General features: G+C 40.9%; 4 protein-coding genes across 6 annotated transcripts; 2 read left to right on the top strand and 2 right to left on the bottom strand.

Moving 5' to 3' along the window:
- Positions 1–29,847: 29,847 nt before the first annotated feature.
- LOC128026536 (sphingolipid delta(4)-desaturase DES1) lies at positions 29,848–36,911 on the top strand. The gene is made up of 3 exons (XM_052613791.1): positions 29,848–30,167; positions 31,406–32,148; positions 36,221–36,911. Exons 1-3 carry the CDS (start codon positions 30,086–30,088, stop codon positions 36,365–36,367), a joined length of 972 nt encoding a protein of 323 aa, XP_052469751.1. The 5' UTR covers positions 29,848–30,085; the 3' UTR covers positions 36,368–36,911.
- Positions 36,912–37,445: 534 nt separating this feature from the next.
- On the bottom strand, positions 37,446–47,969 carry nvl (nuclear VCP like). Of its 2 annotated transcripts, none has more exons than XM_052613790.1 (23): positions 47,701–47,969; positions 46,824–46,894; positions 46,688–46,740; positions 46,521–46,608; positions 46,384–46,444; positions 46,151–46,300; positions 45,879–45,999; positions 45,575–45,651; positions 43,463–43,597; positions 43,283–43,384; positions 42,413–42,530; positions 42,187–42,331; positions 41,884–42,061; positions 40,547–40,768; positions 40,355–40,459; positions 39,056–39,118; positions 38,865–38,984; positions 38,689–38,788; positions 38,504–38,610; positions 38,346–38,422; positions 37,884–37,972; positions 37,724–37,803; positions 37,446–37,567 (listed from the first exon to the last, which is right to left on the bottom strand). In XM_052613790.1, the coding sequence occupies exons 1-23, from the start codon at positions 47,782–47,784 to the stop codon at positions 37,523–37,525; spliced, it is 2,391 nt and encodes a 796-aa protein (XP_052469750.1). In that variant the 5' UTR covers positions 47,785–47,969; the 3' UTR covers positions 37,446–37,522. The 2 variants fall into 2 exon arrangements, with proteins under 2 accessions (XP_052469750.1, XP_052469749.1); XM_052613789.1 differs by having other exon boundaries at positions 45,879–46,002; positions 47,701–47,906.
- A 778-nt stretch (positions 47,970–48,747) lies between these two features.
- On the top strand, positions 48,748–61,294 carry wu:fc17b08 (uncharacterized). 2 transcript variants are annotated; one of them, XM_052613792.1, is made up of 7 exons: positions 48,748–48,910; positions 51,873–51,938; positions 54,525–54,604; positions 54,900–55,032; positions 55,351–55,629; positions 55,716–55,812; positions 55,942–61,294. In XM_052613792.1, exons 1-7 carry the CDS (start codon positions 48,829–48,831, stop codon positions 60,260–60,262), a joined length of 5,058 nt encoding a protein of 1,685 aa, XP_052469752.1. In that variant the 5' UTR covers positions 48,748–48,828; the 3' UTR covers positions 60,263–61,294. The 2 variants fall into 2 exon arrangements, with proteins under 2 accessions (XP_052469752.1, XP_052469753.1); XM_052613793.1 differs by lacking the exon at positions 54,525–54,604 and having other exon boundaries at positions 48,828–48,910.
- Positions 61,295–63,477: 2,183 nt separating this feature from the next.
- LOC128026538 (slit homolog 1 protein) lies at positions 63,478–120,352 on the bottom strand. Its single transcript, XM_052613794.1, has 37 exons — positions 119,897–120,352; positions 115,165–115,236; positions 114,438–114,509; positions 113,288–113,359; positions 96,374–96,445; positions 96,221–96,292; positions 95,701–95,772; positions 93,866–94,029; positions 93,539–93,686; positions 88,722–88,793; positions 88,056–88,127; positions 87,042–87,113; positions 86,740–86,883; positions 86,159–86,322; positions 84,724–84,747; positions 84,228–84,372; positions 84,060–84,134; positions 83,841–83,984; positions 83,606–83,749; positions 78,832–78,998; positions 78,594–78,726; positions 77,433–77,501; positions 77,271–77,342; positions 77,111–77,182; positions 75,092–75,163; positions 73,495–73,658; positions 73,262–73,386; positions 73,087–73,184; positions 72,684–72,823; positions 72,267–72,360; positions 72,021–72,158; positions 67,903–68,131; positions 67,527–67,657; positions 67,152–67,306; positions 66,428–66,716; positions 66,134–66,345; positions 63,478–65,994 (listed from the first exon to the last, which is right to left on the bottom strand). Exons 1-37 carry the CDS (start codon positions 120,076–120,078, stop codon positions 65,756–65,758), a joined length of 4,581 nt encoding a protein of 1,526 aa, XP_052469754.1. The 5' UTR covers positions 120,079–120,352; the 3' UTR covers positions 63,478–65,755.
- Positions 120,353–144,179: the final 23,827 nt, after the last annotated feature.

The following is a 144,179-nucleotide window of genomic DNA, read 5'->3' on the forward strand; positions in this document are numbered from 1 at the left end:
CAATACATTTAGGTATGATGCCTATACACTGTCTGATTCTACGTTAAGTTTTACACTATTCCACAATTTTTTCCCCCTACCAATCTCTATTGCTACTGCACTAGTAAACATACCTAATCAGAGACCACAGCAATTCATTAATGTAGACGAAGCATGGTTTAACGAGGCAAAAACTCGTAAACAAGGAAGAAACATAATAAGGAAAAGGGTTACTATTAATATGCCTTGTCACAGAGGAGCAAATGTCACAATGTGTTTTGCAATCTCAAGTGCTGGTTTGGTCCTGCAGAAAAGCCAGTAGTGCGTTTCCTGAAACCTTCTTAACACTATGTCATTCTTAAGTTATACCTTAAGCTGTACTTTAATGTTAATATGCGTTTCCAGAAATGTTGTTGCATACTTTCTGTAAGTCATATGTTCTTAAGGTTACTCTGGACCATTATTAGCTATACCTTATCATCAGTGTTGACAGTTCACTCTTTACATCTTCTTCTTTACAGCTCACTCTATCATATCAAGATGCCACACCCGTGAGGTGGATGGATTATCTCGGCAATAGAAAAGTGGTCACTAACACAGATTTAGACAGATTTGTGAACAATTTTTGAGAGAAATAGGCCTTTTGTGTACATAGAAAAAGTTTTAGATCTCTGTAGTTCAGCACATGAAAAATGGGGGCAAAAACGAAAGTGTTGCATTTATAATTTTGTTCAGTATAATTAAGAAGGTGTAATACACACAAGTGTTCAGTTAGGCTAATGCAAGTGTTTTCATTGAGAATATATATATATATATATATATATATATATATATTTTTTTTTTTTTTTTTTTTTTATTACACTGATGGATGTACATTTTTATTCATATTTTCCAAGGCCACATCAGCTAATGTGTTTAATTTTATTAATGAAAAATGTGGCAAAGTTGTCAGCTATGAGAGATGAAGCAGGAGAGGGAGGAGGAGGATAAAGAAGAGAGGAAAATGTTTTAAAAAGCATACAAGAGTTAGACAAATTGTTAATTTTGTTATGGTAGTATGTCATTTTAGCAGTGGAGACATTAGCAGAGAAGGAAAATAGCAGTGACTGATACACATTAAGGTCAGTAGTGTTTTTGGATTTGTGCCACATCCTTTCAGCAGCTCTAAGCATAGAACAGTGTTCGCATAGAACTTTAGATAACCAAGGGTCAGAAGGAGTGGTTTCGGGCTGGCCTCGAAGATAAGGGGCAAACAGTGTCTAAACAAGATGTAAGAATGGAGCAGAAAGTATCAGTAGCACTGTTTGCATCCAAAAATGGGAAGGAAGTGAAGATGAAACCATTGCAGATAGCCAGGAGGGTGAAAGTGTGCGTAGGTTACATCGAAAGATGACATGTGGAGGAGTAAGTGATGTGTCAGGGACCTAGGTTAAGAGTGGGGAGGAAGTGATCCGACGTGTGCAGTGGAGTAACCAGAATGACATCCATGGAGCCATTTAGTGTATGTGCACTACTTAATCTGTGAATATTTTAGTCCCTCCGGTACCATGTCAGAAGTTTCAAAAATAAAAATTTGCCATCTAATTCAGCAGCTTTTAGATCTTGTTGGTCTGATTTTGTTGAGACAAATTTTACAGTGCTCGACACCCCCTCAGCCCTGAAATTCAGCTGCTGGTGGCTCTCCTCTTTCTCTCTTTTCTTCCCTGCCATATTTGCTGTTGATTATTTGATGAGGATGTGTTCTTTTATTGAGTAGGTCATGCAATAACAGAAATTAGTAATTTACTCCAATAATGTGATGCTGCTGCTGAGCAATCAGTCTTGGCTGTCTAGTAAATGAGGACGCTATGGCAAAAATAATATATACTACATATAATTTATTAAGCTTTTTCTTTTGCCTGTCATTTTGTTTTATTTTTGCAAGCTTAGAACTGAAGGACTTTTTCTTTCACTGACAGCAATATCATATTCCTAATAAAGCCTTTACTGCAGCAGTTCTGTCACCTATTTACCTAAGTACCGATGACTCCTTTCACTATGTTGTACAAATACTATCTAAAATTAATCCACACATACACACTCACTAAAAATGTAGTGGTTGAGTGGTTTACAGCTGACTGAAAAAAAAAAAAGGATTTCATATTGTATGTTCTATGCAGGTAGAACTGAAATATGACAAGTGTTTTTGTAATGCCACCAACTGTTAGTATTCTGACAGTCATTGTACTATGATAGACAATGATGCTCTTCTTGGATAGAAAATGTGCTAGTGTTTTGACAATAATTTGCTATTCCTTTGGGCTGCAATGTTTTGATAAGAGTTAGTGTATATTTAAAACATTTCTTGCATTTTGAAATGTAGAGTTAGTATTCATTGAACAAAAAGTTGTTTTGGGCAAAAAATTAACTATTTTGCTGATTGTGTGGTGTATGTGTGTTGCTTTGTAAAGAGTTTAGAAAAAGTACTTAGTATTAAGTATTAGTAAATGCTTGTTATTAATTGTAAAAGTAATTATATAGCAATATAGTATTTCAGATGTTCAATATTATTGTGTATTTGGCACTATTTAATCAGATTTAATTGTAGTACAAGTTTATGAGAGACATTATGTGAATGCTTGGCTAGAGAGATGTGTGTTAAATCTAGATTAAAAATTGAGAGTGTGTCTCAGCCCTAAACAATATCAGCAAAGCTCGACCTACTTTATTACACTTTAATATCCTTGGTACTATCCAAAGTTTTTTGGGGTTTTTTTACCTTTAAAGAGTATGATGGACTGTAGCATGAGAAAATGTTTCTAAATACCATTTAGGGCTTTATAGATAAGAAGTATTTTATAATCTATACATAATTTTAGTAGAGACTGTAAAATAGTGGTGATATAATCATATTTTATTGACCTAATAAGAACTCTAGCATCTGCATTTCAGACTAAATATATAATTTGTTGAAGCAAGTAGTGCATCACAATATATCAGTGTTGAGGTCATGAATGAATAAACTATAGTTTTTCTGCATCTGAAACAGGTAGCATGTTCTGTAACTTGGTAATGTTTATAAGGTGGAAGTATAAGACTTTGTTCCATGGGAAATCGTTTATTTATTTATTATTAATATTTAATTTTTTTTCAAGACATGCTCCTGTCCTATATATAACACCCAGGTGTTTGACTGTTCAGTCATGGGCAAAAGTTTTGTCAGTGACATAAATATTGTGTTTTGCAAAGTTTGCTACTTAAGCTGTTGTGATGTTCATTCACATTGTTTCTAGATTATTGTGTAGAGTGATCAGATGCATTTTAAATAATTTATAAAAGCTTCATTGACCAAAAAATGAACTTTCCACACTAAAAAAAGCATATCATATATATATTCATTGCTGTTAATAGTGTTCACCATGTTTGCTACACAGTGTTGTGGTCGAGTCACCAACTGTCGAGTCTCGAGTCCCAGTGTTTGAGTCCGAGTCCAAGTCCGAGTCACCAAAGAAGAGTCCGAGTCCAGTCCAAGTCGAATCACCATTACCAGAGTTAGAGTCCGAGTCGAGTCTTGAGTCCCGTATTGGAAAACTTTTAAGTTTTTTGAGGAAACATTAGCAACCAACTGAGTTGGAAGGCATTGAAGTCCATTATATGAAGAAAACATCCTTAAATGTTTTCCTTAAAGGGGGGGTCAAATGCTCGTTTTCACTCAATATCCTGTTAATCTTGAAGTTATGAATCCTTCATAACTCCAAAAAGTCTTTACATTTATTATATTCATAAGAGAAAGATAGTCTGTACCGATTTTTCCCGGAAAAACACGACAGGCTGGAGGCGTGACGTGTGGGCGGAGCTAAAGAATCACGAGCGCCAGTAGGCTTTTGTGTTGAGAGCGTTTGGAAGCTGTGACAGCTGTGAAGGCTGAAACTGAACGAGAGCAGCAGCAGCAACGACTCGATCCGGGCGGGGCTCGAACCTGGGTCTCCGGGAGGGGAGGGGGACGCACTAACAAGGAGGCAGAGATATTTTAAGCAGTTTTACTCACCGCATGCGGTTTCAACACACGATCGTGACCCTTTTTCGTTGGGACTGCATTATCCTTAAGAAATAAACAATGTGCAAATCCGGCGTCAAACTGGGCTTTGTGAACAAGCATCTTCGAAATGCAGGGAACAAACAAAAACACTTGCACATCTCCGTTGATGCTCCGTAAAATAAACTCCATCCACTGGTCCCTTAATGCTGTTTCTCTTTTGGTAATCTGTGCAGGGTTGTCTTGCCCTGGCAACCAAAAACACACTCCTTTTGTGACATTTCGCGACGCTCTCGCTCTGATCAGTGAATGCCTGTGCTCTCTCATTGCTCTGCTATACGGGAGCACGCGCTCTTCCGGCAGAAGTGCCCTTATAAGGAAATTCCGCTCCATCTAACGTCACACAGAGCCACACTCGAAAAAAACTTTCCGAAACTTGTGACAAACCGGAAGGAGTATTTTTGGAACAAAAATACTCCTTCAAACGTACAACTTAATTTTTGAAACTTTGTCCATGTTTAGCATGGGAATCCAACTCTTTAACAGTGTAAAAAACTCAATATGCATGAAATAGCATTTCACCCACCCTTTAAAAAACATAATTTAAGAAAAAACGCCATGGATATCCTGGATGGCATTGGGAGGAGTAAATGATTAGGAAATTTTAATTTTTGTGTGAACTAATCCTTTAACACTTCTTTTTTCGGTGAAAAAAAAGAAACGTGCAGTTTACAGGACACTGTATTTTAAAGATACATAAAACATAAAAATCAATATATTATGCTGAGAGAGAGAGAGAGTGTGAGTGAGTGTGTGTGTGTGAGAGAGAGAGAGAGAGAGAAAGAGAGAGTTTGTGTGTGAGTGATTTAGGGTGAGTGCGTTTGTATGTGTTCAAGTGAATGTGTGTGTGTGTGTGTGTGTGATGGCACGCGACTGGTCAGAAAGCAACGTGTAACGTGTAGGATAAGGGCTGTTCACATATTGCGTCTTTTGCGTGCTCAAGTTCGTTATTTCCAATGTAGGCGCGTGGTATGCGCGCTCATAATGGAATTGACGCGCTCGTTTTTTCCAGGCGTGTCCGACTCCGCACCGCATCGAGTTAAAGGCCGTGTTGCAAGGTTAATTTTTTAACGAATTTCTGCAATTTGCTTGATGGTAATAAACATTTAAACTGTTATCCATTGTGTTTTATGTTGTTGGGTATCACAAAACGGAATATAATACGAAAAAGTAGGTACTATCTTACAGCGGTCTCTTTTCCCCCACAATGCACTGCATCACGTCACGTTGGGGAGAGAATTTACCAAAGCCCGCTTTGAGAGCATTGAGAGTGACTAGAGAGACGAGTAGTAGACGAGAGTATTCAGATAGCGCAGATTATAGATGAATAGATAAATACATAGATATATATAGATAGATAGACTACATATATAGATAGATAGACAGACAGATAGATAGAGAGATATCGAACAACAGCGACCCAAACGGACTCGCTTCCCTACAGCACAAGCTTTTCAGCGCAGTTTCCATGGGACAGCACCGCCCACGCAAGCACCTGCCAAACACAGCGACAGACATGCATGTGTGTGTGTGTGTGTCGTTATTGTGCACTGCTGCTCGTAGACTTGCTCCAGTGCTCATCGCTGCGATGCTAAATGATAGCAACTCACCAGGACACTTCACCAACTCTCCACTCATTCTCCTCGGACCATGCATAGGCTTTGACGGACATCAGTTCTTGGCAATTCCTCATTTGCCCTCTTATGGCTGGCTCGATCAAAATTACATGGCTGCGGGCCTTCATACATGTTGGCTCTTGCCACCTCTTCCTCATCTGTCAGTCGCTATAACGTTCTGATGCTGCGTTCCAGGCATGTTTTTGAGCTCGTAATCACTATTTCATTCCACGACTAACGACTTTGTACCATTCCAAGCAAGTTACGCCAAACTTTCTGTGTGCAAGGAATTGTAACTAGATTATTTATTTTATTGAAACGTTACATTGACCTAAAATCGTTTTTTCAACGTGTACCACTTGCATTAACACTCCATCCGTAGGCAGTATTATTCGTAGGGGCTGCCATTGTTGTTTCGCGTGCTGTGTGGCGTCAGAACTCGGAGTACATCGATCTAGTACATCGATTCCAGTGCACTTTCACGGGTTTAAGGTTGGAAAAACACGGGTTACAGGTATCCTGGAACGCGGCATCATACTAGGCTGAGGCTACCTTTCCTCGACTTCTCCCCAACGTGACATCATCACCGGGTTGCGTAAAAAAAAACGTTAATACCAAAAACTAAAAAAATAGGTCTTTAAGACCATTTTTGAGACACTTTAAAAATGATATACCTATCTTGAGTGATTTATGTACCCATTAATCGAAAGTGATGGTTAACCTGCAACATGGCCTTTAAAAACATCTCAACTTATCAGAATGCCGAAAGCGCACCGCGAATCATGTGACAAAAACTAACCAATCAGCTTCATCCTTTCCCTCAAGTGCCCGAGCGCTTTGGAAAAAAAGTAAAGTGAAAGTAAAGTGAGTGACGTCAGTGAGTGTGTTGTCAAGCAAAGAGAGCGAGCGGTAGCAGTGTCTTTAAGGGAAAAGAATAGATCCCGGTCAGTCTTGGGCACGAAACAGGAAAAGTGTAAAACCTTATATAATTTTTTTATAACATTTTTAGTCAAAAACAACGTGATGAATGCTCAAGTCCGATTTTATATATCCTCGAGTCCGAGTCCAAGTACGAGTCATCAGTCCGCGAGTCCAAGTCGAGTCAGAGTCCAGGACTCGAGTACTCCATCAATGTTGCTACATGATATTAACTAACTGCTTTATTTTTACAGTACATTTCTGCCATATGGACATCAGCTTGAAAATCACCACTGATAAGCTATTACTAAATATAATACAGAAACTTAAATTCTATAAAGCTGCTTTGCAACAATTTAATCATGAAAAGTGTTATACAAATAAACTTTAAATTGAAAGAAAAGCTTCCAATCATTGTGTTCATATTAGTGTACATGCAAGGAATATGCTACAAAGAATATTGTACCTGCAAAAAAACATTATCTGGATCATCAAGAACAAGGAGAGAGGTTTGACGGCAGTGAAATAGTCTTCAGGACGTCTCATAGTGTCCAGCAAGCATCAGGACGTCTCCTCCTGAGGAGTCAGCTACGGAACAGGACCATCTCCCCTTGGGGAGTCAGCTACAGAACAGGACAGTCTTCTCCTGAGGATTCAGCTAAAGAACAGGACAGTCTCCTCCTGAGGAGTCAGCTACGGAACAGGACAGTCTCCTCCTGAGGAGTCAGCTACGGAACAGGACAGTCTCCACCTGAGGAGTCAGATACGGAACAGGACCGTCTCCTCCTGAGGAGTCAGCTACAGAACAGGACAGTCTCCTCCTGAGGAGTCAGCTACCGAACAGGACCGTCTCCTCCTGAGGAGTCAGCTACGGAAGAGAACAGTCTCCACCTGAGGAGTCAGCTACGGAACAGGACAGTCTCCTCCCAAGGGGTCAGCTACGGAACAGGACAGTCTCCTCCCGAGGAGTCCGCTACAAAACATGACCATCTCCTGTTGAAGAGTCAGCTAGAGAACAGGACAGTCTCCTGAGGAGTCAGCTATGGAACAGGACCATCTCCTCCTGGGGAGTCAGCTAAAGAACAGGACAGTCTCCTCCAGAGGAGTCAGCTACGGAAAAGGACAGTCTCCTCCTGAGGAGTCAGCTACAGAACAGGACCGTCTCCTCCTGAGGAGTCAGCTACAGAACAGGACAGTCTCCACCTGAGGAGTCAGATACGGAACAGGACCGTCTCCTCCTGAGGAGTCAGCTACGGAACAGGACCGTCTCCCCCTTTAGAGTCAGCTACTGAACAGGACAGTCTCCTCCTGAGGAGTCAGCTACGGAAAAGGACAGTCTCCACCTGAGGAGTCATCTACGGAACAGGACAGTCTCCTCCCAAGGGGTTAGCTACAGAACAGGACAGTCTCCTCCCGAGGAGTCGACTACAGAACATGGCCGTCTCCTGTTGAAGAGTAAGCTCCAGAACAGGACAGTCTCCTGAGGAGTCAGCTACGGAACAGGACCATCTCCTCCTGAGGAGTCAGCTGTGGAACATGACTGTCTCCTCCTGAGGAGTCAGCTGTGGAACATGACCGTCTCCTCCTGAGGAATCAGCTATGGAACAGGACCATCTCCTCCTGAGGAGTCAGCTACAGAACAGGACCGTCTCATCCTGAGGAGTCAGCTAAAGAACAGGACAACTTTTCTGAGGAGTAAGCTACAGAACAGGACAGTCTCCCAAAAAGGCAGCTACGGAACAGGACCGTCTCCTCCCGAGGAGTCAGATACGGAACATGACCGTCTCCTCCTGAGGAGTCAGCTACGGAACATGACCCTCTCCTCCTGAGGAGTCAGCTACAGAACAGGACAGTCTCCTCCTGAGGAGTCAGCTACGGAACAGGACAGTCTCCTCCTGAAGAGTCAGATACAGAGCAGGACAGTCTCCTGAGGAGTCAGCTACGGAACATGACCGTCTCCTTTTGAAGAGTCAGCTACAGAAGTCAAGTCAGCTACGGAAGAGAACAGTCTCCACCTGAGGAGTCAGCTACGGAACAGGACAGTCTCCTCCCAAGGGGTCAGCTACGGAACAGGACAGTCTCCTCCCGAGGAGTCCGCTACAAAACATGACCATCTCCTGTTGAAGAGTCAGCTAGAGAACAGGACAGTCTCCTGAGGAGTCAGCTATGGAACAGGACCATCTCCTCCTGGGGAGTCAGCTAAAGAACAGGACAGTCTCCTCCAGAGGAGTCAGCTACGGAAAAGGACAGTCTCCTCCTGAGGAGTCAGCTACAGAACAGGATCGTCTCCTCCTGAGGAGTCAGCTACAGAACAGGACAGTCTCCACCTGAGGAGTCAGATACGGAACAGGACCGTCTCCTCCTGAGGAGTCAGCTACGGAACAGGACCGTCTCCCCCTTTAGAGTCAGCTACTGAACAGGACAGTCTCCTCCTGAGGAGTCAGCTACGGAAAAGGACAGTCTCCACCTGAGGAGTCATCTACGGAACAGGACAGTCTCCTCCCAAGGGGTTAGCTACAGAACAGGACAGTCTCCTCCCGAGGAGTCGACTACAGAACATGGCCGTCTCCTGTTGAAGAGTAAGCTCCAGAACAGGACAGTCTCCTGAGGAGTCAGCTACGGAACAGGACCATCTCCTCCTGAGGAGTCAGCTGTGGAACATGACTGTCTCCTCCTGAGGAGTCAGCTGTGGAACATGACCGTCTCCTCCTGAGGAATCAGCTATGGAACAGGACCATCTCCTCCTGAGGAGTCAGCTACAGAACAGGACCGTCTCATCCTGAGGAGTCAGCTAAAGAACAGGACAACTTTTCTGAGGAGTAAGCTACAGAACAGGACAGTCTCCCAAAAAGGCAGCTACGGAACAGGACCGTCTCCTCCCGAGGAGTCAGATACGGAACATGACCGTCTCCTCCTGAGGAGTCAGCTACGGAACATGACCCTCTCCTCCTGAGGAGTCAGCTACAGAACAGGACAGTCTCCTCCTGAGGAGTCAGCTACGGAACAGGACAGTCTCCTCCTGAAGAGTCAGATACAGAGCAGGACAGTCTCCTGAGGAGTCAGCTACGGAACATGACCGTCTCCTTTTGAAGAGTCAGCTACAGAAGTCAAGTCAGCTACGGAAGAGAACAGTCTCCACCTGAGGAGTCAGCTACGGAACAGGACAGTCTCCTCCCAAGGGGTCAGCTACGGAACAGGACAGTCTCCTCCCGAGGAGTCCGCTACAAAACATGACCATCTCCTGTTGAAGAGTCAGCTAGAGAACAGGACAGTCTCCTGAGGAGTCAGCTATGGAACAGGACCATCTCCTCCTGGGGAGTCAGCTAAAGAACAGGACAGTCTCCTCCAGAGGAGTCAGCTACGGAAAAGGACAGTCTCCTCCTGAGGAGTCAGCTACAGAACAGGACCGTCTCCTCCTGAGGAGTCAGCTACAGAACAGGACAGTCTCCACCTGAGGAGTCAGATACGGAACAGGACCGTCTCCTCCTGAGGAGTCAGCTACGGAACAGGACCGTCTCCCCCTTTAGAGTCAGCTACTGAACAGGACAGTCTCCTCCTGAGGAGTCAGCTACGGAAAAGGACAGTCTCCACCTGAGGAGTCATCTACGGAACAGGACAGTCTCCTCCCAAGGGGTTAGCTACAGAACAGGACAGTCTCCTCCCGAGGAGTCGACTACAGAACATGGCCGTCTCCTGTTGAAGAGTAAGCTCCAGAACAGGACAGTCTCCTGAGGAGTCAGCTACGGAACAGGACCATCTCCTCCTGAGGAGTCAGCTGTGGAACATGACTGTCTCCTCCTGAGGAGTCAGCTGTGGAACATGACCGTCTCCTCCTGAGGAATCAGCTATGGAACAGGACCATCTCCTCCTGAGGAGTCAGCTACAGAACAGGACCGTCTCATCCTGAGGAGTCAGCTAAAGAACAGGACAACTTTTCTGAGGAGTAAGCTACAGAACAGGACAGTCTCCCAAAAAGGCAGCTATGGAACAGGACCGTCTCCTCCCGAGGAGTCAGATACGGAACATGACCGTCTCCTCCTGAGGAGTCAGCTACGGAACATGACCCTCTCCTCCTGAGGAGTCAGCTACAGAACAGGACAGTCTCCTCCTGAGGAGTCAGCTACGGAACAGGACAGTCTCCTCCTGAAGAGTCAGATACAGAGCAGGACAGTCTCCTGAGGAGTCAGCTACGGAACATGACCGTCTCCTTTTGAAGAGTCAGCTACAGAAGTCAAGTCAGCTACGGAAGAGAACAGTCTCCACCTGAGGAGTCAGCTACGGAACAGGACAGTCTCCTCCCAAGGGGTCAGCTACGGAACAGGACAGTCTCCTCCCGAGGAGTCCGCTACAAAACATGACCATCTCCTGTTGAAGAGTCAGCTAGAGAACAGGACAGTCTCCTGAGGAGTCAGCTATGGAACAGGACCATCTCCTCCTGGGGAGTCAGCTAAAGAACAGGACAGTCTCCTCCAGAGGAGTCAGCTACGGAAAAGGACAGTCTCCTCCTGAGGAGTCAGCTACAGAACAGGACCGTCTCCTCCTGAGGAGTCAGCTACAGAACAGGACAGTCTCCACCTGAGGAGTCAGATACGGAACAGGACCGTCTCCTCCTGAGGAGTCAGCTACGGAACAGGACCGTCTCCCCCTTTAGAGTCAGCTACTGAACAGGACAGTCTCCTCCTGAGGAGTCAGCTACGGAAAAGGACAGTCTCCACCTGAGGAGTCATCTACGGAACAGGACAGTCTCCTCCCAAGGGGTTAGCTACAGAACAGGACAGTCTCCTCCCGAGGAGTCGACTACAGAACATGGCCGTCTCCTGTTGAAGAGTAAGCTCCAGAACAGGACAGTCTCCTGAGGAGTCAGCTACGGAACAGGACCATCTCCTCCTGAGGAGTCAGCTGTGGAACATGACTGTCTCCTCCTGAGGAGTCAGCTGTGGAACATGACCGTCTCCTCCTGAGGAATCAGCTATGGAACAGGACCATCTCCTCCTGAGGAGTCAGCTACAGAACAGGACCGTCTCATCCTGAGGAGTCAGCTACAGAACAGGACAACTTTTCTGAGGAGTAAGCTACAGAACAGGACAGTCTCCCAAAAAGGCAGCTACGGAACAGGACCGTCTCCTCCCGAGGAGTCAGATACGGAACATGACCGTCTCCTCCTGAGGAGTCAGCTACGGAACATGACCCTCTCCTCCTGAGGAGTCAGCTACAGAACAGGACAGTCTCCTCCTGAGGAGTCAGCTACGGAACAGGACAGTCTCCTCCTGAAGAGTCAGATACAGAGCAGGACAGTCTCCTGAGGAGTCAGCTACGGAACATGACCGTCTCCTTTTGAAGAGTCAGCTACAGAAGTCAAGTCAGCTACGGAAGAGAACAGTCTCCACCTGAGGAGTCAGCTACGGAACAGGACAGTCTCCTCCCAAGGGGTCAGCTACGGAACAGGACAGTCTCCTCCCGAGGAGTCCGCTACAAAACATGACCATCTCCTGTTGAAGAGTCAGCTAGAGAACAGGACAGTCTCCTGAGGAGTCAGCTATGGAACAGGACCATCTCCTCCTGGGGAGTCAGCTAAAGAACAGGACAGTCTCCTCCAGAGGAGTCAGCTACGGAAAAGGACAGTCTCCTCCTGAGGAGTCAGCTACAGAACAGGACCGTCTCCTCCTGAGGAGTCAGCTACAGAACAGGACAGTCTCCACCTGAGGAGTCAGATACGGAACAGGACCGTCTCCTCCTGAGGAGTCAGCTACGGAACAGGACCGTCTCCCCCTTTAGAGTCAGCTACTGAACAGGACAGTCTCCTCCTGAGGAGTCAGCTACGGAAAAGGACAGTCTCCACCTGAGGAGTCATCTACAGAACAGGACAGTCTCCTCCCAAGGGGTTAGCTACAGAACAGGACAGTCTCCTCCCGAGGAGTCGACTACAGAACATGGCCGTCTCCTGTTGAAGAGTAAGCTCCAGAACAGGACAGTCTCCTGAGGAGTCAGCTACGGAACAGGACCATCTCCTCCTGAGGAGTCAGCTGTGGAACATGACTGTCTCCTCCTGAGGAGTCAGCTGTGGAACATGACCGTCTCCTCCTGAGGAATCAGCTATGGAACAGGACCATCTCCTCCTGAGGAGTCAGCTACAGAACAGGACCGTCTCATCCTGAGGAGTCAGCTACAGAACAGGACAACTTTTCTGAGGAGTAAGCTACAGAACAGGACAGTCTCCCAAAAAGGCAGCTACGGAACAGGACCGTCTCCTCCCGAGGAGTCAGATACGGAACATGACCGTCTCCTCCTGAGGAGTCAGCTACGGAACATGACCCTCTCCTCCTGAGGAGTCAGCTACAGAACAGGACAGTCTCCTCCTGAGGAGTCAGCTACGGAACAGGACAGTCTCCTCCTGAAGAGTCAGATACAGAGCAGGACAGTCTCCTGAGGAGTCAGCTACGGAACATGACCGTCTCCTTTTGAAGAGTCAGCTACAGAAGTCAAGTCACCTTTATTTATATAGCGCTTTACACAAAATACATTGTGTCAAAGCAACTGAACAACATTCATTAGGAAAACAGTGTGTCAATAATGCAAAATGATAGTTAAAGGCAGTTCATCGTTGAATTCAGTGATGTAATCTCTGTTCAGTTAAATAGTGTCTGTGCTTTTATTTGCAATCAAGTCAACGATATCCCTTGTAGATGAAGTGACCCCAACTAAGCAAGCCAGAGGCAACAGCGGCAAGGAACCGAAACTCCATCGGTGACAGAATGCAGAAAAAAAAAACCTTGGGAGAAACCAGGCTCAGTTGGGGGGCCAATTCTCCTCTGACCAGATAAAACCAGTAGTTCAATTCCAGGCTGCAGCAAAGTCCGATTGTGCAGAAGAACCATCTGTTTCATGTGGTCCTGTCCTGGTGCTCCTCTGAGACAAAGGTCTTTACAGGGGATCTGTATCTGGGGCTCTAGTTGTCCTGGTCTCCGCTGTCTTTCAGGGATGTAGAGGTCCTTTCTAGGTGCTGATCCACCATCTGGTCTGGATATGTGGAAGATTTTTATTGGTCAATATGTAAACTAATCAGGCATTATCAATGTGAATCTAGCCATTTATGTATCAAGTTATTCTACTGTTATAATCATGCATTTGACTGAATGTAGAGGCCTGCGTGAGAATGGAATGTGCAGAGAGTGCAGGGGTATAGTATATGGTGCAGCTGCAAGCTCTATTTGGACATATGACAAAATATATGATCAGACCTCCTTGGTGCAGACATTACCAAAATACAGCATATAGTAACGTTGGACACCCTGTTTTGACATAACAAAATATATGATTAGGCCTCCTCGTTTCACTTAAAATAAATTGTACATCCTAAAAGCAAACTGGAGACACAGCCATAAAAGGTAAAAGAGTTGATAAACAGAACCATATGTATGAAATGTATTGAACATGGGCACGGCTTCAGAAGCACTGTATAAAATAGAGAACCGACACAGACTCGGCAGACTGTTCTGCAGAGCTTTCTCTGTTTTATTTTCTCTTGAAAATAAAATCTTTTTTATGGAAACAAAACCCTGAGATAGTGTGATTTCTCAGATTCATGGAAGACGAAAATACACTACAGATACAGACTGGATCTGGTGGCTACAGTGACCTCGGAATAAGAGAGAAACAGAAAAATATTAGCATAGATGCCATTCTTCTAATGATGTAGCAAGTACATAGGGTGTTATGGGGAGTGTTTCCGGTTCTGGTTTACCTAATTAATGCAGCCTAAAAATCCTTTAACGGATTTGGATTTTAAAAGCATATTAGTATGTTATGTGTAAACCAGGTTAAAGAGATGGGTCTCTAATCTAGATTTAAACTGCAAGAGTGTGTCTGCCTGCTAAACAATGTTAGGTAGGTTATTCCAGAGTTTAGGCGCCAAATAGGAAAAGGATCTGCCTCCCGCAGTTGATTTTGATATTCTAGGTATTATCAAATTGCCTGAGTTTTGAGACCGTAGCGGTCGTAGAGGATTATAATGTAAAAGGAGCTCATTCAAATACTGAGGTGCTAAACCATTCAGGGCTTTATAAGTAATAAGCAATATTTTAAAATCTATGCGATGTTTGATAGGGAGCCAGTACAGTGTTGACAGGACTTGGCTAATATAGTCATACTTCCTGGTTCTAGTAAGAACTCTTGCTGTTGCATTTTGGACTAGCTGTAGTTTACTAAGCGTGCAGAACATAACCCAGTAAAGCATTACAATAATCTAGGCCATAATTTAGATATATTTTTGAGATGGAAAAATGCAGTTTCACAAATGCTAGAAAATTGGCTTTCAAAGGAAAGATTGCTATCGAATAGCACACCTAGGTTCCTATCTGATGACGAAGAATTGACAGAGCAACCATCAAGTCTTAGACAGTGTTCTAGGTTATTTCAAGCAGAGTTTTTAGGTCCTATAATTAACACCTCTGTTTTTTCAGAATTTAGCAGTAAGTTAAGTTAGCAGTAGTTTTTATATCGACTATGCATTCCATATATAGTTTCGTGCAATAGTTTTTCAAATTGGTGTGTTTCACCAGGCCGCGAAGAAATATAGAGCTGAGTATCATCAGCATAACAGTGAAAGCTAACACCATGTTTCCTGATATCTCCCAAGGGTAACATATAAAGCATGAAGATTAGAGGCCCTAGTACTGAGCCTTGAGGTACTCCATACTGCACTTGTGATCGATATGATACATCTTCATTCACTGCTATAAACTGATGGCGGTCATATAAGTACGATTTAAACCATGCTAATGCACTTCCATTAATGCCAACAAAGTGTTCAAGTCTATGCAAAACAATGTCGTGGTCAAATGTGTCAAACGCAGCACTAAGATCCAATAAAACTAATAGAGAGATACACCCACGATCAGATGACAAAAGCAGATCATTTTTAACTCTAAGGAGAGCAGTCTCAGTACTATGATACGGTCTAAATTCCGACTGGAAATCCTCACATATACCATTTTTCTCTAAGAAGGAATATGATTGTGAGGATACCACCTTTTCTCGAATCTTGGACAGAAAAGGGAGATTCGAGATTGGTCTATAATTAACTAGTTTTTTGGGGTCAAGTTGTGGTTTTTGGATGAGAGGCTTAATAACCAGTTTGAAGGTTTTGGGTACATATCCTAATGACAATGAGGAATTAATGATAGTCAGAAGAGGATCTATGACTTCTGGAAGCACCTCTTTTAGGAGCTTAGATGGTATAGGGTCTAACATACATGTTGGTTTAGATGATTTAACAAGTTTATACAATTCTTCCTCTCCTATAGTAGATAATGAGTGGAACTGTTCCTCAGAAGGTCTATAGTGCACTGTCTGATGCAATACTGTAGCTGACGGCTGAAAATGCAGTTTTACAAATGCTAGAAAATTGGCTTTCTAAGGAAAGATTGCTATCGAATAGCACACCTAGGTTCCTATCTGATGACGAAGAATTGACAGAGCAACCATCAAGTCTTAGACAGTGTTCTAGGTTATTTCAAGCAGAGTTTTTAGGTCCTATAATTAACACCTCTGTTTTTTCAGAATTTAGCAGTAAGAAATTACTCGTCATCCAGTTTTTATATCGACTATGCATTCCATATATAGTTTCGTGCAATAGTTTTTCAAATTGGTGTGTTTCACTAGGCCGCGAAGAAATATAGAGCTGAGTATCATCAGCATAACAGTGAAAGCTAACACCATGTTTCCTGATATCTCCCAAGGGTAACATATAAAGCATGAAGAGTAGAGGCCCTAGTGCTGAGCCTTGAGGTACTCCATACTGCACTTGTGATCGATATGATACATCTTCATTCACTGCTACAAACTGATGGAGGTCATATAAGTATGATTTAAACCATGCTAATGCACTTCCATTAATGCCAACAAAGTGTTCAAGTCTATGCAAAACAATTTCGTGGTCAAATGTGTCAAACGCAGCACTAAGATCCAATAAAACTAATAGAGAGATACACCCACGATCAGATGACAAAAGCAGATCATTTTTAACTCTAAGGAGAGCAGTCTCAGTACTATGATAAGGTCTAAATTCAGACTGGAAATCCTCACATATACCATTTTTCTCTAAGAAGGAATATGATTGTGAGGATAACACCTTTTCTCGTATCTTGGACAGAAAAGGGAGATTCGAGATTGGTCTATAATTAACTAGTTTTTTGGGGTCAAGTTGTGGTTTTTGGATGAAAGGCTTAATAACCAGTTTGAAGGTTTTGGGTACATATCCTAATGACAATGAGGAATTAATGATAGTCAGAAGAGGATCTATGACTTCTGGAAGCACCTCTTTTAGGAGCTTGGTATAGGGTCTAACATACATGTTGGTTTAGATGATTTAACAAGTTTATACAATTCTTCCTCTCCTATAGTAGAGAATGAGTGGAACTGTTCCTCAGAAGGTCTATAGTGCACTGTCTGATGCAATACTGTAGCTGACGGCTGAATGGTTGCAATTTTAAAAGTAAAGTAGTTCATAAAGTTATTACTGCTGTGGTGTTGGCAAATGTCAACACTTGTTGAGGCTTTATTTTTTTTAATTTATCCACTGTATTGAATAAATACCTGGGGTTATTTTTGTTTTCTTCTAAAAGAGAAGAAAAGTAATCGAAACTAGCAGTTTTTAATGCTTTTCTGTAGGATAGGTTACTGTCCCGCCAAGCAATACGAAATACCTCTAGTTTTGTTTTCATCCAGCTGCGCTCCATTTTTCGGGCTGCTATCTTTAGGGTTTCGAGTATGCTCATTATACCATGGTGTCAAACTGTTTTCCTTAACCTTCCTTAAGCGTAAGGGCGCAACTGTATTTAAAGTGCTAAAAAAGAGAGTCCACAGTTTCTGCTACATAATCAAGTTGTTCTAAGGTTTTGGATAAATCAGAAAGATATCTTAAACAGCAATCTTTTGTGGTAGAAGTGATGGTTCTACCATACTTGTAACAAGAAGTAGAATTTACAATTTTGGCTGTATGAAGTTTGCACAGAACAGGACAGTCTCCTGAGGAGTCAGCTACGGAAAATGACTGTCTCCTCCTGAGGAATAAGCTACAAAATAGGACAGTTTCCTCCTGCGGAGTCAGCTACAGAACAGGACAGTTTCCTGAGGAGTCAGCTACAGAACAGGACAGTTTCCTAAGGAGTCAGCTACAGAACAGGACAGTCTCCTGAGGAGTCAGCTATGGAATGGAACTGTCTCCTCCTGAGGAGTCAGCTACGGAACAGGACTGTCTCCTGCAGAGGAGTCAGCTATGGAATCGTTTCAGCAGCAATGCAGAGCTTGCTCAGGAATGGCAGCATATTGGTGTGACAGCATCTGCTCGCACAGTGAGGCCAAGACTTTTGTACAACGGCCTGGTGTCAAGAAGGAAAGGAAAGAAGCCACTTCTTTCCAAGGAAAACAATGACAGATTGAATTTCTATAGAAAGTACAAGGACTAGACTGCAGAAGACTGGTGCAAAGTTATTTTCTTTGATGAATCTCCCTTCTGACTGTTTCGGAAAATGAATTGTTCGGAGGAAAAAAGGTGAATGCCCAATCATGGAGAAGACTTCTGACTTGACACTTGTCCAAAAGATGACCATTGACAATTTGTACAGGGAGGTCAAGACATAACAGGCCATTGCAAAATAGGATGGCTGTTCACAGAGCTCTGTGTCCAAGCACATTAACAGAGAAGCGAAAGAAAGGAAAAGATGTGGTAGAAAAAAGTGAACAAGCAATAGGGAGAACTGCACCCTGGAGAGGATAGTGAAACAAAGCAAATTCAAAAATGTGGGGGAGATTCACAAAGAGTGTACTGCAGCTGGAGTCAATGCTTCAAGAACCGTTACGCACAGACATATGCAAGACATAGGTTTCAGCTGTCGCATTCCTTGTGTCAAGCCACTGTTGAACAACAGACAGCTTTAGAAGCGTCTCGCTAAAATTGGACTGCTGCTGAGTGGTATACCAGGACGTTTTAGAGCACTTCATGCTTCCTGCTGCTGACAAACTTTATGGAGATGCAGATTTCATTTTCCAACAGGACTTGGCAACTGCACACAGTGCCAAAGCTACCAGTAACTGGTTTAAGGACCATGGTGTCCCTGTTCTTAATTGGCCAGCAAACTCACCTGACCTTAACCCCATAGATTTTCTGGTTTGCTGGTATTGTGAAGAGAAAGATGGGATATGCCAGACCCAACAACACAGAAGAGCTGAATGCCACTATCAGAGCAACCTGGGCTCTCATAACACCTGAGGAGTGCCACAGACTGATCGACTCCATGCCAAGCCGCATTACTGCAGTAATTCAGGCAAAAGGAGTCCCAACTAAGTATTGAGCGCTGTACATGCTCATACTTTTCATCTTCATACTTTTCAGATAGCCAAGATTTCTAAAAATCATTTCTTTGTATTGGTATTGTTATATTCTAATTTTCTGAGATACTGAATTAGGGATTTTCCTTAGTTGTCACTTATAATCATCAAAATTAAAATAAATAAACATTTGAAATATATGTCTGTGTGTAATGAATGAATATAATATACAAGTTTAACATTTTGAATTAAATTAGTGAAATAAATCAACTATTATATGACTAGCACCTGTAATGAGATAAGAATGGATTACTAACAGTCAGGATTTGGCTGATATCCAGCATACCAGAGTGAACTGCAGAGGTTATGAAGGGTCAACAAGGGTTAACGCTCATTATAGTTTTTTTCCCAATAAAAACACATACAAATTATGATATGCTTATCATTTTTTTCAGTATACCATAGAAACATGTGGAAAAATACAAGAAGCAAAAAACTTAGCAAAACACAAAACTTATTATTGCCATAACTTTTGGCCATGACTGTACAGGAAGAAATAACCATAAATCCTCTAAGATGCAGATTGTATTTTAACAGCTTATGTATACAAGGTTTTGTTCTGTTTAATAATATCTATATTTAATCATAATGTAATAGAAATCAATTTCTGGTCTTCACATCTTTAATGCCATTAACTCACTATGTTAACTTAATTATTTAGAAATTTCATCTGGCCTGGAAAAATTTACTTAGGCAAAACAGGAAAGGTCACTTTTTCATTATACCATATTTGAAAGGTTATTTTGTAAAATCCAAATAACCTTTACAGAGTTTTATAGGAAGGGGTTGAAACAGGGTTTCATGCTTGTTCAATGAACCATTAATGATTATTGCACATGCGGAACAGTCCTTAAGACACTTACAGTTTACAAGCGGAGGAAAATGTATGTCACAGTTACAATAACAAAGACCGGCAAATCAACTTGATGCTTCATTTCTCTCCAATTTAGTGGGAAAATTTGCTGAGTGGACGTGAAGGGTCAATCACACAACACTTTTGATTGACTTCTATTCATAGGCATATGAATGCAGCAGACTGGAAATGCAAGTTTCCAGTTCCACTCAAAATGAAAGTTCAAGTTTCTTTCAAATTAACTTTTCAGATATTTCAAATTTGTTTTAGTTGTTATATGTTGAATTTATTTTTTTAAATTAATTGCCACAGAAAATGTTTTCATATCATGTCTGTTGCAGTGACGATAGAAATTTCACCAAAGTCTACCACAAAAAGCGCTGCGTCCTTGAGCAGCATCAGGTACAACAGTAGTAAAAAATCAACTGTGCACAGCATCAGCACGAATACAGTGCATCTATGTCTGTGCCCAAATACAACAGCCAAACTAAAATTTAAATTCATAGAAGAATTACACCCTCAAAAAATTGTTTTTCCTTGTCAGTATCAGTTTATAGCAAAATACCTGATGTGCAGAATAATACCTCTCAGCTGTCACTGTTTTAAAAGTGTTAAATAAATCTGAAAATTCAAAATTCAATGAACCTGAAACTAAACTTGAAACTTACATGTCAGTGACAAATAAAGGGTGCCTGCATAAGTTCAGCCATGCATAAAACCTCAGCCAGAGTAAAGAGTTTGTTTACAATAAGTTTTTTTTAAGCTTTATTATCAACAAATAGCACGTACAGCAGCATATTCCATAATACAACAGAAAAACATTTCACATGCATCATGACATAAAGACGACCGTAAAGAAAGAGAGAGAGAGAGAAATAGAGAAAACAACAACAACAACAATAGAGAGCAGGTACATAAGTGTATACAAAAGCTTAAAATCACAAAAATATTTTTTGGCAAATTCTTGACATCTTTCCAAAAATGCTGAGTATCTTGACAGGACTTAAAAGGAAAATGTTTCAGTAAAACTTTCACAGAAAGAGCATTTTAATTCAGTATCACTTTTGAATTTAATTTTTGTAAAAAAAAATGTAGTGTAGACTCTATTAATTATTTAAATATTTATTTAACCTTATTTGTGTGGCAATGTTGTTTAATTTTACTACAGTTGAGTGAAAATAATTGGTATCTTATTAACAAAGGTCCTGGCTGAAACCACATACATCCCTACTATAAAGTAAGCACAAAAGGTATGTGAAAGAGTAGTATGTCTGAATTCATAAAACAGCAGGAAAAAAGTTCCCAGATGACTTGCTACAAGATTCTGAAGTGTGTATCCACAGGATGTGAGGCCACAGGAGAGGAGTTATGAATGAATGAATGGCAGTGAATCCATGCAACTGACTACAGGCACATTTCTTGTGGCTTTAACACAAGTCAACTGGTTAGGTTAGTCAGTTCAAACCAAAACATAAAAACACCCATCTACAACAAAAGAAAAAGGTGAAAAATCCTCATACCATCTGCACAATGGTTTGAGCTGCTTTGTTGCCTTAGGGCAAAGACAACTTGATATCATAAGCAAGTTGTTTCCACTGTCAGGCCAAAAGCAAACGTGCAGGTGCATGCTTAAATGTGCCTCCTCTGGGGTTAAAGGCCAAGGGTTTTGGCCCATCGATTATTTTGGTCCAAAGAGGGTCAACTGATGCTTGGACAAATGCAACAATGCTCATTTACCATGTCTCTCTACAGTATATTAACATTTAAGACATTTAAAATAATATTATCCACTCAAAACCAGCAAATATTTGAAACATCATCCAATTGCAATCTTATATGGATTCTGATCAAAGCATGAGGCAGAAATACCTAATCATTAGATTTATTTGCAGTGATCGTTGAAATGCATTGTTAACCATTTCTATGATAAATACACAAACACCATGTTTTCTGAGAGACACAAAAATCTACCAGTAGGTATGACCAGCGGCTAATTCCCCTTGACATCTACATGCTTTGCCAGGATTTAGTTGTGTCGGGATTGGGATTGGGACCTTTGGTGCCTAATCTTCAAATACTGCAATCAGGTTGTCCTTGTATTTTAGGTTCACTGCCTTAGCACTGGCTTCAATTAGTATCAGCTCCTTCTGTTTGTATCGATGACGCTCTTAGCTGTAAGAGTTCTGTGGGCTCTGTCAATTTCTGGCAGAGTCTGAGAAATTTCCTCCCTAAATATGTCAGACAACAATTGTAAAAAGGAGGAGAACGGAAGAGGCCCTTCAATAGCCTTTGGTAAGCTGCCTATTCTGATGTTGTTCTGGCGCCTGCGCAAATTGACCTCAGTAACTTTGGACTGAACTATTGCGTTGTTTTCTGAGAGCACCAAACATGTCTTCTCCAGAGCAAGTAACACCTGTCTTTTACATGAATGTTGGTTCCAAGCAAGGCATTCCTGTGATTAAGATCCAACTCACACACGCAACCACACACCTACAGACATATTTAGCTGAGCAAGCCAAATGAAGCAAGCAAAAGTAGACCGATTTCGACAGAAAGGGCAACGAAATATGCTGCGCGGTTTTAAAATAAAGCAGTAGAGACTTGTGAAAATTACAATAGTAAATTAGCATATCAGAATGATTTCTGAAGATCATGTGACACTGAAGACTGGAGTAATGATGCAGAAAATACAACTTTGACCACAGAAATAAATGACATTTTAAAATATATTCCAACAGAAAGCAGTTTTTTTAAATTGTAAAAATGTATCACAACATTACTACTTTTGCTATATTTTGGATAAAATATATGTAGGCATGGTGAGCACAAGCAAATTATTTAATAAAATATTACCGTTCAAAGAATTTTGGACTGGTAGTGTATATTGAAATGTTTAATAATTCAATCAGATTAATTAGACACTTTTTAAATAGACTGCAGCAATAACGTATTGTCACACATATTTTTATTTAGTTCAGAATCGTAGGAGAATCATGATCTCTATATGGACCAAAAAAAAATCGTTATTCTCAATTTATCCAGAATCGTGCAGCCATAATCGTGACATAAACATTTTTAAATAAAAAATTGAAAAAGGAAATTATCGCGGCCAAAACATTTTTCTTATCAATTTTTTTTAAATCAAATTGATTTATCAACTAAGGCCTAGGCATCAACTTATACAAAAAAGGGACGCTCCAGGTCTGGAAGGTTAAGGAAGAGGGCTGTAGTGTTTGGATAACTTGAGAATGGAGAAGTGAGTGCACTGTTTCATGTTTGTAGGTGTCCAGGTACAGAAAACAAATAATTCAATATAAAATAGCACTGCATAGTCTTCAATGTAAAAATTAAATTAACAGTCAAACCTAAATGTATTCAGACACCTTCAACATTTCTTACATTATCACAGTTTATTTGCTCTAGTTTATAAAATGGTAAAAAATAAATAAATATGACAAGAACTCAAGAGTTAAACTGTCAGAACAAATTCATCTTGATAATGTCAGATAGAAAGATATGTAATGTATTACAATCAACCAAAACTTCAGACAAGTGTTAGTATGACAACATTTACACAACTATCAATACTTTGTTGAACAATTACCAAGCAATGCTTAATTTTGTTCAGTCTGTGGTGTAAAAAGGTTGCATTAGCAATTATAGAAAAAAAAAAACGTAAGCAAAACATGGTGAGGTCAAGGTGTCTGAATAATTATTGGTCCCATTTTTTTTCTATCAATTTCACTAATAGTCCAATGCTTTTGCTATACTCTCTTACCTAAATTAATTATAGTGTCCTGCACCTACTATTAAAACATTTTAAAAAATCTTGGATTAATATTACAGCAGCCAGTAGCTAAATTAGGCGCGGTCACTTTAAGAGACGATGAAGCATCCAATATAATACACATCCGATATTTTTCTTAACTGTTTACTTTCACTTAAGACATAATCGACAATTTTTTTCGAACATACTATCCAAGATGGGTATTTTGACATATTTTGTATGTTTTTGTCGGTACAAAAGCAAAAAGAGGCAAATTCTGTGTTAAAAAAGTGTTTTGAGACACCTCTCTCTGCACTGTAAAACCCGACAAGTTCACTTAACTCAAAAAATAGTAGATTACATCGAAAATCTTAAGTCAAATTAACTTAATATTTTTTAGTTCAATAAAATATATATTTGTAAGTGTCTGTTACCATACACTGTAAACCCTAATAAGTTCACAGAACTCTTAAATTTACATTAAATTAAAACATTTAACTGGACATTAAAACATTTCCAGTTGCCTTAAATTATCTCAGTTATCTTATAAATAATGAGATTTTAAAATTTTGAATCAGCTCTTGCAATCTGCAGGACTTCTGTGACTGATGAGAATATGGTCTCAGTTAAGTGGCCGCTTTTGGATCCTGATTGGTTGTTGTCCAGCCAGTTGTTCAGTGAAAGGAAAGATGATACCTAGTTAAAAACAATAGGTTTCATTGTTGTCCCTGGACAGGATGTTAAAGTGAAGTATAAATTGTCTGCAGCACTATTCACATCCATTGATGAAAAGTGGGTGTGGGTGGGAAGAGGTGATGACACAAAAGGAAAAGGCAGAAGGGGGAAAGGGAGTGTAGAGCCCCTTCCACACTACAATTCCAGAAAATACACAGGTAATGTGTCCCGGCAATTGTTCCCGGGTCACTAGATTTTGCACTTTCACACTGCCAGTGATTACCCAGAATATGTGTGTGCATTCACACACAACCCGTAAAGATCCCATAACGACATGTGACATCAGGTCGTGACGTGTAATGTAGGAGTCGAAAGCGCTAGGCACGTTATACTTTCACTTAAGCTGGCGAACGATCTCGGCGTCCGTGCGGATAGTGAGGGAGCTAACTTATCTCTGCTTCACTACAGTTTGCACATATTTTTTCGTCGCGAATGTTGATCTGCCTTCAAAACATCTGGTAAAAAAGTTGATGCACATTATCGGGCATCACTAGGACACACCCTTTACAGCATTAGATCTGGCTTTTGTTCAAACAGAGCGCATTCCAGAACTGAACCCGGCAATGTTACTATGTCCCAGACCCCGGATCAATCCCGGAATCAATCCCCTGACATGTTTTTTTTTTTTTCGGGGTCCAACGTGCAGTGTGAAAGGGGCTAAGGTTTCACCTCAATGGAACAGTTTAGACACTTAAACGCATTAAATAACAAGGAATACAATTAGCGTCTACTTGGCAAAAGCTGTTATCCTAAATAGAAACTAACACAACAAGAATAAAAATAAAAAAGTACCAAAAATAAATTCCTTTCAAACCCATGCATACGTGACCAAAATAAAAATTGAATAGAATCATTGAAAAAAAATTTTTTGGGGTTTTCTTTGCACACAAAAAGTATTATTGTAGCTCCATAACATTATGATTGAACCACTGATGTCACATGGACTATTTTAACAACGCCCTTACTATGTTTCTGGGCCTTGAATGTAGTAGCTCCATTGCTGTCTATGCAGGGTCAGAAAGCTCTCGGATTTCATCCAAAATATCTTAATTTATGTTCCCGAAATAAGTATTTTGTTTATGGGATGAGGGTGAATAATTAATGACCGATTTTTCTTTTTTGGATGAATTATTCCCATTAATGAGTCACACTATGTGAAGTGAGCACCAAACCAAATCTCCAGGTGTTTTCATGAGAACCAGACTGAAAAAAGTCTGTGCATCCCTGATTATATTCATGCTCTGAGATCATTTTCACAGTCGCTAGATGCAAGATAGCACTACTAGCATTTATATGAAAAGAGAAAGATCAAATCTGCAGTATTCCAGATGCAAGTGACTTCAGAGCAGGGCTCTTCATCTCCAGTTCTGGAGCGCCTGCAAACGTTACTACCAATCCCAGTTCAATCCACCTGCCCGGAATAGCAAAGTAATCCTAAACACCTTAATTAGCTCGTCCCGCTGTTTTTGGTTAGCTTTGGAGCTGAACTCAGCAGGGCTTGTTTTTTTAATGGAAATGGTGGTACGTTGAACACTCCGTTCTGATGATGCAAGGGGCCTGATATGATCGGTGTAAATACATGTTTATTAATGCAAAATAAGCTCAATGTTACAGTCATTCTCCTTGTCGTCCTGAATAAAAGAGAACAGCCCAATCGAGAGAAGGGATTTGTGGAAACTCTGGTTCCTAATTATTGTGTTACAACATTTGTCTCGCAAACTTTTCAGGTGAAGAATGATCCACTTCTAGCTCCAAAACTGTATTTTAATCTATATGACCTTATTATTTTTTATTGTGATATATATATATATATATATATATATATATATATATATATATATATATATATATATATATATATATATATATATATATTTATATACGTGCATATTAATATTTACCATTATGTAATCAGAGGAGTATAAAAAAGTTTATGAAAGTGTCACTCCACAATACAATAGCAAAATATATAAATATAGTAGTTTTATGTCACATTAATCAGTATTAAGCACACCTTCCTAAGCAAAGGAACAGAAGACATTGCAATTGCTAAATTATATTTAGACAGACTTAAAGAAGTGTTAGATCTATACTTGTGCTCTTATTATTTTAGTTACATTGCCTTTAATGTAAATAAGCATGTGCACACAATATACTTGCTCTTGTGAATTAATTTTGATGTTAATTACATTGTGCGAGCCGTCTCTTTAACACCGCGTGGTTTATACACATGTTGCTGATTGGGATGACATGTTTGACACACCCACCAAACAAGAGAAAACACATCTCAAACCCTGTTGCACACTGTTTCCAGCAAACATGTCATTCATTCAACTGGAATCCGGTGCACACCAGTTTGAGCTTGATCTTGGCCCGGGACATCGGTCCTGGACTGGAGTATTGAGCTCTGACGTGAGGACAGTGAATGCTGGAGTTATATTGAATATTGAATATGAATACAGTTTGACACTTGACACATCACCCGAATCAACTAACATTAGGTTATAGTAGTAAAATGTATCCAAAATGTATTCCCTAAAATAACAATAAATAAAGTTCTCTAAAATAACAATACATGTTAATACTTTATTATAGTGTTTCTTAGACTTGAACATGTTTCCTGTTTATTTATACTAGTGTAAATGCAGACTTTCTGGCCTGTAATTGTAAGGGAAACAGGTCAATTTAGCTCAAAGGGAATCATTTAAGATTTTAAAGGGAATTTGAACAGAATCACTGTTTCACGGCTGGTCATTTAGACGCCCTGCGATTCAGTGAACTAATATAGTTAGATACTAATATGTGCTGGATACTAATATCCAAACTATAGTGAAACACTATCAATTAGCACAGTAACAAGATCGGCAGTTTAAGACATTAACTTGTAAGCACAAAACACCAGATACTTCTCTTTTCAATATGAATAAGGCTTTATTAGATAAATCACATATAAACTAATCTAACACAAACGCATGCACTCACACATTCACACAAGTTGCAGGAAGATCGAAAGTTAGGGAAAGATGAGTTTAAGAGAATGGAAATATGGAATCCCAAGTTCACAGCAATACGTTAAATTGCATAGACATGAACAACCATCAATCACGTAATTAGCGCTCGCATTGAGTTCCTCAATGAGGTTAAAATTATATTAAATACACCAGCAAAGGTCACAGTCTGGAGGTAAAGTTACTAGCGTCTCCTGTGAAGAAGGAGCCTCGGTGAAAGGGGTATCCCGGTGTCGCTGATTGGCTGGAAGTTCAGTAGTGGCTGAAGTGACGTCTTGGGAAGCCCGTGGTTGTTGGGCGTTGGCTGAAGGTGTAGAGTCGTGTGCGCTGGTTGAAGTTGAACGGGCACCCGAGGTCAGGCGTCGGAGACTCGATGTTACAAAACTTAACTCAGAACACGAAACTCTCAAATGGAAAAGAAAAGAAATAAAGTTTGACGAGACAAGGTTGTGTTCCTTCTCATCGTGGCTAAGTAGCAGCAGGCGTGCAGGCCGAAGCACGCTGGAACCGCGCTCAAAGAACAATGATGATTAACACAGCATGGCTAGAAGCTAAAAGCTAAAGCTAGGTAGCAAAGCTACAAGCTAAAAGCTAAGAGCAGGCATGACTAATAGCAGAGACTAAAAAGCAGACTAAAAGCCGACTAAAAGCATGACTGATAGCACGAGCAAGGCTAGAACTAAAAGCTAAGATTTTACGATGTCCTCAGTTTTTAAACTGGCCTGTTGGCCACACCTCAAATGTTGTCTTGACCAATCAGATATTGTCTTGGCTCGGGGGTATCATAAATCATTTGTTTATCTTACCAAGCATGTGGTCCGAGTTTTCCTGCTCTGGCAGGGTCTAATTTTGGACATGATTCCTATAACATGAATATGATATATTTCACAAATGATTGTCAGGACAATATCAAGCAAGAAAATTCAATCACAGACATACCAAACACAATTACAAATCGTTAAGCTATGCCATAGTTATAAAAAAAAAACATACACAATAAGTGATTATAACATGATAGTCAAATGTGTGGGTTACACATAAATGAACATGGAGTGAAGCGATGGACTGATTCATTTATAAGTCTTTTTGAGTTCATTCTGGTCCATATATAATGTACAAAAGAAGTTTCTTTGCCATTATCTGACAAAGGGATATTCTGTGAAGACAGAGGTTTAAAGCCCTTCCCCCTTAGGAATTTCAGTCTGGTTCTGCTAGGTGGGGGAAGTCAATGGAAGTGTTTAACTTGATCTCCTGGGTTTACATGTGATGTCCAGCGTTGCATTTCCATTACGAACAACACATTTGGCACCAAATTTCTCTTCTTTGAATTAAAATTGTAAATAATTGTTCCAGTGGTGTTAATGTTGAAAGCTGTTGTGTGAACAAGTTGGTTGGTCATCTTGCTTGGTTCTTGTGGCACTAGAACTGATTTATGACTTCCTGAGGAATTCGGCCCTCGTGTTTCAAACATCGCTTTGATAGACTCTTTAATTTGTCTGGTTCGACTCATTTCTGTTACATAAATGATAAAGCTGTGTGAGAAAGTTCTGTAACGACCCATATCTGTCACCAATCAGAACGAGCGGTTTTAATCTGTAGTGTTAAGATATATTTACCAATAAACAAACAAACATGTTACAGAATGGCTGACTAGACAGTCACTGCTTCCAGAAGTCGTGCACTTTCAGAGTATGTACCACATTTAATGATATACTGCTCAGTCATAAATTAAGTTTTATAAGTACTGCACATGCACTCTATGAATATGATACTGCTATAGTATAGTACATAGGGCGAGGAGTCTAATATTGTCGAAACTGTGATGAAAGGAACAAAGCAAAGATTAAGATCATATGTGACACATGAGAAGAGCAGGTCAAGGTTTTGTGTGGATGCTATATCACCATCTGATTGTGAAGAGAACAGTTTTCTATTGACTTCCATTCAAACTGTATACTCTGACAAAATAAACCTTTAACTTATTTTAGTTTTATCTATCTGTTGCACACATCATCACAAGTATATATATAGCAAGTAGTTTATTTTTTTGACTAAGCGAAAATGCTTCAGATTACCTATATTACTGTTTTATTAGTATTTAATCTCCTGTTATATGTTATTGTGAGCATATTTGGTTATTTTAAAGATTTTATCTATGTTCTCATATGCAATCTAAGCCTACTCTTGTCATTTCTTTCTTCAATGATACTTTCTTAACTCCATAATTTCCCCAACATTACAAGACCAAAGTACTTCTGCAGCTATTCTGATCTGAAAGAAATGACCTCATTTCATCAGTCTAAGATAAGATTCATTGCAAACTATTGTTAAATGTTTATCTCTGTAGATAGTACAAATGCAAGTGCAAATGTGCTCAAAAAAAATAAAAAATAAAAAATAAATAACAATGTATGTGCACGTGCATTTGATACTGTCAGCTCTTTGATGTGGATAAAATCTGTGAAAAAGTCTGCGGCAACCCTCTGTCTGCAGCAAAGAGAGAGCGTGACGTCATCTGGAGGCTCCGCCCACCGCGGCGCGTCACTCTGCGTGTCCCGTTTAGAAATCGAAAGATCTTAGCAAAGAAAGGCGCTAAACGAGGAAGGAGAGCATGTTGATGTCCAGCAGCTGCTGTTAACCCGTGTGGATAAAACCCGCTGCTATTCCTGCAGTCACGTCCTGAGCGCAAACCTTCAACATTACCGCCAAGCCGCCGAATTAACAGTAACAGTAACAGCTCGCGTCAACATGGGGAATCGCGTCGCTCGCGAGGACTTTGAGTGGGTTTATTCGGACCAGCCTCACGCCGACCGGAGGAAAGAGATCCTGGGTGAGTCTCTTATAATCCCAGCAGCGAGGATGGAGATGATTCTCGTGTGTGTTCAGATCTGTCTGTGGAGCTGTAGTCGGGACTCCAGTAGTTAATCATCTCAAGACAAGCGCTCTTTATTCTGTAGTAACGTTTCTGTGCCATCGCTCCAGTTTTCAGTGTTTTTTTCTAAGTAAATAAAGCCGTGTGGTGTGAGTGTTGGTTGTTAGGTCTGAGATGACCGTTATGTGCGGGCCGCTCCCGCCTCGAGCCCTTCACTGAACACTCAACACTGAACACTGAACACCTACAGCTAACACACTTTTGACTACACACACTTCTGACTACAGCTAACCCCCCCCATCCCCCCCCCCCCCCACACACACACAGTTAATAACCTCTCTTTACTAATAAACCTGTGTATGAATGCGTGGGGAAAGCTGCTGATCATATGTGGAGTTTGATTAAAGATTACAGCGCAATCACTTCAACATTGTGTGTTTAACACAAAAGCACTCTGTTGCTAATTCATGATTTATTCATGATGCCCTCACTGACACACACACACACACACACACCAGTCTTCTGGTAAATGATTCTGTAGATTTTCAGTTACTTGTAATATTATTTACATGTTCTGTCCATGTCCTATATATTCTGCTGCAGCTGTTGTGAATAAAGAGATAAGCTGTATTTTGTATTGCACTGTAATGAATATGGTATATGGAGCGGATGATTTCTCCTGCTCATTGGCGAATCATCTTCCTTGTTCAGCAACCCCTCATGTGAGCTCATATTTGTCTGATCTGGAGATGATCCAGTGTGTACCTGTGCTGACATGCAGTCGGTCTTATACGCTGTTGCATGTACAGTAAGTGATCCAGACCTGTCATTACCTTGCCCTGCTGCTTTATGCATTAAAACACTGGATTAGGCTGTAAAGTAGCACTCCTACCTCAAAGCGGTCAGTCCTCCCATTGTGAAGTACTTCGTATGCAAAGTTCTTACATTTAAATTCTACTGTGGGTTTTGCATGGTTTTCTTGGAAGCTAAAGGCAAATGGCCTGGGCTTCAAATTTCATCATGTAAAGCATATTATATGGCTGACTCTGCGCGCCCGAGACGTGTGAGCCACCGCATCAGATCCCACTGGTGTGTGGTGGGCATCTGTCATGGAAATGGACATCATTTGCATGCACCCATCCTCCACATCAGAGTATTTCAGTTTTACAATGGTTGTCTTGTGTTTTCTTTGGCAGCGAAATACCCAGAGATCAAGTCTCTGATGGGACCCGACCCCAGGCTGAAGTGGATCGTCTGTATGATGGTTGCCGTCCAGTTTTTGGCCTTCTATTTGGTGAAGGACCTGTCGTGGAAATGGGTCATGTTCTGGACGTATGTGTTTGGGAGTTGCATTAATCATTCAATGACTCTAGCGATTCACGAGATCTCACACAATACGGCTTTCGGCAACAACCGCGCCAGATGGAACCGCTGGTTCGCCATCTTCGCCAATCTGCCCATTGGGCTGCCCTACTCGGCCTCCTTTAAGCGCTACCACCTGGACCACCACCGTTACCTGGGTGGAGAAGGGGTGGATGTCGACATCCCCACTGATTTCGAGGGCTGGTTCTTCTGCACCCGTTTGCGTAAGCTCTTCTGGATCATGTTCCAGCCGCTCTTCTACACCATCCGTCCCCTCTGCATCAACCCCAAACCCATCAGTCAACTGGAGCTCATCAATGTGTCCATACAGCTCTCGTTTAACGCTCTGGTGTACTGGGCCTGGGGCGCCAAGCCCTTGGTCTACATGATGATGGGCTCCATGCTAGGAATGGGTCTCCATCCTATCTCAGGACACTTCATCGCAGAACATTACATGTTCCTCAAAGGCCATGAGACCTACTCTTACTACGGATCCCTCAACCTGCTGACTTTTAACGTCGGGTACCACAACGAGCACCATGACTTCCCTAGCGTCCCAGGACGCCGACTGCCGATGGTAAGACGAGTTATTCAGTTCATCTCAATAATTAAGTAGTTATCAGTTTTACTTTTTGATGCCACCCCAAATATAATGATCACCTTGTGATGGAGCCGTTCAAACATAATAGCAGCTCTATATTTTTATGTATGAAGTCTCATTTGTACTTTGTGAGGAAAATATCAAGAATGATTCTATGAAAACAAATCATATTTTGAATTTTAGAAGAGAGCTCCATGCATGAACTGTGTTCCGATTGATAGGGTCCCTACTCAGTGTTCTTTGGAAGGGTTTGATTGATAGGGGCCCTACTCAGTGTTCTTTGGAAGGGTTTGATTGATAGGGTCCCTACTCAGTGTTCTTTGGAAGGGTTTGATTGATAGGGGCCCTACTCAGTGTTCTTTGGAAGGGTTTGATTTAGGGATGCTCATATTGACCGTTTAACCGTTAACCGAAAGTAAACATTTTGACCGATTAATACTATCAGTCAAACGGTTTAAAACGTTTTTTAAGGTTCTTTTTTTTTTTTTTTTTTTTTTTTTTTGCTGCATGGTTTAAAAATAAAATAGCCTACTATATAGCTTATATTTATTAACTCACGGAGCGCGTCGGCACCCGAGCAAGGGAAGCAAAATGAAGCGAGCGAAAAGAAGCACTGTGTGGGATCATTTTAACAGAAAGGGCGACAATGTTACCTGTAAAGTATGCGGCGCTGTATTAAAATACAGCAGTAGCACAAGTACGATTTACGAAGCAAACACCCACGCGCTTCGAGTGATGAAGGGCAACAAACACTGCCCTTCATGTTATCAGGGAGAAGATGCGATGCACGGCGATCTGAGGAGATAACGCACTGATTATCCAGAAGCAGAGGTTGACATCTATATGAGAGATGATCCTCCTTCTCTGGATATTAATCCTCTTGACTGGTGGAAAGCAAATGAAAGGCGCTTCCCGAAGCTGGCCACTAGCGAGACGTTACCAGTGTATTCCCGGTACAACTGTCCCATCGGAGAGGGTGTTTTCTGCCGCGGGTCTAACTGTCAACAAGGTGCGCTCCAGACTGACCCCACATTACATTGATATGTTGCTTTTTTAAATAAAAATTAGACAAGGAGTTGAGGTAGGGCTGCTATTTTTATTTAACGATAAATCTTAGTCTAACGAAAAAAATTCCCGGTTTTTGAAAGCTTCATTCAAACGGATTCAGTGTTTTCTTTTTGTCATCTTAATTTGTTAATTATTTAAGTTTAAAAAATATATTTAGTGTAGGCCTATTGTGTTTTTTATTTGTAAATTTTTTATTCTATTTTTCTCACTGTCAGAAATGCTGCAGGTGCGTGGACATTTTAACTGAAACCGGTTCTGTATGCTGCTGCTGTTTGCACGTTAAAATAAACCCTTTTATATATAAAAAATTTTTTGTATTTTTTTAAAGGGTCACAGATACGCGTCAATTTTATTTGTATTTAATGCCAATTCAATATTATAATCTTATCAGTTAACGGTTAATAATCGATTAACGAGCGGCGGTTGTCGGTCAGGAAAATTAATCGAAATGAGCATCCCTAAGTTTGATTGATAGGGTCCCTACTCAGTGTTCTTTGGAAGGGTTTGATTGATAGGGTCCCTACTCAGTGTTCTTTGGAAGGGTTTGATTGATAGGGTCCCTACTCAGTGTTCTTTGGAAGGGTTTGATTGATAGGGTCCCTACTCAGTGTTCTTTGGAAGGGTTTGATTGATAGGGGCCCTACTCAGTGTTCTTTGGAAGGGTTTGATTGATAGGGGCCCTACTCAGTGTTCTTTGGAAGGGTTTGATTGATAGGGTCCCTATTCAGTGTTCTTTGGAAGGGTTTGATTGATAGGGGCCCTACTCAGTGTTCTTTGGAAGGGTTTGATTGATAGGGGCCCTACTCAGTGTTCTTTGGAAGGGTTTGATTGATAGGGGCCCTACTCAGTGTTCTTTGGAAGGGTTTGATTGATAGGGGCCATCACAGTGTTAGTTTAGTGTTGTTCTGGGTTGCCAGTTGGTGGAGAAAATGGCGTGTTTTAGCCAGGGAAGCTGCAAACAAACTGGGTCAGAGATTAAAGATTCTACCCTCTACATTATGAGTAAATCACCCATTTATGTGATTAAATCTAGCCATTGGCTAATAAATTCTTAAATTTAATTTGCCATTGTGTGTTAGAGGTTAATTTATTATTATTCTGAACTTCTGAATCTGTACTTTTTCAATTAATCTCAATGGATGCAGTGTACTTGTATTTGACTCACCACAAACTTTATTGTGAAGGCGCACTGTGCCATTTTATAAATAGAAATATATAATTTTATAAAGGCTGGTGAGTAAACTTAGAAAGGTATTAGCCAATGGTGATTGTATTTCAAAGGTGTGCTTGGAAAGTTGTACCTGCCCCAAAAGCCTCGGCATCCATCTTAAAAGCTGTGTGACCAGAGGCATATTAAAACACTGATAAATTAACCCATTAATTTACAGCGTAAGGTTAGTCACCTTTCATTGTCCTCAATCTGGCAACCCGTGTGAACAGAGTTTGAGGGAGCACGTTGGAGAAACCATGCTATCCAGTCTTTTGGATCCGGACTGCTAGCTGTCAATAATACATCCTGAACCATTAAACACTGGGACCAACATCTGAGTGTGAAACTACATCACTTTCTTTAATGAAGTTCCAGACGTATGGTTGGGAAGGAGCCTAATCATTCAGTCGTGTCAGTCATCATTACGAGCTTAGATAAGCCAGTCGTTGCGTCGTCCCATCTCCTCCTCCATTTCTGTTATTCTCCATGAAGTACCACAATGGGACGTTGAACTTGGTGCTCAAGCTGAGCCTTTTGCTACGTTCACACTGCAGGCTGAAACGACCCAATTCCGATTTTTTTTACCCCCTATGCGACCTGTATCTGATCTTTTCATGACAGTCTGAACGACACAGATCCGATCTTTTCAAATGTGACCCAGGCCACTTGGATATGTGGTCCTGAATCTGATACGTATCCGATCTTTTGAAATGCGACCTCCGTCTGAACGGCCGAGCCACATGTATCCGACCCGTACATCATTGATACGCTACAAACGCCATAATTCTGCGTTGAAGTAGGCGGGAACGAGAAGAGTCACTCACATCAGTATCCCACCACTCCTGGCACCTACACGTTTCTCTGTACCGACATTGCTAACACTGCTCCACAAAACGCCATGGCCAAAAACCTTCTTTTTAATTTTCTTCTTAAAATGAGAAGATTGTAATTGTGCTGGCTCCGTTGGTGAAATAACTTTAATATGGCAAAAAGAGCTCCGCTGTTGGCTACACTGTTGTTGACATCCATGTTTAACGTTAGCTACTTCCGCTAACAACGAGTGACGTCGTTCACTGTTGAGTACTCTTCTGCACGTGCGGGTCACTTCTGGGTCATTTCGCGTTCACACATGAGATCACAAAAGGTCGCATTTAATTGGAAATGTGAACGGCCTTGCAAAAAAATAGAATTTAAAAAATAAAGATCGGAATTGAGCATTAAGCCCTGCAGTGTGAACGTAGCCTTAGACTCGAGCCTCTGTCGAGGACAGCAAGCCAAGGTTGTTTACCTTTAACCATCAGGACTGTATGGGCAGCAAACTCATGAACCTGTTTTAAGAGGCCTTCCAGAACATTCACGAGAAAACCTTCCGTTGTTTCTGCATGCATATAAAATAGCCTTGAGCCAAAGCAAATCAAGTGAGGAAGTGCTCAGGAAGCATGCTGAAGCTTTGCTCGTATGATGATAAGACAGACTGTTTGGTTTCCTTCAGTCAAGTTCCTGTTGTTATGAATGTGCTATTACACTAATAGTGATTTGTTGACTGCACCAGAGTCAGCTAAACATTCACTGATTGTTTATTCTCAAGAGGAGGTTCGTTACATTGCCTAACTAGTCTAGTCTGATGTGAAAGATTAACTCCTCTGTGCATGTGAGCTCAGACATGTAAACAATGCAGTTCATCTCTCATATCAGAGCATCAGGTACTGTCTGTACGTCAGCAGCTCAACTAATGTGATCCTCAGATACTCTGTGTGTCCCGTTCCTCAGGTGAAGGAGATCGCAGCGGAGTACTACAGAGAGCTGCCCTGCTACACCTCATGGGTCAGGGTCTTGTATGACTTCATCATGGACGATGAACTGAGTCCGTACTCTCGCGTGAAGAGACGGCTGACAGGAGAGGTCAAACAGGAGTGACCGGGACATCTGCGGACGGTGTTAACCCTCGCCTGCTACAGACTCCGTCACACAAAGGACAAGGCCATGCTACTCTCTGGTTTTTAGCTATTTTAGTGCTATTGAATTTTAATTGTGAACCAAAAATTTTTGCGTTCTGCTGTTGCACATTGTCTGACACTTTTATTATAGTTTTATTGAATTTTGTTCTGCATTTACTCCTGTGTGACTGTTATACATTGGAAGTAGGGATGCACTATATTATCACAGCATTATCAGAATCAGCTGATGATGTCCAGATAGTCTGACTCTTGGTTCAGGTTTAGGAGCGGTTCAGTGGGTCTGTCAGTACTCAGTGATTAATGCTACTCATCTCTCAGTAATAGATGCTGTGGTTGGTGAAGAGGCCCATGTGTTTATATCTGTTACACTTTATTTCTTCATTTAACCAAGTAAACTGACACACTTCGGCCAGCAGTGAATGAAGTCTTGAGCGGTCAACATTTATACATTTACTGTGACGCGAGCTAAAAAGCCTTAATAAATTTGAGTTGGTGTCTTATGATGTTATTGTCGTCCATCTGAAATATTTGATATATTTTATAAGTTTATACTACTGTACTGATCAAAGGTTTGGATAATTGAAAACTTACTCATTTGGAAAATAAGAATAATAAAAACTATTTCACACAGGTTTTAGATCAATCATTATAGGTTGAATATAAGAAATAAAAGTTTACGTGTGTCATATCCTTGGACTGGCAGTGCATATATATTACACACACACAATCTCAAACCTCTCAATGATTGCTAGTTCAGCTCATGATGGAGGAGTCAGGGATACAGTTGAATGATATTTTCCTTCTGAAACACACTAAACTATGACCCCATGTGTTTTCTGTTAAGGATGTTGAGTGTCTGTTCCTTTCTAAAAACACAAACCTCTGAAACTGAAGTTCAGTCTACATGAACATTACATGATGTGTCAAGTGTTAAAACGGTGTGAAACAGTTTCTGATACACACTTGATTGCATGTTTAACTTCATGAAATAAATGCTGAAATCTCCTCTGATCGAAGGCAAATACACAAAACACTGATTTTTATCAAACAGTTTATCATCTTTTTGTATTCTTAGTAAAAATGGAATCAAACGTATGTTTCTGATCAACGCTTGTCATCTTGTGAGGGTCTCTCTCAGTTTCTCATACATTATCTGATCCTGCAAAGAGGAAGAGAAGCAGCCACGATTAATAAATCACACACACTCACTCCAGACGGATAAACTCTGAGCAGAACAGAAGAGTTGATCCAGCTCGAGGATCTCTCATGTTCTGTTCAGAGCGTCCTCATAACGAATGTTCTCCTCGTCCCTCACCTTCTTGGACACTGACGGTCGCACCTTCTGGAAGGCGTCTTCAAAGTGAATCCTGCTCACTCGGATGTCCTTCTCCGGCTCTGGAACATTAAACACATGCTGTTGTGTTGGGTGCGGATCTCCTGGAGTGTTTGTGACGAGATGTGTGTGTGTGTGTTACCTGATTGTGTGTGTGCTGGCCGTGAGCTCAGGTGAACTCTCAGAGCGTTCACACACGCCTCTCGCACCAGCGCTGACAGATCTGCACCTCTGAACACACAATCAACAGACGATCAACATCTGCTGAACACAAGTCATCTACAGTTTCAGAGGAGGATTATACATCAACAAACTCATCTGAGTAGAGCCAAGTATCACCAGTAACCTCATCAATACCTACATACTACATAATCAATAGATGAAGCGTTACGATGTGTAACTGAAACTGCAGCACAAGCGTGAGAAAACCAGCTGGTCCGGTTTGAATATGTCTGATTTCTCAGAAGATACACACTCATTTAGATCAGCTGCTTCAATAATGGGATGCACAACAAGTCAAAGCAGAAACTAATCAAAGGATTTGAGTGGAAAAATGATCTTTTCATATTGTGAGCACCGCTCTAATAACACCTGACACACTCACGTAAAACTGTCACAGCGTGCATCATGGGCAATCTCCTGGAGATTGACATCTGAATCCAGAAGAGGTTTGGTGCCGTTCTGAAACAGAATCAGTCCAGAGGTGAGCCACGCTTGAGCTCATTACACCGGTCATGCTGTGTTAGGTTATATGAGCTTTACCTTGGTAATGGTGACTAATATGGCATGTCTGTCTTCAGGAGGCGGTAAACCCACATACAGAGTTTTGTCCAGTCGTCCTGGTCTGAGCACAGCTCGATCGATGATATCTACACACAGACATGAAGTCACAAACACCTTACAGAAGTCCAGGATTATCACAGACATGTGAATATAGCTCTGATCACCTGGCCTGTTGGTGGCGGCCATGATGAACACCTGGTGACGGTTCCCCATGCCGTCCATCTCTGTGAGCAGCTGGTTGACCACGCGGACGCTGGCTCCAGACTGACACACACACACACACAGCAGTGTCAGCAGACCTCAGACAGCTGAGAAACTGAAGTGTGATGACGGCTCTCACCTCATGCTCCGAGCGACGAGGACAGAGAGCATCGATCTCGTCGAAGAAGATGACGCAGGGCGCTGAGTTCCTGCCCCTCTGGAAGACCTGCCGGACGGCCCGCTCGCTCTCGCCCACATACTGCACACACAACACGGCTCACGGTCAACCTCACACACTCCACACACACCTGAGAGACCAGAGAAACTCACCATGTTGAGCAGCTCGGGACCCTTGACAGAGATGAAGTTCAACCCCGACTCGTTAGCGACAGCCTGTAACGAGAGAGAGAGAGATGCTGTGTCCAAATTCAGGGTCTACATCCTTCGGAGGACGCATTTGAAGGATGTTACGTCACAGCGCCGCGACGAAGGCTGTCCAAATTCGTAGGATCCTTCAAATGCGGCCCACAAATGCGTCCTCCTTTTCCCCGAATTGGAAGGATGGGTGTGATGGATCCTTTCGCGTCCTACCTATCCCATAATTCTTTTCGGCAGGACGAAGCGAGCGGTAGCGGAGTGGGGGAGGAGTATTATTTTCGATGTTTTTTAAAAACTGGCTTTTCAAAAAGATATATTTTCAGTGGTTTTCTAGTTAGGCATTTTTTTTTAGCGTTAATAATTTTTTTTTACATTTGTACGTGTATATGTAAAAAAAAAAAAAACGTTTACTTTTGTAAACTAGCTTCTTCCTTACTGCCTGTGTGAATATCCCCTTACACACAGCTTATTTGTTAGTGATTGAAGCTGTTTTAACGCTTCTAAGGACGAAAGAACAGACAGAAGTGTTTATAAAGCTCCGGGGAGAGAACGATGAGCTCTTCACCTGCGTCTTGCTTGGCGCTGTCACGGTTGCTAGGCGACAGGATATGAGCAACGGTTAAGGGAGGGAACTGAAAGAAGGGTAGGCTGTCCAAATTCACAAACACCGACTTCCGGTTTTTGCGGCCGTCGGAGGACCCATCCTCCTTCAACCGGGTAGGAAGGATCCTAAGGAGGATGCAGACCCTGAATTTGGACACAGCTAGAGATTCACCGACCACTGAAGATACAGGGAGCAAACACAGCCACGTGCTTAAAGGGACAGTACACCCAAAAATGAAAACCCGTCATCATTTACACAGCTTCAAATGGTCCCAAACCGGTCTGAGTTTCCTCTGATGAACACAAAAGACTGTGAGCAACCAAACAGCTCATGGCCCCCACTGACTTTTCTGTCGAAAAATGGGGGTCCAGCAACTCTATGGTTACACACATTCTTTAAAACATCAAAACAACAATTTATTCACATTCATGATGCATCATAGATGTTTTCCTGATCACAGAACTTGTTTTCTGCAGGAATCCAAATGCCAAGGGAAAACCAGGTAATGTGAAATCAGGGATCAGCCAAACGTCCGTCATCACTCAACAGAACCAGTGCTTTACATGGCAGAGGAAGCTTTAATCACGCTGCGTCTGTTAAGACATGGTGTAACACACACACACAGCTCTAAAGAGAAGCTCACACACTTTGGCTAGCAGGGTCTTCCCACATCCGGGCGGTCCAGCGAGCAGCACTCCAGCGGGCGTGTTCAGACCCAGAGCTCGGAAATGCTCCGGGTTATTGATGGGAGCCTGAGAACACACAAACACACAACATCACCTCTAAACGAAGAGACGAGAAACTGAGGAATCACTGATACCACAGAGGACGCGGTGTACCATGATGGCCATGTTGAGCTCCTCCCGGATGTCGTGCAGTGCGCCCACGTCTTCCCAGGTGACGTCTGGGACGGTGGCGAACCCCTCGCGCTTGGCAGACGGCTGGACTCTGGGTAACGACGTCCTGAAGTCTGACATGAGCACACAGAGTCCAGAGAGCTGCTCCTCGCTCAGAGTCTCGTTCCTCTTCAACAACGACAGCAGCTGCTCCAGATCTGCTTTCTGACAGCAACCAACAACAGCTGAGACCACAGTCCTCTGAGAGACCGACACGAGCTGAACACAGTTTCACACTAAACGCTCTAATGGGATTAGTCTTCTTCAACGCTAACAGAATAGTTCACCCAAAAACAAAACCACTCAGTCCATCAGTTCACGTCTGGTGAAGCCAAAAGCTGCAAGTTTGTACCAAACAAATCCATCATGAAATGTTTTTAAACTAAAATATGGGAGTCCATAATAACACTTCCTCCAGTGATATGGTGCTCTGGTCTGAATCAGGAGAGAAATCTGCACAGATCAGGTACTGTTTACAAGCCAAAACAGCTCTGAACAAATATGCGAGTTGATTTTGATGTGGCAGCCAACAGGATATGGACATTTTCACTCGAGGAAGTGTTGATATGGATTATGAACTCACATTTTAGGTAAAAACGTCCTAATGATGGATTTATTTCTAATAAGCTTTTGTCTTGCACCTGATGCAATGCTACATTTCTCCAGATCTGATGAAGATCTGTTGGATGGCTTGAGAGTGACAACATTTTCATTTTTAGTTGAAATATTCCTTTAAGTATGTCAAAAGTATTTGCATGGAAAGCAAGTATAGATGATGTCCTAGAAGCACTCATGAATGTACTGAAGGCACTTTCACACCAAATATATTTCCAAAAACAGTAAGCAGAAGAAATGGTCAATACCAATGACAGTGGTCAATGATGTGAAATCCAACCCATAATGATTAAAATGTGTAGACTATTTCATGCAAATTACTCGTTTGAGATAAAAGGGTTCGTGAACTGCAAGAAATGTAATTTTTGGGCTTGTGTCCAATTTGTGTGGATTTTAAATGGGCATCAGTGCTACCAAGGGTCCTTGAATGAGTATCAGCAGAGGGTGTAAAAATTCCTTAAGATTGACGTGTTTCAAATACATTATTACGATTTCAAAGAGTGATCTACAAATTAGGCATTGTCTTAAAGCGCAGATTTTTTTTCAAGTATCGCTGTCAAAGTGTCTCAGGTCAAGGCTGAACACAGATGCTAACAATGCTAAACATCTTCTGCGGTCTGGGTTAGAAATCATCGGTCCTGGTCATGTGTTGTGTGTTTGTGTACCGGTGCGGTGCCGTCTTCAGTGTTGGGCTGCAGCAGGATCCTGTTGACCGCCGTCATGGCCGCCTCCCGACACAGCGCCATCAGATCTGCGCCCACATACCCCGGCGTGAGGCGCGCCAGCTGACTGTAGTCGAAGTCCTCCGGGAGCATGATTTTACGACAGAGCGTCTTCAGGATCCTGGGATAAGACACAGTGAGGGGAAGTTATGTTCCTTGTTCAACATGACTTCTTTTATTCAGCTTTTAGCAGTAGTATTAGCTCTTTCTGTGCTGTGTGGTGTGGTGTCAGTGAGAGTGACGTACTTCAGCCGCGCGGCCTCGTCAGGGATCCCCAGACAGATCTCACGGTCAAACCTGCCGGCTCGACGCAGGGCCGGGTCCAGCGAGTCCGGACGGTTAGTGGCTCCAATAACCAACACCTGAGCCGGTTCTGATAACGAATTGAGGTCTGAAGACAACAACAGACAAACATGATGTGTAGAAACAGAGCCATGGAGAACAGAATCACTGAGCGGTTACAGTGACGCACCGTCCATGCAGGTGAGTAACTGAGCCACGATCCTCCTCTCCATGTCTTTAGAAGCCATCTCTCTTTTCGGTGTGATGGCATCGATCTCATCGATGAACATGATACAGGGAGCGCTGCTCTACAGGAACAACAGACACAGTGAGACGAGCACCACAGAGAAACACACGGTCTACAGTGTTTCAACAGCTGAAAGACGTCAGTGAAACAGCGAGAACAAAATCATGTAACATCACCTTTACCTCAGGAGAGACATCCAATGACCAGAAACTCATTAGTAAACCATCAGTGAAAACCCTGAGTCTCAACTCAAGATTCATACGTCATCTGACAGCTGAATACATAGTATTTCCACCAGTGTATGGTTTATTAGGATCGGACAATATTTGCCTGAAATACAACTATTTGAATAAATCCGGAAACTGAGGATGCAAAAACTAAATATTGATGAAATCATCTTTAAAGTTGTCCAAATGAAGTTTTACTTCATATTTTTACTAATATTAATATTAATAATCAAAAATTAAGTTTTGATATTTTTCGGTAGGAAACTACCAAATTTTTTCTATTGTATTTTTGGCTATTGCTACAAATATACCCCAGAGACTTCAGACTGCTTTTGTGCTCCAGATTTACATATAAAAACTACTTTAGAGAAGAGAACTACATTATATATTCATAATCTGTCATAAAAACAACTAATAAATTGTTTTAGCCAGTAGAACAGATCATTAAAAATGTAATTCCTACACATTCCTAATGTTCCTACACAACTCAGTTTTAGCTCGTTGATTATAATATCTATAAGTGAATATCAGTTGAGTTCTCAGTGGAGGCGTCTGACCCTGAAGATGTTCAGAGAGTGACTCTTACTATGGCTTGCTCAAACAGCTCCCGCAGCTTCTGCTCCGACTCTCCAGAGACTCCTGACACCAGCTCTGGAGCAGAGACCTTCAGCATCGGCAGGCCCACCTCCTGCACACACACACATCAGATGCAGCAGTGACACACACACACACACACACACACACACACACGTTCAGAGTCACTCACTCCAGCCGCAGCCTGGGCCAGCAGGGTCTTCCCACACCCCGGCGGTCCGTGCAGCAGGAAGCCCCTCGGAGGAACCACTCCCAGCCGCTGGTACACCTCCGGATGCCTCATGTGGATCAGCAGCTTACAGACCTCCTGAAGAAGACCAGCACACGTGTGTGAGCAGGACAGACAGACGGAGAGATGGAGAGAGACAGACAGATTGAGAGAGACAGACAGACGAAGAGACAAATAGACAGACAGACAAATGGATTGAGAAAAATAGATAGACAGACGGACAAACAGACAGACGGATAGACAGAGACTGACGGAGAGACAGACGGACAGAAGGAGGGACAGATAGTCAGAGAGACAGACGGATAGACAGACAGAAGGAGAAACTTACGGAGAGACGGATGGAGAGACAGACGGCTAGACCAATAGATAGACAGACGGAGAGACAGACAAATAGATAGACAGACGGACAAACAGACAGACGGATAGACAGAGACTGACGGAGAGACAGACGGACAGAAGGAGGGACAGATAGTCGGAGAGACAGACGGATAGACAGACAGAAGGAGAAACTTATGGAGAGACAGATGGAGAGACAGACGGCTAGACAAATAGATAGACAGACGGAGAGACAGACAAATAGATAGACAGACGGACAGACAGACAGACAGACGGACGGAGAGACAGATGGACAGACAGACGGATAGATGGATGGAGAGACAAATAGACAGACGGACAAACAGACAGACAGATTGACGGAGAGACAGACGGACAGACAGACAGAGAGACAGACAGACAGAGAAACGGACAGAGAGACAGACAGAGAGACGGACGGAGAGACAGACGAATAGACAAATAGATAGACAGACGGAGAGACAGACGGATAGACAGACGGACGGAGAGACAGATAGACTGAGAGACAGACAGACGGATAGACGGACAGGCAGATGGAGAGAGACAGACAGATAGACGGAGAGACAGACGCAAAGACAGACACACAGACGGATGGAGAGACGGACGGACATACAGACGGATGGAGAGACCGAGAGACAGACGGATGGAGAGACAGATGAAGAGAGACAGACGGAAAGACAGATAGACAGAGGATAGACGGAGAGACAGACGGAAAGACGGATGGAGAGACAGACAGACGGTGAGATGGATGGACATACAGACGGATGGAGAGACAGATGTATAGACGGATGGAGAGACAGACAGACGGACAGGCAGAAGGTGAGACAGACAGAAAGATGGAGAGACAAAAAGACATACGGACGGATGGACAGAGAGACAGACGGAGAGACTGGTGGAGAGACAGACAGGGGGTGAGACAGAGAGACATACAGAAGGATAGATAGACAGACAGACGGATGGAGAGACAGACGGACAGGCAGACGGAGAGACAGACAGACAAATAGATTGACAGACGGACAGACAGACGGAGAGACAAATAGATAGACAGAGAGACGGACGGATGGACGGAGAGACAGATGGAGGGACGGATTGGAGAGACGGATGGAGAGTCAGACAGAGAGACATACAGAAGGATAGATAGACAGATAGACAGACAGACAGACGGATGGAGAGACAGACGGACATACAGATTGACAGGCAGACGGAGAGACAGACAGACAGACAAATAGATTGACAGACGGACAGACAGACGGAGAGACAAATAGATAGACAGACAGACGGACGGATGGACGGAGAGACAGATGGAGAGACGGATTGGAGAGACGGATTGGAGAGTCAGACAGACAGAGACAGACGGAGAGACACACGGACAAGCAGATAGACAGACGGACAGACAGACAGAGAGACAGACAGACAGACAAATAGATAGACAGACGGAGAGACAAATAGATAGACAGACGGACGGATGGATGGACAGAGAGACAGACGGAGAGTCAAACAGATAGACAGATGGACAGATGGATGGAGACAGACAGACGGACAGGCAGAAGGAGAGACAGACAGACAAATAGATAGACAGACAGACGGAGAGACAGACAGATAGATAGACAGCCAGACAGACATAGAGACAGACGGACGGAGAAACACACGGAGAGACAGACAGACAGACAGAGAGACAGACAGACGGAGAGATCTGAAACACACCTCTAGAGTTTCATCACTGCCGCCGAAATCCTCAAACTTCACAGAGGAGTACTGCAGCTCATAACCCTGGCTCTTACCTAGAGTTACAACCAGAATAACTCACTACACAACACCTGATGCTCAGAAACGAAGAATTGTTAATAAAGATTATTGTTTTGCATCAAGATTTTTTTCATCACAATCACTATAATAGGTAAGATTAGTCAACATAAATAAACAAGGAAAAATGTGCATATATAAATTAAATTATTATTTTGATGGAAAAGCAGGTTCCTGCTTCGTGCTTCGAGCAGATGTCACTCACTCTTTTTAGCTTGTATTGCGGCAGTGATTTCTTCATCCACGTCGTGCTTGCTCTTCTTCGATCTCTTCAGTTTCCTGCTCTTTGGTGTCTTTTCCTTCTCCAGCTTTGATGAATCTCTCTGCTTCTGAAACACATTCTGAGGTGAGATCCACCAGACGCAAATGCACCCCATGCTGAACTCTGGTCTTTATTTAACTGCATGGGCACATCAATACTGGAAACCTTATGTAGAGTATAACAAAGGATGGGGAAGTCTGAAAGTTGATATTCACCGTGGTGCTGGAGGACTCATCCTCACACAGGTCGATGAAGATGTTCTCCTGCTCTCTGTCGGGGGTCTTATCGATGGTCCAGCCGCTCTTCTGAGGGGGCGCTCCTCTCTGATAGAGGGACGTCAGCGAGCTGTTCATGTGGTTTGTGTGCTGTTGAAGAAACACAAGCATTAACCACATCTTACCTAAAGACAGTCCTGATGTTTCTGGCTTCTGTAGTCAAACCGGATTACTTCATGCTCAGGAATCTCGTCCTCGCTGTCGGAGCTGAACTCTGTGACGTGACTGTCCTCCCTGAAAACCACCAGAGCAGGGGTTATAAAGAGATGAGTGTGAATGACCCGTCTGTAGATGTGTAGTCGTATCTCACCCGTCCTCTTGGTTGTGTCTCGCTCTTTTGGCCAGGTGTTTGTCTTCCAGAGCAGAGACATCAGACTCACTGCATATCACCGCATGCACTGCACAGACGTCACAAGACACGTTCAAGAGAACAGTTTCTGCCGTAATGCTCAGTTTTCATGCATTCATAAGCCAGACCTTTCTCCACTTGAATCCTGAAAGCCGTCCTGTTCCTGCGTCCGTACTCGATCCTGCTCGGATCACAAACACATCACAGGGTCAGGTGTGTGCGTCTGAGCTCATCACGGTCACAGAGTCACAGATCCAGACTCACCTGAACTGCTGCTGAAGCTCCGAGGCCATCGCAGACACGTCCACATACTGCTCCCTGTGAGACTTCAGATACTGAAACAGACAGAGGGATTGACTCCAGACCCAAAACACACAAACACACTCAAGAAAACACAAACGAGGTGATCTGAGGAGCATGTTCAAGTCAAGCGGGTGTTGATCTTGATCAGAAACACAGCATGAAGCAGTTTTAAAGACATTCAGCAAGCCTCGAAGACAAAGCAGGATTACATCAGAAACATTTGAGAGAGAAAGAACAGCAAAAGAAGCAGGTAAACAAATATAACAACATGTCTAAATACAAGACAGTGAAACATGGTCAAACCTGCTGTATTCACTTAGACGAGCCAACTTTCTGGTCTTACCAACTACTCATAGAGTAGTAAGATAACTCATATTCCAACCCTTTAAAACTGTGATACATTTATCCTTATTTATTTATGGCATGTTTTAATTTTTTTCTTTCTTCAGATGACATAGTTGTTCCTTACAGTGCTGTATAATGTCACAGTTATTTACAACACAATAATAATAACTCGATATGGACATGTCCTGAGTGGAAGAACTCGGCCCTCGGTTGCTAGGGTGTTGCTAAGCGGTCTGTAGTTGTCACGCATCATTACGATGTAGTGTTATAGAATTCTTAATCTGATTTAACACTTAGCTAATCAATGCTAGCATGTGTAGTATACATAAGCGATGTAATATTTATTATTATTATTTTTTTTAATGTGCTCTTTATTCATATTACTTGCTTATTGGTTACTGTGCTTAATAACATTACTGTTATTTACACGATAGTTTAATAAATAATAGATATAATGCTAATATACAGATAGATACTAAAGCTTTAATTTTACCTGATGGACTCTGTGTTTGAGTCTCGGATCTATATTATAAGCACCGCGGTTCTTCATCACTCTTTCTTCACGAGGCCACGACATAAATCCACTTTACATGAATGTGGACTTTAAATGAAGGAGAATAATAAGAGGGGAAACGGTACAATCAAGAGCGCTCCATGTTTAGCGTAGCGCTGCTGCTGTACATGTGGAGAAGACGAGTAGCGGCGCATGCGCAGCGGCCACACGCTCATCAGCGCCGCCTGTCGGCCCGGAGACACGCGCTTCACCCGCTGCGACACAACACCACAACACTAGAGGAAGAGCTACAGCTCAAACAGTGCTCGTCCGCCAGGGGGCGCTGAATACACAAGACGGACTTTGTTTATATCCTCTTCAACAGGTTAAATTATGAATATTATATTTTTGCTTTATTAATTCAGTGGCACAAGAAAAAGGGGTTTTACATATATTCACATTATAATATTAACTAAAGAAAAAAGAAAACACCGAAACTTATAGAGGAAAAGGAAAGGGAATATATTCAGGGCTTTCAAATCATTATATGTTTTCAGCTCTTTGTGGTTTTTGTTTTGTTATAAGAGATTTACATATAATTAAAAATCATTCATAAAATTAGAAAAATGTGGTTTACTTTGAGCCCACTTCTTTACGTTTATGCTATTTTCCTAATAAAATAAACAAATAAAAAATAATATGTTGTTCTTCACACTTCAAATTTTCATTCATATCAAATATACACATTTCTATCATGCTCCAGTTTTCTATTAATAAAGAATTCAAAATTATTTCCAAAAATAATCTTGAGTAACTACAGTAGAAAATAAAATAGATGTAAAATAGTTTATTTTTCTTGATTACAAAATTCACAGGTATATGCAATATGAAGCTTTATTATTTACAAAACGTGCTTAGGGCGGAATAAATTATATGAAATATTTCATAAGACACTTCCTTAATTGTTTTATTGATGCAGAACTTATTTTGGCAGTTTCCATGATAAATTGAGGTTACTAACCGCAGGTAGAAATAATAAGGCGTAATAGTGACGTTTCGTGCGAAGCGATGCGTGCTCGCGCTATCAGATAGCGTGCGCGTCCCCGCCCGTGTTCATCACAGTAGAAGATGGCGAGTCCGTGCTCGAGCGAGAGGTTTGTTATTGTCCGGGACGCGGAGAGCTGGAGGTCCGAGCTCCTTCACAGTGTGGGTAAGAGCAGTACACCCTCACGAGAGATCTGCTCGGATTCTTCCTGGTGTGTTCACGATACAAACATAGAGACCGAGACACTGATTCCTGCAGCTAGCATGCTAACGGCTAACCGCCAGGAGCTAACAAACCCCCATAATGTTTGACTTTTATTCCTCGAGTAATCTTTACAGAACACACGCGCGATGATTTATCACCAAACTGTGCTGCACTCGCTCTAAATCTAGTCCATATGTCGTAAATTAATTCATGTTAAATTGACCAGATTACTGAAATGAAAACCGGGACATTTCCTAGTTCAGTGATCACAATAACACTGAAATATCACTTGTGATTATCTACTAAATAAAAAAAAAACCGGGACAATATATTTGTGTATGTTTTTTTAAATCGTTTTTGTTTTACATATATTAATATCAAAATTATTAATTACAATGATGTGTAACTAAGAATCTTAATTACCCTCGTTTAAAGGGATGTGACGAGTCACGATTCGATTACATTCACCTTGTTTTGAATTTTTTTTTAACCAAATTATAAATTAAATGTGTCCCTTTTATTATTGCTTGGACAAAATACTGCACGTTTCTTTGTTTGATTGAAATATAACACATTAACTGTAGCACTTGCATAATTTAAATATAATGTAAATAACACAACTAAATAGAAATTTTAAAACAAGCCCCAAATCAAATAAGTAACACACATAAAAGCTCTGCACTTATGAACATTAACATGCATTATTCAGAGTCGAGATGAAAAGACTAAATGAGGCGTTTGTAAGGTTCTGTGATGTGATGAGTGGGAATGATGTGGGTCTGTGTGGAGGGTGCTCAGATTGGGCTCAAAAGATCGCTTCATCTGGAAAGCATCTGCTGTGTACAAACCTCTGACAGACAGCTCTAAGATGTGTGCATAGACTACTTTCTAAATCATAAACATAAACTTCAGCGTCTGTTTGTCATCTGATAGGAAATGTCCTATAGACGTATCACAGATGAGCAGACACTATAAAATGCATCTTGCAGACGTCAGATAGACGTCTCTGTGATGTGCGCCTGCTATCAGGGGCAAACTCTGTTAAAGACGCCTCAGTTCCTGATAGCACACGCACATCACAGACACATCTGCACGATGTGTTAGGACGTTTCCTATCAGAGAGTCTTCTGGTGTGAAAGTCACGTGTGTGTGTTTGTAGATCAAGGTAAACCACAAGCTGAATGTCATCTGCTGCGGGTCACATGAGCTGTCACAGACAGATGTCATGTAGTGACTAACCGACTTCACACTTAAAAACATCACTGTTAATTAATCATGAGGCTCGCTACGCTGCTAGGGCTGGAAGACATGGCCAAAACTTATATCATGTCGATTCGGTCGATATAATACAATATAATTCCAATATCAATATGAACACTATTAAAAAAGCCTTGTAAAAACTGCCAACAACAGATGTCTGTGCATACAAACTTATGAAAAATGAATTTGCCAAGTCTGACACCTTATTTAAAACCATATATTTTAGAAAAATACAGCACAAATAAATGAAGGTTCACCTTTTATTTGTATTTAGCCTTCATACAAACAATAAATGTGAAATCACTTACCTAATTAACATTAATATCTTTAATTTTAAACCATAGGCTAATACACACTACCAGTCAAAAGTGTTTTCACTGTAAGATTTTTAATGTTTAAAAAAAGCTCTTCAGCTCACTGCATTTATTTGATCCAAAATACAGCAAGAACAGTAACATGGTGAAATATTTTTACTATTTTTTTGTATTATTTATTGAAATGTATTTTATTTCAGATTTCAAAGCTGTATTTTAGCGTCATTTCTCCAATCACATGATCCTTCAGAAATAATGTTTATATTCTGATTTGCTTCTCAAAAATCATTTGTTGAAAACAGCGGAGTATAATTCTTTCAGGTTTCTTTGAAGAATAGAAAGTTCAGAAGGACAACATTTATCTGAAATAGAAATTGTAATATTATAAATGTCTATCACTTTTTGATCAATCCAATTTTGAGCATCCTTGCTAAATAAACATAAAAAAAAAGTATTTAACTGTTTTAAATATTGATAATCATCAAATCAGTATATTATCATGATTTCTGAAGATCATGTGACGCTGAAGACTGGAGGAATGATGCTAAAAATACAGCGGAGCATCACAGAAATAAACCGTTTAAAGCAGTTATTTAAATAGTAAAAATATTTCAAAATGAAACTGTGTTTGCTCTACTTTGAATCAAATAAATGCAGGCTTGGTGAACCGAAGAATTACTTAAAAGAAATTTTTTTTAATATAGTTAATTTTAATATAATATAAGTTCATATAAAACACTGCGCCGTGTTTGGATGTAGAAACGTGCAGTGCTCCTGTTTATTTAACCAAGTAAATCGCTACAAATATATCAATGTAAGGGAAACACTGGTAATATTTATCGAAATATCAGAAATGAGCTTAAAAATCATATCGCTGTTATTGAAGAATATTTTATTGTGATGCATATTGAGTTATTGTCCAGCCCTTGGGGCATCTTACACGCATGAAAATTTGTAAGAGGGCCTAAATGCAGAGATGTTTTAACATTTCAGGGTGTTTGTGATCCTTCAAAGTTCAGTGTTAAAGAACTCTGACGTTTGCCTGGTAATTTAGTTAGTAATGTAGTTAAGGGATCTAGATTTCGTTCATGCAGAATAAGACATTCATGTGTGCTTTATTAATACTAATAAACAGCCAATAAGCTGGTAATGTGCATGGTAATAAGAAACTTGTTAATAGTGAGAATTGGTCCTTAAAATCATCTGTTACCATTTACTCTTGTGCATCTGTTTTCATTCTTGATCATAATTAACTTCACATAATTTATGTCTGATGAATTAATTTTTGGTTCATTGTGTCAAACCTCAAGAAACTGTTCTTGAGCGCATCTCTCTTCTCCTCTGAATAGGTCTTGACTTGATCTTGGGAGTGTTTGGTAAAACGCAGGTTCTGGAGGATCTCAGGCTTCTGAAAGGTATGTTTTCTGAGATGATGATGATCCATTCGGTCAGAAAAGGACACACAGGCTCTAACTGAAGGGAGTCAATGATGTGTTGTGGTTGGCTGCTGACTATGAAGGATGTGTTTTAATGAGGAAGCTTATTAGAAAAACAAAGTGCCTCAGAAATTACATCATTGCTTGCTCTGCAAATACCGTAGAAAAGGAAAAGGTTTTATGCCTTTAAAGTTCAATAGTGAACCACCTTCATGTTATTTCTGCATTTCTAATTTGTTTATCAGACATGTTTTACATGGACCGCACTGCATCTAACATTTCTAGACGAAGGTTTTGCATTGTCCAGCGGCCAGACAACTTACAATCAGTCCTCTCTTATCAAATGAGAGTAGAAACAAGCTTTCTGTTATTTGGAAAGGCAAGAAATACCGTTGAAAGGGTCATCGGAGTTGACAGCCAATCAGAATCCATCCCACTTCAAAGAGCTCAAGCATTTAAATTGCCAGACATTTAAAACTAAATGGAAATACTTGTTGAATGTAACTGGTCCCATTACCAACACTTTTTGACCCTATTTAATAGTTAAATGTGTAGATCTGTCACTTCCCAAGCCTGCCGTTGAGAGAGACATGTTCATTTTATCATGTTTTAGAAAGGTTGAATCTTCTTGCATCTTCTATCATAAATTACCTTAATTTTACCAACCACAAATATTAAACCCAACTTTTCATCATGTAGTGAATCTAGATGCAAAGTGTTTTACTTTTTATTTTACATATATTAAATTTATGCATTTAGCAGACGCTTTTCTTTCTATATATTTTTGTAATAAAAATATTGTCATATGAGTATTGTATCACAAATGTGGAAGCGACCTTTGTATAGTTGTGTGTCTGATGAATTATTGCGTGGTGCTTGGTGATCTCTGATGAGGATCTCCATGATGACTTCTGTGCTCTGTGCTCTTTTGAGAGTGTCTGTGTGTCCGTGAGTGTGGCTAAAGTTATATAAACTTATACAGTTATTTGGAGTTGACTGAACCACGTTTTAGGGCTGGGTGACATGGACCAAAAAATATATCCCACTATTTTATCTCAGTAGGCTGAATGGCTATACACAATGTATGTCTTTTGGTATTTTCTATAAATCAGTTATGAGATTGGTCATTTCATAAGACTCACCTTATGTACTTCTATCAGGGCAGAACACTTTGCTTTAAAGGTCTAATGTAGTGCTTTGAGACACAGAGCTTTTCTGTGTGTTGTCGTAATTTCAACTGGTACAGGAAGACAAAGACATATTGTGCAGCCCCGCCCACTTAAAAAAACAGCCAATAGCGTTTTGTTTATATCACAGCTTGGGTCAGAGTCTTTGAGCTTAGTAAAGCTGTATTTGACCGCGTATGACCACCACAGTCAAATAGATTAGCCCTTTAGATTCAATATGAATGTTACTAAAGCAAAAACACTGATTCTGATGCTGAGGATGTGGAGTTTGAAAAGTGTGGTATCTCCTCTATCTGTTTTTTGCTGTTTCTCCTCCTAATCTCATCCATATACCACTATAAAATATAGCATTACTCTGTCTACTTTGTTGCTTTAACGATAATCAGAAGTAAGCAATGATCAGAGTTATATACACAAGAATCTGGCTGGTCATCATCTATTGGTGAAGTGTTGTAACTTGCAGGAAATGCCACTGAACAAATAACTTACTGATTTAGATCTTTAATTCCCTGAACTGAATCTAAATCCCCAATCATATCTGCTGGCCGGTGTCATTGTTTTAGTTGCAAGGGAGAACACGTACTGAAAAATGGATCCAATAAACGCACTGTGAGTTGCGGTGTCGCTAGAGTTTTTAATATATATTAATAATAATAAGTTTATAATATATGTTAACCACACTGAACTTTTGTTTTTATTACCTGGGCATTAAAAGCTAGGTAATGCTGCTGAGTAGGGCTGCACGATTAATCATGATGTAATCGAAATAGCAATTTGACAGAAGCTGCAATTGTCATGCATATCTTTCAGTGAAGTGTGGTTCTGTGAAAATAAAACCTGTGATATTTTATTTTTTCTTGCTATTGGGGCAAATGAAAATGCATAAAAAGTATTTGTTCCAGTTTCTATTCACCACTATAAAAGTTAACCTAACTATGATGGCTTCCACTTCTGAAAACCACAGAAATTAGAAAAGGGTCGATTTGGTGATTTTGGTGAAGACTGGACAAATCTTCCAAGAGAAATGTAATGAACTGTTAGTTGTATGTCTTTCTATTGTTGGATGATCAACATTGGGAGATGATGAGAGAACTGGAGGACAGAAAATCAATGTTACTAGACCTAAGGGTTCAAAGATACAACCCAAACAATATCCTCTTTGAGTTGGTGGTGCTACTAGGGGATTGGAATAAAAATTTTATTAAACCGGTCTAAGGAGGCTTTTGATTAACCGTTTCCATTTTGCATTGACAGTCACGCTACCCAAAATAGACAGCTAGTTAGTCTGTAAAACTGGTGGGTTTTGTTTTTTGTTTTTTCTCCAAGTTCCCTTTCTTGCACACACAGTTGAATTTTGCCTCTTCTTTTGGATCCACAGATTGTAAGCCTGCAAGTGTGTCAAATTGGTCATTTGATGAAAATTGTCTTTTCTGCTGCTTAAGACGAGAAAAAGTGAAGGTAGTTTTTTTTGTTCATTTACACTTTCCCCCTTTTCCTGATATATCAGGACACCTTGGAAGAACCGTTCTGATTTTTTTTTTACCTTAGGGAATCGTTCTTCTTGCACTATCTATACTATTGATTCAACTAATGTGTTCAGTGGATACAGTGCTTTCAGTGTTAGTATTTTAAGTGTTAATTTCATTTACCATAGTATTTGAATACATTTTAAGTTGCCATGTGTGCCTCTTAAAGTATGTTAAAGCACACACATCCACCCTTTATTCTCTTTGTATTTTTCCTCTATGAACAGGAACATGTAGTTGCACTGAACAAGCAAATTGTGGAAAGTGGTGGAAAACCTTTACTAGGTAAAGATCCCTCTAATATAAGCAGACTTGAGTGGCAATCAGAGGAATTCCTGGATGCAGTGTTACACAGTAAAGGTGAGTATGCCAGCACATAGTCTGTCATTTGTGTGGTAATGAATGGTGGGACAGTATAGTGATGGGAATGACTGCAACTTTTACTTTAGTAAGAGCGGTTACTCTCCAGAGTAAATCGATCAATCTCTCACAAGTTTTAATGTGCATTTAGCAAACCAATATTTACTCCTTTCTAGTTTGTTTCTATCAAATGTTCCTGTTGCCTGCACATTTGAATTAAGTCCTTATCAACTGTGACATTTATTGTCAGACTTATGTTGTCTAATGGTTATTGAGAATGCTTTATTTTAACAACATATTTAATTGAACTGTCAACAGAATACTCTCCAAGAATTCCAGATCCTCACATCCCTGTGGTGGCTTGTGGTATCGTGCAGCAGATGATTAAAGAGTTAGCTTCATATTATACCTCTGGAAGTGACTGTTTTCAGGACCTTCAGAACAATGAAAAAAAGCACCAAAGCCTTTTGAAACCTAGCTGTCACACTTCATCCACTGCTGTCAAAATAGACTCTTGTCAGGAAAAGTTAATCATGGACCAAGATGCCCCGCTGGACCTCTCTCTGAGAAAGGTCAAAGTGGAGGATTTTGAGCAAGGTACAGTATAGGATTATGAATACAGTAAGAGCTACTAGTTCAAAAGAAGTCTGGTCATCTTACCTTTGAATGATTTGTCTCTTTAGATGGAGTTCTTGATCTTTCTACTAAGAAGAATTTTAACAAAAGTCATACATCTTTAAGGAGTTCTGATGTCAGCCCAGCTACACATTTGGTCAAAAGGTAAAGCAGGATACAGTCTGTTTCTACCAGGTTTATATTTATTGTTTTCTTATCATGTTCAATCATGTATTTTCTTATGCAGTTTAGAAAGTTCCTGTATATGTCTAATTTTTTTGCCTGGTCTTTCAGGGAATCTGTCGACTTGAGTCTTGCCCAAGTAAGAGATCTACAGCTGGTGTCCACTTTGGAACAGTTCATGGCAAAGCTATGTTTGCATCATCAGCGCCAAATAGTCGAAGCATTAGGCTTCTTACAAAGTGAAGTCAAGGCTGTGGCTATTCCCGACCAATTCCAAGCACCCACTCCAGATTTGTCTGAGAAGCAGGCGACAACCAGCTACAGTCGGGCATCATCTGAAACCAGGTCTGAGAGAACATGCGCTGTGGATGCTGCTGCGAGCATTAGTAAGACTCAAGGGTCATCTGTCAGGAACAGTCAAAAGCCCATTGCAGAGGTTTTAAAGGCTGTTGTTTCCAGTACTGCCCGTGTACGGACTGAAAAACAAGACGACCTTGGCAAGTTGGAAGTTTTGTCATCTTCATCTTGTGAAAAAAGTGTTGAGTGTGGAAATGTAAGTTCTCCTAAATTTCTCGTCATGACAAAGACAACTACTGATAATCTGGGAGCAAAAAAAGAGTTGGGGTCAAGCAGTCAACAAATTCCCAGTAGCAATTCTGTAAAGAAGTGTCTATGCAGTGCTGAGCAATGTTTGCCAACTTGTACCGCAGAGAACGAGCATGCAGGCCCGTTAGCACAGATGTGCTCTTTTGCACAAAATGAAGATGATGTTGTAAAGCCCTCCACATTTCAAAAGACATCGAATGTTGTTTTACCAATATCCCCAAGAACAGCCAGGAAAAGCAGAAAAGGTTCTTGTCTTAGTCAAAGGAATGGCTCTTTAAGTTGTATCATAAATGATGCTGAAATGAGCCATTGTGACCTAGTTTATATTAGAAAATCAATAACAGAATGTCAGCCTCAATCTCGTCATCGACTGCATCCACGACAAAATGCCCGGAAGAGCACGAGAGGGCACAGATATGTGGAGGAGTACTTGGAACTAAAAACCGTCCGTACATTAGCTGGTAAATTGATAGGCGATTCTAGTGGGAATTGTCCAGCTCGTATGCCAGACATGCACACCTCAGTGACTCCAAAGCAGGTCCTTTCTAAGTCTGGCAGTGTTCCTCTTGTAAACGCACCTTTTGCAGGCGACTGCATGAAAAATGTTATTCCAAAATCATCGGAGCAGATAGTGGAGAATGAAATGCCTGGAGATGTCGTGAAAGTAACCAGTCTGGGTCTGATGGTTGAAACCAGTCAAACAGGTCAAATTGAAAGCAATGGCCATATTTTCAGTGAACCGTCAGGTAAACAGAGTGAATTAACCATGCAACTAGATTTGATCTCAGAAGCTCCCAGGTGTACTCTGAATGCAGTAGTGCAAGAAAAACGTATGGACATGGTAGAAGAAACCACTGAAACAACAGAACTCACTGTACAGAAAGACGGATTTGACTCCCAAATTGGGCCCATGCCAGAAGTAGTAATATGTGGTACAGAAAGAAAGCCAGATCATGAGAATACATTTTTGGAGCCATCACTGATCCATGTGTCCCCTAACATGGCAAAGGAGTGCTCTGCTGATGAAGTCAACATGGAACCAAGGGATGAGAGAGAAATAAAAAAAAACACAGAAGCCGAGACTGCAGCAGATGTCCAGGAACAATCAGAGGCATCAGAAATAAAGGCAAACACTGAGAAGGATAGAGGTGCTCGGGAAGAAGTTTTGCAAGCCATTGAAAGTAATCTCCAAACCGTGAACTCTTCCGAACTACCAGTGAAGAATCAAGTGGATTCAGTGGTGTCCAGCCTGACTGAAGTCTCTACTGTACAAATGCCTGTCAAATGTAAAAAGGATGTGGATCAGCATACTTCAAAAGGTTTGAACGCAAACCATGCAGTGTCCTCAGACAGATGCTTGCGTAGTAGAAGTTCAAAAGGCAGTGTTGACGTAATAAAAGAATCCATGAAGTGTGGTGCTTCTGAACTTGTTGATCATGCCAATGATAAAAGCCCAAAGACTCATTCTACTGAAACAAATGTACATACTGAGCAGGAGCCTGATTTGAAAGTTGTTGACATACTTGAAACTACACAGGAGCTCCCGGCTGCTAAACCTTGTAACGGTCTGGTTGTGGATCACAGTCCACAAATGAGACCAAAATCAAGAACTGCAACGGCTGTTGGTAGAGATGAGCATTCGAGTCCAGACAGTAAAGTAAATAATGATTTGCCAAATGTTTTGTCACATGACGTTCTTCCAGAGACTGTAAGCACCACCTCCTCCACTTCAGAGAGTGGAAAACACCACAAACAGAACAATCAAGCCTCTGAAAGCACTGAAAAAATGCCACTTAGAAATAAAATTAGTCCTGTTGAGATGTCTGATAGCGGACCCTGTTCAGCCATTAAAAAGTCACCACCAAGTTCTGAAAATATGCTTTTGAGAAGCAAAAGTAACACTGAAGCGCCAAGTTCAAAGTTGATCACTCCGACAGAAGCCCATTCAGAGAAGCAAGGACAGATACCTTTAGGAAGCAGCAGCTCTATTAGTGAGCAAGCAGCTAACAGAGATTTGTGTACATCTTCTGAGGCAGTGACGCATATGCCTCTTCGAAGTAGAACTATTAGCTCAGTTAAACCGAATGTTACCAAAGATTCTCCTGTTAAAAGTTGCAGTAAGAGTTTCAGTGAACAACCTGTCAGTTCATACTCTGAGGCCAGAAAAACCGAGGCCAGTGGGCACATGCCCTTAAGAAGCAGTGCCAGTTTAACTGCAGAACAGCCCCTCAACAACAAATCTGTTATCATAGATGCATCAGAGAGCCCTGGACGCATGTCCTTGAGAAGAGGGAATTCATCTAATACTGAACAGGCATGTGGCTCAACAACAACCCATAATAGAAATAAACATCCTCTGAGACAACTAAAGGTTTCAGCATCTTCAAGTGGAGAAGCTGAAGAGAGCCCCTTTAGTTCAAACGTTAAAATCCAAAATCAGAAGCATATGGAGTCCCAAATAAGAGGCTCATCAACTTTGCCAGATGAATCCTTCCACCTAGCTAGTCTTCAGACGACTGAACCTGTTGTTTGCAGTCCCCCTAAATTTTTGGATGCACTAAGGCGGGAAAAACACCAGCAGTTGATTTCAAGCTTAAATTCAAAGTTTGATAAAATGCACAAAAGTTGGGTTCCAATGGATAAGGAGGGCCAGCCTGCACCAAAACCCAAAAACAAGGCAGACAGGCTTAAAGAAATCTGGAAAAGCAAACGCAGAGTACGAAAGTCAAGGCCATTGGAACAACAAAAGTTATCCCCTGTGCAAATGCTATTCATGAAGCCTTTTGATTTGCCCAGTATCTGCAGGTGGTTTCTGCAGTCAACTGAAACCAAATCACTTGTGATTGTTAAAAAGATCAACACCAGACTTCCTTCTGAAACACAGTTGTGCTTTCACTCTTCGGCGGCAGGAGCGGGTTCCTCTCATGGGATATTTCCAAGCCTCCAGGCCGAACGGTTGAAGAAGCACCTGAAAAAGTTTGCTATTGCATCACCGGTGAAGAACACCCCCAAGAATCAAAGGCTACTCTCAAAAGCTTTAGGTCAGGGTATTTCTGTGATGAGGAGTAAAGTCAAGCACGAACCGACGACTGCCACACGAATCTGTACAAAGGCACAGAGTCTTGCTGGAGTGACACCGGCACAGACTCCCGAGAGCCTTGCCTCGACCGCAGGCAGTGCGAAAAATCCAGCCAGTGCTAGAATTCTTCGGAAATATTCCAACATGCGTGAGAAGCTTCAGGTTCAGCAAAACAAGAAACGCAAAGAGAAAACTTTCAAAGGTGCTCATCTCCAGTCGGCAATAATTCCAAAGAAAGCCAACAAACAAAAACTACCGACATGTAAAGGGTCTAAGTCTGTGGTTCAGAGGATCTCATCTCTGGCCAAGACTTCAAAAACAAACTCTGCCCTCAAACAAAGAGGTTTGAAAAGGAACCCATGTCACAAAGACCGTGCCTCTCCAAAGAGGTTGCAGGCACTCACAAGAATGACAAAAGCTATCGGTGAGAATGCCTCGGCAAACATCTTTAGTAAAAAACAGAAACTGATCAAAACTGGAACTGACAAGGCACAGCATATAAAAGCAAGTGGGAAAAGTAAAGTTGACACAAAGAAACTGGTGTTTCAAAAAGGCCCTAATAATTTAGAATCACAATCTTTAGATGTTGACATTAAACCTCTGATGTTGGAAGACCAAGTGTTAACTAGGTCACAAAGAAAGATGGAAGGCATCCCTTCACAGACTGCCTCTCCCAAATCCTCCACAAAGCGAGGCTTGGAACCACTGGTCACACCCACAAAACGTACTAGGACTTCAAAACCATGAACAATGTGTATAGGTACTAGAACCTCATGTAGACATGTTTCATAAGAAAGGGGTGCTGATGCTTTTAAAAAAAAAAGTCATATTTTTGAAGCTATTTTTTTAAGCTTGGCAGTACATTTTTGAAGCTTTGAATTTATTGTCATCTGAGAGAGATTTGTCATTGTTAGGTAGTTCAGGTAAAGACATTTTCCAGAGTTATTTCTTTTCGGTGTCAAACATTTTCCAGTTATGCTTAAAGAAATCTATTTGTTTATGAGAAAAGACTTCCTTTCTTGTTATTGTTGATGGAGCCATTAATGTAAAAATCAATAAAGGTTCTGATTCCCATTGGGAATTTTAAATGAGTTATAAACGGGTGTCAGACTTAATTCCTGGAGGGCCGGAGTCTTGCCGGAGTTTAGTTCCAACCCTTGCTCACATACTATATAGTTTTCAAGTAAACCCGAATGACTTGATTGATTGAATCCAAACTCTGCAGGGCTCTGGCACTCCAGGAATTGAGTTTGATTCCCCTGGGTTACAAATAACCCAATATCTCACTTGTTTGATTGACTGTTATGTTGAATAGCTTATTATTACAACAGCTTGGACTATTGAGATACCAGATATTATTTAAGGAATGATCCTAAACCGTTAATAATTTTAGCTAATCAAAAGTGGCTTTGTAACCTGAATAATGTGCCTTTTTCTTATCTGTATTTATAAGTGATTGAGGTTGCCTCAAGAAATAAAGCCTCATTCTTTTTGCACATAGATGAGAAATTTGTCAAAAATGTCTTTATAAGATCAAAGCTTGTTTTTAATAGCTTTTTAATTTTGTTCAAGTATGTAGTAGTTCATATTGTCATTGTCTACATGTATAATTTTGTTTCAGCTGATATGTACATAGGAACATATGCACAAGTTTCTGTAATTTTGTTTCTCAAATAGATTTTCTGTTGAGAAGAGTCATTATGCATTATGGTATCAAACATTTTTAAACCGCTGTATTTATGATGCAGTTTTACAAAAATAAACATCCAAGATGACAGATTTTCCTGGTTACATTAGCGAAAATATGTTTAAATCCACTGGATTTGGCTAGTTGAAGATAACCATATGAGATTAACTATGTGATGTCGTAGTAATATATAAAACTATATTTTAACACTTTGTTTTACTTTTTGACTTGGAAGCAGTTTGAAATGTAGTTTACTTAAACCACCACCAGGAACAAATACCATACCTCATTTATATGTTTTGAGTTGTACAAGTAGGAAATATTATGTAAAAGTGAACTAATTTGTTTGAGTTTTATGCATTTTTGTCTTTTGTCAGTTATTGATGCATTTTCAAATGTTGGGGTATGTTTGGAGCTTAGGTGAGTGGTGTGGTAGTCTGGACAAGCTTCAAGCATCAGTGAAATGATTTGATTCGTGTGAATAAGGTAAAGAGCAGTGCAGTGAAGGTCATTGCTTAACTGTTATTTTGTTTCGAAAAATGCATGTAGAAACCACTTTATATATATATATATATATATATATATATATATATATATATATGCATGTTGAGTAGCAAAAATGCCAACAGAGATCTCACAAAAGCTAAAGAGAGTAAATATCGTAGTACTTTAGAAAGGCTAAGGCTATATGAAGATTTCTAAGACATTGAAAGTTCCTAGAGACACAGCTCTCAGCCTTATTCCTTGCCTTAAAGTGTGTTTTACCAGAAAACCTTTGAGGGTGTTGAAGAAAAAGCACAATATCATAAAATGTTTAATCAGAGCAACTGAGAAAAATCTGCAATGTACAGCCAAATACTTGCAAGACGACCCGATGAATGGAGGAAAACCATTTCAATGCAGTGTGTAAGAAGATCACTAGACAAGTATGGCCTTTATGTTGAGACATCTTGATGAATACCACTCTTGATCAAGAAGAACAAAAGGCAGACTTGAACTTGATAAAATTCATTTGTGTAGACTTGTGGAGCTCTGAAGGAATGTTTTATGGAGTGATGTGACCAAACTGGAACTTTTTGGACCCATGGATCAGCGGTATGTCTGCTGCAAAACAGGCAAAGCTCATAAGCAGAAGAAGACCATCTCCATCCTAAAACTTGGAGGTGGATCAGTCCTGTTATGGGGTTTCTTTACTGTAGAAGGAAGTGGAAAGCAGAACCTGATTTTACCAAGTGAGACATGTTCCTGGGACAACATCGTTGTTGACCCTGGAACAACATTGTGATTAACCAATCAGATTTGAAGATCCAGTTTATAGATTTTGTGAAGTTTATGCTTAAAATCAGTGTTTGGTGCTTGTACATCAGTGTCATTCATCTATCATATCCTCTGATTTTATGGATTACTCATGGTTAAGGTTAGGTTTAGGTGTAGGGATATGGTTAAGAATATGTTTTTGGAGTAAAATGTTGTTCCAGGGTCAACAAAATATGTTGACCTAGGAACACATCGAACTTGGCAAAATCAGGACGTGCGAAGTGGAAATCATGACTGTATGAAGGACATCATGGATTCTTTGAAGTATCAGGCCATTTTGACAAGAATTGTGATTTCTTTGGTGCAAAGACTGAAGCTGATGCTCAATGGACTTTCCTGCAGGACAGTCATACCAAAGTACACATTCAAATCTACTTCAACTTGATTCAGTGATCCGTTATAGAAGGTTCTTGAGTGGTCTGTTCAGTCTCCAGGCTTAATTCTCATTGAAAATATCTGGTTGAATTTAAAGAAAGCAGTGGTGAATGTGAAAACCAAAGATTTTCAGTGATCTGGAATTTTTTTCAGGCGAGGAATGGGTCAAGACTAGTAGAGAGATGAAAGAAACTTCTAAGCACTTACAGACAGCACTTATTGGTGATTTAAAAAAAAAAAAATTTAATAATTTTGAACATAAATGTTTAGAGCCAATTTGAATTTTATCATGATTCATCAGTGGTCCATTCTCAGAATCACTCAAAAGTGTATTAACAAACTTTCTCTAATACTTTACTGATGCCTTTGTTAAATTGTTTTCATAAAATTTTGTTCGCCGCAGTAAAATGCCTTACAGGTCAAAGGGGTTGAATAATTTTGATTATATATAGTGTTTTTTTTTTTTGCCTCAGATTTGTTTGGCTGGACTTGAATATCTTGGCATATTCATGAATGTGCCAAGAGCCAAATATTCAGCTTTTTATAAATGTATGTGGTTTTGATAAAGCAGACATAGACACTCTTATAATCACACATTTTAATGAATGAAAAAGGAGGAAGTTCAGTAAACATTTTGGTGGCGCTACTTACATTCAGAGTAACTGCAGTTAGTCTTTGTAACCATCAATGTAACATCAGAAGAATAAACAGCAAGAGCTCTTAAATGTGCTATATGCAACAGCGACAGTATCTTTCACAATAAATGTTCTTGAGTTCATGATGCGATGGTTGTGACTGGCACAAGGTTAGCTCAGACCCATGATATCTACAGGAAAAGTCTCTAACCTTTTCCAGTGATTCGTCTTTCATTCCCAGTACCCCAGTGTACAATAAGAGTAATAAGTATCCACAAAAGTGTAACAAAACAGGATGACATTTTGAAGAAACCAACCATGCGGGACAATGTATGGTGGATTAAAGTACTGTTGTTCTCTAGTATTAATCAAGTTGTGTATTTTCTCCTGCACTTAATCACAGAAACCATTAATAGTGGTCTGTGGTAATGTGGTAATGAGGACTGAATGGTAACTACCCTTATTGAGTGTCTTATCTCAACGACCCCTTTTCTCTCTTGGCTTTGTTCACAACTCAAAATCAGCGTACTCATAAATGAAATTTAAGCTTTCTATCTGGAAAGTTTTTAAAATAAATAATTATAAAATCAATCACAAAGATATTTTAAATGTATTCACATGGAAGACAACATTTACCAAAAAAAAAAAAAAAAAAAACTTCCAAACCGATCAACACTGGCTCCTATTACAATAAGGCTAAAAGGCTAATAATTATCTATGCTTCTGGCCAGTTTCAAACCACTGTAGCCAGTATAAGCAAAGTGAATTAAATGACCGAATAAAACACCAAAAGTCACTAAAATCCCGAAAACACAAATTTATTCTTTAACATATAAAAATACTATACCAAAATGAAATACAAATATATATTAGAATCTGTTAAGCATTCTGTATAAAGTGAAGGTCTAGGGAGTTAGGAAAAGGAAATCAAAGCGAAAACAAACACCCACCAAAATTAAATGAAATAAGCTAAACTGCACTTATTTGCGTTTTAATTCTAGGACGATGTTTGTGGCAATTTGCAAACCTTCATGAACGCAGGAGCTTGCAGAGGTAATACTGTAGGAATCAAATAGAGAACATGGTGGAATCTGGGAAATCATTACTGTTACTGGGAGAACTGTCACTTCCAAGAGGTGTGTACAGTGTTGTGGTCATAACCCATAGTCATATTGTACCCCTCAAACAGTTTCAACACTGACCAATATTAGAAAATAAAAATAAAAACTGCAGTGGCGTCGCATATTTAGCAGTGTTTTGATAAGCGATGTTCTATTTTCTGCTCAGCAGTACTAATATTAACCACAATCCAGACATCACATGACAATGAGCATGCATCTTAGAAAACTGTGATGAGATCTATCTAGCGCTTGATTTCAGCTTTCCCTTACATTCTGTAGAGTTCTCTGTTTGAGGTAATGGAATGACAAACACTGTATGGAATAGATCGAATGGATCCTTTTGCTTGACTTTCATTTTCTCGATCTATCAGAAGTTGAAATATTGTAAAGAAGCTCCCCTCCTCCAACAACATAACTCTATATTATGGCACCAGAAGCTTCGCAGAGCTCTTCACACTTTCACATGGAAGGCTGTTGGGTATTTTTGGCCCCCCATGTAGTTTATTAATGATGTTATTTGCAGTGGAAATAGGGCAGAGACACATGGAAGAGTCCCATGTGCCATCCATAACACAAAATGATTGGGAATATCTGGTAAGACAGCATGTCGTTCCATGCATATCTGGTTTCACATGTTCTACTTTACCAGCATGTCTCTGAGGATGTATTCTTCCACACAGATATAATCATATAGTTTTTTTCAGGCATGGTGGAAATGTGAATGTTCCTTTCATCACCATTACAGAGTCTTATGTGCTCAAATACATGTCCTGCACTGCAGAGAGAGTCAAAAAGACCATCATTTTCTTCTAATGCGTGACTACTGTTCTGCTTTTGGGCTTAAACAAGCCAAGGGCCACCTCGCTTGCCTTCCTCTCAGCAGAGTTGCTGTTAATTTACCTTTCTGAGACTTTTTAAAAGAAAGAAATGGAGTTAAAATTTCAGGCTGTTGTGGAAATATAAAAGGGTGGGGGTTAGTGTGATGGGACGGGGCGTATGTCTCTGTATACCCAATGAAAGATATCTATTTCTGTTGACTTTTTGTGATGGCTCTTTCTGCGGATCTGTCAGACTGTGATGAGGTGGTGATGCTAGTGGTTGTGTTCTACATGCACCCCACACAGCCACACTTGATGGTCTTTTCAACCTCCTCGCTGAAGGATGTGCCATCGCTGCACTCAAAAGTGTATTTCCTGCGCTTCATCCTTTGACTGGCGCAGCAGGAGCCGGTGTCACAGGAACCGCTGCACTCCACCCACGACACCATGCGTGTGGTCTGACAGATGGCGTAACCACGCTGGACCTGGTAGAAGTCCCGCACTGGCTCCCCGTGGCACTCAGACTCTAAAACAACATGAAAGCCAAATTCACAATGGACAAGTAATTTAATAATAGTAAAGGAGCTATCCATGCATTATCTTTTCAGAAACAGAATGCTTGACAATGACCATGTGCCTGAAGGTTTGTGCTTATGATTTCTTACCTTTGTCACAATGTTCTCCACTGTAGCCCGTCTCGCAATGACAGTAGGCATCTCCTGTGTCAGATATCTGACAGTGACCATGTTTGCATTGAAGCTTTCTGCATGGATTGAAGAGCTCTTCCTGCTGGTTGCACAGGGCACCATGAAAACCCTCCTGGCACTCACAGCGGTACGACTGCATGTCCATTGGAATACATCTCCCATGAACACACCTGTGTAAAGAGAATGAATGAATTAAAGCATAACATATTCCTCAGGCCAGTCTGCTTATTTCACCTCGAGGATTTGACTGACTTGCTGCCCAGGCAGGGGTTCGCCGAAGGCTGGTCACAGTGTTGCCCACTCCATCCGGGCTGGCAGTGGCATACAGGGCCTATGGCGGTGTTGGGTTGGCAAATACCATGGAGGCAGTATATCTTTCGGCAGGGCTCACATCCGGGCACCACACCAGGTTTCATCTGGGTTTTGGTAAAGTCTTGTAGCTCATTATTGATGTAAAGGTTCTGAATACAGCCGTGAAAACTGGAGCTGTTTTGGATCTGCCAGACGCGGGGAGCTATGGGGTGGACACTGACCGGCATGCCTGATTCAGCGAGAAAATTTAGTTGGGAAGAGACCAGTTAGCAAACACGTTTAGCAAAACACTTATGCCACTTGAATTCAGTTATCATTAATGGTATATATGTCAGGCTCTATAAATCCTGCTCCTTTGGGTCAACTGTCATATACAGAGTTTATCTGCAACTGTGATCAAACACACCAGAATAAATGAATCGTGGTCTAAAGGATTACTGGAAAATTACAGCTAGGTGGATTTAACAAGGGTTGGAGCTAAACTCTTTAGGACAGTGGCCCCTCTAGGACCGGATCTGAAAAACCTGGGTATACTGATTTGTTGATTCTAGCCAATTTCAAGAGCAATCGAGTGGAGAGCATGTGTTGTGTCTAGGTCAGGATAGACAGTATTGTACAATGATTTTAGCTGTGATGTAGGCAGATATCCTTGGTGCACTCCTACCTCCCACATACAGTGGAGCTTCTCCTCTCAAGGGCTGCACTTTACCAAAGCTGTCCATGGTGGTTGGGATACCACCATCTATGGAAAGGTTCACCATCTGGTCAAAGGTCACCAGTTCTACCGTGTGGAACTGACCATCATTGATGGTCTCAGTGCTGTGTAAAACAAGCATGGAAGATATCTGATGTGAAAGTTAAATGGCATTTAAGCTTTATAAATGTTTCATTTGTAGTCAGCTGCTGAGTGGAAAATACAGAATCACTTGATCTTTTGAAAATTAAATGTAGTTATCAGTGATCTTCATGATTAGTAATATCCCTGTATGCCCACATTTCAATGGAATTAAATAAAAAAAAGCTCAAAACTCCAGCTCACCTGTAGATTGCATGACTTGGTTGGCTGCCAGGGTCATAGCTGACTTTAACATGACCTTCATGAAGCTCCACAGCAATGTGGTCATTGTCCCCATTGTACAGAAGAATGCCATTATCTTCTGCTGTGGACACCTGAGAAAAGAACCAAAATAGCTCATATATCATCAGTAGATGACCAGAACATACCTGACTGCAGTGTCAGCCTAGTTTGCCAATGTCAAGAAATGAACCTCATTGCTACACTGGTTACCTTTTATAAAGCACTTCTACTTGTTTTTTACTAGTTCTGAATGTTGCAAGCCATGTGAAAGATGTTAAACAATAACACTGGCAGATTTCATCCAGTGTTTGTTTAAAGTTTGAGTTTTGTTGAATACCTGTAGCGTGATGTTAGCCTGAGGCCAGTTCTTCAGGTCACTCAGTAGCAGGTAGGAGTCTCGGTCCACAAAGTTGACACTGACCAACTTTTCACAGCGTGGTCCACCAAACCCTTCCAGGCACTGACACAGTGCATGGCCCCCCCGCTCCACACAGGGGGCATTGTTTTGACAGTCAGCCAATTCACAGAGAGAGCGCGGAGTAGATGGGACTTCACAAAGCTGTCCACTGCACACAAGATGTTTCAAGTCAGTTTTGATCATCTCAAATCTAATTGTGATTGTCATGAGCATGTCTCTGAGCATTTGTAAGAGATGTTTCATGAAAGTGAAGTGACATACAGCCAAGTATGATGACCCATACTCATAATTCGTGCTTTGCATTTATCCCATCCAAAGAGCACACACACACCATGAACACACACCCAGAGCAGTGGGCATCATTTATGCTGCGGCGCCAAGGGAGCAGTTCAGGGTAAACAACCATAAACATTACAGCACAACACAGCCTTCAGTCATTTAACAAAGTATTATAAAGTATTATGAGGAGTATGTTTATGCAATACTTACATTGTTCACTTCACATCATCTCTAGTCCATCACTTAACCTGCAATCTTGCTTTTTTAGTCCCTATCGAAAGCTCATGACCATAGATGAGAGTTGGAGCATAGGTTTGTCCACATGCTCAACTTACTCTTCATCACTACAGCCCAGTATAATGACTGCATTACTCCTGCCACTGCCTTAATCCACCCAGCAATGTTATGTAGAGACAACTCATTCCTTAGAACTAAAGAGGACAATACGCCTCTTTCTGACTGAGAACCAGGGCCCCAGATATGGAAGCACAGACCCCTATCCCACCATCAAGTGTGCACTCAAGGAAGGTCACAATTAAATAATGCCCAGCTCCCCACCAGGAAACTTTCTGCTCCTCGGCTGTGCCTTGGGATCCCATCCATACATATCCCAAACAGAATAGTTGACATTTACTTTGGGTTCAGAAATTCCTCAAGAGTTCCTTCCACCTTCAGACTCCATCTCAGCAGTTCCTGAACCTAATTAACTTGGACCAGTCAATACCTCCACTGTCTTAGCCATTTGATGGTTTGCCACAACCTCATTGAGGCTGACCAAAAGTACTTCACAACGGCTTACCTGAGCTTTTTTGCTTCTGCAACTACTGTGGCCAGACAGCCAAATCAACCCACAAGGTTAGCCATTCCTGAAAGACCTCCACCTTCACACTGACAGCCTTCATCACCACCTGTGTCTACCAATGTGTCCACACAGACTCCATGTCTCCAGCCTCCTTGGGAAAAGGGAATATCACATCTGAAGGTGGGAATTAAACATCTTCTGGACAAGAGCCTTCACCAAACATTCTCAGTTCACCATCACAATCTGTTTAGGTTTCCTGGTTTTGTCTGACAGCTAGCTACCTTGCTATTTAACCAAACTCATTATCTGGTCATGATCAGTTGACAGCTCTGCTCCTCTCTTTACCTGCGTCTAAAAGAAATCAGATGGTACAATATTACATTCCTATATACAACTTTATGTATAAACATGGTGTTTGTTGTATCCAATTCATGAAGAGGACAGAAATCCAATAACATATAACTGCTCAGGTTTAGATCAGGCAGTCCATCCCTCCTAATCACCTCCCTCTGGGTTTCGCCACTGTCACAAACATGTTTGTTGAAGTCGCCTAGCAGTACAGTGGAGTTTCTAGAGTGGTAGCTGAAGTTAAACCAGACCGGCTGACGAATGAACAGGACATAAATGAACATTTATTCTAAATTGACTTGAAATAATTTCAAGGTAATTCATCAGTTTTCCCAATGTTCCCAAATGATCTTCATCTGTTTAGTTCATCTGTTTAGTTTAACCCATCTCTTTTAGAGAACTACAGACCAGTTTCCCTTCTTCCTTTCATTGCAAAAACACTTGAACGAGCTGTGTTCAAACAAGTCTCTGCATTTCTCACACAGAACAACCTCCTTGACAGCAACAAATCTGGCTTCTAAAGTGGACATTCAGCTGAGACGGCCTTGCTCTCAGTTGTTGAAGCCCTAAGACTGGCAAGAGCAGAATCCAAATCTTCAGTACTTATCCTGCTTTATTTGTCCGCTGCTTTTGACACGGTTAACCAGATCCTCCTATCAACCCTACTGGCACAGGGCATCTCAGGACTGCACTTCAGTGATTTGAGTCTTACCTATCAGATAGGTCTTTCAAAGTATCTTGGAGAGGGGAGGTGTCCAAGTCACAACATCTAACTACTGGGGTGCCTCAGGGCTCAGTTCTTGGACCACTTCTCTTCTCTGTCTACATGGCATCATTAGGTTCTGTCATTCAAAAACATGGCTTTTCATACCACTGCTATGCTGATGACACTCAACTCTACCTCTCATTCCATCCGGATGATCCAACGGTAGCTACTCGCATCTCAGTTTGTCTAACAGACATTTCTTGCTGGATGAAGAACCATCACCTTCAACTCAACCTTGCCAAGACAAAACTGCTTGGGTTTCCAGCAAACGCATTGTTTCATCACAATTTCATCACAATTTCACCATCCAGTTAGGCTCATCAACCATAACTCCTTCAAAAACAGCTAGAAGCCTTGGAGTTATGATTGATGATCAGCTGACTTTCTCAGACCACATTGCTAAAACTGTCCGATCCTGCAGATTTGCTTTATTCAACATCAAGAAGATCAAGCCCTTTCTTTGGGATCATGCTGCACAACTCCTTGTTCAAGCTCTTGTTCTGTCCAGGCTGGACTATTGCAATGCTCTCTCAGCAGGTCTTCCAGCCAATTCTATCAAACCTTTACAATTAATTCAGAATGCGGCAGCAAGATAAATTTTTAATGAGCTGAAAAGAATACACACAAACCTCTGTTTATCAATTTGCACTGGCTTCCAATAGCTGCTCGCATAAAATTCAAGGCATTGATGTTTGCCTACAAAACTACCACTGGCTCTGCACCCATTTACCTAAATTTGTTACTTCAGACTTATGTTCCCTCTAGAAGCTTGCATTCTGCAAGTGAACGTCGCTTGATTGTGCCACCCCAAAGAAGCACAAAGTCACTTTTACAGACTTTTAAATTAAATGTTCTTGACCTCCCCAACTCCATTCCGAGCAACTGAGTGCTTAGCCATCTTCAAGAATCGCTTAAAACACATCTCTTCCATCTTTATTTGACCCTCTAACTTCAACACTCACTATTCTAATTCTATTCTTTAAAAAAATCTAACTACCTTTCTCATCTTTTTGTTTTCTATTTTCTTTTCATTTATTTTGCAATTGTATATGTGTGTGTGTATGTGTAAAGACCTCTAACTAGCTTGCTCTATTGTTTTTTATTCTATCTGTTTTCTTTTTATTTATTATATTATTTAAAATCCCATGCTAAGTGTACTGTGTTAAGCTAACTGAGGCTTGTTATATCACTTATATATCATTGCTCTTTTGTTGTTTTTGATTGCTTACACGGTCTTCATCTGTAAGTCGCTTCGGATAAAAGCATCTGCTAAATGAATAAATGTAAATGTAGTTCAAGTTTAATAATGGTGGATACAAAAAGAGTAAGAGTTTGCTCAGACACTCAACTGAGACAACTTTTATCCAGATTGACTTATGAATGGGGTAATACCACAGCAAAAGCCATTCATCCTACGGAGATGTAGGAGTAACATGAAAAGTGCACTCCACGTCAACACTTCTTCACTTCACTTCACTGAGTCAGATAAAATCCCTCCAGAATTAAAAGTCTGCCTGTATCTCGTGGGTTTGAGGACAGACAGTAATGGGAGGAGGCAGAGCAATCTCTCTGAATGCTTTACACTCCAAAGTATCTCCGCAGGGATAACAAGTACTTTCTACATCTGTCACAAGAAACTCCAGTTGCAGTGTGTGATTAAACTGCTAAAAGTTCACTGGTTAGCAAAATGTATTTAGGTAATAGAAGAAAAGAAAAACAGTTGCAAACAAATCGTCTGACATTAGTTTCCGTCTATCAGAAGATGAAGTGCAATTCTGGATCACTGATAAACTGGGGTTCACTCCACAGATGTTAAACTGTAAAATTGTGTAAAGAACTGACCTGTAGGCCTTGGGGCAAACGCAGGAGTATCCATTAACCTCGTCCACACACTGTGCCCCATTCTGACACCTGTGGTCCTTGCAATCGTCATAGTTCATACTGCAGTCCTCACCCACATAACCAGGTGTGCATATACACCTACATCAAACACGTGTGCAACCATTATAGAGCTCTTTGAAAACAACTGATCATTTGGTTAATAAAAAGGCTGTTACTCAGCTACTATGTCAGAGGAGATGAGGTTACTTTGGGCCAGTGACTGTGATGAAGCAGGTGGACTGGTGCTTGCAGGGACTGCGTGTAGAAGCACACATGTCCTCCATATCGTCACACATCTCCCCTACACACACACACACACACACACACACACAGTGCAGTCTGTAAGTCTGGTGTCATAACTATGTGCTTACAAGAGTTTGAGAGAAAAGACAAATTGGTAGCACTTTATTCTTCAGTCCTGTTCCACATTAGTGAATAACTAAATACTAACATTTAACCCATATAACTTACATTATCCAGTACACATTATACTGTAAAATAAAGTGCAACCGAATATTCTTTGTGATAACACTTTATTTCGATAGTCCTCTTTAGAAATTCTATTACAGTTTTGCTTTAAAAAAACAATCAAATTAATGTATGTGTTGAGGAAGTAACGTGTACCTGTGTAAAAAGGGGCACATAAACAGGTGTAATTGTTGATCCCATCTATGCAGGTTGCTCCGTTCTGACAGTCGTTGTCTTTACACTCGTCAATATCAATGTCACATGTGGGGCCTTCAAAGCCTGCAGCACACGAACAGCTGAGAAAACACACAAATGCGTCATTTTTAAATGAGGATCAAGCTTCCTAAGCACTGAGAATGAATTTCATGAGGACTTCCAGGTCAAATTTTACCCCAAAAGCAAAACATAAGAATATAAGAAATAACTGTGCTTTTGCAGCTTATTCTAGAAGAATAAATAATAATAATAAAAAAAGAAAGTAAATTGAATTTGGCACAACAAATAACCATTTAACGCATGCTTTCAACCACTTGACACATTAATAAATGATAAGACTCACCTAAAGCCCTCATCCTCTTCTCCAGACATGTGGCATGTTCCTCCGTTCATACAGGGCTCACCGATGCAAGCGTTGAGCGGCGTCTCACAGTTCTTGCCCTGTGTGTGAAAGGAAATGTGGGAATGTTTCATGTCCATCTATCAGGATCCACACTGCTGGTGTTTAGTGTGCTCACCTTAAACCCGTCTGAACAGCGACACCTGTAGCCGTCCGTGTGATCGGCCTCACAGCTGCCGTGGTTCAGACAGGGCTTGGACATGCACGGGTTACACTTGGCTAGTATAGCAGCGTCCACTTCACCTGCACACACAGAAACACCACCCTTACTGCCCTGACAGATGCAGAATAAAACCCCTCATCCAAGGACACACAACGGGAATCTGAGTGTCTTTCTCAGAGCATGTTTACCTTGACACTCGAACCTCTTGGCCGGGGTGGTGAGCAGTAATTTCCCCTCCATGCCGTGCGGTCCAACACAGCGTGCGATGCCAGGCTCCTTGTAGCCAGTTTTCACCCAGTCAGAGAGCCAGCGCAGACGGCAGTCACAGTGCAAAGGGTTCGCACCAATTGCTCTGAGAGCAAACACACACCATTCAGCATTAAACAAATACAGATTGTTTTAGACAACCAACATCAGATGCACTGAACAAGCCCTGTCTGTGTGTAATGTACAGTACGCAGCATAAACGAGTACATAGATATACTTCTATTTCTTAATGATCACTATTACTACTATTGAAAGAAGAATTTTTATTTTTTATTTTATTAAACACATATTTAATAAAAAGTAAAAACTTGTCATTCCTATCTCAAAAATTAGCTTAAATTTGCTTAAATGCAGGGTTGCAAAAATAAATGTTAAGAAAAGTGTAATATTCTAGTACATAGTATGTCCTCCCTAACTTTAAAACTGCTCTGACTCTTCTTGGCTCTGCGTGATCTGTCCTGTTTAACTCCAGCAGGACCACCTCCTTTAATGTCCAGGTCTTTAATGGAGACTGTCTCTATAAAATCCTCTCTGAGAGAGTTAAAGTGGGGTGAAAGAGAGGACAGCAGCTGAATTCTGAAAATGTGTGAATTCATGACACTTTGGATAACTGTGTATTACTGTGTGAGATGAAACGATTACTTTTGCCTGCTCGGAGACACTTGCTTGACATTATCCTGCTCTTTTCTCAGCAAAAACCACTGATTCAAGTGAAGGCCTGAACATTGTAACAAGTCCAGTTCTCTGTCAGCATTATGTCCGAGAATGATTTAATGTGCTATGTAACACTTTACTGTTTTGGTTCAAAATACTCACGTTCATAAAAAATTGCCTTTAACTTGAACCATTTTTTTTTTTGCCATGCTACATTTGATCACTTTTATAAGAAAATCTTATTTTCTTATTATTTATTGATCAGCCAGTCTTGATACAACATCATATCTTCAAGGAACCCTAATGTCTTGTATGAAAAGGGAAGTGGAGCTGTTTTCCATCATCATTGCTGCTAGATGGCGCTGTAGATGTCCTAAACACATGTGGCCAAACAAACAAAGCTTGTTCGAATTCTATTCAACTCCCCTAAAATAAAGACAAATTGCACAAGAGGCTTTGTATTACACTGAATCTACCAGAAATAAAGGAATTGTTCACCCAAAAATGAAAATTCAGTCATCGTCTACTGTTCCACACCCACAAGACATTTGTGAAGCTTGGATTTGTAGAGTAAAATGTCCATGGTAAAATTCCAGCAACCCACACTCACATTTGGCTTAATGCTTAAAAAAATGCAGAAATATTCAATATATAATAACATTTATTACTATTAATCATTATTCTGCCATGTTTTATCACATGTCAAGACGGTTCATAGATCTGAGGACAGACAGACTGAGCACCAAGAGCACAAACCCTGGCAGACACAAGCACTGATGTACATCCACGGCTCTCTGAATCATAGCTTTAGGTCAAAGTGTGTCTGCATATATAGACGTGCATTAGTTTAGTCTCTTTACTCACAGATGTGACAGCGATGCAGCGTCGTTGAAGATCCCATCAGGCAGCTCTGAGATGTCATTACCATGCAGAGACCTTAGAACGACACAAGAGACACAAGCATCATCCACGCTCGTGACATTACCAGCGCGCCTCACACTGTTTCTTAGTTTCTCTCGACACACTGATGATATGACGTATGTTTTATACATAACTTCTCAAATGTAGGAGAGAGTGTGGGTTTTGATCTTAATAAAGGGTTCAGAAGGTATTTTTGAAATATTTAGTTTATGTGTTTGAGGTGCATATACAGTATAATTTGTGTGTTGTGTGTATAAGTTGTGTGGCCGCAGTGTGTGAAAACAACCAGCCTATAATGGTAAAAATCCACCCACTCATTGTTTTATATTCCCAATCCCAATCCCAGTCTCTCCACACGAGCAGTTCCAGAATATGACGTTATACTCATTTGTGACGCTCTGCTCTATTAGCACACACACAGCCCTGAGTGAGGAGCAGCGGTCCATCATTACTGTTCTCTTGCTGTAGCTGCTGGAGATACAGTGTCAGCACCAAAGAGACATTAACAGTGTTGTGTGTTGGGATGAACCAACGAACAAAGGAGTCTCCATAGACCAATGAGGACACAACAAAAAAAAAGAAAAGTCCTATACATTTGTGCTAACATTTTACACTGGACTGCCTCACAAACGAGGGTCAGTTCAGCGCTGGAGTTGTGCAAAGATTGCTTGTGAAAGAGGGACATTCGAGCGCAAACATCCAGACGAAAAGATTAAAAAAAAAAAATATATATATATATATATATATATATATATATATATATATATATATATATATATATATATATATATATATATATACTTATATACTTGTTTTTAGTTTTTGCTTTTTTTTGCAGTGAATTACATTGTTAAAAGTTTCAACATTGTTAAAATATGGATATTTCCAATTATTATAATTATATTATTAAAATGATTCAAATATATGAGATTGAAACAGATTTATTCATGATACATATAAACCTGGTTATTACTTGTTTAAAACTCATTCAGTTTATTACATAAGTACTTTCCAGTAATATTACAGAAATCTGACCTGTTTAATTTATCACACTTAGTTTACTAGTAAGTGTTAAATCTGTAATCCAAATAGATCAAAATATGTCATTCAGATACATTAATCTTAAAATTAGTTTGATGCCACTATTGTCGTCTTTAGTGCTGCTTCATAGTGGAATTGAATTTGCTTAATTATTGGTGAACTTTGCTGAATCAACATTGTTATTTAAATAAACTGAATTTAAACTGAGCTGAATAGTGCAGTGTACAGATGAACATGACTTGACTTGATGAACATGCATGAGCACAGCTGTGTTTTCTGCAGGTCTGGTTGGACAGCTGCCCTCAGCCGGAGCTCAGGTTTATCTGTTTCCATGCTGCAGGTTCTGAGGAATTCAGCGATGCTGGTGTTGGGTTACTGAACGCACAAATGATAGGCAGGATAACCAGAGAGAGACTGTTCCCTGCTTCATGATTAGCTGACTACACAGCTGTAGAGCAACAGGAGTCTTAACACAATTATCTGTCATCTTCAGAGAAGCAACCAATCATAATGTTTTTGAATAATGTATTTTGTACCGCAATCTCTGCTTATTGTCTCATTACATGTTGTTTGTTGCAGTCATTACTAGTTAAGTAAAACATGTAGTTTAGTATGAAAAAGATGTGTTTTTTTTACTTGTTTCATGCCTGTTAGGACAGTTAAACACCTTTCCAGTGCAGAAGCAGCTGTGTATGCAGATGAGCATTTTCAGATCCATGTTGAGCTTTGGATGCATTGAAATATTTGAACGTTTTGAACCCATATGTGACCGCTGACTGAATGTGATGTATCTAATCAAAACTCAGAGCATGAGGTGAGTATTACCAGGGTTCTTTTCTCTGTTCACTATCCTACTTGAATGTTGGAGATGATGGAAAAACAGGTTTAGTGCTTGATGTTAGGTAGTAAAGAGCTACGTACAACAAGCGGAGAGACCGAAGACCTCCAAAGGCCAGAGTCGGGATACAGCGAAGAGCGTTATAGCTCAGGATCCTGCAGGACAAAATCAGACAAATCCTGCAGTGAGAATTGAGTGTCTCAGCTGAGTTTCTGCATGACATTCATGTTGTTGAGGACGTACAGGGTCGTCAGCTGACTCATGTTGGCAAACGAAGAGTTGGTCAACGTGCTGATTTTGTTGTTACTCAGGTCTCTGAAACAAAAGATCACAACATGCCCATCAAACCAAAATGATAACCTGTCCAAGAATGCCTGTCTGTGAAACGTTAAGAGCGAGGCATACACTAGCTGCAGGTTTTTGAAGTTGGACAGCTCCTTCGGCACCACACTGAACTGGTTTCCATCCAGATACCTGCAGACACAAACTCACTGTTTAACCCATTCAGAGGACAGATTTGCATATTTATCTGTTTCTGACAGTCTTATGGCTTCAGAAGGCTTGTATGAACCTCTCTTATGATGCTTCTTTCTTTGTTTGTGTGTGTTTTGTTTGTGTGTGGTTCTGTAGCTCAGAGACAGTGTGTGTGTGTGTGTGTGTGAAAGTCTGCTGGGCGTTCCGCAGGACTGACACGGCCTCTCATCACCTGGTTGTGGTGTTTTGGTAGGAGGAGACTGCTTTAATGACTGGCTGAGAGCACAGCACACCTGGCCAGATTCAGTGAGAGCTCTAGCCAAATGAGAGGTTTTCCCACTCAGAGGAATGACAGGCATCTGCAGACGGTCTGTGTGTGTCACTCCCACTGAAAACCACCCTAATTACACTCCTGCTTCACACACACAAACACTAAAGCTCCGACCAGTGCTGACAAAACATACAGCTCTCTTACTGATAACAAGAAAGGTTTCGCATTTATGGTTTTATCTTTGTGTTTGTTTGTGTTTTAAATCAGATGAAATCCAAAACTAGATCAAGACAAGTCTAAGCACAGATTTATCATCTGTATTTCAGATATTCATGAACTGCTGTATGGTATCCTGAAACACTGCGTGCAAACCATGTGGGATGTGATAAGAGATCTGGTAACCTTAAAAAGAATCTTTAAAGAATGATAAAAGAGTTAAAGAGCTATGAAAGAATCTTAAATGAAAGAGTTTTTTTGTAACCAGCAACAACACAAAAGTATTTAGACCAAAATTTAAGATACGTGTATTTGAAAGGCATAACCAAATTCTATATTCAATTTAAATACCTTAAATTTAGGCATACATATTATTATTATTAATTTTTTTTTTTTTTTTTTGAGTGTATCTCATCAAGTAACATTTTCTCAGTTGCTGGGTCTCAATCTCTGTGAATTGGTCTGGGTATATCTGTCCACTGTGAAACCTCATTCTTTCCTCATCTTGCTCCACATTAACATGATTGGTTGTGATTTAATCTTTTTTGAGGGAAAAAAGTATTTGATGCTGGAAACTTCAGGATACAAAGAGAGTTTTGACTCACAGCTCAGTGACGTTGCGCGGGATTCCTTTGGGTAAGACATGCAGGTGTTTGTTGCTACAGCGGACCATGGACTCCAGACAAGTACACTCGGTAGGACACTGGACGGGCGGCGTGCAGCTCGCTTCTTCTTGATCTGCCCACATCAAAATGACAGAGGCAGTGAATCAACATACTGTGATACAATCGAAAACATAATGCAGTGTGTCAAATCAATCTTTATAAAGAGAAGAGTGTGTACCCTCTTGGCAGCGGAAGTCTGGTAACGCTACATCCTGCAGGGGAATCTCTTTGAGGAACGCTGGCCGCTGGCAGCGCGGGTTTCCCGTGACAATCTTACGGTTTCTCAGCCAGCTGCTCAGCCATGCCAGATGGCAGTTACAGTTGAATGGGTTGGCCAGCAGGTTTCTGCCACACACACACAAATATTTTAATTAGCCTCGTCAGCGGCACCAAATAGTCCTAAACAGCAGGCTACTCTTTCCAATGAGGATTATTTTGTAATTCATTACGATTAACACTGGATCTCTAGCGTATGGTGAAGCATAATGACTGGTATCTACCCTTCACCTACATCCCATCATGCTTTGTGTGAATTATGGGAGTAAATTTCATCATATGGAAATAAGTAGGAATGTGATGTTAATAGGCTTGCATTCATGGCCGTTCACACCAAATATGATTATATTAAGTAACTAACTTAACCATGGTTATCTGATCACATGAAGTGAGATATCTCACTTTGGGAACAGCCTAGGCATGATTGATTGTGTGGAAGCACCAATGACTCCACGTCTGCCAATCACAGCAAACCAATGACTGCAGCGATCAGATTGTCCCGCCTCCCTGTATATAAACTGCAGTTACCTGCTGTTTTTTCAATCTCCGCATATCTCTTTTCTGTACAGAACACAGAGGTAATACTGTGAGATACCTCACTTATGTTTTTAAAGAACCAGGGTTACGTAAGAAAGTAACCTAAAATTTTCTTTCTAACATTAGTTCGATATCTCACTATGGGATATAGATATCTTCCATATTGTTGTATACTGAGGAAGCAGACTAAACATGAATACAAGCTGAATTAAACCTCTTTGACCCAATTAAAATGCTTAAAACAGATCAGTAAAAAAAAATCTGACACTATTATAAACTGGATTACCCAAGTGCTTAACATACAATTTGTCCACACGCTTCCAAGACCGAATGGGCAAGTGAAGGTTCTGTCACTTCCAGTCTATAGAACCTCACAAAAGTGTGCTACAAAAAAGATTAGCTTGCAATAGGATACATTACTGCCACAGACACTGCCCCTTCCAGTGTGCTGTTGAAGCCTCCTGCACCCCTTATTTTTGGTGTAGTCCAGGGCTTACCAAAAGAAGACCAGCTACTGCTGCCATGGCACTACCCACTCAGTAAGACTGGATAACACTGGGAAAACGTACCTGTACCACTTGGGACAAAATTGGGAAAGCCCCATCCTTCTCATATGAGTTTTCGGAAGAACTTACACATATGGACAACTGTTTGGGTGCATATGGAAGATTAGAGGTGACTGTAACCCTCTTAGAAAATAGCAGGAAGTCTGCAAGGGAAACACAGATTCTGAAGCTATACCGTGTATTTTACACATATGGGATCCACTTAGGTCTCTATATATGGAACCCAGCCCTCTACCGGCTCTCACAGATTCATCAAGTGAGGGCCTGGCACTGGACACTCTGGCATGTCTGGCTGCCAAGGAGATGGAGGAGCTTGATTGGGTCTATGATATGGACTCTCTGGAGCAGTCTTAGCAAGTCAACCTGAAGCCGGGGCCTCTCAGTGCTTCTACCTGTTTGAGAACACAGGTGTATACCAGCTCCAAACAATGGCTATATATACCTGCTCCTTGGTCTCCCTGATCTTGCACTACCACTCTTTGTCTCTCCCAGGCGTCTCTATGCTGGGGTCAGCGTGTGTGCAACCCTTACCTGCATTCGGGCAGAGAGTGCATGAGTAGTACATTTGACCGCTCTTTTGAACTGCCCACAGCTGCTCACTGGCTAGAGAGGAGGGTGAGTTTGATCCGAGACCGGCTTGTCCACAACACCCCATCCCCTCTAGAGACCCAGAGATAGTGTTGCTCTTTTGTCAAAATTTTGGGTACCACTGACCATGAAGTCAGTGGTGGGGAAAGAAAGATACAAAAGATTCTATGCCTGGCCCTCCTCCAGGGGAGGAAGTGGTATGTTCACAATCTCCCGAAGAGCAGCTCTTTCCATTTCTGGGTCGCCTGTCTCAGGGCCTCTTGCTTTTCCGCTTGCCACCAGGTTTGCCTTGGGACTGATTTTACAGTGCTGCTTTGCTGGGGGCTGCTGCTTTTGCTGCACAGGAGCGGGGCGTAGACAGGGGGCCATCCACGGCAACGAGTCAACTGAGGCGCTACAGTCAGTGGCCGGATGGAGGCAGCAGCTGAACGCCGGGCCAGGATGTGTTTGATGCCCTTAGTCTGCTTCTGTGTGATGGAGAACTTCTGGGCAAAGTTTTCCACCACATTGCAGAGGAGGCCGGTCTGGGACAAGAGGGCTGTTAAAAACTGAGTCTTGTCAGTCTCCCTCATGTTGGCTAGACACAGCCAAAGATGGTGTTCCTGGACCACTATAGTGAACATTGCATGGTCCAGAGACCGCACAGTAACCTTTGTTGCCTGTAGCAGGAGGTCAGTAGCAGTGCAGAGTTCTTTGGAAACTTCTGGGTTGTGCCCACCCTCATGCAGGTCCTTCAGTGCCTTGGCCTAATTAACCTGCAACAATGCCATGGCATGTAGTGCAGAGGCAACTTCTCCACAGGCTACAAAAGCACTGCCGGTCAGGGCTGGTGAGTGCCTACAGTCCAGGGATGGGAGTGACAGATTGCCCAGCTTTCTTCAGGGGTATTTGGACACTTGTGGGATCTCCATATAACCCCACCCTGCCCCACCGTTGAGGGTGGTGAGGAGGACGAGCCACTGGGGTAGTTTCTGGCAGTAAAAGGTGTCATCTACGACCCATTGAGCTAATCATGCACCTCCGGGAAGAAAGGCTGGGGGATGGGGCCCTGAGACCCAGCCTGAGCCACCCTGAGAAACCAATCATTCAGCCTTGAGGGTTCGGGACGCATTGGAGGTTTCCATTCAAGCCCAATCCTCTTGCCAGCCCGGGCAAGCATAGCCACCATTTCCAGATCAATATCCGGCATTGCTAGCCACCTAGAAGGTGGCAGCACTGTCAGATAATCATCTCCAGAAATGTCTGGCTCACTCTCCAATGCAGCGATCGAAATCTGATCATCGGAGGGAGCACTGAAGGATACAAGTGGTACCCTATGAGAGGGTCCATCCTGTTCCTTCAGTGGCTCCACTGGCTGCGAAGTGCCGGTGGAAGGTGGAGCCCTTGGAGGTTGGTCACCATAAGACCAGTCCATCTACTGCCATTAGTAGTGTGCAGCCACCAGGGGAAGCCATAGATCTAGACAGAGGCATGGGCACCCACGCTCCTTTGCTGGAAACGGAGCCTGGTCCAAACCCCGCAATGAAAGCATGACTCATCCACAAATGCTACCTCAGCATGCTTATTGCCCAGACACATGAGGCAGTGATCCTGACCATCACCCGTCACCAGGTAATGACCAGAAACACATGGATGGAAAGGCATCTTTAAAAAGACACGTCTTTAAAAAGACGTCCACTCGTGAATGTTCTTTTAGAGTTTGTTCTTTAAGTGTGCTGAAGTGCAAAGGGGAGATGTCCCCCTGCAACACAAACAGGGGATGCAGGTGAAGGATTTTGCAGCCTGATGTATGCAACCCACTCAACATGGGAAGAGCCACAGACACTGAAGCGCTGTACCGCCAGCATGAGAGCTTCCTAAGAGCGTGCTGAACTCATTGGGTTTTCCGAAGCAGTAATCCGGAGCAGAACAAAACAATCAATCGGCATCGAATCAAAAACCTGAATATGCGTTGCACTGGCTGCCTACTTATACTAATGCTGGGATCAGCCGCAGATTGATGCAATAATCACATGCCAATGTGCACTGGCTTGTTTAGTTACACTCGAAGTAGATCGATCTCTATCTAAGCGAGATCCCAATTCATTGGTCATTCGACATGATGTCAAGAGTGACCAACTGAAGAACTATAGCTAAGTTTTAATAATCATTCTAGATTTATGACAATACAGATGTCCACACCACAACTATTTTTTGCTTACACACTAGGTGGAGCATCTCACTACTCTACTGAATGTCCTATCGTTTTTGACCACTGAGAAGAATTACATAAATGCTTGCTGCATAGCACATGCAAACTGTTAAGAAGTCAGATACTAAGAATCCTCAAATGAAAGCAAGAGCATGTGTTGACATTCTATTTACCTTGTTAAGAAAAGTAACAAAGTAGTATACTGTGTTTAAAGAATAAAATGTTTAAAAAAATTCTGAATTATGTTTCTAATATAATTGCATTATATAATACTTTTCTTAGATTTTTACACTGGTTTTCAAAACAGCTTTATGTGCTATAATGCCACCAATCTCGCCCTTGTGTGCAATGTGGTCTAAAGCTCAAATCTAATTGGATGTCTTTTTCATCGCAGGGCACAATTCGACACACTCTTTGGGAAAAAACCTTGCTTTGTCGTGCCACGATTGATCTCGCCTGGTGTGAATAACTCCATAGGGATCTATTGTTTTGATTCAAGAACGTCATTGCTCTGTACATTTGCATCACTTAATCGCACCCAGTGTGAAATGCCAACAAAGCTTTTGAAAGTCAAATGATAACAATGCATGAGAGAATAAATGAGGAAAATACACAGTTTAATGAACTGAAAAAATCCTGAAGCAACTGTCAGGCTCCAATGGCATGGCTTCCCAGCAATGAGCTGGCTCAAGTTAATGATTACAGGAAACATCTGTCTCTACTACCACATGCTAAACTCCTTCTCAGGATTTCTGTCAATGTGTGTTGAGATAGAGCAGCGGTTTGGCTCGTACAGGGTTGAGAGGCTTTGCAGCGTGTCAAAGGCTCCGGGTGTGATGGTGGTCAGCATGTTGTCGTAGAGCGATAGCAGACGGACGTTGTGCAAGCCTGTGAAGCTGTTGTTGTGAATGCAGCTGATGCGATTGTTGCGCAGCATTCTAAAAGAGAAAGATGTGAAGGTGAATGCACAGAAAAAAAAACATATATTTTGGCTGAATCTGATATTTGGTGGGAAAAAACTGGGCTCACAGCATGCGCAGGCCATCCAGTCCTCTGAACATCCCGCTGTGCGCCGAATCCAGCTGGTTCGCCGTCAGGTGCAGCTCATTGACCGAAGATGCCCCCTCAAATGCCCCATCCTCGATCTCTGAGATCTTATTGTTGCTCAGGTTTCTGCAGGTCAAATGTCATCATCAGTGAAGCATCACAACCAGAGCGTCACTCAGACATGAGAGCGGCGGCACTTACATTTTCTTCAGGTGAGAAAGCGTCTTGAAAACCCCTGTGGCTTCTATTGTCGTGATCTCATTATTGTTGAGACGCCTTAAGAAAACAGAATGAGATTAAATAAAATAACAGACTTCTGATATTAATTGTTTGCAGAAATATAGCGCAATGTGTTTGTTACAGTCCTACAGTTCGGTGGTGGATGCTGGGATGTGTTCAGGGATGCGGTTCAGCCGTAGATTGGAGCAGTCCACTACATTTGACTCGCAGCGGCATTTGGCTGGACAGACTGGGTCATTATTACAGTCGTAGCTCAGCCTGGCGTCCTCCGTTCCTGCAGCACACACAACACTGTCGTATTCAAGGTGTTTGAGCAGAGACTTGCAGTGAGACGCGATCAGGGACATGTCAGAAGAACTTAAGACAGGAAGTGTCTACATACAACAAAGCTCAAAGCTGTTATCTAACAAGTGTTCAGTAATTAAAGTGCACGCTCACTTCAGAAGACAGCAACTGTTTGTCAATGCAACCACCACCAAATTGCCACAGTTGACATGATCTTATAATTAAGCACCATAATAGTTTCTTTCGTTGTTGTACTGAAATTAAAGTAGCTGCTCAAACATAGACTAACAGGAAAAACCACGGCTTCTGTATCATGTTAATAAACGTGTCACACACTCACCTGGGATGACGTACTGCTCTTTGGCTACGACAGAGACACAAAAAGACAACAATCACCAAGACTGATCAAGAAACTATGATAATCTCAGAATACAGATACATAAGGCCACAGATGTGCTTTGGAAAATGAACTATATCAATGTTGGAAGGCACTAGAGGTATAGTATAGAGTTATTACTGTATAGGCTCCGTTTGTGTAGTGTGTATACAGTACAGTGCTGTGGTGTTCAGCATGAAAAATTGAAGTTTTACATTTTCCATGCTTGTATTTTGGTATGTATATCAAATCCATTTCACCAGCTGTTGTGTGGAGGGTTTCATGGACAAAACTGAATCAGATCTGCAAACAGCATTTTCCTGAGGTTCTCAGTATCAAGCATTTAATTCACATACTATATGTAACAGAAAATAATGGCGTATAAGATTCCTGTATATGATTGTGATCCATTTTCCAGAACAAAAGATGATGATTAAACAGAGCTGGAAATGATTTGTGATAAATGACACCTGATCACAATCTGTCATTTCTAAAACAACACATGGTGAGCCCGAAACACACAGTATACTGTACACTGCTGTTCTTCAAAAGTTCACTGAAGCTGAATCAAATGATCAAAAATACAGTATAAACAGTGATATTGTAAAATATTATTACAATTTAATTTGCTGCTCAAGAAACATTTTCTGTATGAAATTGCTCAAAATGACAGTAAAAACACATTTGTAATGTTATAAAGATGTTGATAAATGCTGTTCTTTGAACTTTCTATTAATCAAAGAATCCCGAAAAATAAAATATCAGTTAAAAAATAAAAATAGTTAAAAAATAAAGTATCAGTTTCCAAAAAAGGTATTTGGTAGCATGACTGTTCAACACTGATAATAATCAGAAATGTTTCTTAAGCAGTAAATCATCATATTATTCTGGTTTCTGAAGATCATGTGACACTGAAGACTGGAGGAATGATGCTGAAAATACAGCGGAGCATCACAGAAATACATAACACTTTAACACAGATTCACACAGACAACCGTTTTAAATGGTAATGTTTCACATTTTTACTGTATTTTTTGTGAAATAAATGAAGCATTGGTGAGCAGAAGAGATTTCTTTCACAAATATTAATTATTCTGAGCTTTTGACTGCTAGTGTATATTAAGCAGATGCTATAATGTGATAGTATTGGTTTTACCTGCAGACTGACTGTAATTTATGGTGTGGAAAACTACTCATTCAGTACAATAAGAGGTCAAACTCTCATACTGTTCTTGATGAATCACACAGTGTGTGATGGAGAGTCAGTATACTGTAACTGTGTGTCTGATGGTTTTGTGATTAAACATCATTTAGTTTGACTAGTGTTTAAAGTTGAGGTTTGCACAGTGATGTTTGTGGTCTCGAGGACTGTGTTGTAGGCTGATGGCCAGTGTTTTACCGGAGCAGCGGAACTTCTTGCTCTTGATCTGGCCGATGCGTTTGTTGGCGAGCCGGCGAGGGCTGGTGCAGCGGGCACCACTGGTCTCGATGGGGTTAGAGCGCAGGTAATCAGCCAACCACTTCAGATTACAGTCACAGATGAAGGGATTCTGAGCCAAATGACTGCAGGGACACAAACACATTCACCTTAACACCTCTGTGCATTCAGCTCATCTAGCTGCTTTCACAGCAGGATTAATACAGTTCTTCAAATATAACATCACTTCAGTAATGACTGGATGAACTGCTAACATTTACAATCTCAGCATGCTGTCTGTTGGTGAAGAAACATCTTAAACATGATGTTGAATCCATAATTGTATTAGCTACAGTTACTTGTATTTGCCACATGCATAATTTCAGTGGAATATATCCAGGTTCATTACTTATTGCATGTTTTTATAATAATACAATCACTAGGATTAAATCTGCGACACAAATGAAGACTCGATAACTTAAGGCATGCAAGCAAGCGAGTTCTCTTATGACCGTCAAAGGATCTTGTTTAAAACAGTAAAAGCGTCTGGAGTGTGCGCTCACAGGGTCTGGATGGCACGCAGCGAGGTGAACGTGCCCTTGGCCAGCGTCTGGATTTTGTTGTCATATAAAGAAAGCAGCGAGAGATTCTGCAGGTCCTGAAAGGTGTTGGCGCGAAGACAGTGGATCTTGTTTGCGTTCAAAAGGCTGGAAACAAAGTGAGGAAGAGAGATATGCAGATGAAACTGAGACATAAATGGATTCTCCAACAGAGAGAAAATGACACCAAATGATCTAAACTGTTCTGTCCAGATTGATTTTATGGCTTTATGAAATCTGGCTCTGAAGGAGCCTCTCACACTCACAGCAGCTGGAGGGCGTAGAGTCCGTCGAACACTCCTTTGGGCAGATCAGTGATCTTGTTTCCGTACAGAACCCTGAACATCAGAGAGACCGTCAGCAGAAGAACACATACACACGTCCAGCTCATCCTCACATGAGCGTTTGGAGGAATAAACAGAGCTGTAGATTCAGTGTCACAGTGCTGGCATCAGCCCTTAGTCCTGCTGGAACTTTGTTGAATGACATTCAAATATGCAATTCCCTTGGCTCACATTAGAAATATATTTCTGCTATAGACAGACTTTTAGCAGCAGAAATGATTTCAAACAAGAAATAAAGGTACTTTTTTCCATTAATGAAAATGTGTCAAAACAAATCCACAAAATCCCAGTCCATCAAAAATGAAAAGCTGCATTATATGTAAAAAATCTAAATGCTTCCAGCTAAAACATGAGTTCATAATCCATAATAATATTTCCTCCAGTGAAAAAGTTCATCTCCTGTTGTCTCTCACATTAAAATCCACTCACTTATCTGTTCAGAGCTGTATTGGCTTTAAACAGTGCTTGATCTGTGCAGATTTCTCTCCTGATTCACACCACATCACTTTTTCACTGGAGGAAGTCTTTTTATGGATTAATATTTTAGCCCGGAAGTTAAAATCGTCCTAATGATGGATTTGTTCCTTTGATCAAACATGGATAAATAGCTTGAAATACAACTGTTTGCAAAATAGATAGAGTGAATTGTCATTACATGCCGACTTCAAGAAAAAATTTAGCCAGAACGGTGGATAAATCTGCTGACTTACAAAATGTCAAAAACGGATGGAATTGACACACTGCACCATGGTGCTGTACAGAAAGTTAGGATGCCCATGAATATGGATGAGTTTACACCAAGAAAGGTTACCTAGCAAAGTCAGCACGCTGCTAACTGCTTCTGATGCACTGAACGCACTAAGTGTCCTCTACAGTATTACAGCGCACACACACACACACACGCACACACACACACACACACACACACACACTCACAGTGAGTTCAGCGAGCGCAGGCCCTGGAAGGCGTCAGGAGCGAGCTCAGAAATCTGGTTGTTGCTGAGATCTCTGTAAAGACAGACAGAAGGAGAATGAAGAGACGCTTCTGGTTCAGCATCAGTAGATGATCTGTGTCACGCTGGGTCTGGCTGTTTTTGGATCGTGTGGCTGTAGGTATGTGAATGTGTAGCTCTGAACCTCCAGCCCTGCTGTGGTGGCGCTGTGGTGAGGTCTATTAGTAAACGGCAGGCATTATAGGCCCTGGAGAAGACTTTAATAAGCCTGCGGTCTAGCCATCAAACCACACGCCAGTACCAGGGAACACACTCCCCGATGAGATCCGATGTTAATTTATAGAGTGGTGGAGAGTTGGGTTCTTACAAGCTGTGCTACATGTCAACTGTAAAGAGAGGGAATACAACTCTGTTTAAATGGGTCAGGCTGGTTTGTGCTGGTTTAAGGTGGTCTACCACATCAACCATGGCTCCAGATGTGAGTCCATTTAGAGCAGGTGTTTTCTATGACTGTTTAAACTGGATTATCAGTAAAGTCTAATCCATAAATAGGCCACTTACACTACTGTGAATCTGAGCTGATTGTTACTTTACAGTATGTTGCACACATGAGAGAAGTGTTGTGTTATCTTAGCTGCTGCAAACTTACATTCTGCGCAGTTTCTTATAAGGAGAAAACGCTCCAGGAGGGATGGATTTGATGCTGTTCTGTTCCAGTCGTCTGTGAAAAGAGAAACACAGAATAATCTTTTTATATTGTATTTTTTGCTCTCTGTGTTGTCTGACATCTCAAATCCACATCAGCAGAAGCCACAGACACACTCCAACTCCATCTGAAATGGCTTGCTTAGTTCGGGACTCTTAATATCCAGAAATATCGTTGACTTGATTGCACAGATACTATTTTAACTGAACTGAGCTGGATAATGACATCATTGGATTCAATCAGGAACTGCATTTGCCTAGAAGATAAAGTTTACTATAGTAATTTTGCATTATTGACACTTTTTTCCTGTTTAATATTGTTCAATTGCTTTGACACAATCTGTATTGTTAAAAGCGCTGAATTAATAAAGGTGACTTGACAATCAAGCAGACGTAGTCTTGTTTTTGTCCGAGTGCATAGTCTGGTTTGGTGTTAAAATAGTGCTGTCAGGATTGACTAAAGGTGTGCAGTGAAGTGGACAGTTATTTTTGCGCCTGACCTTACTGAACATGCATCTGTAGAAGTTTCCCTTTCAGAAGCAAAATGTATGGGAGGAGAGTATTTAAATGAACGTTTACGCTCAACAAACTTCTGCTAATTGCACCATTATTTAACGCTCCCAAAAAACATGTCCTAAAGCAGACGCTAATTTGCGTTGTTCATTATGGTAATGATCTGCCTGCGTCTGTGTTCTTTAATTTGCATATTTGTCAGTAAATCACCTCCAGAAATGTTCACTCCCATTAGCGTTTTTTTAGAATTTATTCCGCGATAATTTACCTTGTTTAGTAAATCTGGCCCTTGGTGTATCGTTAATTATGACTGGGATACACTAAACTTGTGAACACACCATTTTCATCCTGGAAAAGTTGATGCAAGTTGCAGATATTAGGGAGTCTAAGTTAATGGATTTCACAGAAAAAAGAACAAAAAAGTGTTGTGTATAATGGATACATACTTGTATTTATTATCTTCAGACTAAGATTTTGTCCAGAGATCACGCATGTTTATATGTAGGGCTGATTTAGAGCATGAGTTTGTTGTGAAAGTCTGGTAGTGTGTGATTTCTAGTGTTTGAAATCTGTTCAAGTTGTGTAGTGACTTCCAGCTTTAACATACACAGTCCATTTGCAAGGTGACTGACAAGCAGTGTTGGGTATAGTTACTTTGGAAAGTAGTTAGTTAGGTTACAACGTTACCATCAATTAAAAGTAATCAGTTATGATACAGCATTACCTATTCATAAAAGTAACGCGTTAGAGTACTCATGCGTTACCAAAAATTAAAAGCCGTTCGCAGCGGCTCACACATGACAGACACAGCCCCCGGCCCATTGAAATGCACCTAGAAGTCGTGACTCCCGACAATGAATAACGTCAGTCATTCGACTAAATTAACACTGCAGGATAACAATAACAGGAAAGACAGACAGCAATCGGCTATTCCACATGGCGTTTTATTTATTTATTATCACAGAACATATTATAAATCAAAATTCGCACCTACCCAGCCCGGGTAGCCTAGGCTACTGTATATTATGAGCACCACAAGATAACTCCTGATTTTCCTTTAACTTTAAATAATGCAGTTATCAAAGTACAATTATGCTTACTTGTAAACACAACCTTAAACAGGCTTGCAGATTTAAATCCATTTAGAAATGATGAACAACCAGCCAGCCAACGATCTAACAGAAATTAACAGCTGCCTGTCAAACAAAAATGATAAAAAACCGAATAAAATCCTTCACTGCCACACAGGCAAATGACAAATCGCTTGATAGCCGAACTAATTATTATTAAAGTGTCACAGTCACAAGCCTAAATTCGCTTTAACACAATCCTCTTACATTTACTCTTCAAAGTAGTGATTAAAACGTAGCAGAAGCAGATTTTCGAAACGTTTGTCCGACAGTCGATTTCTCCTGGGAGTAAGAACGAGAGTGCTAGATTGGTGTTTGGATGCGAGATGTTTTTTTAAATTTGAGGTAGAATTTTTGGCGGTCGACAGAAGCAGAAATAACGGAGTTACTGATTACTTACGCACGAAACTAACGCGTTAAGTTACACATTTCAGGAAAAAAGTAATTAGAGTACTGTAATGCGTTACCCACAACACTGCTGACAAGTACAGTCACAAATGGATTAATGCCAAAACCTCTTTTACCCAGACAGCAAGCAGTTTCGGCCCTTATCTGGCCAGTGTGAAATCCATGTGGGCCAAATGTGGGCCAGATCTGGGCCGAAACTGCTTGCTGTTTGGGTATAAGGTTTTGAACAAAGTTATGTGGTCACAGTATGTGTAAACAACCGACCTATAATGGTAAAAAATATTCCCAGTAATTTATAAATAGTCTCTCCAAATGAGTGGAAAAATCGTAGCGAAAAAAAGTCCTGCCCATGTGTGAAGATCTCTGCAGCAGCAGCAGTCTGCCATTATCGTTTTCTTGCCGGAGATGCAATGTCTACATCAAAGAGGCATCCCAAAAAACATCATTTAGTTCAGTGCTGGAGTAGTGCAAAGTTTGCTTCTTAAAGAGGGATCAATTAACTAAAGCTAAAGCTACCATTGTCTCTGGCTATTTTCACTGATGCTGCCCTCACGTGCTACCAGAATGATTGTAAATAAGAATGTGGTAATTAAAAATTGCATTTGAATTGATAAAAATGCTTGAATTTGTTGAGCTCATAATCACAAGTGGGACTTAAAGTTTGTGATAGCCTGCGGCGGCACCATGAGACCAGCTATTTTGTTTATTTTATTCACGCTACATTCCCAGACTGTGTAATTCATAAATGCATGATTTATTATGCACAGTACAAACAGACTTTCAAACCGAGAAGGTTTCTTGTAAAGATAACAAGCCTGAACTAATAGTGGAATGTTTATTTGCCAGCATTGGTGTGCCAGCATGAGATTAGGAGGCTCCGCCCTCTTCTGAATAGAAAGAAGGGGTTTGCATTTAAAGGGACAAACACAATATCAGTGAGGGTTGGCTCATACCCTAAAAGTGGCAATTTTAACAAGCTATAGAAAATATCTGTGGGATACTTTGAGAAAATCTTCACATACACTCTCTGGGGACATGAGACACTTTTTTTACATTTTGTAAAAAGGGGCATAAATAGATCATCTTTAAATGTAAGGCATAAACATTAGGGTGGCCATTCTTTTGGGGGGGGGGGGGGGGGTTATTTTTGGTGTTTTATGTCTTTATGTCTATAGGACAGTAAGGGGACAGGAAGCAAAGTGGGAAAGGGGGACGGGATCAGGAAAGGTCCGCAAGCCGGGACTAGAATTTAGGACAGCTGAAGCTACATGTGGGTCTATCAACACTGTTCGGTGTTTTTATTTTTAACTTAATTGACAGTTTACTAATGGTCTTGTATAATTAATAACTATGTGCTGTTATGGTCATTAAGACATAATTTCAGTTTTGTTGAGCACACCCCAAATATAATCTCAGCAAAATTAGTTTGTTTGCATTTCTCATAAAAGGGATTTGACTGGATGGGTGAGAGCAGACTTTTGTTTAAATAAGGGCCACCCTAACAAACATGATAATTCTACATAGAGTTATTTTATTTCCAAAACTAGTCTGAATTCCCATGCGTGTATGATTTCTGTGGTCTGGCTGGAACGACCGGTGATAGAAAACAATCTCTGTCTTGTAGCAGAAGCTTGGAGAACAGAGTGAGCATCAGCAGTGCTGATAAAGGCAGATGCAGTGTGTGTTTGTCAGGTGTGGATGCCATTAGTGTCTGTGGGGGCTGCTGGTGTTTCTTTAGGGTCTGCTTTAATAGCACACCCTGCAGGTTCAGATCACAGCGCCGTTGAAGAAACCAGTTGTTTTCAGTCTAAAGAGCCTCATTTAAAACAGGAAAGTCATTTGTCAGGGTCATTTAGTGCCTTCAGAGCCACAGGCAATAACGGTTTGACTTAAACACTTGCAGAATTTCCCTCCTCTTCAAAAGCAGGGCACCCGCTAGGAAATATAGAAACACAATTTACATTCTTTGGATTGCAGTGATTCCAGACAGCACATTCCTGTGGCCTTCACTCTGCAGACTGCGCTTTTCAGTCTCTGCAAGCGTGTCCAAATACATCTGTCGTAGATCTTGCCACTGTAATCAAAAGATCGCAAGTGGCTATAGTTCCTTCTCTCACGTCTGGAAGCAGTGCGCCATAATCATGTGTGTGTGTGTGTGTGTGTCTGTGTGTGTGTGCATGCCCGTTATTCACATTATACTGGCCGATGTATTTTAGTACAGGACCCTCAGAAGCTCAAACTTGTGCATTCCAAACTGACTTACATTGATTTCCAGATATACATTTGTTCAGTTCATGCCTTCTCTGGGAGTTGAACCCACAACCTTGGTGTAGCGTTGCAGCATGCTCTAACATTCGATTACAGGAGTGTTTTTTATTTTATTTTGTTTTTTTCAAATGTAAATTTTCAGAGAACATTCCAAAGAAATACTCCCATAATGTTTGCAAAATAATAGAATGGAATGTTCCCCAAACGTTTGTTAAACCTAGATTTTTTTTTTTACATTAAAAAAAACTAAAATAAGAAATTTCAGAAATAATTCATATTATGTTGGCCTTTATGGGTTTTTAGTAGAGTTTGTGTAATTTTTGTTTATCCAAAGCAACTTACATTGCATTCAAGGTATACATTTTATGAGTTCTTGCATTTGCTGGGAGTTGACCCCACAACCTTTGCGCCATTGTCTACTGTTTGAATTACAGGAACTTACATCTCTGCCATGCTGTCGGGCAGGTTTGCCGGTATCGCCATCAGTCCTTTCCCTCTGCAGTCCACAATATTATTATTGCAGGTACACACGGCCGGACACGAGCCGGCGGTGAAACTACACGACTGAACAGCAGCGTCTTCAGACTGACCTGCAGAGGGACATTTGGAAAGAGTAAGAAGAGGTTGTGAATAATAAAACCTAAGTGTGCAAGTGAGAACTCGTTATTGTTCTTTGATTCGGATCAGTGGAAAGCAGTAGATGCTAATGTTGGCTGAAGAGACTGGAAGGAAGATTGCTCACTGTATTTGTTTTGATCGCTTGTGTTACCTGAACAGCTGAATTCATGCTTCTGGACCTCGGCTACATTAAGTCCTCGAAGCGGAGCTGGAGTGCTGCACTGGGTGAACAGACCGATGGTGGGCCGCTCGCGCAGCCACTGGGACAACCAGGCCAGATTACAGTCGCAGTTCAGGTTGTTGGAATGTAAACGGCTGGAGGTGGAAAAACGGCAGTGTGAAGGTTAACATGAAGCTTTGTTTGAAGAAATAAAATCATCTACATCTTGGATGAAAGTGAGGGCATTTTCAGCATTTCTTCCTTTAAGCAAGCTCACAATAGTGTTTGCTCAGAGCTCCTCGTAAAGACCAGCAGCAGATCCTGTTGTGTTTCAGGTGCTCTCTCCAGTATAATCCAGTCTGAACTAACATGCAAACCCCTGCTGTGCTAAGCCTGTCACTGAGCTTTACTACTAATGCCAATAGCCAATTATCTTTCCCCTGTTCCCAGTATCTGATCAGCGGGGTCTTTTCTTCTCTTAGGTAAAGAGGACATGCTGATAGGGCATGCATCATCTACCCGAAAAAACTATCCTGTTTTACAGCCACATACTGTTTCAAAATATTCCACAGAAACTGCCTGCAGTCACGGGGTTTGAGATTTCATTCTCCAAAACTTCACTTATATTCCCGAAACCTGACCATTTCATAGCATAAATCTGTGAGCGCATAACAAAATAAATAAATAAATAAACCAGACCAAAATGAAAAAAGATACTCATGTGGTAAAACATGTGGGAAAACGGTTCACAAATTCCAGAGAAATGTAGCAGAATATACATATCATAAAACCAGTGTGTGTGGGTGTTTATTTCTGTATGTGTGTGTGTGTGTGTGTGTGTGTGTGTGTGAATTACTGACTGTGGCTTCTGGCAGAGCCGTGTGGCCTCCACCGTCCCGCCACGACTGCATGGAATGACACCGTGTGTGTGTGTGTGTGTGTGTGCGGGTGTGAGTGTGTGTGTGTGTGTGCGTGTGTGTGTGTTTACTGTCTGTTGTTTCTCTGTGTTGAGCTGTCAGATAAGATGGACAAAATCTGGAGTTCCCATAGAAAAGATCATGCAAGCACATACACATATTTTATATAGAAGCCTGTTTCCACCACTGAATAAAAAATAAAACAAGGGAATTGTGACATTTGCGAGAATCTCATAATTATGACCTTTTTTTACATCTTTACATCTCGCAATTCTGACTTTTTTTCTTAGAACTGCGTGATATAAACTCACAATTGCGAAAATAAACAGTCAGAATTATGAATTAAAATTGTTATTACTATTATTCAGTGGTGGAAACTTATTGTACCATAATTTGTCAATAAGATGCATATTCTGACCGGTGTATGACACCAGCTGAAACAAACTGGTATGTGTAGAGAATTTTTGACTATAACAGTTGATAAGAATAATAATTAGTCTCATTCACAATATTTTATAAAGTAACTTGAATTTCCTGGGAATCGAACCTATGACCTACTCTAATATTTTAGCTACACGCTTGCAAGATTTCACAGAAAACACTTTGTGTAAGTCCGTAAACTAAGCACCATCTATCAGCTCTCATAAATCAGGACACTCAGAAATATGTCATCACTCATTCACTTTCACATTATCTCAAACCTTTATGACTTAAATAAGATATTTAGATAACGGTTCTTGTACACATAATGAAATGAAATTTTTCTAGATATGATCTGCAGAAGAGAGGACTTCCTGAAACGAGTGAGTAAATGAAGACACTTTAGATTGTTTTCTCTTGAAGAGTGACTTGGTGCACACTCACACGGTGTGTTTTATGTGTGTGTGTGTGTGTGTGTGTGTTACTCACAAGGTCCTGAGCTTGGGCATGTGGTTGAAGCTGGACACTGGGATGCTGCTGATATTGTTGTTGTTCAGGGTTCTGCGAAACATCCAGAAGATATGAATCAGTTCAACGTGAATTAATGCAGCCTGATCTCTGAAGAATTCAGAACTACTTGTACATAGCATTCAGCATTTTTGTACTTTAGCATTAGGTGAATGCGTTAAATATATTGGAATTTAAAATCTGTAATTCAACTAATGTCATGAATTCAATAGTCTATGATCCTGATAAAATCACAAATATTCGGTCAATTAAAGATGCATGTTTTAGTGTTGATGCAAACAGTGCTAGAAGCAGATATCTTGTGATTATGAATGAGATCACAGTGGCTCTATCACACTTTCGTTTGCCTTTCACAGATAGATGATGGATGCTAAAGAAGGTCAGACTCGCTCTTGTTCATGCCACATGTGAAATTTCGGTTCGTATTTGTTCTTTGGCTGTTAAGATGGAGTCAATAGGATGGACGTGTTTTTGTACTCACAAAACTTCAAGTCCACGTAAGGCGCGGAAAGCTCCGTCCTCGATGCAGCTGATGTGATTCTTGTCTAACTGCCTGTAAAACACAGAGGGGAAGACGGTTAAACAGACGCTGGGTTTAGTCTGCTCTCTGTGCAGGTGTTTCGTGGGCTCTCACAGGTTCTTGATGTCAGTCGCTCCTCTGAAGGCCTTTCGGGGAATCGCCTGGATGAAGTTCTCACTCAAGTCTCTGGAAAAAGAGAAAATCTGGGATTAAATACACTACACAATGCACATACATAATATCATTTTATAAATGACATTACAGGTACGTTACATCAAAATAAGATGCACTTGAATTATCTGTTTCTGAATTCGTATCTCAAAATGTTCATGAGAGGCTTAAAACGACTGCATCATTGGAATACAGAGATCGTGCAGAAAGCCTAACCTGATTTTACCAAGTGAGACATGTTCCTGGGACAACATCGTTGTTGACCCTGGAACAACATTGTGATTAACCAATCAGATTTGAAGAACCAGTTTATAGATTTTGTGAAGTTTACGCTTAAAATCAGTGTTTGGTGCTTGTACATCAGTGTCATTCATCTATCATTTCCTCTGATTTTAGAGATTACTCATGGTTAAGGTTAGGTTTAGGTGTAGGGATATGGTTAAGAATATATTTTTGGAGTAAAATGTTGTTCCAGGTTCAACAAAATATGTTGACCTAGGAACACATCGGACTTGGCAAAACCAGGACGTGTATTCAGAAACCATGGGACAGGTCTCTTTCATACGTCATACATCAGTAAAAAGTTGTCACAGAGTATGAATAATTGATATAGCTTTCATTCATATTTTGATATTTTATAAATGATCTTTTAAAGTTTTTGTTAGAATTTCAGTAATTTTGTTATGTGGTTCTGAAAAAAAAAAACGTGAAAAGAGGAAAATTATTATTGCTGCGCATTGCACAAGGCTTATGCATCATGCAATGAAAATCTGAAAATCAGTTCTTTGTTAACAAACATGATTCTGACGCTGAAACAAAGGATCAGCAGCAGTATTAACAGACTGAGGACGCTTCTGATAATCAGCAGGGACAGACATGGCATCGCAGGCCACGCTAAACAGCAGAAAGCAGCTGAAAGGCAGCATCCTAAATCCTGCTGTCATGCTTTAAAGTGATCGTGTGCTGAGCACAAAGCTCTCTGGGTAATCTGAGTGGATTACACGCTCGTGTTTAAGAGGCTAATTGCGTATCTCTAAACACTAATGAGAAGCACTCACTTTCATCACAGCGTCACGATTGTAATTAGGCTCTATATAATAATGTCTGGGTTCATTCACTGATACGACTGAAGTGCTGATGTCTGCTGATGTCTGCTGGCTGTAGGTGAAGGGTTAGTGTCTGTGAGCGGCAGAACTAATGAGTGTTTGCTAGAGGGCCGTCCCGTGACAAACAGGGCCACACAGACTATACACATCTCAACAGAGGACAGTTTGTGTGGCTAAAACGAAAAAGTAACACATGCCAATCCCCTTCTGCTCCTTCAAAGCACTCATAGTTTTATAATCACATCCATGGTTGGCAGAAAGGTCATTAGAATGAACATTTTTACTGAGTTTTCAGTTTTTTCTTTTTTGGTATTCTTCTGAGAGGAAAAACATGGGAATGACTATAAGGTCTTATTGTTATACAAACTGTATATTTAACTGAAAGAAAACAAATCGCTAAAAAGATTGAGTACATATTTCGACTATATTTCTACTTTTTAAAATGCTAGTCATTTTTGACTGAAAACACCATAAATGTATAAAGAATTTTTTTTTTTTAAGTACACAAATGAAAATTTTTTGGTGACTTGTTATACCCAATTAGTTTTAGATAATCCTCTTTGGGGCAAAATGACAGGAACGTAACAAGCCTGAGTTTTTCTTGTTCACTTCGACTAATAGCACAGGCTGTTTGTAAGGGCGCAGGCTTCACATAACACAGAACTAGGATACCATTATCGTTGACTTTGAGTTATGAAGTCTTGAGGGAGTGCAAACCGTGCTGGGAATCGTCTGGAAGCCTCCCAAGAAAGTCCAGTAACCACAGAGACAACGCAAATAGCTTTCATTCCCTGAAGATCCAGACCAACAATGAAAGCCTTGCTGAGCTTTCTTCATCACTATTTGTGCCCATTGTGCTCATTTGCAAGCTTTGGCCTTCTAAGAGTACCATTCGCTATTTGGAAATGCAAGAAATGCACATGTATCTAAAACCGGCAGCTTCTTAAATAAATAAAGCCAGTAATATCCAAAAAAGAAAGAAAACAGATATTGTGGAAATTGTGATATGTGATGTTTGGCAGTTTGACGTGCACTGGGCCAGAGGAGTGAAGGAAACGAACGACGGAAAAGATATCACAATCCCACAGGACACGTGCCGCTTCAGCAGGACATACATCACAGCTCTCAGAGGTGTGCACGACAGTACTCACACACACACACACACACACACACACACACACACACACACACATAGGCCTCATGCTTTTCTACTGTACAAACTGTGTTTTCTATTGCCCTACACCTAAACCTACCGCTCACAGGAAACTTTGTGCATTTCTAGATTTTCAAAAAACAACAACAACAATATATTTATATTTTTAAGGTTTTTTTATTTACAGGGACATAGGAAGTGTCCTTATTAAACCAGCTTCATATTGTAATACTTGTCATACTTGTGTCATTATACAAATTTGTGTCCTCAAACTCCCAAACCAATGCACACACACACACACACACACACACACTCTCACACACACACACACACACACACATCTCCCCCAAAACTGAAGAAAACACTGCAGTTAAACCATTTACCAATTGACCAATTGAGTCAAATTATGTTTATGGAACATTTTGACGATTAAATTCTGTCACCAATTATTCAACCTCAAGTCGTTTCTAATCTGGTTTTCCTACTGTGACAAACAAGTCAACACAAAACTTATTTTATTAAAGAGAAAATATATATAGACTCAAACACTGACTGTCAAGGAACTTTCACCAGTCTACATTTACACTGCATTGCTTCAAGTTAAATACTAATTTTGGAAAATTCATTTCATTTCCACATACATTTGAGTTTCCTGCTTTATTTTAAAACTGTTGTGCACTGTTGCACCAGCCATACACAAGCCAAACTAAACATCTCCAAACTGTTATTTATGTTGAAATGCATGAAAAACAGGCAACAGACATTGCATGTATGGTTTTATGGAGTTTGGTATTGATCCAAACGCAGCTGGGAGACGCTTTGGGCAGAAACAGTGGGAAGGTCCTTGTGATAAAGCTGCCGTCAATCTATCAATCTCACACTATTGGCAGATGTTTGTAGGTGATGAGAATTCATCATGGGATCCTCTAGGAGTCTCCAGAAGAGTGAAAGAGCAAAGCCATTCAGGAGAACTACAGTAACAGATGAGTCTGGAGTACATATATAATCAGCTGATGTGCCAGCTACAGCTGAACACATCTAAAATATCTGGCGTCATAGTCAAAAATAACCCATTTAAATGGCTCTTGTCAAGAAACTGAATTTGCACATTTGAAAAACTGAATGTTTTTGGAAGCATGAAGCCAGCAGATATCAGAGCTGAACACCAATACAGCCAATCAATGCCACCAGTAAAACTGCACATCAAGTTAGGAGACAAGACTCAGACTTTTGGGCGTTTGATGGCTGAAGTCCTGCCGCTCCTGAATGGACACATGATGCTACAGTAGATCTGAAACAAGCTTCAGCTTTCATCGTTTTCACGTGGCTTAGATCAGTCTAATCCAGGATGTCAGGTTCTTTCACCCCGCTGTTCAGCTGCTCAGTAAGTGATCACACATCCTGAATAATTATCTGAAGTAATTACCATACTTTTAATAAATAAACATCTCTCTAGGCTTTCAGCATCTCAAGCTTTGTCCTCATTTCCCTAGAACTAAATGTGTTATTCTTCATAACCCAAGTGAAACTGATTCTTTTGAGTCAATTATAATAAATGGCAATTATAAGAGAGAGAAGTTTGAAAACAATGTGAAATATCCAGAGCGCAAAAAGTACAATAAAATATATCTCTTGAGAAAATCAGAAATACGCATCACAATTTTTTTGCTACTGTATAAGTATGTTCAATAGTGTAAAAAAAAATGCCATACCTCTAAATACTATTTCCCGCAATGAAAGCATTAGACATTTCTGCATAATTAAAACTGACATGACACATGGATGCTAAACCACCTGTAAACACATAATCATGATGCTTTCTGAAAGCTTACAGTGCACTTTATGACAGCAGATGATGATATAGATAACTAAGGAAATTATCTTCTGGAAAATGCATTTCCAGCCGAAACGGCCTCAGTCTGAACAATATGAAAGAGTGCAGGACAGAGGGAACTGGCCTCATTAATGGCAGCACAAGTGTCTCATGGCGAATACGCTACACTAGTCTTTTGTCTGCCGTTCTATTGAGTGTCAGTCGTGTAAGGGCACTTTAGCAGGATTAGACCGGATTCATTCATATCTGCTTTCTCACACATTTTCTCACGCATTCTTGTCCTGCTCGCTTCAGTCTGCAAAATATGAATATTCAAAGCATGGCTTCTTTTTTATCTCCTGCTTTGCCAGGTAGTTTTAACACCCGAGTAAATATGTTGAAAATTGTGTTTGGTAAATCCACCGTCCAGTCTCCTGATGCCACAGAATGTTGAAACGAAATGAAACTGGAAGTGATGAAAGCAGAGTATGACAGACTCTTGTGTTGATCTTTGTACCTGTGATTCGGTGTGTGTGTGTGTGTGTGTGTGTGTGTGATGCTGTATTATGTGTGTCACTCTCTGACACAATTTATGGAGCAGAGAGGAAAGCATGAGGACTAAATAAATAAATATAGAAGGCTTCAGTGCAAACACACACACACACACACACAGAGAGAGAGCTCGTCTCTTTCCAGGCTTGCAGTGCTTCATGGGTAATGAGTCGGGTTTATTGCGGTCAGAGGCCAGTGATTGGTTTATTCATCAGTTCATAAAGCTTCACTGGTCAGTTATCTTGCCTGCGGTGCTTTGGATGACAAAGGACACCATTTTATTTTGGTGTTGTGCATCAGCAGATTCACAAATGAAAAGACGTTTTAGGTTCCCTCTAAACACTCAGATCCATCAGTGAGTTATGTACAACAGCCAAAACTGACAAACTGGTCCTGAAACAGCAATATTGCCTTTTTGTTATTAGTAACTGGTGGATTATTATGTAATAAACATGTAATAAACCAATATTGGTAGTATTAATTAAAGCAGCACCAGTAAACTAAAAAAACAAATAGATACACAGGTGATTTACAGATTAACAATGCAATTTCCACGCAGCAGTTTTTACTTAACAAAAAAATCAATTAGAAATTGCTAGCAAATTTCACAATTAAACAGCAAATAACACATTGACACTAACCCTAAACATGAAGCAAGACTGAAACAGTGTTTGGTTGTTGTGTACACTTGACAGTGTAACGTCAGAAGAGTTCATTCAAAATGATTTCGATGTCTGTTAATACAAACGTAAGCATGATGTGTGTGCTGTTTCCCAATATTAATAACTGACCTACCATATGTTTTCTTCCCAAGCATGACTATTTACACAAATTCAGACTAGAAACCGTCATTATTATCTCACGTTCAATATCTTGCGCTTGTGTTGACATACAGCCAAGCAAATAGCGTGATGTTAGACTGAAATACGGCACATTCATCAGAATATTCACGGCCTACAGAAATCTAAAGGTCTCGTCTCTCCGTCTGTTTCTGCGGGTGTAATATAAATGTCCTGAGGCTTTGTGAATCAATGATTCCTCACCATAGGTGCCGCCAGTCAAATTACTGAGGTGAAGGTTGCTAGGAGACCAAGGTACCCAGCTGGAACTGTGTGTGTGTGTGTGTGTGTGTGTGTGTGTGTGTGTGTGTGTTCAGGAACAATGGAGCATGAACAGACAGAAGTCAGTGTGTGAGAGTCTCTCATGTTCACTCTAGACTCTTACGCATATCTTGCATCTTTTTTCACGCTTCCAAACTCCCACAGTCCCCTCCAGAAAACCACAGCTCTGTCTTCTTCCAGAAAGGTCATTGTCTGCCACGTTTCACAGCCCAGAGGCTTCAACATAGGAAACTTTCAAACAGAGAGGGAATAAATAGAGCCTATATATATAGAGCTCTCTCTTAGGAATGCCAGATAGCAGAGAGGACTGTCCTGCTGGCAATTTTTACAAGAAAATGAACCAACTTCGAATTCAATCCCAGTTCACATTGGTGTAAAAATGCAGTTAGGAATGAAAACTGTGAAAACAAGACCAGCATACTCATGTTTCACACTTTAAGCATGAATCAAAATGTAACTTTAATCATCATGAATCATGGGATGTAAAAAAAAAAAATCAGTTTGTTTTTTCAATTTTACACAAATAGTAATGTTGACTGCATTCACAAATCCTGCTGTTTTCAAACCAGTAAATGTTCAGCAAATGTTTACTGCTAGATACATTCTGTTACTTTATAAAAACAATATTGCAGTTTCAACCTAGACACCAGTCCGATCAGAGAGGGACAATCACAGCTCATGTCTGCAGGGGTCTGGCTCACAACACAATCAATACAATCCAATCCCACTGAGCACCCTGCCATCGGGGATGGGCGGCAGGTTATCTTTGTTTTCTTCTAGGCATTTACAACCTTCCCTCTTTGGAAAGTCAGTGCTGGTGTGTGAATAGGCAGCAAGAGCTCTCAATAAAGCGTAGACATCATCTGTGCCCCCCACCGACCCACCACACTGACCTCCCCACCTCAGGACTTCCTCAGGCAAACACAGCTCCAGGGGGGCCCAGGCTGACCAATCCATCTTGAGCCAGTGACAGCAATGGGAACGCCATTTAGACCCGAGGCCAAGGGTGAGAGACTAAATAAAGAGGACAGGCGCGGGTGTGATCAGGGTTACACATCGGCTGCACAATGGCAGCACTGCTCCAAGCCAAGCTTGGACATTTCTTTAGAGGAATTATTTGAAAATCAGTGTGTAATTGTGTTGTTGGTAGAGTCCACCTTCCCAAAAGTATGACCATTGGATGCATGTGTACTTTTGTGAGAGTGTTGTTTGCCTGTCAGAAGTTACAATGGTATTTAGACAAGCTAGTCTCATTGGTAAAATGTGCCTCTACATTTTCACAAAACTCCAAAAGCATATCTAATCATACAATCCACAGCAGTTTCCAGCTGACAATCTCATTCATATGCATTCGTTCAATCTGCTTATGCCCTACTGAAGGTAAGGTTTAAGGCTGGGACTTAATGTTTAGGGGTGACCCTCCATTATTAAAATCTTTAGAAAAATCTTACATTTTTGTTCAAATTCATATGCAATTGCCACCTCGTAAAAAACTTTTCTCATAAAAAAAGTTTTCTCATGAGATCCCATTATTATTATGACCACTAAACACTTTTACCATGCTGCATGAATTTGTAAGCTAACGCATGTTAACTATTTATCATAAATTCATTACTATTTTCCATTTTGGAGAAGTGGTGGCTAAGTCATATTATTGGTGGCTAATTTGTAAAATAAAAATGTACGTACATTTGTGCACAATCTGATTATACCCCACTGATGGTTGGGTTTAGGGGCGGGATCTCATGTTTAAGGGTGAGCTTATACATTTTAAAGTAATATATTTTAATGTTTGCATCACATAACCAGCTCCATATGGCTTTTCAGACATAGTAAACTTGCTCATTAGCACACCTGGTACAGCATTGCACTTGTAACGTGAAGTGCTCTGGTTTGAGTCCTGTGAAACATAAATCAAAAAATCTCAAAACTTGCAGAAGCAATCTAAAATGACATAGTTTCTCCTGTTTGCTTTTGCTAACACTATAAGTTAGATGCAGTGTAGGATTTAGTGTGGGTGCTACATAAAACGCTACAGAGGAAAATCAAAGCTTTATGAGAACGACTGCAGAAGGAAGGAGTTTTTGAGAGGGGTTAAGGATGAGTCAGGGAGTAAGAGGACAACAAGCTGCTCTGGAATGCCTTTGTGTCGCTTGGCTAATATTTGCACAGGGATTTGGCTTTTTCCTCTTTAGCTTTCAATGTTTGCAAAGGCGAATGAAAGGGCAACATGGCGATGTGTTACCCAGCAGCATAGGATCAGTAAAATGGAATAACTGGAGGGTAGACGTGGTGACATTTTGGGAATGTGTTTGTCATTCTTGATGACCGATCAGATTAACTTTCTCACACACACATTCTTATACTCACACGAGCATATGAAGGCATATGGGTTAATGCATCAACACACACTTTCTCATCACTTTTGAACTGTTATTGGTGCCCACGCTGTACCGCCTTCTGAATATGAATTAGGCTTTTTTTATTGGGAAAATGCTCAAATCCAATGAGAGATGGATGGTGTGTGAAGTACATCTCACACAATAGAAGGTGCCATTAGTGAAAAAGCAGGGAAAAAACAGCATTCAGGCGCTACTAAACTGAAAAGCACCATACAATTACATAAAATGTCAATGATAATGCAATCCCCTCGTGTGAGCTCTGCTTCCTATAGGGCAAAGCTGAGTGTCTGGATAGCATCAGACAGACAGTCACATGATATACACCATCAAGGCCTTTCACTAACAGCTTTAACAGTCTCCTTTTGGACTCTAATGCAGCCGGTTTAGTGTGCGTCAGCGAGAGCCCAAGCCTGACAGCAACATTCACAATTCTCTTTTGTCATCTGGCTGTTCGGTCTCACTGGGATTCCTCTGCTTTAATTCACCAAACAGAGTCTCTAAATATTTAAAGAATCCTTTCTGTGTAATTAATAACACTGGAGCATGCTGGCAGTTTGATCAAGGTTAAGTCTGTAAAGACTTTCAGAGAAGTGGAAGTGGAACATTAGGCAGTAGGAGCAACTTACCCTCATGTCCTTGTCCTCTCTTTAACACTCCAGAAGTAGGGCAGAATCGCTTATGTGTTTACACAGGGGAGACTGCAGTGAAATGGTCATTACTGAACACACTCCTAAATATCCATTGACTTATACATACTCTCTTAATAATTGTGATGCCAGTAAGTTCTCTAGCTGGTTGCCTACTTATATGCAATCATGAGTCGAGTGCTGTGCAACGAAGAAAACATAAACAGTGGGACGGGAAATAAACGATCAATAATACTAGTGTAAAATCACCTCCAATTCAATGATTTCTCCAGCATCCACTGAAGCAGCCCTAGATTAGCCATTCTCAAAGCAAACCTACAGAGAGCTGCTCTCATTTCCAAACACAGTTTATTTATTAACAGAATCTCCATCCGCTTCTCAGTGTAGATGAGCGACAGAACTCCAGAAACCACACTCCCACTGCGACTCCACTTCTCTAGAAGTTACTTACGTTTGCAGGATCAATTATAGATTTCGTCTTCCTTTATTGTCTGTATTACTTCAAGGAACAGTTCAGCCAAAAATGAAAATCTGACATATTTTACTCATTCTCATGTTGTTCCAAACCCATACGACTTTAATTTATTTCAGATTTGTCTTGTAAAGAGACACAATCATTTTATATGATGAACAAATTTATTTGCATTAAATGTATTTATTTAAATATAAACGCTGTTCAACACACTTATATAGAGATCATCAAATGTGATAAACAGAAGCACAACTGTAGATGCTTGATTCACAAAAACAGTAAGGTTTTTTACATTTTAAACAAGCATGGTTGATGTTCTGGTTGTTTTTTACTAACCATTTGATGCATATGATGTATTAACTGAAAAACATTTTCTCAATCTAGTAAATTCTAATCTAATTAATTGCCTTTATGCAGCCTCTGAAAGCAATCGATGTGCATTGAGGGCACAAAGGGGGCACTCGTGGGCATCGATCCAAAATCTAAAATGACTAGACTTTGTTAAACGCAACTGGAAGAATGTAAATGCATATCAAGTTCACTATTTGAGGCTGTGTCAAAAAAATTATAAGGTATCAATTAGAAACAGAGAGTGTTTTGAGGATGAAACAATTACTGAATTTGTTCAAGTTAGCCAGGTTAGTCATATCATTTTCAAAGATGTTCCCTCCATGGTAGTGTGTTATAGCACATCTCAGAAAGCCCCACTCCTTAACAGCAGAGTTATAAAATTATAAATTGTGAATATAAATTATAAAATTGTTAATAAACTGTGATCAATCACTTTACTTGTAAGCCAGACTTATTAGCTTTTTATGTCTAAATGTGTGGCTCTTGACCAAAACTGTATGGTATCCCCCAAGGCTTTGTTCTAGGGCCGCAACTGCTCTGAGGAACATTATGGTATTTGACTGTAGTACATCACATATTACACAAAATTAAACTTATCTGATTGGCCAGCTGAAGTGAACAGACATCAGGATAGTAACTGTAACCATCTGTACATTATGTCCATAAAAGCCATAATCATTTATTCTGACCTTGTTGTGCACATGAGTAACATCTGTAGAACAGCCTGATTTCACATAGAAAGTAACTCAAAGAGCATATTTATATTCTGTACACAATGGAGAGGAGAATTTAAAAAATCTTGACTGTAATACTTTGATGAAAGGATGTTTCTCTGGATCACACATTTTTGTAACATATCCAAAATTAATGGAGCAGCCATTCACAGACCAACATATTCCACACAGATGTCACACCTTTCACACATCAGATTTAAAAATAGAAATGACAGATAAAAGACTATGATTTTGACAAGAACAAAACATCACAATTTTTCTAAGCCACGTACTGATCTCCCATGAACCTCTCGTGAATACATTACAAGACTCAACTCTTCCTGATTTCTCTGTTGTCTTTCCTTTCCTTTGTTTTTTTATTTTTTATTTGATTGTATTTGAAGTTAAGGCATTGTAATTTTAAACTATTTTTCACAGTTTTATTAGAAAGTAATAATGAAGTTTGAGCACACTGTAAACACATCCAAAAGTTCTTTGTTGGTTAAGGGTTTGGTTAGGGTTAGTGTTGGGTTCAGGTTTAGAGTTGAAGTGTAGGTATGGTATCACTAAATGTTAGAAACTATATTTTCTAATGCAATGATCACTCTCATTCAAAACGAATTATATGGCTGCCTCCACTTTGCCTGATCCAGCACACATTCAGCAGACGCATGAACTCAGAGATGTATTTCTGGCTGTCCTAAATAAAATATTATACAAACGTCATTTTTGTGAATTGACAGTAACAAGGGCTGGATTTCCCAAAACATTAACTGAATGTTACACAAATGTAAGTAGCACATTTCCCAAAAGCACTGTAATCTAAGTAGCATGAAAAGTGTTTGTAATTTACCAAGAGCCTTGGAGCACACTGGAGTGCAAGTCCATTATATGCTATCCAAGTGCATCTCTCACCCATGTTTATCTGAGACAAATGAACACTTCCGAAATATGATTGATGCATTTTCATCACATTATTTTCATTTGAAATATTATTTATTTATTTAAAAAAAACATCTAATTTAAGCAATAGCTGCTCTGCAATGCCATGTGAAAAAGGAAAGAAAGAAAAACAATCTTATTTTAAAGGGAAAACAAGATTACTTTTCTTTCTCCATTGGCAGATATTTTTTTCTTGTTTTAAGCAATTTATATATATATATATATATATATATATATATATATATATATATATATATATATATATATGTATATATATATATATATATATATATATTTTATAGATTTCTCAGAAAACCAGACATAATATTGTAAGTATTTTTTCTTCTGAAGTAAATGCATCTTAATTTCAAGAATGTTCAGATATTTATAGTAGAAAACTAGACAAAATACTTAGAAAATCTCTTTTAATATTACCATAATGCAAGTGATTATGGTTGGGTCACCTGATAATGTTGCAAATCAAGATTAACTAAAATTGCACATTTTAAATTTATTTTTTATTTTTTTATAATGGAAATTCTAATTTTAACTCATCAAAGGGTTAGTTCTTCTGAACAGTTGACAATAAACACCCACTTACCCCCATTGAAAGGCTTGGATTATTCTGAAAGAAGAAAGTCACATTCACTTAGGATGGACACATTTTCATTCTCGGGTGAACTAACCATTTAAGTGCATCGTTCCAGAAGTTGTGAAGTCTGAGGGTCATGAACTAAGGCATAAATCACGATGATAAAGGCTTTATAGTTGCTGTCCTTTGGTTGGAAACTCGCACACAGACGAGAGTATTTGCTGTAGTTATATATCATAGAGAGATATATTGATTATTGAAAAACATTGTGCTTTCACATATAGTTTTGTTTGAGGTCCAAGCGTTTTGCACTTGTTATACCTCCAGTAAAATTCTGGAGGAAACAGACTATAAAAGATCTGAGCCTCGATCAAGATCCACAGTCTGTGTTTGCCTGGACTTCTTCTTTCCACAAGTCAGTGACACCCGTCACATGATGATCGTGCACTGCACATGTTTTTGTAAGATTTTGGTGGTCTAACCAACCTTCTGCTAGCCTGCTCTGAGCCGCTCTTTGCTAATGTTCATAATAATGGCCGTGAAGGACGTGAGAGTGGGAAGAATGGTCCACTAAATGGCAGAGGAGTTTCAGGACATGCCAGGCCCCATTGTGCCATTCTTTATCACGCCTGACCCAAAATCAAACATGCAGGTCCCCGATCTCCTTGGCAACATTGCAAGGACCATCGCTTGGAGACCGAGGACAATGGCAGCCTGGGAAAGCCCTCGGCGTGAGTAAAACCCAGTCTCTTTTGCTCAGAGAAGAGATGCCATAGCACTGACTTACAAACATGGGCTGAAGGAACGGCTCTTCCATATCTCACCCTCTGAAAGCCCCTGGGTTCTCCTTTACTCTTTACGTTCTTCTCTGGGTTCTGATAATCGAACATTTCTTAAATCAAGAAGGATTTTCTAGGCAAGTCAAAATTATTGTCTTGTTTTCAGGAAAAAACATGTCAAAATTAAGTTTTTGTCTGAAACTGTTTTACTTGTTTCATAAACCCGTCTTGATTTAACACTTTTTTGATATTTTGGCTGGAAACAAGACAAACAACCTAAGCAAGAATTTTTTTTTTTTTTTTTTGCAGTGCACTTCCTTCATTCATATTGCTTTCAAAAAAGTTGCACCTATATTTAAACTACTTTTGTGTAAGTAACAATTCATAATAATTTGTAAGAATCCAATGTAAGCATGCTATGACTAAAACAGGGAAGATGCATGGCAACAATAATACGGCAAGAAAAAATGAAATCTGTACTTAGGTCAATGACCCAAAGTCTATGTAATATGAACTACCTTCCAATAAAGAGAGAAATAAAGCAAAATGTATTTCTAATTGCAAGCATGAAAGTATTATTGTATACTCTTGTGTTTGTTTTATGTTTATCTTGTTTATAAAACTTTGTTTTTAAAAATGTCATTTTCCAATACAGTTTTAAACAAAACTGATCTAGAAATGTTTTGTTCTGAAACTAAAAACATGATGTTCTCCTCAAGTGTTTTTCCACTTCGTGCATTCTTTTGTTCCATAAAATCAGTCTAAAACACAAATCTCCATAACTGACTGGCCAGATGAATTATGATCATTACATTAAGTTCTTTAGGATTATTGATAATTAACTGATCAATTAAAAAACAATCATCAATAGATCACAAAACGTAATAACAGAAAAGCACTTTAACACAAAGTAGTTCAACTCATGAGGCACAAGAGGTGTCAATGTCCATCAGCAAAATCATCCTCAGTAAACGTTCAGTTAACTAACAAACCTATTAATAAACACTGGCCACTGTTTTAAACAGAAGCAGTCAAAATGTGTGATCAGGTCTGATTAGACTCCAACATGTCCTCTCTACTCTCTTTCCTATGAGTTATGTTATATACTGTATAATTAGTTATGAGTTCAACCAACTCATGCTTCTGTTTAAATCTTGTGTTTTTATGTTTGTGAGGCATCCTCACTAAAATGGTGAAACAAACGTGTGTTTTAAGGGTTGGTTTGAGAAAGATGATGACAGTTTTAGGCAATACAGTGAGAGTTTACTGTAGAGACCGTCCTTCATCAAACATCCAGTCCACGCTCTTATTTCAACGGGGACTGAAGCTTGCACATAGTCCCTGCAGCGATATGATTGATGTGTCCGAAGCCGCTCCAGAAGACATGCTGTCCTTGCTTCTTCCCCTCTCAGGGACAAACAGAATGGATCTGTGTTGCTTATATGTTTGGTGATCACTCTTGGCTCATTTGAGATGCCAAACGACTCGATGTGAATGTAGATGAGAGGAGGCAGTCAAAAAAGAGCTGTCAAGGCGGACAATTCTTACTTCTCGTAATCAGTTTATAAGCAAATGCAAATATTGCATTTGTGTTCTGCGTTCCTGTTGAAGTGAATGCATTTCAAATATTGCTGCTTTTGCATGAAGATGAATATGATGACCAAATAATTCCACCAAAATCCTTGTCTTTCTATTTTCTTTAGTAGAATAAAGCCATGATTTCAGATTTGATAATACTGCTCCGTTCCTGACCTCTGCTAAACACCACAGATGAACCGCACACATCGCGCTGGTCTACCTGCTAATGTGTAAAACAGAGACGTGTTCTGTGCTACACCGAAGGGTTGATTTTAATATTTGGATGTCTGCCACAGTTTCATCCAAGGCACTAAACACATTTCTCCCATCGAGTCTCAGCCAAGAAGGCCGACGCAAAAGCTTTCAACTTTCTACCTTCAGAGGTTTCTGAAAGCGAGTGGCTGTGGAAACTTTCCCCTGGATTCATTCCAGCTCTATAGGAACAGGATTGTATGGTGAAGTTTGAATAACATCACCTAACCTCGGCGAGCACTTTTGATCATCTCAACATACAGTACAGAGACAGGATCTTACATCGCAGAATATCACAATGGTTGGATGAAACACATTCAGAACAATAGCAACCGTTCTCCAATTACTGTCATGTGTACTTGGCTTGAAGTCAAACCGGTGGATTGAGTCGAAGCCACTGTTTTCCTGTCTAACTGGGCCAAGAACAAGGGCACAGTTATCCCAGCAGCCGGGGAAACTGTGTGTGTCTCTGCAGGGTTCACCTGTGCTCACTGCCACAAATACACCAATGAACACAACATACACAACTCTGAATTACTCAGCTCCATCACACCAGACGCAGTGATCAAGCTGAAAACAACCATTTCTTTGACATTTCTTTTGGCCTCATCTTTCGTGTTACTTGTTACAGTGTCACTTCACATGGTTCTGTGAGGCACGAAGCTAGTTTTAGAGTAGTTTCCCAGCTAACGTGTTCTTCCAGCAACATTAATACACATTCGCTCAGAGTTCTCTGGTCTTTAATAATGTTCATAATAATGTTTACATTCTAGCTGAACATTCGTCAAACTATTTTCTAAACGTTACTAGTTTTAGAATGTTCAGAGAATATTCAAAAGTAACATTCTCATAAAGTTAGCAAAATAACAAAATGGAATGTTACCTAAATGTTCACATAGCTATGAAAAAAAGAAGACATTTTTAAAACTCTTATTGTGTACGTGCACAGAACTGAATGGGAACTTTAGAAAAACATTCTCATATTTTTGTAGCAGGATTTAGAGTTGACAAAAGCAAGCACATCTCATTTTAGACGAGGTTCACAATGCTTGCTATAAATGTTAATGATTAACATGTGCACTTGAAAGAGTGACATCAGCAGTCAACGGCCAATCACACGAAAGCTTTAGTCTGATTCACTTCTCACGAGAGGTCAGCTCAACTCACTTCTCTGCTGAAGAGTAAGAGATCGTTATCAAAATATCATGAATTCAATCATGCGTTTACAAGGCATTAAAAACGCTGCTGCTGCTGTGAAAGTTTGCCTCATGTGACATGCAGACAACAATATGTTTATCATGACCACTAATTAAGAATTATTTCCCACGAATTAAGAAACTGTTCCTTCATCTTTACATTTAGTTTAAATCCTTTACTATGCATTCCCTTGTTTTAGTTCAATCTTAATTCTTAATCAGTGGACACAATATTTATTTATTGTCTCGCTGAATAAAGATGTCTGCCCTGACAACATTTCCTCATTGAGAAACGGTTGTAATGATTATGCCTGTGGTGTGACTCCATCATGTCTGCGAGTGTGTGTTCAGCAGGGCAGGTTGTTAGGAGCGAGAGATGGTTGTTCAGAGGGACACAGTTCCTCCTGCTCTCACAGAAACACACACACGTCACTCCTGCTGATGCGCTTCACTGTGAATATTTCACAGAGCTCTCCTGTCATGAATAATGGATGACGGCGAAATATAGAATCTCTTGTACATACATGGAGAATTCTGTCTGTGTTTGTCCTCTTTTCATCTCTCTCGTCCCACTCGCTCTGAATATTTCAGTGTGTTTTTTAAAGATGTCTCTCTGGCTTCCCTCAAATGGGTCTGTGGAGCCTGTGCTGCTCTCGCTAGCCACGTAAATCATTAAAATACAGCAACAACATAAAGATCCACCTTGAAAGGCAGGGAACAGGAACAAAGAGTAACGATCAGACTGCAGACGGCAGAGCATTGTTCACTGACAGTCTGCCAGTGCTAGAACTATCAATGAACCATAATCTTTAGACACAGTTTAGACATTACCGATACATTAATACTGAGGACGTTTTCCACTTTAAGCACACTGTGAGCTCCTGAACCAAAGCAGGACAGAAACACCATCCATCACTCACATTACAAACAGGTGACCATGCAGGTATCAATAAGATGATTTATCATGCACCCCGTGACAATACAATAACCTATTAAAACTATTTCCCCATTAAAATCTACCCAACGGCTGTCAAGTGAGTTCTCAGGTTTGGTTCTGCTGTTTGTGTCTAGATATCTGCTTCAGTGCGAACTCATATTACAAATGCATCATGGAATATTAATCCTCAGTTCATCGTATACGCATCACTTGAAAATCAATCCAGAAATCTGTAGCGAGCAGGGACTTACAGTCTGGAGAGAGCCGCGTTCTTCTGGAACAGAAGCTCTGGAAGCTGGTGAAGCTGGTTTCTGTTCAGACGTCTTTGAGAAAAGAAGAAACACACACATTCACAGACTGAGCAAACACAAGTAGATCTACAGAGACATAATTATGATGCAAAAGTGCTGTTTACGTGTATATATTTTGTTCTTATGTAAATATATTCAACGTGTACATTTAATATTTTTAATAATAAATGTATTTAAGAAGAAAATGCAGCCTCCGCCGTGTTACCAGATTCATTTATTATAAGCGTCTATGGATTTGTTTTTTCCACTTACGTGACAATTTAGAAAATGTATAACGTGGGAGGCTGCAGGTTCGGGTCAGCGATATGTTTGTTATTTTATAAATTCTAGATTTGGACTTACTTTGGTTTATTTTGTTTTAGATTATTATTATTATTTCTTCAGAACATCTGGCACTGCATCGCGGCACTTAAACTGGCAGTAATCACATCCACTGATAAGCAGCGCGGCCGTTTTCCTGACAGGACACTTCACTCAGTAACACTAACATAATGATATTATCTGGAAGAGACACTATCATCCAAGGCTTCAGGTAACAGATACGTTTTGTCTAACTTTCCTGTCTGAGATTGCAGCTTTTCAATGATGATCAATATTTGTGTTTGTTTATAGCATGTTAAGGTGTTCAGCCACTTTGATATGTTGATATTCTTTATTTCTGGAATGTAATGTCTTCTTTAAAACAGGAAGAACAAGACGACCATAGTTTAATAGTAAGCTTGCAGATTTTGTATTGTTAAAGTATCAGTAGAATATGTGTGTGATATCCACATTTATTTGTCTGCAAGTGTCTGCCGGATGATGCAAAACGCATCATTTGAAATCCCCCAGCAAACCTTTGACATCCTTGGTATTCCCGCCAAAATCTAAAGTGCATTATGGGTGTTGAAGTTTTTGTCAAAAGAAAACACCACAGACCTTTTTCTCGGTTTTCTCATCCATTTCAGGATGTTATAGACAGACAAGTTTCTTGCCAGTGAAATCTACATACAAGACATTTGCCTGAAATCATTTGAAATGATTGCTCTGAGATGTATCCCATGCCTGTGATTTGATATGGAACCCCACAGTTTAGTAAGAGAACACTCACAGTCTCTCCAGCTCTCTCATGTCATCAAACGCACCGCGCTCCACCGTCCCAATCTGGTTCTCCATCAGCTGCCTGTTTAGAGAAAGGACAAATGACAGGAAACGACTGAGATTTGAGGAGTGGAGCAGGAAAAGAGCTGCTGACCGTGGAGGAAGACAGAAGCCACTATCACATGAACCGTAAGAAGAGGAGTTCTGTGAGCTTCATGCAGGGTTTTTACTGCCAATAAATTCTAAAACGCTTCATTGTCAAGAGAATAATGTGAGGAGAAAGAGCACACTTACATCCAAAAGGTAGTCAAAAAAGCTTCATAGGGTAGCTACTGTATAAACTGCTGAAATCATCTTAATAAACAGCCGTTTGTGGGTCTTTCATTGCATTTAGTTTGATGGATGTCAAACAAAGGGCGAGCAGTTCACTCAGTGTTTGCTTTACAAAAGCCTACATTGCAAAATATAGTGCTGATAAATAGTTTCATGGTGCCTTTCTGATGTGATTTAGTTAAATAGTAGAGCCCATGCTTGTGTTTGGTTAAACATCACTGCTCTGCCTATGACATATCTGCACAGAAAATCCCCTCGCAAAGACATTTAGGACAAACTGACTGTAATGCTGTGTCAGGATATTTGTCTGCCCTTGAGAGTTTGAAGATGTCCAACAGAGAGTCAAAAAACACTTAAAAAAGCATCTATATTACACGCAAAAAGAAAGAAAACAAACAACTTACAAAACTCGAAGATACTTGAGTCCAGAAAAGTCATTTCTGTTGATGCGTGTGAGGTTGTTTCCATTCAATTCCCTGAAAAAAATAAAGAAACATAAGTTATGGCTAAATCTAATGTCAGTCATGACTTATGCTCAACAAGTGTCAGAAACCAAACATTTGTATTTACAATATATACACACACCGCAGCTCAAATCAGACTATAACTATACAAGCATCACTCTACATTAACTCATAAAACATAACCAAGAACCACTTAGAAGACGAAACAACAGATGCAATGTGTGAATCGGTATGATTCCATCTCTTAAGAAAATTGATAAATTGAAATGCAATGTGTCTAAATTGACTGGATAATGCAAGACAAGTCTGAATATTATTACATATAGCCGTTTGCTGCTGAAAGTAATGTGTGGGTTCTTTGCAAATGTCTGCTCATTATTGGGAACATGTGTTTCTTTTTTGTTGTAAACCTCTTCCCCAATCACTGAGAGAAACACACACTCACACAAATCTCCAGTGAATACTGGATACAAAGTCATGCACTTTCTATTGGTTCTAATGACCACTCGTGGGAGCACAGCTAAACAGAGAAGGAGAGATTGCAGACAGATGTATGCACAGGTGCACAGCCAAATAAATAATGGGCTGCCATTCATCAGTCATGGCCAGATCTCCTGATATGGAGATCTTCTGTTATTATTCTTTTCATTTTGCACTTAAGTATATTGTTTTAAAACTATTACTTCTGTTATAAATACTCGTTTTTAAGTATTCTAGTGTAGTTCTTTTTCACAAAGGCAATGCTTCATATTTCTCTTGCTGTGTGACAACCTCACATTCATGAAAACCTACGCAAAACTAGACACAAAGTTGAGTTCACTTGTTGGGTCTAACAAGTATGATTCAGCTCAGATGTGTTGGTCACTAGATGCTGTCCGATGCCAAATCTCTTTCCAGAAACAAAAGATCTCATTGACACTTGAACATTGAACATTAGCTGTACTTGCAATCATTGACCTAAACACATCTTAATACAAGGTCTAAAAATCCTTATAAGATAACTGGGCTAAGCCAAGTTTTGTGATGGGTAATTAGGCTCGATGGAGGTCTTACATCCCTCCAGGAGAATGAAGAGAAATATCTGATGTAGGAATGACTTTTTACACGGATATTGTTAGTGAATTTTACAAATATTTAGAAAGAAATTGCAAGTAACACTTGCATTATTGAAAATTAATCATGCACTTTTTGAAGTCTTGTGAAACATACTCCATTGATCTTTATTTTATTTGCAACGTGGGAAAGTTTAAATGCACCAACAGGTTTTAGCAATCAATGAACTCTAAAGTCATGCACTACAGAAATGTGTAACTGAATGTGTAAAAAATGTGAAACCTTTTACCCATACGTGCTTACCATAAATAAACCCTTCTCTCAGGTCACAGCTTATGATCAGAGAGTATTTCTACCCAGGAAGACTTTGTTGTCTAAAGAAGAGCAGCTTAAATGATTAACATAACATAGTACTTTAGATTTAGTAGTTTTCTTGTTTAAAATACGCCTGTGAAAACACTTTGATCACTTTGTTAAGGTTTAATTCAAGTCTGATTTATTTATTAACCCCTTTAAAACTACAATGTAGACAAAGTGATGAACATTAAGGAGATACTCCACCGCAAAATAAAAGTATTGTCATTATTCACTTACTCCCATGTCGTTCCAAACCGGTAAAAGATTTGTTCGTCTTCAGAGCACAATTTAAGATATTTATGATGAAACGCGGGAGGCTTGTGACTGTCCCATAGACTGCCAAATAAATGACAGTGTCAAGGTCCAAGAAACTATGAAACTCATCGTCAAAATAGTCCATCTGCCATCAGCGATTCAACCGTAACATTATGAAGCAACGAGAATACTTTTTGTATACGAAGAAAACAAAAATAACAACTTTATTCAACAATTTCTTTCCTCTGTCTCTCTCCAAATCAGCGTAGCGCCATTTGGGCAAATCTGAGCTTTACACAGATGGCGTATGCTCTTCTGTATCAGCCGCACCATAAGGATACGGTTTTTATGTGTATTTATGCTTTGGTTTAAAAGCAAACAAGCCTTTTACACCTCAGATTGGCCAAAATGGCGCTACGCTATACTGATTTGGAGAGACACAGCAGAGAATCAAGTCTTAATTTTTTTTTTTCTGTACAAAAAGTATTCTTGGTTGAATCACTGATGACAGATGGACTATTCTGATGATTGGCAGTCTATGGGACAGTCTGAAGCCTCCCGGTTTCCATCTAAAATATCTTAAATTGTGTTACGAAGTAAACTAAGCTTTTAGCAACAACATGTGGCTAAGTGAATAATGACAAAAATCATTTTTGAGTGGAGTAACCCTTTAACGAAAAAAAAAAATGCAACCAGCCATATTAACTTACAGTACCCTATATTGCAGTATGCAAATATTTTCCATTTATACACTGTAAAAAGGAAACAATATTTTGTTTTTGCAGTATTTGTGTCGTCAATCAGAATGACGTATTCTTTTAAATGGTCTTGAAAAACCCATTGCTTCTCTATAATCGAAACCGTAAAGGAATGTATGCAAGGCATCAAGCACAGTCGATCATGTTCTAATGAACACAGAAAGAGTAAAACAAAGCGCTCATTACAGTTCATTCACACCACTAAAAACCAGACTGTGATGTGGGTTTAAAGAGCAAACTCTACAACTGGCAAAGTGCCAAACCATTTCTGCCATAACACAGTTGAGTTAGGGAGAAAAAAGGGCAACCGCTCGTTATCCAGCTAAAGAATTGAAAGAGAGGGAGAAAAAACAGATTTCATGGAAACCTGATGCTCTAATGGTGGGGCAGTTCTGGAGCTTTAATAAGTCTGATCCATCAAGCAGCCCAGTTCTTATAAATGGTTTGGAAGGTACCTTCTCAGGTACAGGTTTTCACAAGGACCCCCTGACATTTGGGGAAAACCAAAGCATTGGTTTCACTTGCACAGAATCACAAGCTATTTAATTTTCTCCGTTACATTTGTACACAAAATTCAGGACATTTAAGAACTAACACGAAACCAAAGCAACACTACATGCCTGCTTTCCCCCACTAGACAGAGCACATGATCGTAACCATCTCTGCCACTATGTGACTGCCATCACAAAGACCTCCCACAAGATAAAAGCTCTACATTCACCAGCTAATCTTATATTGGTTATGAGATTTATCACCGGAATCTACAGCCTATAGTGTTTCTCTGTCTGAGCTGCCATCCACTTTCAAGACAATCAATAAGCAATCAGTAGGAAGCACACTGGGACATTTGGCCTGCATTCTTGAGCACATCAGAGCTGGAGTTGATACGCGAGCGGCCCAATCCTCTGAGCGATCGCTGCAGTTTAAAGAGAATTCTCAATCAGATCACTCACTCTTGACACATCGGCGCTGTTTGATCTCCGGCACAGCAGCTTCCGAAGTGTATATAAATAGATGTGCTAGCATAGATAAAATAAGAAGGGTCGAGTCTCTGGACGTCTGAAGAGGAATGCAGGGTACATATAAAATGACTGAGATTATTCATTTAAAGAGCTGATGTGTCTCAGATCATGAAAGAATCTGCCTACATTAAACAGTACTGAACTCATATAGAGCTGCTTAAGGGGGGCGTTTACTTTCACACGCACTGTGTTAATGGCGTAACCCTGTAAGCAGCTTTCTCCACACCTTTATTATGTTACAAATACTTTACATAAGCCACATTCCCAGGCAGAAAGCCAGAAAATGTTTGTCTTGTGATTTGCTGATGGTCTGTAAGCATGTGTTGTAGGTCTGAACTGCAGGTTAATGGGGAATCCTTGTGGGGTGAAGAGAAACGTGGGGTTGAGGTGTGATTTTCACACTTCCTGAACACATAGTCATTACAGAATCCATCAAAGACATTCAAGAGGTGCTATTTGATTTAAAAAAACACCCTATGACAAGTGCAAATTGAATTGGTTTGTTGATCCACCCCCAACCATCAGCCTTTCCATGTGGACACTGATGGATGTTCCTGCCTTGTAAAAGTACTAGAGTCACTCTGTCTTTATTAGTCGATCAGTCGAGTAATACATATTCACTCCTAAGCCATGCCTTGTCTGCAATGTATTTGAATTGATAAAGATCTAAAATAGTGTTTCACACTTCCACACGATGAGCCGCAGATATCTGACCAAACACTCACTGTGGATGATGTAGTTCACAGTATTTTATTCTAGTAAACTAGATCTGTCTGGTCCTTGATATTCACACAAATGTGCATTTCAAAGTGGTTCTGCTGCTTCTCTGATATGCATAATTCATCAGAGGTTTCCTTTAGAACTATTTTAAGAGTAGCATTTACTAAACCCTAGGGAAGCAAAGCTCTTTCAGTAAATATATCTCATTTGAAAGTGTGAAAGTGACTATAAAATGACTCTGGTCAAAAGAGTGAAAGGAAAAGGGAAAGTTCTCAACAGCTGAAAGAGTGATAGGAAGTTTCCCTCCTCCTGCAGCATGTGTCAACATACGGACGCATCCTTGCAGATAACATCAGATGCTACCTGTCCAGGACAGCAGTGCCTCATTGAGCTATTGTTCTCATTCAATTCCTCTTGGTAATGATGCAGCACCCTCCCACACACACTCAACACCAAACACTCAGATGCAGTCACACACATGCAGATGGACGTAAAGTGTGTACTCACAGCCTCTCTGTGTTTCGGGGTATGTTCCTGGGCATGGTTTTGAGCTTCAGCCCGTGGCAGTCCACTGTGGTGCCGCTGCAAGTGCAGAGCGCAGGGCATGCCGTGGCAGCCTTACACAGCAGCAGTATCTGGATACACACCTCCACCAGTCTGCCTACAGAGTGTCCTCCTCTCACAGGCATGATCTTGTACGCTAGGCTAGTGCTCTCCCGTTTCCAGAATGTGAGAAGAAAAAAAACGGCTCCTGCGCTCACACGATTCACTTTGTGCACAAACTCTCCTTTTCCTCTTCTTAGAGGAGTTGCTTTGCCGCTTCTGTGTGTAATGTGCTCCTGCCTCACTGCTTTACTCAGCAGCGCTCTGCCGTCTGCCTGAAGAAAGAGGGATACTGAACAGCACACAAACAAAAAATCTCTATCCTCTCTTACACACACACACGGCAGTAATCCATCACAAGGATCTACAAATAGCAGTTCCCGGACTCCTCCCACCCCCTACCCTCTCTCACACCCCTCCCTATCAAACCCTGCTCTCCCCCACCCCTGCCAGAACCTTAAACTCCCCTCACTCAGGCTCACAGGAGCTCCTACAAACAGACGGCACAGCGATGGCCTCCCCACATGGCACGCCGCAGCCGTCCTCAGGCAATGGCCCCTGTAAAGAGAGTGGCCCGGGGAGGGGTCCACTGGGGAAAGGCAGTGTGCCCATACCCCCCACCATCCCTCCCCTCCCCAAAAGAGCAGTGTATAATCATGATTTGGGATGGGGGAAGGTTAGAAATGCAGAGAGCGAAATGACAGAGCCTTTGTGGAAAGCATGGAGGAGGATTTTTTTTTTTTTTTTTGTCACTTGACTTCTTCATTGAAAACCAAACCTTGGCTGAAGTTTGAAGGAGATCTTGTGAGCATAACGAATGCATAACAATTGAAATCTGCTATCGGAACAGAGCTCTTTTTCACAGCCATTTTTCTGCATCTGATTATGACAATAATGTTGATTGTCTCAGTACTACGATTTGATTAAAAGGGGGGTGTTATTACCTTGTAATAAAGTTTATAACAACAAATGCAAACGTTTTTTTAGCAAATGTTGTTTAGCAACATTAGATTTTTGGAATGTAAGATATTGTCAGCTTTTAACACTTCTTCACCATACTCATACTATACTAGCAAAAGGTCTAATCGTGGATATAATGAAAAATGTGAATACTGAGTAAATTAAACCCCTAGTGGAAACATGATTTCCAAAATCTGTGACATTCACTATAGGCAATGTTTGAAAACAAAAAGCATGAAAAATATATTTTCAAGCAATAAGCAGTTAAAAAGTAGTGCACATTCCAATCATATTCTAATTGGGTTTTATTGGTGTACAGATGCAAATAAAATGTTGTAACAATGCAAATAAAATAATGTGATGAATAAGCATTATGACAGACTGGGACATTCTGTCATGTTGCATATTCATCCAGTGCAAAGGGTCAGCAACACTAACAATAACAATGTGTCCATCTTAGTGAAACGTTTTTCTGGACAAAAGGACATGCAGAGAAGACTTCTCCACATCTACCATCTGATTACTTCACACAAATTCCTCCACTGCTCCCCCTTGTGGCTAAAATTAAACGATAATTTTGCAAAAGTTTCTCACAGTTGATTACATGCTTTTCTTTATATGATCTACTTAATAAAAACCCAATGCATTTTTTTTAAACAACCAGTTACACATTTACCTAATTTAATTTCCAAAAAGCACCAAAATATGTCACATGTTCTAGACTCATTCCACCACTGAATAGCCTACTTTATTTTTATAAAACAAGACTCAATATTTGTTGCAAAAAGTTCTTTGAGAAAAAGGATTGTTTAGGACCATCACATTGAAGATGTGTCAATAAAGAAAACTGACCAATGAGTCCAGATTTTGGTCACACTTCCCAGATTACTGATGCTGCACAATTCAGTGCAATGATGGTGCAAAACAGAAGAGGAACAAGAAACTTAGACACTGGATATGGAGCTGGAGTGAGCTCTGGGGCTGGAGCAGACACTGGACTGAGCTCTGGGGCTGAATCTGGATCTGGAGCCCTTCCTGGACTGGACTGGGGATCAGGAGCACTCCCTGGGCTTAACTGAGAATCAGAAGCCCTCCCCGGGCTGAACTGGGGATCTGAAGCCCTTCCTGGGCTTAACTGGGGATCTGAAGCCCTTCCTGGGCTTAACTGGGGAACAGGAGCCCTCCCTGGGTTTAACAGGGAATCAGGAGTCCTCCCTGGGCTTAATGGGGAATCAGGAAGCCTCTCTGGGCTTAATTGAGAATCAGGAGCCCTTCCTGGGTTTAATGGGGAAACAGGAGCCCTCCCCGGGATTAACCTGGAAATTAGGAGCCCTCCCTGGGCTTAACATGGAATCAGGAGTCCTCCCTGGGCTTATTGGGGAACCAGGAAGCCTCTCTGGGCTTAACTGAGAATCAGGAGCCCTCCCTGGGTTTAATGGGGAAACACGAGCCCTCCCTGGGATTAACCTGGACATTAGGAGCCCTCCCTGGGCTTAACATGGAATCAGGAGTCCTCCCTGGGCTTATTGGGGAACCAGGAAGCCTCTCTGGGCTTAACTGAGAATCAGGAGCCCTCCCTGGGTTTAATGGTAAATCAGGTGCCCTTCCTGGGTTTAACAGGGGATCAGTAGCCCATCCTGGGCTTTAATCCGGGAACAGGAGCGTTTCCTGGGTCTAATTGGGGAACAGGAGCCCATCCTGGGTTTAACTCGGGACAGGAGCCCATCCTGGGCCTAACCTGGGCTTAACCTGGGAACAAGAGATAGATCGGGTATGCGCTTACGTGGTGCTGGCACTGGAGGGTACTCAGGAAGAGCAGGCACAGCAAAGCACTTTCGAGGAGCCGGCACCGGTGTTAGTTTTGAGACTGGAGCCGACACCCTCTTGAATACCTGGAGGGCTTGCCATATTAATGTTTGTTAGACGTATTAATGTTCAATGGGCTTGCCATATTAATGTTCAATGGGCTTCCCATATTAAAGTTTGACTGAGTTTGGCTGACTGGGCTTAGGAACTGCCGGCTGATTGGGCTCGGGAACTGCTGGCTCACTGGTGCTTGGAAACTGCTGGCTGACGGGGCTCAGGAGCTGCCAGCTGACTGGTTCCAGATCGATATCGGACACTCTCGAGACAGGGGTTCCGCTTACAGTGCGGTCTGGTTTTCTGTCACTGGGTTGCTACGGCACAGGAACGAGGAGACCAGGAGTTCAGATCCAAGGAGTTTAATCAACATAATACCAGACAGAGAACTAGGAACTAAGACCACTATTTAAAGGCATGGTTATATAAGGGGAGAAGAAGGAACACCTAGGACTAATAGACACAAATGGGGAAAACCTTGAATCAAATCAAGGAACAACCTAACAAGGGAACAGGAAGGACCAAAAAGGACATACAGGAACTCAAATCATGGAACATAGACGTCACAACTAAGTCTTCTACAGTAAATATTAATCTTAAAAAAGACATTACAAGGGATCTAAGTGCTACATATTCCTTACTTTTGGTTGGGACTTTTATGTTGAATTTCTTGTGCATCTAATCAGCTACCTAGCTCGTGAATCAGTATATTGTGTACACAAATTTGGACAATGGGACAGTGATTACTCATGACCATCAACGTGTGGCCAACTGTAGTAGACTCTTTACTTCAGGACAGTTTTCAATACACAGACTGGAGTATGTTTGCTTCTTAGCCTGCCTCCTCGGTACTGGATTACATCAACACCACCAGTGACAGTGTTTCACCAGAGAAACAGATCACAACATACCCTAATCAGAAGCCATGGACGAACAAGGAGGTGCGACTTCTGCTGAAAGCCCACAACACTGCCTTCAGATCAGATGACGCTCAGGCCTACAGCAAATCCAGTGCTAACCTAAGGAGGGCCATAAAAAAGGCCAAGTACTGCTACAATATAAAGGTAGAGAAACACTTTTCCAACTCTGATCCACGACGCATGTGGCAGGGCATCCAGGTCATCAGTAGGGTTGGTTACCGAAACCCGGTGCCAATATGCAAATTCACCAGTCAATCCCCTTAAATTTCATATGAAACGGCAGCAGACCGGTCTCCTCCCTGTCTTTCAGCGCAATCTTCAATCCACCACTCGCGACGGAGCAGCGGACTTGAACAGAGGACACAAGGTGTGTTTATTGATAGATTGTTAGAATATCTGTATCTGTGCAGTTCTTTGTCATAAATACAGTTAACAAAAGGGCATGAGGGACTGATCTCTTTCCCATTTACTATAAAGCTTTTGCTCCTTTCACCTCTCATCACATCACAGCTGTTCTAGATCTAAACACTTGAAATCTAGACCTTCACACATATGACAGCATACTTTTATTATGCTTATTTAAATATACTTAATTTCATTATAATTGCTTTATACATACACTACTGTGCAAAATTCTTAGTCATGTTAGTATTTTCACCCAAAAGAATGGTGTTCGGCCAGTTATTTAAATCTTTTGATGTAGTGTGGCAGTAGAAAATATCAGTTTACATTTCTAAACATTCATTTTGCCATTCATTTTAATAATGATCTAGTGAGATTTTTGAATGCACAAGCAGTCTGACAAAAGCTGGTGCTCAATATGGAGATCTGATCCCACCATCATCGAATCTGTCTGTGATTACATGAAGAAACAGATGAAACTGAGACAAACTAAATTCAGAAGTACTGTGGTCGTATCTCCAAGATGCTTGAAGAAACTTTATTGCAAAGCAACCTGAAAAAAACAGAACTGTACTTTACAAACGACATTGTTATTACTTTATAAAGAATGACCATACAGTCATTCACAGAACTGATTAAAGACAGGGACAGACAGCACTCATCTTAACTAAATATCTGTCACGGTTCATGGGTCAGTGCGTTCATCTTGCGTCTCTGTCTGATTATGTGCATCTGTTAACTAGCAGCAGATGGGGTCTATGAGCGCCAGCTGCAGCTCATTTGCACTGCCTTTAAGTTTGGCTGGCATCCTGTTTGTGTTGTTGGTTCATTGATTTCTCGTCTGTCTCTCTTGTCTAGTCGTGCCTTTTCCCTCCAGTTGGGATTCTCTGGACCGTATTCCTCGCCCGCCTGAGATTCCTGAGCTGGGTTTGAGTTACTGCAGCTTGAGCAATCTGGACCTTATTCCTTGCACGCCTGGGATTCCTGAGTTGGGTTTGAGTTACTGCTGCTTGAGTGGTCTAGACGTGATTCATCTGGGGTTATGCCATTGTCTTCCTACATTCTCATTGCTGGCTATCTGAGTTACAAATAAACCATTTTTACCTGGCACTAGGATCTCGTGACTTAATCATTGTGACAGAATGAACCAACCAGAATGGATCCAGCGAGCTCGGCAGAATTACGAGACTTTTTAACCAGTTGTAACTCTCACATGGAATGCCAAGAGGACCAGATGATGGCTACGGGTCATGCTGTACAAGCCCTGGTCACTCAGGTTTCGTAACTTACCACTCAGTTTCAGCGCTTCAAGTTAGAGACCGTTTCTTCTCAGCAACCACCTGCTTCCAGCTGCCGTGGATCAAAGCACCCGTTCTCCTGAGCTTCGTCTACCACCACCAGCCTTTTATTCCGGGGAGCCCCAGTTGTGTCGCTCATTTTTGGCTAAATGCTCCCTCTCTATTTCTCTTCAACTATCATTGTTTCCCACCGAGGAATCTAAGATAGCGTTCATTATAACTCTGCTCACAGGACGAGCGGTGAGCTTGGGAACCACCGTGTGGGAACAGAGACTTCCGTGCTGCACCTCCTTCCAAGCATTTTCGCAGGAGCTGAAGAAGTTATTTGATTGCGCTGCTTATGGCACGGAGGCAGCTAGTCTTCTTGCGGATTTGCGACAAGGGGATCACACCGTAGCTGATTGTTCTATCGAATTTCACACTTTAGCCGCAGAGTGCGGTGGGAATTCTGAGGCACAGTTGGACCTATTTCTACACTGACTTTTAGAAACCTTCAGGGATGAGATTTATTCCTCAGATTTACCTGTGGGGGTGAATAAACTAATTGAGCTGGCTATTGGTGTGGATGCCAGAGGAGGTGTGTCCAACAGAAGACACTACGGAGAATCCCTGACGTCACTCATCATAGCAGCCTGTCATAAGTCACTGAGGAGAGTAAGTTCTCTTTTCCAGATCCCGAGCCCATGCAGATGGGCAGGTCTTGTCTTTCACAGCAGGAGAAGCAGAGACACAGAGAGAAGGGTTTATGCTTGTACTGTGGAGCTGCCGGTCACGTTGTTCTGCAGTGTCCAGTAAAAGCCTGTGCCCACCAGTAGGTAAGAGGTTACTGACGGGTGGAGCAACTCTTAATAAATCCTTTCTTTCGGTCACGTCACTACCGGTAAGGCTGACACTCCATTCTCTAACTTTTGACTGTGAGCCTTTGGTGGATTCAGGGGCGGAGGGTAATTTTCTAGACATTAATGTCAAGAAAAGACTAAAGATACCTATGGTGGAACTCTCTCAGCCCATCTCTGCGGTGGCACTAAATGGTCAGATGTTACCCTCCGTCTCACACTCCACAGTCTCAGTTAAACTCATCATCAAACACACTGAGAACATTGACTTTCTCTTAACTCACCCTCCTGCTGTTCCTGTGGTTTTGGGGCATCCCTGGCTGGTGATTCCTGAGTTGGATTTGAGTCCTGCTGCTTGAGTGTTCTGGATGTGATTCATCTGGGATTATGCCATTGTCTTCCTACATTCTCATTGCTGGCTATCTGAGTTACAAATAAACCATTTTTACCTCGCACTTGGATCTTGTGACTCGATCACTATGACAATATCAGAGTGATTGACAGGGATACAGTAGAAACATTATGTGTGGTTTTGTATTAAATAATTACCCAGATCATGAAATACATTTATTTGCCTTAAGAGTAAGGGAAGCACAAGTTGGGAAATGAGAGTATCCAAGGAGCGTGTGAAAGTTATGGCTTTATTTTAAATATTTGTAATATTCTTTAATGTTATCCATAGTTTTTTTGTGGATCTTTTTTTAAAGTATCATTTAGGCACCGTTATCATAAAAAACCCAATCGATTCTCAACCCTAGTCATCACTGACTACAAGCCAAGCAACTCCACTCCAACAGTCACAGACGTCTCCTTCCTTAACTATAGCGTTACATGTGTGCCTCAATCCTGAGCGAGTAATTGTTTTGAGCACCGAGAACTATATTTTGCAAGCACATTACACGATTACAATGATTCTGTGCTCAAAAAAATTATTTGCTTGTTTGCTATTATCCATATTATCCATATCCATATTACTGTTTTGTGCAGTAATAACCCCTCTTACGCAGTTTACTCAGGTGCTCTCCCACAAACTCTCTCTCTCTCTCTCTCATCCTCTTAATTCTGTGCTGCTCAACTTGCAACAGCATTACAAGTGTGCCACAAAATCAACCAATCAGAAAATTCAAGGTCAGTTGTTATTGGCTGTTGGTCTCCAATCAAATCGCTAGTAGAACCAAAGCCTGCCTGGTAATAAGAATTTTCAAAGCTCTTTACATTCTTTGCATGTGATTTATCAACACTTAGTACATCTTAAAATATACAGCTCATGAAAAATAAAAGTTCCAGATGGACAAACCTTAAATGCATAAACCAGTGTGAATTAACTATATCTTGAAATAAATTTTGAGGTAGGTTGAAAAAGCCAGCATGGGAAGTTTTAAGTAGTTGCTCAGCTTGAAGTGTAAAGTTTATTATTGTACACAGATTTGGAATATTTATAGCAGTACACATGAAATTCCTGTATTTATTTGTCATTTAAACTATTGTAAACAGAAATCCTGTCGCCCCCTCTAGTGGACGTTAAGTGTTAAGGCCTTCATTGCTCGGGTAACAAAAGTCACTAGGATTTTTTGGGAAGTTAAGTCCAACCAGTTATACAGCAACGAGTCAGACGGGTCTGAAAATCTGAGCTGAATTTGGTGAAACTAGAAATTAAAGTTCTAGTCAGTGTCAATTATTCTCAAGCCCAACAAAGACTAAGAAGAGAAAATTTAGTATGTAATAAAACTAATATTACTAATTTATTTCATAAATTTAACTATATTAATATTCACAATTTATTAATGTCACATACACATACCTAGTTCCTTTAGACTTAAAAGACAAGAGTAATAATGTTAGAGACATATTATCATGGAATTGTTCAGTCTATTGTGTTTTTTTATTTCCACTTTACTTTTATCCAAGGAGACAGAACTATTTGCACTGTATGTATGGTGGAACAATATTCATACAATACTATAACCTAGAAATAATTTAAGCAGGAAAAATTATGTGACCAGCAATATCTGCTTCAAATATTATGCTAATTAACAGTGAGTGGTGGTTTCAGACATTAAAGTGCTGCACTCGCACAGACTTTTATTCTGCCTGAAATAATTAAAAGTCGTGCTGGAGGTGGAGCGATTCGACCAGCGCTGCCCACATGTGCGCATGAAATATTGAAGCCATAATCTGATTTGTAAACCCCAAATGAAAAAAATGAGATATCGAGCCAAAAACGAATTTTCCGTTTGTTAAACTAAATGGAAAAACAAATAAATGAGGCATTTTCCATTTCTCGTTATTGAATTCTAAATTGGAAATGATAGGGCTTTGGTTCTACTAGCTATTTGATTGGAGACCAACAGCCAATCACAATTTTGTGGCACACTTGTAACGCTGTTGTAAACTGAGCGAGTGTGTGTCAAGAGTTGAGCGCACACAGAATTAAGAGGTTGAGAGAGAGAGAGTGTCACAGTGTCTGGTTTGTGTTCCCTGGCTAACCACTAGATGTCCTCCTTCCCCACGGTGTCTGTCACTTCCTGAACCACATTCCCCACGATCTCTGTCTACTCATTGCACTCAGCTGTCACTGGTCATTAATCATTGCACTCAGCCAATTCACCATTAGTGTTTGTCATTTCCCTGTGTATTTATACCCTGTCTGTTTTAGTATGTGTCACGGAGTCCTTGTAGTTTTCACGCTACTTCTAGTCCTGTCCTTGCCTGATTGTTTTGTGTTTGTTTATGTTTGAATTGCTACTCTGGTTTTGACCCCCTCCTGGACTGGATTACGATTTGGATACCCCAATAAAAGACATACCTGCACTTGGATCTCTCTCCCAATCATGACAGAAGGACTCCGTCACACAAAAGATCCAGCAGTATGTCTGTTGATGTTTCTTCCCCAGCCACCGAGAGGGAGAGAAGGAGTCGGTTTGAGGGAACCCGACTGGTCATTTTTGGATTATTTATCCATGGTGTCCAAAATCCTAGAGATTCCCAGGAGTGTTCACGTTACGTCTGCTGATCCAGAGACTGTTCAAGTCACGTCTGCAGAGCCAACGCCACAGTAAAAGATGGCCGCCAACCCAGTGCCACTGCACAAGGTTGTCGCCCACCCAGAGCCACTGCATAAGGTGGCCGCCAGCCCAGAGCCACTGCAGAGGATGGCAGCTTCAGTGGGCTTTCCACAGTCGAGTCAGATCCCCGTTGACTTTCCAGAGTCGAGTCAGGTCCCCGTTGACTTTCCAGAGTCGAGTCAGGTCCCCGTTGACTTTCCAGAGTCGAGTCAGGTTCCTGTGGACCCTCCAGAGTCGAGTCAGGTTCCTGTGGACCCTCCAGAGTCGAGTCAGGTTCCTGTGGACCCTCCAGAGTCGAGTCAGGTTCCTGTGGACCCTCCAGAGTCGAGTCAGGTTCCTGTGGACCCTCCAGAGTCCAGTCAGGTTCCCGTTGACCCTCCAGAGTCGAGTCAGGTCACCGTTGACCTTTCAGAGTCAGGGCTAGTCACCGTTGACCTTTCAGAGTCAGGGCTAGTCACCGATAACCTTCCAGAGTCAGGGCTAGTCACCGTTGACCTTCCAGAGTCAGGGCTAGTCACCGTTGACCTTCCAGAGTCAGGGCTAGTCACCGTCGACCTTCCAGAGTCAGGGCTAGACACTGTCGACACTCCGGAGTCAAGCCAAGTCACTGGTGAAATTCATGGACAAAGGCAAATCACCAGTGTTCTTCATGGGCAAGGTCAAGTCACCGACTATCTTCATGGGCAAAAGCAAGTCAGCATTGATCTTCATGAACAAATGCAAGTCACCAATGATCTTCATGAACAAAGGCAAGTCACCAATGATCTTCATGAACAAAGGCAAGTCTCCATTGATCTTCATGAACAAATGCAAGTCACCAATGATCTTCATGAACAAATGCAAGTCACCAATGATCTTCATGAGCAGAGTCAAGTCAGCATTGATCTTCTGGAATCCAGTCTAAACACAATGGGATTACCAGAGCCTCCCTACGTCTCTGCTGAACTACCAGAGTCTCGTCACGTCTCAGCCGAACTCTCTGAGCGCTCGACTGATCCTGTCGTGGCCACGGAGGCTACCCTTAACTTGTTCATGTTCTCTGTTTCAGACTTGCCCAACCAGACTTGCTCTCCTGTCAATTCGATCCCACTGTGGTGGTCTTCGGTGTCGCCCTTGTGGGCTTCGGTCTCGACCACACGGATGTGGTGGTCTTCTGCTCCGCCCTGGGGGGCTTCTGTCCCGACCACACGGATATGGTGGTCTTCTGCTCCACCCTGGAATCCTTCCCCCTCGGCCCTGTCCTGGGTCCCTGAACGCCCTGACCCACCCTGATCTCCTGTTGTGTTGTTGTTGTTGTTTGTTTTTTTCACTTCCTGTCCCTGTTCATCTCTGTGAGCCTGGCCCTCCGTCCCTCGCCCTGATCCTCTGCCAGTGCACCTCCCTCCTGGTCTCCCTGTTTTGTGTTTGCACTTCTGGTCTCTGTTCCCAAATTTACATGTTCCTCTTGTCTCTATTTTCCCCATTTTATCTGGCCCTCCGTCCCTCCCCCTGTCCACCTCCCTCCTGGTCTCTTGTATTGTCGGTCACATCTTGGAGCGTCTGGTAGCCGCTCTGTAGTGGGGGGGGGGTATTGTCACAGTGTCTGGTTTGTGTTCCCTGGGTAACCACTAGATGTCCTCCTGAACCACATTCCCCATGATCTCTGTCTAGTCATTGCACTCAGCTGTCACTGGTCATTAATCATTGCACTCAGCCAATTCCCCATTAGCACTGGCATTTCCCTGTGTATTTATACCCTTTGTGTTTTATGTGTCACGGAGTCCTTGTAGTTTTCACGCTACTTCTAGTCCTGTCCTTGCCTGATTGTATTGTGTTTGTTTATGTTTGGATTGCTACTCTGGTTTTGACCCCTGCCTGGACTGGATTACGATTTGGATACCCCAATAAAAGACATACCTGCACTTGGATCTCTCTCTGTGTTTCCCTGTTTCCCGATCGTGACAGAGAGATAGTTTGTGAGAGAGCAACTGAGTAAACTGCGTGAGAGGGGTTATTACTGCATGTTAATATGGATAATAGCAAAGAAGCAAATACATTTATTGAGCACGGAATCATTTTTTCTTTGCTCAAACGATTTTTTTATTTTAATTTTTTTTGCGATTGTTAATTTCTGTTCAAAATGTCATGTAATGTGCTTGCAAAATAAAGTTCTCTGTGCTCAAAACTTACAATTACTCGCTCAGGATTTAGGCACACATATAACGCCATACTTAACAAGCTAAATTACTTTTATGCTTGCTTCAACAGTCACAGTAAGGAAATGGCCACCAAGATCACACTTTCAGCAGACCACCAACCACTCAGACTCACTTCCACAGATGTCTACACTGCACTGAGCCGGATCGACGCATGCAAGGCTGCTGGCTCCGATGGCATTCCTGGACAGTCAACAACATGCTCCTTAACCAGTAAGACAAAGGAGCTTATTGTCTTATTGCAGCTCTTCTTAGTTTTTGTGTTCATCTTGTTACACTGAGACCATTCCTCCATTCACTTACACCAAATCCATCTCTGGTTTTGTTTCAAAAAGCTCTATTGTTGTCACATTTGAGTATAGGATCCAGTCCGGTTGAAAGTTCCAGCTATGTATGGCAAACTGTGGATGTATGAATATGTTCTTTGAAGACATCAAAGGCTTTATATGGCAAACAAGGTGCTGTTACATAGGTGCTGTCATTATTGTTGTGAAGACTTTTTGACTTCAATACCTAACATCTGCAACATCTGTTGGAGATTGTTTGGCCACTCAAACATCCTCCTCTCTGTGTGTGGGGCTGTTACACACTTGATGTTATAAAGGGGATGACTGCGCAACATTTAAGTGAGATTTCAATGTAGCAGGGGGTGCAAATAACAAAGGCAACCAATGAAACAAGTACTATGAAGAGTCTCATTTATTAGTAAGAGTGCAGTGTATAAGTTACAGACTATATAAATAAAACAAGAAAATACAAACACAGAGGGGAAAACAAGAGTCATCAAAACAAAGAAATAATCAAAACCAAACATTTTCCATAACTATTCTGTAACATTTAAGCTAACTAAAAAAGAAAATGTGGAAACATAACAGAAAACTTCAGCATTTATGATGCCTTAATTACACTAACTAAAACCATACAATGGGTGTTTACACTTCTTGAGTAGTGAGCCAGATCAGCATCAGACTTCACTCAGTTCTGTGCCTTCAGTCAAGCCATGAAATTCTAGTAAGTGGTGACTGATTGTTAATATGTTTGGCATGTGGTTAAGAGCATTGACACATCTTTGGGTTTGTTTTTTGATATGTACTGCACTATTAATTACATTTCTGAGACTACACCGTTTCAGCGCTAAGACTTACGTTTTGTGTCAAGTGCAAGTTTGTGTAGACGGTCTTAGCACTACACTTGTGTAACACTTGTTCCCGCTAGTAATTAGCCAGAGTGACAAACGCAATGTCTTGTGGTTAACTACTTGGTCATAGTTCTGAGTTCTCTACTTGACTTTACATTGCTGTTTTGCTCCCTTATATTATGTACAATTATGCTAACTGTTGATCTTGTAAGCAATTTGCAAACAATTCTGATGATAGTTGATCCTTTAAGCAATTTTTAAACAATTGTAGATAATTTTTTAATGTAAGTTTAAGAGTGCAGCAGCTGTAACAGTGGAGACCAGAGCAATGTGTTTCAGCACACAGTTCATTGCAGTCTGTGTATGGGACTACACAATGGAATAGGGCTGGACAATTATGGCCTAAAATCAAAACCTCGATTACGATTAATGAATGATTATTTTGTTTCTGTTTTGTTTTTTTGCCCTCATAGTTCACTTACAAGGTTTGTACTGTAAACAGGGCCATAGCTGGGGTTAGCGGTGCCCCGGTGCAGGTTGTACCAGTGGGCCCTGTTTGAAAGGGTTTAATTTGTATGTTCATTCATGTTTATTTGTTTGTGCTATTTACACAGTGTTTAATTTTTTTTTCAAGTTTGTAAGTTTCCAGGTGTAAAATAGCACTGTAAAAATTAAACATAGTCAAACCAAAATTTATTCAGACACCTTCAACATTTCTCACATTATCAGTTTATTTACTATAGTTTAGAAAATGGTAATAAAATATGACAAGAACTCAAAGTTAAACTGTCAGAACAAATTCATCTTGATAATTTCAGATAACTTTGATTGTAATCCCTTACATATCTTTCTATCAAACAAAACTTCAGTACCAGTACCAGTATGAGTTATTGCGTGTGTGAATTAGTCATACTGTCTCTATATTATTGTGAAGCTGTGGGTTGTTAATAACCTAGTTCCTTCAAAAGTAGAAAAATATGCTATAATAAGTTTTGAGATTCTAAGCTACTCTAGTGATAAATCACAGGACAGCTCTGACAACTAGTTTCTGTGTTCCTCTGTGTGCACGATCTTCACAGCTGTTTATATGAGTGTTCATGCCACAATGCAGCTGCGCGAACATGGGAGCTCGATATAATAATACACATCCAACCGTCTAATCGCTTGAAAGTCCAAACTATAAAACAAATAAAACTGACAAAGTTTAGTGAAGACGTTAAGGCTCACTGCTCGCGCGCCATGTTGAAATGGCGTTCACCTCTGTGTTTTGCTTTATGCCACTGACTGGACGAGGCAGGGTCATGTGGCTACACACACGCTGTAGTATGCTTTTAAGGGGGAATTATTAACAGGATTAAAAAAACGAAATAACAGACATGGGAAAATTAAGTCGGTTAGAGGTTCTGAATTTCGGTTTCGATTAGTTTTCAATTAATCATCCAGCCCTACCATGAAATGGCCCCAAGATTGGACTGTGGATGATAGGAAGAAAGTGGCCTGGTCTGACGAATCAAGACTCCTGGTGCATCATGTTGATGGCTGAGTGTGGATACATCGATTGCCAACAGAGGCTATGGAACAACTGCTGGGCAGACAGGTCAGCAGCGGCTGTATTATGCAGTGGGTGATGGTTTTATAGGGACAATTTAGGCCCCATAATCCCAATAGCACAATCCCTGATATTAGTCAGGTATCTGAACATTGTTGTGGACTAAGAACACCCATTCATGGCAACTGTGTTCCTTCCCAGTGATGGCCATTACCAACAGGACACAATGGCACACTCCCAGCATCAAGGTGGTTGGGAAACATGATGGAGAACTTCTGTTAATGCATTGATGCCTACATTTGTTGTTGGATTTGGAAAAGTGGAATCACACTACTTCCTCATTACCCCACAAATCTGGATTACTGGTGCTCTACTGAGCCCCTAATATTGATGGAATCTAAATTTTGGTGAAAAAACAAAACAAAAATACAAATACATACATTATACAGTATTGTTCAAAATAATAGCAGTACAATGTGACTAACCAGAATAATCAAGGTTTTTAGTATATTTTTTATTGCTACGTGGCAAACAAGTTACCAGTAGGTTCAGTAGATTGTCAGAAAACAAACAAGACCCAGCATTCATGATATGCACGCTCTTAAGGCTGTGCAATTGGGCAATTAGTTGAAAGGGGTGTGTTCAGAAAATAGCAGTGTCTACCTTTGACTGTACAAACTCAAAACTATTTTGTACAAACATTTTTTTTTTCTGGGATTTAGCAATCCTGTGAATCACTAAACTAATATTTAGTTGTATGACCACAGTTTTTTTAAAACTGCTTGACATCTGTGTGGCATGGAGTCAACCAACTTGTGGCACCTCTCAGCTGTTATTCCACTCCATGATTCTTTAACAACATTCCACAATTCATTCACATTTCTTGGTCTTGCTTCAGAAACAGCATTTTTGATATCACCCCACAAGTTCTCAATTGGATTAAGGTCTGGAGATTGGGCTGGCCACTCCATAACATTAATTTTGTTGGTTTGGAACCAAGACTTTGCCCGTTTACTAGTGTGTTTTGGGTCATTGTCTTGTTGAAACAACCATTTCAAGGGCATGTCCTCTTCAGCATAGGGCAACATGACCTCTTCAAGTATTTTAACATATGCAAACTGATCCATGATCCCTGGTATGCGATAAATAGGCCCAACACCATAGTAGGAGAAACATGCCCATATCATGATGCTTGCACCTCCATGCTTCACTGTCTTCACTGTGTACTGTGGCTTGAATTCAGAGTTTGGGGGTCGTCTCACAAACTGCCTGTGGCCCTTGGACCCAAAAAGAACAACTTTACTCTCATCAGTCCACAAAATGTTCCTCCATTTCTCTTTAGGCCAGTTGATGTGTTCTTTGGCAAATTGTAACCTCTTCTGCTCATGCCTTTTTTTTAACAGAGGGACTTTGCGGGGGATTCTTGAAAATAGATTAGCTTCACACAGACGTCTTCTAACTGTCACAGTACTTACAGGTAACTCCAGACTGTCTTTGATCATCCTGGAGGTGATCATTGGCTGAGCCTTTGCCATTCTGGTTATTCTTCTATCCATTTTGATGGTTGTCTTCCGTTTTCTTCCACGTCTCTCTGGTTTTGCTCTCCATTTTAAGGCATTGGAGATCATTTTAGCTGAACAGCCTATCATTTTTTGCACCTCTTTATAGGTTTTCCCCTCTCTAATCAACTTTTTAATCAAAGTACGCTGTTCTTCTGAACAATGTCTTGGACGACCCATTTTCCTCAGCTTTCAAATGCATGTTCAACAAGTGTTGGCTTCATCCTTAAATAGGGGCCACCTGATTCACACCTGTTTCTTCACAAAATTGATGACCTCAGTGATTGAATGCCACACTGCTATTTTTTTTAACACACCCCTTTCAACTAATTCAACTAATTGCCCAATTGCACAGCCTTAAGAGCGTGCATATCATGAATGCTGGGTCTCATTTGTTTTCTGAGAATCTACTGAACCTACTGGTAACTTGTTTGGCACGTAGCAATAAAAAATATACGAAAAACCTTGATTATTCTGGTTAGTCACATTGTACTGCTATTATTTTGAACAATACTGTATGTCAATGCTTTTGCATTCTCTCAGAAAAATTTGGCATTGCATTCACACAAGAAACTTTGTGTTTGCTCACAAATACAAAAAGATGTAGTGTACGAAAAGTGATTTAAAATACACCCTCATAAAGCAATCTGTCACTATATGTTGTTCAATGAATTTAAACAGGGAACTGCGCCACCGCTTCATTTGTGACAAGTGGTGTCATTCTACTTTGAAACAGTTAAAATAACTTTAAACACCAATAAATCATAAAAAGTTTGCAAATATATGTTCTGTAAAAATGTGAAAGTGAAAATTACTTTTTTGTTCTAAAATGTTTGCATACAAATGCATACAAAACAAAATCACACCATATTTCACAGGCATCTTGGTTTTAAATTGCAACAATCTAACATTTTAAACCGAAATAAAGTAGCTGTATTGTAAATATATATTTTTTAATTCATATTTTGTTATTTTAAGATAAAAGTTGTGATCCCTAACTGTACCGTCTGGCTTATAAATGTACTGTAAATGATTTAAAGAAGGCTGAAGGCGAACAAAAATGAGATATACATCTCTCTAGCCCCTTTCACACTGCCATTCCAGCAAATATCAATAAATCAATCAATCACCTTTATTTATATAGTGCTTTAAACAAAATACATTGCGCCAAAGCACTGAACAACATTCATTTGGAAAACAGTGTCAATAATGCAAAATGATAGTTAAAGGCAGTTCATCATTGAATTCAGTGATGTCATCTCTGTTCAGTTGAAATAGTGTCTGTTTTTATTTGCAATCAAGTCAATGATATCGCTGTAGATGAAGTGACCCCAACTAAGCAAGCCAGAGGCGACAGCGGCAAGGAACCGAAACTCCATCGGTGACAGAATGGAGAAAAAAACCTTGGGAGAAACCAGGCTCAGTTGGGGGGCCAGTTCTCCTCTGACCAGACGAAACCAGTAGTTCAATTCCAGGCTGCAGCAAAGTCAGATTGTGCAGAAGAATCATCTGTTTCCTGTGGTCTTGTCCTGGTGCTCCTCTGAGACAAGGTCTTCACAGGGGATCTGTATCTGGGGCTCTAGTTGTCCTGGTCTCCGCTGTCTTTCAGGGATGTAGAGGTCCTTTCTAGGTGCTGATCCACCATCTGGTCTGGATACGTACTGGATCCGGGTGACTGCAGTGACCCTCTGATCTGGACACAGACTGGATCTGGTGGCCACGGTGACCTCGGAACAAGAGAGAAACAGACAAATGTTAGCGTAGATGCCATTCTTCTAATGATGTAGAAAGTACGGTGTTATGTGAAGTGTTCCGGTTCCAGTTTACCTAATTAATGCAGCCTAAAAATCCTTTAACGGATTTGGATATTAAAAGCATATTAGTTATGTTATGTGTAAACCAGGATAAAGAGATGGGTCTTTAATCTAGATTTAAACTGCAAGAGTGTGTCTGTCTACCGAACAATGTTAGGTAGGTTATTCCAGAGTTAAGGCGTCAAATAGGAAAAGGATCTGCCGCCCGCAGTTGATTTTTATATTCTAGGTATTATCAAATTGCCTGAGTTTTGAGAACGTAGCGGACGTAGAGGAGTATAATGTAAAAGGAGCTCATTCAAATACTGAGGTGCTAAACCATTCAGGGCTTTATAAGTAATAAGCAATATTTTAAAATCTATACGATGTTTGATAGGGAGCCAGTGCAGTGTGGACAGGACCGGGCTAATATGGTCATACTTCCTGGTTCTAGTAAGAACTCTTGCTGCTGCATTTTGGACTAGCTGTAGTTTGTTTACCAAGCGTGCAGAACAACCACCCAATAAAGCATTACAGTAGTCTAACCTTGAAGTCATAAATGCATGGATTAACATTTCTGCATTTGACATTGAGAGCATAGGCCGTAATTTAGATATATTTTTGAGATGGAAAAATACAGAGGTAAAGTGTTCTGGCAATTGTTCCCGGGTCGCTAGATATTGCAATTTCACACTGCCAGTGATGACCCGGTATATGTGCGTGCTTTCACACACAACCCTTGAAGATCCCGTAACGACACGTGACATCAGCGCGTGACGTGTAATGTACGAGTCGAAAACGCTAGGCACGTTAAACTTTCACTGAAGCAAGCGAATGATCTCGGCGTCAGCGCGGAAAGTGAGGAACAAACTGATCTCTGCTTCATTACAGTTTGCTCATATTTTTTCGTTGCGAGCGTTTATCTTCCTTCAAAACAGCCGGTATCATGCGTCATCACTTCGACACGGCATTAGATCTGGCTTTTGTTCACACAGCACTCGTCCTGGGTTAAACCCGGCAATGTTACTAGGTCCCCGACAATGCAGGAAGCAATCCTGGTACGTGTTTTTGCCGGGTCTGATGTGCAGTGTGAAAGGAGCTTCTGTTTGCAGCGTGTCGGACATGCTTGTCAGGAAAGTGAGTGAAACACACACACAAACACAGGTTTTAATCAAATAATATGTCATTAATAGTGGTTAACTTCCGTGATTTGATACGATCCCGTTCACATCAGCAGCGAACTGTACCCCAAACCACCCTTTTTAAGTTCAAAAGACAGCGTTCACGTCATCCAAACGGACTGAACTCTAACATCAATCGAACCCGGGTGCGCACCAGAAATGCTAGTGTGAAATTATCCTGAAAGTCATGTGATGGTTGATCTGAGGGGGTGCATGAGAATTTAATTCTTTCTCATTACTCTTCATATATTTTGCTACTGTCAGCCCGGTTTTCCTGTGTCTTGTTTTTCTCCCCATGTGCCTTCCATGACTAAGTTTCTCCTGTGTTTCCTGCTCATATTTGGTTTTCCTGTTCATGATCCCATGTAGTTCCATATGTTTTGACCATTTCTGAAAGTTTTGTCTTTTTCTCATGGTGATTGAGATCGCTGCAAGATACTCCACCCTAGCCCGCAGGGATTTCCTGTTTTAGTAATTCACTCAGTAATTCTGTGTGCTTGCCGACTTGATGTAGTTAGATGACGCCACACTAAATTCGCTGTTCTGGATCAGGGCCCCATGGACCTCCCAGACACCACTGGACTAAGCTGGAGGGAAGGGGTCCTCTGGTGTCTGGAGAGCATCCAGCCCCGATTCCAGAGCCAGCCCACTGTCAAGTCCACTGGCCGCTCCATGTTCACGTCCACTGGCCGCTCCATTGTCAAGCCTGCTAGCCGTTCTATTGGCCTTCAATTCACTCCCAAGCCTTCAGCTGACAGCAGCAGTTTCCTTCACCTCTGCTCAAAGAAGGAGAATGTGGAGGAAGAGAGTCCGCTCCAGTGTCGGCTCCAGCCCCAACCCTCCTCCTGTTCCTAAATTAAGCCCAGAGAGGGCTGCTGTTCCTGTGCTAAGCACAGAGTGTGCTCCTGTTCTTCAAGTTAGCCCAGTGAGGGCTCCTGTTCCTAAGTTAGGACCGGTGTTGGGGGGTGTATATTTGGTGAATATCGAGGCCAGGACCATGGAGGTCACTCTGCCTTGGCTCCCTGAACTGCTTGTTCTGCCACAGGTCCACACCCCCCATGCCTCAGTCCTGTGTTCCTGTGTCTTGTAAAACAAAGCAAAGAATTAGTCGAGTCTTATCTTTTATTATACATCATTTAGACAACAAACAATGTCATTCTGGCATGGTACAAGTCCTTTCGGAGATTGAACGAATGCCACACAGAAGCCAGATCTACTGGAACGGCACCTTGACAGGTCGTTTGGATCGAGTGCATGCAACAGATTACCATTCTCTGCAACAATTTGTTGCCATTCCCTGGCTGATGTACACCTGATGCATCTGTGTCTGCAAAATTAGCAGTGATGTATCGGTTTGCAGATGTGTTTACTTCATCTGTGAAGATGAGAAAGTTGTAAATCATGAGACAGGCCTTCACAACGTCCACAGCTTTGTCAGGCTGAAATTCCAGGGCTCATCCTAGTATTCTCCATCTTGCCACCAAGATTCCAAAGCTGTTTTCGATCACATGTCTGGCATTGGAGTGCCTGAAGTTATATGTCTGTTTTTCCAGCATCATGTTTCGGCCATGTAAACTACAACGAATACACAAATGTTGCTGGGATTACTGCAAATGTTTATTATAATATATAAAACCATGCCAGGCAAAAACTTACAACAAAAATGTCTTGAAATTAAATGCAAAATACCTTGAAAGGGGCACATGAGATTATTTAGAAGTGGAGAAGCAGCATCACCAATAATCAATGCAGGAGTGTGACTGTGGTCCCAGGAAGATTGGCTGATGGGGGCAGGTTCAGTTTCAGCTCGAGCTTCATGGAACCAACTTTTGCTCTCCTTAAAGATACCTCCATCACTTTCTCACCCATATCCTCCCGCATCAACCAATACTGAACCTGTATCTGACATCACAGGTACCCAAGGGGACAACAGAGTGTGCACTTTTGTAGTTAAAATAGTAGGGGTGTAACGGTTCACAAAATTCACGGTTCGGTTCGATACGATACACTGATGTCACGGTTCGGTTCGGTTCGGTTCGATACGTTTTAGATACAGCAAAATGTAAAAACATCTCAACTTTTCAGAATGCCGCAAGCGCACCGCGGGTCATGTGACAAGAACCAACCAATCAGCTTCATCCTTTCCCGTAACAAGGTTGAGAGCTCAGCCAAGATGAAGGAACAGCTGATCATAGTTGTATATGGATTGCAATTTTGAAATAAATTCAGTAGCAGAGCTACTGCAAGCGATTTTTAGAGCTGCAAATCCATTTATCCTTCGCTGAAATTTCCGCGTCTCATGGAGAGAGCACGTCATTGTTGCTTAGCAAAGACAGACGCCTCATGAGCGCTTCTGCCCGAGCGCTTTGGAAAGGAGGAGAAAGACGCGCTTAGCGTTTTCCACGCGTTTTTAGGCACGATATGTGAACGGCCCCTAAGGCGCTCGCTCACTCAGCACGCGCTGAAGGCTCGTTGCAAAATGTCTAATGCATTTAACAGACCAGAAATATAAGATCCTAAAATAACCAACAGGTCTGGTGTTTGGGTTGGATTCCCTGTAAGCTATAGTGTCTAAATGCTGCAGGGATAGTTTGCTGCGTGCATGTTTCTCCTTTTTTTCGTCTTTTCCCAGATAGTACTGACGCATATATCCCAGATATTCCCGCTGGTTTTTTTTTTTTTTTTTTTTTTTTGTATTCCCGCTGGTGTACCCTGTCATGTTGCAGATGTGACATACCGTTGTTTTTTAATCCACCACTCTCTTGCCATCACCATTATAGCTTAAAGGGAATCCAAAGTGCACCCAAACACCAGACCTGTTGGTTATTGGGGGATCTTCTCATTTCTAGTCTGTTAAACGCATTGGCTATTTTGCAACGAGCCTTCAGCGCGTACTGAGTGATCGAGCGCCTGCTGAGTAGCCTAACATAAACATATAAGATGGTGTTTTTTTCTTCTTCGGGAGTGTCAGGGGCGTTGCCTGTTACGTTGTTTGGGTTATTGGGCTACCTTGTTGAACGCATATCATTATATTTCTATCTCTCTCTTTTTTTTTTTTTTTTTTCAAATATAATTAATTACTCCAACGAACCGTTCGGTATACATAATGCGTACCCCGTACCGAACCGAAAGCGTCGTACCGAACGGTTCAATACGAATACGCGTATCGTTACACCCCTATAAAATAGTCACTACCAGCTGAAGGGGATGCATTTATGTAAACACGTTTTCTGTCTATGCTTCCGACACAGTTCGGAAACTTCCACAAGTGTGATAGCTTCCCATAGCGCCACATTATACAAAGGGAGGAACTCTGGCTGTAGGGCTTTCCAAAGTGCTTTACAGATCTCTGAAACACTCGAGGACACCGTGCATTGCACCAGTTTGAAGGGTAAATAGAAGGGTCACTCACAGTCTTTGCTGAAGGTCAGTCGGCATACCATTGGTACACTGATGTGAAATAAAAGGCTGTAAACAACAAACCAAATCGTTGAATTGACTTGTCAACATGTAAACAACACGTATCAGAAATGAATCTGTTCATCTGTGTCCTGCATTTGTTGAACAAGCATGACAAATTCTCCCACCTGTTGTCTTGTTTGGTGCAATGGTCATATACATCTTCTCTTGTTCCATTGTTGACTCCTGTATTTATGTTTTAAATAAATTATCTGTTCTTCAATATTTAACTCTAGCTGCAAAAGAAGTTGCTTTCTATTTGCCACCATCACTGCTGCAGCTTCTTCTTCAGCTTTTACCTTGATACTGTGGGTTACACCAACAACATGCCCATGGACACTGCACTAGGAGTCTGCATGAGTAATTGCACGTCAGCAAGGACGACAACACAAAAGTATAAATGAAAACCGACGCGTAGCCTACGATGTAGGTCTGATGCAGAAGTATAAATCAGACTTTAGGGGAGTCCAACATATGAGGCTATGGTGGGATTTGAAGAACTCCGAGTCTGGATGGAACCAGAGGAAGATCTGGTGAATGTATGGAGATAAAGCTGGTAAAGTGATAAGTCTGGATGTTTTCAGTAAAAAGAAAAATGTCTTTTGGAATTGGGGTAGGGTGTTGTAAAGGTAAAGACAGAGACTGTTAGGAATCTGGGGGAGATGTAACAGAAAAACCAAGGAGGATGAAGAGAGCAAATCCAAAGATTCTTATGAAACTGGCACAACTAAAGACCTGAGCGAATCCGTTAAGATGGATGACCTCAGAGAAGGAGATGGAGCAGGCGAATCACGAGATCACTATGTAACCAGAGTTTTGGCAAACCACAATGGATCATCCTCCAAGGCCATGGTTAGACATGAAGCTGTGGCTCTTTTGCCCAGAATGAGCACATGGATAGATTCAACAAAGAGCCCCAGAGCATTCAAAACGGGAGAGACATGCTCCTGAGTGTCACAGTCTTTAATAAATAAATTCACAGGAAACTCACAAAACCATAAAGTATAGACAAGAACAGACAAAGACTAAAGGAGAAATAAGGGCTTATGGAGCAAGAAACAAACAAAGGGAACTAATGAGACACCAGAGCCCCTTTCACACTGCACGTCGGACCCGCAATATTCCCGTAACATTGCCTGGTCGCCTTCTGTGTGAAAGCAACCACGTCCCGGAATTGATTACCGAATCGAACCCGGGTCGGGGACATAGTAACATTGCGGTAATCGATCCGGAACGAGCGCTGTGTGAACAAAAGCCAGATCTAATTCCGTATCGATGTTATGACGTGCGTTATCACGCGACTTTTTTACAGGCTGTTTTGAAGGAAGATCAACATTCGCGACGAAAACATATGTGCAAACTGTAAAGAAGCAGAGATCAGTTAGTTCCTCACTTTCCGCGCTGACGCAGAGATCGTTTGCTTGCTTCAGTGAAAGTATAACGTGCCAAGCTTTGTCGACTCGTACATTACACGTCACGCGCTGATGTCACGTGTCGTTACGGGATCTTCAGGGGTTGTGTGTGAAAGCACGCACATATACCGGGTCATCACTGGCAGTGTGAAAGTGCCAAATCTAGCGACCAGGGAACAATTACAGGAACACTTTACCCCTGTATATGCCGGAATGGCAGTGTGAAAGGGGCTCAGGTGAACTGAATGTCTAATTAAACAGACTGGGGAAAACTAGGTCAAACAGTGTCAAACTAATAACACACAGAAAACAAGGCATATATGTTACACTGGGGTAACAATTGTTAAAGAATTTCTTGATAATATTTTCTTGAACCAGGATAGTGAACATCACTTAAATTTAAGATTTCAACTGTCCAGTTTCAGCGCATTTCATTTCACCTTCATTTCACATTTATCTCTAGTGATTGTTCAATGATGACATTTTATTCAAAATGACGCAGTAGATTAAAAACACATGTTTCTAGCCATTCAATTCTGAGATTGGAGTAAAACAAATGT

This window comes from Carassius gibelio, chromosome A13, assembly GCF_023724105.1.
Source record: "Carassius gibelio isolate Cgi1373 ecotype wild population from Czech Republic chromosome A13, carGib1.2-hapl.c, whole genome shotgun sequence".
Classification (NCBI taxonomy): Eukaryota; Metazoa; Chordata; class Actinopteri; order Cypriniformes; family Cyprinidae; genus Carassius; species Carassius gibelio.

What these genes read in the sequence shown, in the direction of transcription:
- LOC128026536 (XM_052613791.1), top strand. Translation starts at nt 30,086, where the DNA reads ATGGGGAATCGCGTCGCTCGCGAGGACTTTGAGTGGGTTTATTCGGAC. An exon ending in CCGGAGGAAAGAGATCCTGG is followed by an intron (nt 30,168 to 31,405) that starts GTGAGTCTCTTA and finishes TTTCTTTGGCAG; the next exon opens with CGAAATACCCAGAGATCAAG. An exon ending in CAGGACGCCGACTGCCGATG is followed by an intron (nt 32,149 to 36,220) that starts GTAAGACGAGTT and finishes CCCGTTCCTCAG; the next exon opens with GTGAAGGAGATCGCAGCGGA.
- nvl (XM_052613789.1), bottom strand. Translation starts at nt 47,784, where the DNA reads ATGTCGTGGCCTCGTGAAGAAAGAGTGATGAAGAACCGCGGTGCTTAT. An exon ending in ACGAGATTCCTGAGCATGAA is followed by an intron (nt 46,301 to 46,383) that starts GTAATCCGGTTT and finishes TTTCTTCAACAG; the next exon opens with CACACAAACCACATGAACAG. An exon ending in AGCTCAACATGGCCATCATG is followed by an intron (nt 40,460 to 40,546) that starts GTACACCGCGTC and finishes GTGTGTTCTCAG; the next exon opens with GCTCCCATCAATAACCCGGA.
- LOC128026538 (XM_052613794.1), bottom strand. Translation starts at nt 120,078, where the DNA reads ATGCCTGTGAGAGGAGGACACTCTGTAGGCAGACTGGTGGAGGTGTGT. An exon ending in CCCGACAGCATGGCAGAGAT is followed by an intron (nt 88,794 to 93,538) that starts GTAAGTTCCTGT and finishes CTCTTTTCACAG; the next exon opens with ACGACTGGAACAGAACAGCA. An exon ending in GCTGTTCAGACGGGTTTAAG is followed by an intron (nt 73,185 to 73,261) that starts GTGAGCACACTA and finishes TTTCACACACAG; the next exon opens with GGCAAGAACTGTGAGACGCC.
- wu:fc17b08 (XM_052613792.1), top strand. Translation starts at nt 48,829, where the DNA reads ATGGCGAGTCCGTGCTCGAGCGAGAGGTTTGTTATTGTCCGGGACGCG. An exon ending in GGATCTCAGGCTTCTGAAAG is followed by an intron (nt 51,939 to 54,524) that starts GTATGTTTTCTG and finishes TTGGATCCACAG; the next exon opens with ATTGTAAGCCTGCAAGTGTG. An exon ending in GCTACACATTTGGTCAAAAG is followed by an intron (nt 55,813 to 55,941) that starts GTAAAGCAGGAT and finishes CTGGTCTTTCAG; the next exon opens with GGAATCTGTCGACTTGAGTC.